This window comes from Armigeres subalbatus, chromosome 2 (genome assembly GCF_024139115.2).
Source record: "Armigeres subalbatus isolate Guangzhou_Male chromosome 2, GZ_Asu_2, whole genome shotgun sequence".
Classification (NCBI taxonomy): Eukaryota; Metazoa; Arthropoda; class Insecta; order Diptera; family Culicidae; genus Armigeres; species Armigeres subalbatus.
In genome coordinates this window covers 52740793-52864626 of record NC_085140.1, presented here as the reverse complement: position 1 = coordinate 52864626, position 123834 = coordinate 52740793, and the positions used below count along the sequence as shown (strand labels likewise).

The following is a 123834-nucleotide window of genomic DNA, read 5'->3' as shown; positions in this document are numbered from 1 at the left end:
TTATTTATTTATCATCAGACTAAGGCCGGAGTGGCCTGTGCTGCACATAAAAGACTTCTCCATTCAGCTCGGTTCAAGGCTGCACTTCGCCAACCACGCAGTCTGCGGAGGGTCCGCAAGTCGTCCTCCACCTGATCGACCCACCTTGCCCGCTGTGCACCTCGCCTTCTTGTTCCCGTCGGATCGTTGTCGAGAACCATTTTCACCGGATTACTGTCCGACATTCTGGCTACGTGCCCGGCCCACCGCAGTCTTCCGATTTTTGCGGTGTGAACGATGGATGGTTCTCCCAACAGCTGATGCAACTCGTGGTTCATTCGCCTCCTTCACGTACCGTCCGCCATCTGCACCCCACCATAGATGGTACGCAACACTTTCCTTTCGAAAACTCCCAGTGCGCGTTGGTCCTCCACGAGCATCGTCCAGGTCTCGTGTCCGTAGAGAACTACCGGTCTTATAAGCGTTTTGTAGATAGTCAGTTTGGTACGGCGGCGAACTCTATTCGATCGGAGCGTCTTGCGGAGTCCAAAGTACGTACGATTTCCAGCCACTATGCGTCTCCGAATTTCTCTGCTGGTATCGTTATCGGCGGTCACCAGTGAGCCCAAGTACACGAATTCTTCAACCACCTCGATTTCGTCACCACCGATAGAAACTCGTGGTGGGTGGCTCACATTGACCTCTCTTGAGCCTCTTCCTATCATGTACTTCGTCTTCGACGTGTTGATGACTAGTCCAATCCGTTTAGCTTCGCTTTTCAGTCTGATGTAGGCTTCCTCCATCCTCTCAAAGTTACGTGCCATGATATCAATGTCGTCGGCGAAGACAAATAACTGGACGGACTTCGTGAAAATCGTACCACTCGTGTCAATCCCTGCCCTTCGTATTACTCCCTCCAAAGCGATGTTGAATAGCAGACACGAAAGACCATCACCTTGCCGTAACCCTCTACGGGTTTCGAAGGGACTCGAGAATGCCCCTGAAACTCGAACTACGCACATCACCCGATCCATCGTCGCCTTGATCAATCGTATCAGTTTATCCGGAAATCCGTTTTCGTGCATTAGCTGCCATAGCTGGTCCCGATCGATTGTATCATATGCGGCTTTGAAGTCGATAAATAGATGATGTGTGGGCACGTTGTATTCGCGGCATTTCTGCAATACCTGACGTATGGCGAACACCTGGTCTGTGGTAGAGCGTTCACCCATAAATCCCGCCTGGTACTGCCCACGAACTCTCTTGCAATTGGTGTTAGTCGACGGCATAAAATTTGGGAGAGTACCTTGTAGGCGGCGTTCAGCAATGTGATTGCGCGGTAGTTGCTACAATCCAGCTTATCGCCCTTTTTGTAGATGGGACACACGACACCTTCCATCCACTCCTGCGGCAGAACCTCATCCTCCCAAACCTTGGTAATCACCCAGTGCAGCGCTCTAGCCAGTGCTTCACCACCGTGTTTAAACAGCTCTCCTGGTAGTTGGTCAACTCCAGGGGCTTTGTTGTTTTTCAGCCGGCCGATCTTCTCCTGGATTTCCTGGAGATTCGGAGCCGGAAGTCGCATGTCCTGCGCGCGTGCTCCTAGGTTCATTACCATACCGCCACCGTTGTCTGCCATATCGCCATTCAGGTGCTCTTCGTAGTGCTGCCGCCACATTTGGATCACCTCACGCTCGTTCGTAAGAAGGTTCCCGTTTATGTCCTTACACATATCGGGCTGTGGCACGTGGCCCTTACGTGAACGGTTCAACTTCTCATAAAACTTTCGTGCGTTATTAGCGCGGTACAGTTCCTCCGTCTCTTCACGGTCTCGATCTTCCTGCTGGCGCTTTTTCCTCCGGAAAATCGAGTTTTGTCTGTTCCGCGCCCGTTTGTATCGTGCCTCGTTCGCCCTCGTGCGGTGTTGCAGCAATCTCGCCCATGCTGCATTCTTCTCCTCAACTAACTGCTCACATTCGCCGTCATACCAGTCGTTTCTCTGATCCGGAGCCACCGTGCCTAGTGCAGCGGTTGCGGTGCTTCCAATGGCGGATCGAATATCTCTCCAGCCATCTTCAAGAAATGCTGCGTCTTGCTGCTCTTCCGTTGGGAGTAGCCGCCCAATGTTTAGCCGCGGCGGGTTACTCCGTGTTGTACTCCGTCGAGAGTTTTGAGCGCAGACATACTGCTACGAGGTTGTGGTCGGATTCAATATTCGTACTGCGGTAAGTGCGTACGTTCGTGATGTCGGAGAAGAATTTACCGTCGATTATAACGTGGTCGACTTGGTTTCTAGTTTCTTGATTAGTTGATTTCCATGTAGCCTTGTGGATATTCTTGCGGGGGAAGAAAGTGCTTCGGACTACCATTCCGCGGGAGGCTGTAAAGTTTATGCATCGTTGGCCGATTTCATTCGATACGGTATGCAGACTATCCGGTCCGATAACCGATCTATACATTTCCACCTGCCTACCTGAACGTTCATGTCACCGATAACGATTTTGACGTCCCGCAGTGGGCATCCATCGTATGTCTGCTCCAGCTGCGCATAGAACGCTTCTTTCTCGTCGTCGGATCTCCCTTCGTGTGGGCAGTGCACGTTGATGATGCTATAGTTGAAGAAACGGCCTTTTATCCTCAGCTTGCACATCCTTGCGTTGATTGGCTGCCACCCAATCACGCGTTGGCGCATCTTTCCCAGCACTATGAAGCCGGTTCCCAGCTCGTTGGTGGTGCCACAGCTTTGGTAGAAGGTAGCCGCTCGATGCCCGCTTTTCCACACTTTCTGTCCTGTCCAGCAGATTTCCTGCAGCGCTACGACATCGAAGTTGCGGGGATGTAATTCATCGTAGATTATCCTGTCGCAACCTGCGAAGCCAAGCGACTTGCAGTTCCATGTTCCAAGCTTCCAATCGTGATCCTTTATTCGTCGCCTAGGTCGTTGCCGATTGTATCGAGTCGTATTATCTTCTATGTTGTTCGTAATGGTTGTTTTTAAAGGCGGCTTATTGGGCCTGCGCAAACCTCCTGTCTCGTCGGAGGGCCGTCGTGTCAGGGCTGTTTAGCGTCCCACCTAACACCAGGACTTGGGCTTGTGCGCTTTGAGCGGCACACGGTCGCTTTGGCGGAGCCTACTTGCGGATTCATGCAGCTTTTTATAGAGGTTTAACAGGGCCCACTGTCAAACCCCACCACATCCTAGGCAGGCGCCACAACTCGCAGATGGCCTGGGGAGGGATCGTCAAGCCCTTGGACATAGTCCCTGCTGCCCCCCCTCACGCGAACCTACTGCCTGCATTTTTCTGGCGCTTGACAGTATTTTGCTCGTGAACAAAAATATCGGTCACGAGTTTTTATGTTTTTGCCTTTCTCGTATTCAAAGTATAGGTAAATGCTATATGTTCGCTTCAAAAACGAACTTTTTATAGGAGTCCCGGAGACCCATAGTGTTATATACCGATCGACTCAGCTCGACGAATTGAGGTGATGTCTGTGTGTGTGTATGTGTGTGCGCAAAATAATCTCACTCATTTTTAGGCACTTATTTAGGCAACAAGCTGTATTCGACGTGGAATCTTGTCCCATTGTTTCGTATTGAAAATTGACCAAATCTATGGGATTCGGAGATACCGTCGTGCGGGGCTTCTTTTGAAAAATCAGGGGCTACTTTGGACATTTTAAAACAAGAATTATAACGAAAATTACTATAAAATTGTCATTATCACCAATCGGGTGTCTTGTTTATAGTTGGATGGCAACTTTCTGTTTCAAATTTGGTATTTTTTTCGTTTATTTTTTTCAAAAAATCAAAAATCCAAAGTAGCCCCCGGAATCAAAAGAAGCCCCGCACGACGGTATAACTAAAATACATTTTTTTACAAAAAAATCTTTTTAGGCACTTACCCTCAGCCGATCCGCAACATTAGACGCAGAATCCTGTCACATTGTTTCTTAATGAAAACTGGCCGGATCGGACTATGGGCTCAGAAGTTATGGCCAAAATACTTTTTTTTTCATACCAAAAGTGCGTAGAAATTACTCACTCAAAAAAACGAGAAAGGCACCATCACCGCTAGGTGGATAAATCTGTTTTTTTTTAAATGGATAAATTTAATTTGAGATAAACATAATATCAATGTATTTTTGCTCGAACATCCGTGAAAAACATGTACCGTCAACTGGGGGGAAGATGATCATTGAGGTGAAGATGATCATTTGATGTGTCAGTCAAAAGTGCCAATTTTTTTATGAAACGGTAGTCAACAATATTCTCCGTTCAAGTAATGTTACCGCTAGGTAGAAATCCGAGTTTTTCGATTATAATCATGAAAATGTATTTTGTGGAAGAAAGAGAGAGATAGTCATAAATCACGCTATTTTCGTTTCAAATATTGACTTCGTAGACTTCTTTGCGTAGTAAATTCAACATTCATACAAATAACCTAGTGTATTTTGACTACTAGGTCATAATGATTTTAGTGGAGCTGTCTTGATCAACTTCACCCCAAACCAGATTACTCAAAAAATGTGTGATAATTTAATTTATTTTAATAAATACGAATGCATTTCAGAAAACTAAAGTTGTTGATTATTGCAACGTATAGCAGTACATGTTTTGAAAATATTTGTTTCGATGTAAAATGTTAACACACATTTTTATTGCATGTTTTGTCTTAAAAATGATCATCTTCCCCCCAGTTGACGGTACCGATATTATTTAATGCCATTTTGCACATTGACGCGAATGACACAATTTTTTGTATTTTCTAACTAATTCGATTTTGGTTCTATCACAAACGCCCATAAACCCGAATTTCATTCGCCACCCGGGTCGCGTTACCTACAACGCGCTGGTGGGGCTGCCACCTTAGGGTGAAGCCAGAGTAAATGCGACGAGCGATGCGACGCGACGCGACTCACGTAAAAGAATAACAATCATTATCAACAGGCTGTCAAATTGCACTGTCGCGTCGGGCTGGGCGGGATGGTATAGAATGCGAATCAATCGTACTCTGCTGTCCTTTAAGTGGTCTTGTTGTGTAGGGGTTATCACGCCTATCTAGAGAGTAGGAGGTTGAGGGTTTGAGTCCCTCCAAGACACGTGGGTTCTTTTTCGCAAATTTCATATCAATTTGTCCATTTCGAAACATATGCTGTGCATATGCACAGCCAAGATATTTAACAAAAAAATGGTTTTCGTACGGCTGAGTCGCCGAATAATATGCAATTAATGATAATAATTGTTCTTCCTTTGCGTGAGTCGCGTCGCGTCGCATCGCACGTCGCGTTTACTCTGGCAGGCACCTAATAAAAAGAAGACGACAGCATGGGTTGTTGACTAACGGAAAACTTGAGCTGAATCTTTTAACCCTTTATAAGGCAGACGAATCTAAGCAAGAAAATAACAAAAACAACAATAGGACTCAAAGTTGACATGGTATTAAACTCAAATGTATGTTTGTTATACATTAAACAGTTCAGAAACATTGAAAAATTGGTGGCAATATAGTTGCCACTGCCCGGCAAGCGGGAAAACAGGCAAACAACAAAAATAAATAAAAGATTTTTTAAAATTAGGATTTACGTAAAATCAGTAAAATAAAGGCACGTTTTATTTTTTGGTGAAGAGTCCTAGTCGGAAAACGCATTATAAGTTGCGCTTTTGTTCCCAAGGGAGGTCCCTTGGGAAAAAACACAATTTCGTCAAAAATCCAAAAACCAAATATACAGAAAGGCAAAGCTTTTTTCACGCTAATCACGTAATAATCTAACACAGGAGATTCAAAATAATGAATACCAACTGGAAAAAATATATCTTTGTCGTTTTTTTAACGAATTATAACTGAAAATCCTTCTTCCACTCGAAATTTACGATCTGTTCGTAAAAAAACTGTTCTCAAATTGACATTTCATTTTTTCATGGCTCAAATTCATCTGGGGTATTACAAAGATAGAAAAATCAACTGAAATTTACGCTAAAAATCATGCATATAAATGGAACACTATTATTAGCGTAATTCAACACAGGATATAGTTTGAGTGTATACAATGTTTGACGTGAATCATCAATATTGCATACAAGTTGTAAGCAATCTTGTTAGGAAGAGGACCATTTCAGCGAAGAATAGCGTAAATTTCAGCATATCAAGTTTTACACGCTGGTTATTTTTCATAATTTATTTCTGTGTACTAGGAAGCAAATTAAGCCCCTACATGGGAAATAATAAGTAGAGCTCTTGTTAATAAATAGAAAAACATATAATTTGTTGGTGGCAATATAGTTGCCACTGCCTTATAAAGGGTTAAGTCATTCCATTCTATAGTTATTAAACGATGTACAAAGAACGTCCACAGCGATGGCTCATGAAAAGTCTAGCACCGAGAGGAACACATAACACGTTTCTATAAAAAAAAGCAATAATAAAAAATCTGTTTTGTTCTAATGCGTCTGTTTAAGAACCTATATATTTTTTAATGTCACAAAAAACTGGCTTTATGTTAATTTCAAGGACGTTAACGTGTCGTTCATAGTGTTTATTTGCTCGTTCTTCAGTGTGCACCTTTTGATGGAAACAAATTTGAATAAGGGAACTTTCATAAATTACGCAACGCTTAGCGAGGGGAGAGGGCTGTGAGGGTGTGACGATCCATACAAAGTTGCCGGATATTTAATACAAAAAGCGTGACATAGAAGGGGAGGGGAGTGATGGTGTTGAAAATGGTCGATCTTTGCGTTAAGTAATTATTGGATCTTCCCTAATGAATAACTGCCACTTCTGGGACTGGAGTAGATCATATGAAATATAACTAATACAGTACAGTGGATCATACAACAACACCGCAAAAATTCCGAATAATTCATATTGATCTGATCACACCAGTTTAGGATGCGGATGTCGATGAGTTGCCTACCGGTACTTTTTTGTACGCATTAATCACCTTGCTTCAAAATATGAGAGGCCAAACACTTACCCAGTGTATACCTACTTGAGCCGCAAATAAATAAACCCTCAGACCATTTTTTGAAGAAACAGACGATGATATCAATTTCATTCTTCTTTTTCCTTTTTCGTTATTGGCATTGCATTCTGCTTCTGCAGCTGTGGCATTGCCGTCTCTTAAGTAGAAACTACATTAAGCACTCGCACAATTATTAACTGCCAAGTTTCTAAGGCAAATCACCATGTTAGTACATATACTGCTCTGCTGTGCACAATTGTCCCATGGCGTTTTTTTACGATGACAGTATAGGGTGTCCCAGAAAGTATAAGCTCCTATTTTTTTCTGATGAAATTTAAATGACAGGTAATTACTGAACATCATTGTTTACCTTATAATCTGTCGCTCTGTGATTCAAAAGTGCCATTTGGTTGAGTTTTTATGGAAATGCGAGGTTTTTTTTTCTTAAAAAGCACAAACAGATTTTACACGAATTGTGCACTATTTCCAACGTACATCAGTCAGATGGCGAAAATAGAATATAGGAGCATCGGAGCAATTTGCAATGCGATTCGGAAGCATGGTGAGGAGTTTTCATTTCAGGACATGAAAAAATCTGAAAGTAAATTGGTCTCTATGAGCTATTTGCTCAATCGGAAAATTGTTCAACCTTTTCCCTTAAAAATGGTTCGCCTGTTCAAGATTTGGAAAAATCACAAAATGAACTACGGACTTTCAGAAAGCAGAAGAAAAAAAGAAATCAATAACATGCCGCATATGTCAAAACCCTCCCTCCTTAGCCGTGCGGTAAGACGCGCGGCTACAAAGCAAGACCATGCTGAGGGTGGCTGGGTTCGATTCCCGGTGTCGGTCTAGACAATTTTCGGATTGGAAATTGTCTCGACTTCCCTGGGCATAAAAGTACCATCGTGTTAGCCTCATAATATACGAATGCAAAAATGGTAACTTGGCTTAGAAACCTCGCAGTTAATAACTGTGGAAGTGCTTAATGAACACTAAGCTGCAAGGCGGCTCTGTCCCAGTGTGGGGATGTAATGCCAATTAGAAGAAGAAGAAGATATGTCAAAACCTTATAAGTTATACGGCCCATAAGTTATACGAAAAACTTTTGTGTGGAAGATAATTATGCAAGGTGATGATGATGATGAACCATGAGTGAAATTCGATTATAAAACGCTTCCACGGGACCAGTTCAATATGATCCGTGCTGGTAAAGTATTGACGATGTTGATAAGCAAGTTTATTTTGGAAGATTCTGCAAAAAAGCAATGATTTTGTAAGCAATTTGTAGGTGTGGAATGTTCTCAAATCCATTTGCAGCGATCGATATAACAATAGTTGATGTGTACGTTCAAGAATACTTGTAGCGGTGGTTACTGTCCATTATCCGAAAGCATCATAACCTAGTACTATTTTGGCTTGTTTTGATATCAGTGTATTGCGCGATGGACACGGTAATCTGGTACAAAGCAAAAGTAGTCAAATCCCGTACTCAAGGAGATGGATTCTCAAAACCAGTCCCAGGAAACTTCAATTGAAACTTTTTGAGCTTTGACAAAGGCACATTTGTGAAAGCACTTTAAGGAAGCGGATTCCATCATACCTATTCAAAAAAGATTGAAAATGTAGGCTAAATCGTCGACAAACGGTCTGTGCAGAAGTTGATAGGTACCACTCGATCGAACCCCCACTCCTCGGCGTACGATTAAAAGGATCTCGGATAAGTGATGCTGAATTGCAGTAAAGCATAGTAAAGGACATATTAGCGAAAAAATAATAAATTATGTTCAAAAAACAAAGTCGTAATGTTATTTTTAAATCTTGCTTATACTTTCTGGGACACCCTATAGTCCCAAGTTGCGAGGATACATTGTTCAAATAAGTTGATTCTCTATCATACATCATGCCTTGACTAAGAACTGTTCATTTTATAAAGAGGAAACTTTGAATTGTCGATATTCTTTTTAAAAATATTCAAATTAGAATGCGTTTTTTTGCATGATGATAAATATCATCTGAACATCTAGAAAAGAAACCCAATTATTATCAAAACATTTCTATTTATGTAGCTGGAATTTGCACATTGAGAGTGTGTTTCTCCCCAAACTTCTTGTTGGGAACCATATAGACCATTTTCTGTTTATTTTTAACCCACCGACCGCCTCCCCTAAGTAGACTTTTCCCCATTCATGTAGAAGTGTAGTGAATGTACGCCCCAATATTGGATTTTCCAATAAGCAGTTAAAATGTATTTCAATTCAATATTTATTCTTTATATTTTTATCTTTTTACCACAGTCCTAGAAAATTTTCATGACTTCCCAGGGCATAAGAGCATTATTGAGTTAGCCTCATGATATTACTTATTTAATGCGCAAAGTTTCAAAAATAAGGGAAATGGGCTGCATTGAAGCTATGAAATTATAACCAGAACATACACTGCCGTCATACGCATATTTGTCCCATGTTTGCTGGGATTTCCTATGTACATGGGACAATTATGCGTAGAACGGTAGTACAGGGGTTAGACAAAACGCTTGAGATAGGCAAAATTTTGTCGTCGAATGATCCGATTTTAATGAAACCGGGACCATCGGACGCGGAAACTCTTCTAGTATACTGTCCCCATGCAAAACTTCAGATTGGTCCTTGGCGACTGAAGATGTTCCGGTTTCCGAGGGTATGTTTAAACTGCATTTTTTCTTCTACTTGATATTTTATGTGACGATTACTGACATCATGTTTTATGTTTTCCCCTGGAACTAGAACTAATATGCTGACTAATATGCGAAATAGACCATGGAGTTAGTTAGTGTTAGACAGTCATCATACAACTACCTAGAGAAACTAATCTTATTTTATAATTATTAAAAACATCTTTATTTGAAATTGTTCAAAATTAATAAAATTTTGGTGGATTGACAACCAACCCAATTGTACGTTAATTTCAAGTTCATTTTAAAAAACTTCTATAAACAACATCTCGCGCTTTCGGATGAGCTTGATTTCGGTCTTCTTTTGTTTTCTTTGTTACTACTCACTACTAATCGCTACATATTTAGGAAACCTTTCAGTTGTTGTATTTTAGAGCAAAATAAACGATATTCAGCTGTTTGCCGTATTGATTAATTTTTTGACTCTGTTTTTTTATAACGACATCTTTTGTGACATTTGTTGCATTTTGTTTTGTCGATTGTCTTTTGTGTATTTTGGAGGGATTGGTTGTTTTGGTAGTTACGGAAGTTTCTAACAATTATTTACACATACACAATCTTCTCGTTGCTTTGTTTGTTTGTTTATCCTCTCCTCTAGCTAATACTTATCGATTGGATTTGTTTTCATATAGACTTTGTTCAAATAATTTGTTTTTTACAATCACATTTGAAAACGTGCTGAAATGTTTCGCTGCATTTTGGAATTGAAACATTCGCGCGCCTTTTTCACAATCCGCGCTTAAACCGATCGTGGTTGGACATCTGAAACAGTATATTCATAATTAGAACAAAATTTAGTGTAATCTTGAAAAAGTCTACTTACAGTGTGGACGTTCCGCATCCTCATCGGACGAAACGGAGATAGTCGACTCTACGACCTTTCCGGGAAGGTTGATAGGGTTGACCAGAGATCGGGCGTATTGGGCACGTCCCATGGGAAGGATCTGTGGCTCGACGTTGTGCGCCTGAGGCTCTGGTTCCTGTGGGCGAGGCGGTTGCTGTTCCTGGAGTTCCCGTTCCTCGGAGTGCTGCGAGGCGGGTTCCTGAGCTGGGGTGGTGCGATACGAATCAGTTTCTTCCTCGCTGGTTTCTTCCGAATCGGCCATCTCTCCGATCAGTTGCTTCAGCTGCTCGGTGAACTTTTGGGCGGCGATTTCGTGGATGTCCTTCAGCTCATCGGCTGACAGACCGACTTTCTGCAGGGCCATTTCCAGTGGGACTTCGCGAATCTGAACTTCCGGTTGTTCCGGGCCATTGCGGAGAGCCTGAGGGGGAAGGAATGGTCGGATGGCTTCCGGGATTGGGATACGCTGGAACTGGATGCGGACTTCAGCACGTGGAGGCTGCATCTGCTGCGGGAAAGTGGGCTGTGGCTGCGATTGAGGTTGAGGCTGGGGAGCATGCATCATTGGTTGAGGTTGGGGGTGGAAGTTGGGGCGCATCATGGGACCTTCTGGGTGGGGGGCCTGCATCATCTGGGCTGGGACCGGGGGGATCTGTTGTGCTTGTTGGTGGTGGCTCATGAGGGGGATGGGGAAGATTGGTCGGGCCATTTGGCGCATCATAGGCTGTGGTGGCATCTGCTGGGGCAGATGGGTGATTGGACCGAAAGTGCGGATTGGTGGGATGGGGATCAGGACTTGGCGCACTTGTTCAGCTTCTTCGTTCCTATGGAAATTAGTAAGGGAAGGCATTATTTTGGTTGAAATTGCAATACATTGTGGTGAAGTTGAGTTGAAGTGAGAAACCAGTTTCAATTATTCCTAATTATTATTGCTTCGATTCCATGCCATGTTTTTGTGTCTTATTCGAAGATATATGTAAGTAGCTGATTCGTGAAAAAGTATAGGTACAACCATTTCCCAAAATTTTAGGAGTTTTATTATTTTTTATTTATTTTGGATATAATATAAACGTGTGGTTTCCGATATCTTCATTAAAAAAAATTAACACATATTTGAACACGAAAACGAAGAGCTTCAACTGTATAAGTTGCAATGAAACTTTATAAAATCATTATTTATTATATGAATATATGAATACCTTCGATTGTCAGTCATTTTCTTATAAAGTTTCGTATTTCGCAGGCTAAAATTTTCCGGAAACTCTTTTTTTGCAGGGCACATCTTATTCTTTTTTTGAACGATGTCCCGATGTTCGGTTCAATCCAACTCAGTCAGCAGTTTCATTTTCATTAATCTCGGCCTGAACACCTTTTGGCCGAATACCGTCCAGGCCAATATTACAAATATATTTAGATGGAACATTTATCGAGCTAAAAGTTGAAAAAAAGTTACTTAGGGTAAATGTCATTTAGGCTCATTTAATTTTCAGCAATCATCAATTCTCTAAGCACTTCCAATAATATTGTACCAGAATGTGAATGAATGAGGATATCATTACCTCCGATATGTGTAGCAGTAGTTTTCAGTTTCAATTGAATTTCAAATGTTCTGTCTCCCTAAAGACAGACCTGTTCTCATATATGCAATAAGACAATCGTTGCTTTTTTTAAACCTTTCTCGCCCATCGTTGTTTTTCTTTTGAAATCCTTATTCAGATTGCTATCAGAAATCAAGGTAGGTGTTCTTCTTCTTCTTATTGGCGTTACATCCCCACACTGGGACAGAGCCGCCTCGCAGCTTAGTGTTCATTAAGCACTTCCACAGTTATTAACCGCGAGGTTTCTAAGCCAGGTTACCATTTTTGCATTCGTATATCATGAGGCTAACACGATGATACTTTTATGCCCAGGGAAGTCGAGACAATTTCCAATCCGAAAATTGCCTAGACCGGCACCGGGAATCGAACCCAGCCACCCTCAGCATGGTCTTGCTTTGTAGCCGCGCGTCTTACCGCACGGCTAAGGAGGAGGTAGGTGTTAGTTTAGCTAGACTCTCTCGTTTCCCGAACTGTTTTTCGTTCTTTCCAGAAGTAGCGGAACGTCTTTTGGCGAAAATCTCCTCCCGGGTGCTTCCAAATACTGGCCTATCTCGATGACCTCTTGTGTATCCAAGGTCTTCGAGAGGCTGATTAACCGCCGGCTGTATGTGAAGTTTGAAACACACGGATGGTTCGGCTTCCACAGACTTAGTATCCGGAGAGGATTTCCTCCGAAATCCGGAGAGGATTTCCTCCGAAATCCGGAGAGGATTTCCTCCGAAATCCGGAGAGGATTTCCTCCGAAATCCGGAGAGGATTTCCTCCGAAATCCGGAGAGGATTTCCTCCGAAATCCGGAAAGGATTTCCTCCGAAATCCGGAGAGGATTTCCTCCAAAATCCGAAGAGGATTTCCTCCGAAATCCGAAGAGGATTTCCTCCGAAATCCGAAGAGGATTTCCTCCGAAATCCGAAGAGGATTTCCTCCGAAATCCGAAGAGGATTTCCTCCGAAATCCGAAGAGGATTTCCTCCGAAATCCGAAGAGGATTTCCTCCGAAATCCGAAGAGGATTTCCTCCGAAATCCGAAGAGGATTTCCTCCGAAATCCGAAGAGGATTTCCTCCGAAATCCGAAGAGGATTTCCTCCGAAATCCGAAGAGGATTTCCTCCGAAATCCGGAGAGGAATTCCCCCGAAATCCGAAGTGAATTTCCTCCGAAATCCGGAGAGGATTTTCTTCGAAATCCGGAGAGGATTTTCTCCGAAATCCGGAGAGGATTTCCTCCGAAATCCGGTGAGGATTTCCTCCGAAATCCGGTGAGGATTTCCTCCGAAATCCGGAGAGGAATTCCTCCGAAATCCGGAGAGGATTTCCTCCGAAATCCGGAGTGAATTTCCTCCGAAATCCGGAGAGAATTTTCTTCGAAATCCGGAGAGGATTTTCTTCGAAATCCGGAGAGGATTTTCTCCGAAATCCGGAGAGGATTTCCTCCGAAATCCGGAGAGGATTTCCTCCGAAATCCGGAGAGGATTTCCTCCGAAATCCGGAGAGGATTTCCTCCGAAATGCGGAGCGAAGAGGATTTCGTCCGATATCCGGAGAGGATTTCCTCCGAAATCCGGAGAGAATTTCCTCCGAAATCCGGAGAGGATTTTCTTCGAAATCCGGAGAGGATTTCCTCCGAAATCCGGAGAGGATTTCCTCTGAAATCCGCAGAGGATTTCCTCTGAAATCCGGAGAGGATTTCCTCCGAAATCCGGAGAGGATTTCCTCCGAAATCCGGATAGGTTGCCTCCGAAATCCCGATAGGATTTCCTCCGAAATCCCGATAGGATTTCCTCCGAAATCCGGAAAGGATTTCCTCCGAAATCAGGTGCGGAGAGGATTTCCTCCGAAATCCCAATAGGATTTCCTCCGAAATCCGGAAAGGATTTCCTCCGAAATCCGGAAAGGATTTCCTCCGAAATCAGGTGCGGAGAGGATTTCCTCCGAAATCTGCAGAGGATTTCCTCCGAAATCTGGAGAAGATTTCCTCCGAAATCCGGAGCGGAGAGAATTTCCACCGTTATACGGATCGAAGAGGATTATCCGGAAATATGAGATGTACTCCTCTAAATTTCATTAAGAATTCCTTCTGAACTGATTCCAGAAGAAATCCTCCGGATTTCAGAAGAAAACCTCTAGTGGTTTCGGAAGCATTTCGTCCGAATTCAGGAAAAATAAGCGTCCAAAATGTGAAGTGGAATTTTTCTAAAATATGAAGACAATTTCCCCTGAAAACTAAGGAGGAATTCTTTAGAAATTTGGAGAGGAGTTCTTGTGAGAATTTTCTCAGAAATCCGAATGCTGATACCCAAAGAGGATTTTTCATATAATACGGAGAAGGTTTCTACTTAAATTCGAAACGGATTTCCATCAAAATTTGGAGTGGACTTTTCTAAATATCCAAAGCGGATTTCTACCGCAATGTGTAAAGGATTTCTCCCAACATTCGGATCGGATTTCTTCCGAATATCGGAAAAAATTTCTTCTTCTAAATTCGAAAAGGATTTCTTCCGAAAGATAGCGCTTTTTTATATCATGAGAGAATTTGTTCCGAGTATCAGAGAGGATTTCTTTCAATTCCCGGAAAGGATTTCCAAAAATCCTTCCGAAATCCGTAAAGAATTCCTGTCGTGATCCAGAGAGGATTTCCTTTGAAATCCGTAGTGGATTTTTTTTTCCGAAATCCAAAGAGGATTGTGTTCGAAAATTTGGATCTCCCTTTTAAACTCTGAAATCTGAAGTTTTTTTTTTCTGAAATCCGGAAAGGGTTTTCGGATTTCACTTCTTCCAAAATCCAAAGAGGATTTCTTCCGCAATACGGAGAGAATTTCTCTCTAAATCCGGAAAGTATTTCTGAAGAAATTCGAAGGGGATTTCTTTCAAAATCAGGAGAGGGTTTCTTCCGAGATCCGGAAAGAATTTCTTCTGAAATCCGGAAATGATTTCTTCCGAAATCCGGAGAGGATTTTCTCCGAAATCAGGAATGGATTTCTACCAAAATCTGAAGAGGACTTTCACGCTTTCACCTACTCATTTCACCTACTACTACTACTTTCACCTACTCATTGACTGAATAAAATTGTATTGCTCACTCTTTCTATCCCACGAAAATTTTACTCAATTTCTGTTTAAAGCAGGACAACTCAAAACTAGAGTAATCCTGCTTTTGACGGAAATTGAGTAAAATTTCCGTGGGAAGAAAAGAGACGGCAATACAATTTTACTCAGTCACTGAGTAGGTGAAAGTTAGAGTGTTCTTCGAAATCCGAAGAGTATTATGCTCCGAAGTTCAGAGATGATTTCCTTTAGGCTAGCCAGCCAAGAGCTGCAAGCCTTTGTAAAACATTTCTCCCGACATCCGGAGAGGTTTTTTATTCATCCGGTTAGGATTTATTCCGAAATCCGAAGAGAATTTCTCCCGAAATCTGGAGAGGATTTCTTCCGAAATCTGGAGAGGTTTTTTTCCGATATCTGGAAAGTATTTCTCCAGAAATTCGAAGAATTTTTTTTTCCGAAATTCGGATAGGAATTCTCCAGATATCTGGAGACGATTTCTCATGAAATTCGGAGAAGATATTTTTCCGAAATCTGGAGAGGATTTCTTCCGAAATCCAAAGAAGATTCCTACCGAAATCCGAAAAAGATATCTTCCGAAATCCAAGGAGGATCTTGTCCGAAGTCCGAAAAGAATTTGCTACGAAATCCGAAGAGAATTTGCTACGAAATCTGAAGAGAATTACTATCTCTGTATTCCGCAGAAGATTTCTTTCGAAATCCAGAGAGATTTTTTTTTCCGAATTCCTGTGAGATTTTCTTCCGAAATCCGAAGCATTTATTGTCGATTCCCAAGAGGATTTTTCACAAAATACGGACTGAGTGGACTTCTTTTAGAATCCAACGAGGAATTCTATCGCAATTTGTAAAATATTTCTCCCAACATCCCATTGCATCAACCCATCCGAAGAGGATTTCTTCTAAAACCCTGAGAAGATTTTTCTAAAATCCTGATTTTCTTCCGAAATCCAGAGAAGATTCCTCCCAAAATCCGATCAAGATTTCTCCAACTATTCGATCTAGATTCCGGGCAGGATTCCTATCGAAATCCAAATATTATTTTTACCGCAATCGGGAAATGATGTCAACCTAAATCCGATCAGGATTTATACGGGAAACTAGTCGAACAAGCTGTTTTCCCTTTTCCATTTTTTTCCTTTTCCTTTTCCAAATCTCTTTTCTCTGAATTTCATAAAGAATTTCTTCCGAACTACAAGGGGGATTTCTTCCGAAATCCGTAGAGTATTTTTCCCTGAAAACCAATGGGGAATTCTTCCGAAATCCCGAAAAGTTTTCCTGTGAAATTCGGAAAGGATTTAGTCCCTATTCAGGAAAGAAAATTGTCAAAAATCCTGAAGTGGATTTATTTCTGAAATATTAAGACGATTTCTTCCGAAATCTGACGTTAGTTCAAAATCCTGCGAGATTTTCTTCCTAAATCCGGAGAGAAGCATTTCTCCATAATTTTCCGAAATTCGGAAAGGAATTCTCCAGAAATATGGAGAGAATTTCTAATGAAAATCGGAGAGGATATTTTTTCGATATCTGAAGAAGATTTCTACAGAAATCCGAAGAAGGTTTCTTCCAAAATACAAGGAGGATATCTACCGAAATCCGAAGAAGGTTTCTTCCAAAATACAAGGAGGATATCTACCGAAATCCGAAGAAAATTTGTTCCGAAATCCGAAGAGAATTTGCTCCGAAATCCAAAGATGATTACTTCCTCTGAATTCCGCAGAGGATTTCTTTGGAAATCAAGAGAGATTTTTTTCCGAAATCCGGAAAGAAATTCTACCCAAATCCAGAGAAGATTCCTTTTGAATTCAAGAAAGGATTTTATCCAAAATCCGCATAGGTTTTTTTTTTCAGAAATTCGGAGTGTATTTCTTCTGAAAACTGGAGAGAATTGCTCCCGAAATCCGGAAAATTTGAAAATCAGGAATCCATTTTAAATGTTTCGAAACCATATCCGAATTCGTTCGCTAAAATATAACAATTTTTAAGTAGAATTTCTTTTTCAACGTAGAGTGGATTGTGTGAAAACTGTTGAGCAATTTTGTCTTTTTTTTATTTCTCTGAAATTTCCTGAGGGTCGCTGCTTCAGCCCTTTCCCCCTTAACAGGAGCTTCTTTAGCACTGGCATAATTTACGACAAGTGAAAAACTGTAACTATTTCCAAATTCATAAAAATAACGAAAAAGACCTAAATATCTACACGCGGAGCCAAAGGATTGTAATCTCATTTTAAAACTGGTTTATATCTTATTTGATCCATTGAGCAAAATTGGATTCACCTGTTCCGTTCCAGGTTATCCAAGAATTCTCTGGAGTATAGGACTTAATTTATAAAAGGAGCAAATAGAACTTTTGTTACTCGTATTTACCTTAAGGCCTGTACTCCAGTTCTTGGATGTCCTGGATGGCTAGCAATATTTAAGTATGGACTGGTAGGAGCATGTACCATAAAAAAGACGTTGATAGATGTTAGTTCATGCGTGAAGGCTTGAAAGCCTAATCTCCAGGGAATTCTTGGAATACCTAGAACATGTGTTGATGACATATTTTATTTGGTTCCTTTAATTGCTTTGATTATTGAAAGGGTCCATTTTCAACGGATTTAGTCAAAAACTTATAATTTAAGTAAAAATACGTTTTACGTTATTTTACGAAAGTTAGGATCTGCGCGGTTATTTTAAGGGATTGATAGTAGAAAAGTGAAGAACTAGCCTGAGAACTAAAAATCACAGTATTTCTTGCTAAAATTACAGAAGCTTCAGATGGTAATTAAGTGCCCCAAGAATGTTATTCCAAATCATCTAAATTATTACAGTGTTCTGCATTAGAAATGGCTGATATTCACCTGATGATAAGTAATGAAGAAAATTTTACTCACTTTGGTTCATTTCCGGTTTCGCAGAAGATAGCGATACGTTCTCCGGTCACCTTCTGCTTCTTTGGTTCGGTGTTGAACTCCATTCCGAAGGGCAATCGCATGATTTTGGATGGTGCATCAACCATCTCTTCGGTTCGGCGTCGCTCAACAACACAGTTCATCTTGGACCTACGGAAAGAGCACCCATCGTTAAGAAGTTAATCGATTCGATCTACTTCGATTAGGGAGAAATATATTTGGATAGCATTCTTTTACCGGTTTAAGCTTTATTACCCAATCGCATTACCAAATTATTATATTGATATTAGTATTGGACTATCCAAAAACAAATCATTTGGTAATAACACGACGGAGTAGAAGAGGATTAGACCAGGTATAAAGGTGCAGTCCAAATAAATCGTTCCGTTAATAATTTAATCCAAAACTTACTTCTGATTATCGCGCAGCATGGCGTGGGCCAGCTCGGACAGGTCCAATTCCATCGGCATCTTAACACGAACCCGGTTGTTGTTCATGTCGGCGCTTTCGTCGCTATCCCCGTCGGCGGCCGGTTCGTCCTCGTCGTCGTTGTCGGTGCTTTCGGTCGATTCCTTCTTCTGCTGAGGCTTCTCCGCCGGTTTCTTCTCCTTCTCTTCCCGGTCGATGTTTTGCAGGTTGGCCTCATCCGCCGATAGGTTGTCTTGAATCAAGGCTTGCGCTTTGGGGAGTTCCTAATTGGGGATGGACGAGCGAGACCGGCATTAGAAATTGTAGGTAGCGTGAAACCAAAATGTAAATCTGGTTTGCGCCGTTATGTAACCGTGAGCGAGAACAAGCGAGGAAACCATAAATATGGAAAGCTGAACAAGCATAACTCATCTCCCACATTGGCTCATACGGGGTGGACAGAAATGGTAGTTGTTGTGGTAAAACCACTTTCACTTTTATTCGATGTGATTCATTTGCTTCGGTGCCAGGAAAGGTGACGACTCGGGGCAAGATTATAAAGATCAAAAGTTACTATGCCCTGCTTTCAGATTATGTAACATTTGTAAGAGAGAAAATTGGCAACACTGCAAACATATCGTGCATCATTATATCTCCGTAACGGTAGGGTAAGGTCTAATCAGCGCCAAGCGCCACCAAAGAAGATTCGCTGATGGCATTTCGTAACCCTTCAATTGAGTCACGATGGATGCTGTGGCAACATTTCCCAGCAAAATACTACAGAGTTCACAGAAGATGTACTAACGCTGTTTTACAGACTAACTATCTTCTAACCCCGACGGATCGTTGCAGTGGGTGAGACAGAATCCCCCCCTCCCAACTGGGTACTTTCCATTTCATCGTGCGCAATCCAACTCTACCTAAATGACAGTAAAGCCTCGATCTGATTGTGGCTCTTCTCGTGGTGGTTGCAGTTTCGAAAGAAAAGTGAATGATGCAAACAGAAATTGAAACCAAGTTACGGGCTCCTTCATTTTCTTACTTTCGTTCAAGCTGTTTGTTGTTGACCTGGTTGTCGCCGCCCCGGTGGCAGTGCGATTGCCGCAATTCACTACTACGCTCGGACTTACACTTCTGGAAAGCCCAACAACTGGCCAAACACTGCTAGCAGTTTGGCTTTGCAATAACATGAATATATTTTGCGTCACAGCGGTACCAAATTTCAATAAAGTGTGTTGCTCGAATTTAAAAATTCATATTATATTTACATTCCAATGAGAATCATCCGAGTATTTCTGTGGATCTGAGACCATAAATCTTCCAATTGCAAAATGTTCCAAAACCTTCATCTCAATTCTGTGTTGCATGATTGAGTTGTTGCTATGAAAACAAACCCAACGAGCCACGTGATCGTGTGATTGACAGCTGTCGCCAGCCATGACAGCGGTGTGGTACGATCCGCCCATAATATTATGATCAATCCATTATGAGTCATATCGTTTTCATAGATTATGTTTGGGCAGCAGCTGAGGTTATAGAAGGTGCGAAATAGGCATAGGGTTACTGTTCATAAGTTTAGGTATGTGGGCATAATCTTGTTCTACTACTTCGAAACAAAACGTCACAGAGCCAACATTTATCTGATTTTTAATTGTTATTTTTCTGATGAAAACGTTGAAAACATCGTAATTCTTTCGAGTCATTTGTACGAGTATGTCTAATAAAATATTATAAATGGAACAGACACCCTAGGATGTGAAACTGGCTGATGGCCGTTTTTTTTTTTGCGATCTTCCTCTTCCACAACACGGGGTCTCCGCATGACTACGAACGGACCGTCGAATTTAGGAAACATTGTGCAATGTTTGGAGCTCGCATAGTCGTTGCTTTGGATGTGTGTGTATGCGTGTTTGCGTGCCAAATTATGCAATATTATGATGCTTTTCTTTGCTGTAGGTTTTTGCTCTGCGAAATATGCGGTTTGCATTGTGTTGGGTAGTTTGGTTATGAATGTGATGGCCAGGTCAGCGAATAGATGAATTCAGCTCGTTGGGATACCTTTGTTGGTTCTTGAGGGTTGAGTTTTGAATATTTTATACTTGGTAATTCGAAGTGCTAATTGTAGTGTTAAGTGCCGGACTTGACTGAATCTTCTCAAGCTTCGATTAGCATAAATATACTATTTCCGACTATTTCAGATTTGTTTTCAAGTTGTGTTCATCATGGAAATTTATTCACAATTCAAAAATGTTTGTTATCTCTATGAATGGTCTCTCGCTGGTAAGGTTTATTGCAATACGCCTGTTGTTGCATAACTTAAAAATGTACTTACTACAGTTTGAATCTGTAGGATTTAGGAGTTTTTTTAAAAGTGCTATCGAAAGTTTTTCTAACACGACTTACTTTGGTAAGGTGACCTCAACTAAGACAATAAGATGAAATACTCAAATAAGATATTTTTTATGAGAATGATTAGCTACAACAAAAGCCAATTGCTTCATCACAGCTTAACTTTTGAGCTGTACCTATTGGTACGCATGAAAACTATTTTGAGGTCTACGCGCAGGTAAAGAAATCAGCCCTAACTAATTCTAAATCGCCCTAATTTCATTTAGCAAATGAAATATTATGTTTACACCTGTGGAAAATATGTATTATTGCGTCTGCAATCATCGTATCCTTATTAATGGAATTTTTAGTTATAATGAAAGCGAATGAGTATCTCACGGATCTTCTAGATCTGTTTTATGAGAGACAGATTGCCGATTTTGTTAAATAAAACTTGTTTATTATTGAAACTCTGCCATTGGAACAATCTTGATTATCTTGCCAATAAATTATAACACGGTAGTGCTACTAAGCAAGAACGAAACTCGTTCTCTGTCCTCTATATTGTTGACCTTCGATGCTTCCCTCATTGACCGCAGCATCTTTGCTTCGCAATCATCATTATTGCCTGCTTAACGTTTGTGCCTAATGCGGTTGAAAGATGTTCCATCATTGCGAACTTCGTTTACGGCTCAGACCACTAAACCCCGGCTTTATGATCGTTCATTTTTCTCATAGCCTAAGGAACAATACTCGTCCAGTCCAAGATCAACTTCGAACATAAAAAGCAACTGGTTTTTGGCCTTAAATCCGTACTTTATTAGCATATCTGACTGGTTATCCACCTGTCAGCAGTGGAACAGCAGCTCGATAGCGATTCCAATTTAGGAAGCAAACTGCACTCTAATACACACAAACATGAACCGCCGACGATGAACGCCCACCGAGTGATCCCGGCTTGATATCGGACTCACGTGGCCTCTCATCATTGGATAGGGAATGTATCGTCTTCCCGCGCCACCGTCTATTGAATCATAATTCAACTCATCCAATGATTGAAGGGACTAGTCTCTACGGAATTCTCATCCCTCATTTTGTTGAGCGAAGAACAATGGCTACTGATACGAGTGATAGATTAGCAAGCAACTGGACAAAGTCGGTGCCGGGTTGTCAAGAATTCATTCCCAACGACGACCGGCTGGCCGGCGGCAAAATTCAGTTCACACTTAAGCTGATTATTTTTCATTAGCCTTTGAAATGATGTGTAATTAGAGTGCGATTGTTGATTTGTTTGGATAAGAATGCATTCTTAGCACTTTAGGGGAAAGCAACGGAAAATGCGCTAGAAGCTTACCGTGCCATCATGATGTTAGTTTAGATTCGTGTCGAAATAATTGCCACTTCTTTCTACAAAGTAATAGTTTGCAACAATTTAATAGAAAATTATTTTACAGTTTTTTTTTTAATTTTAATACAGGGAAGACATATGCAGTTGTGGATTCAAATCTAAGGATTTTATCGATAGAGTAAGAGCTGTTTTTCATTACGTCAATCCTAGAAAGCAATATATCTACCCTGAAATACATTTTTCATAGACATGTTAACACAAAAAAAAAATTGTATGCAGAGGTTTTTGGGGCTGGGGAAGGTTTTTAAAATGGTTCGAGACACCTCCATTCTTCGTAAACGGGGATTCCCATACAAATAAAACATCAGTTTCTACATAACTCGAGAACATATCAGAGAAACAATCATTTTTATGCGAAACGAAGTTCGTCGGGTCTGCTAGTAATTAATATACAACTTTTATAAATAATTGAAGCTCCTTAAGATTTTTTTTTCAAATCGAGTCTAATTTAGTAACTAGCTTTATGTACCCGGCTTTGCTCAGAATTGCCAGTTTGGTTTGCAGTTTTCTTTAACAATCGGAAAATGATAAAACCAATTGGTCAACAGGGTAATTGTGTTTACTTATTCATACTTTATCATTTGATTAAAAGAAGGCTTTTCGAAACATTGACTGAAGGGATCGTGGGTTTGAAAGGTCTTATTCCGGGCAAACGTCTATTTCTAAAGAAGGAAAAACATCCATCGATGCCATATTCCGGGCAACGCATATTTTTAAAGAATGGATCACACCCACCATTGCCTTATTCCGGGAAAATGCCTACTTTTAAAGAAGCAATCACATCCACCATGAAATACATTAATTATTGCTTTTCACTGGGCATACCATTATTCCGACGAACAACAATTATCATTATTTTATACCCAGCAAATGCTTGCTTTCTATGCAAGATTTTTCTGATGCTGTTCATAATCATCCTAAATGTCCTTCATGTCGAATGACCTTAGGCCAAATAGTGTTATGTTAATGGCCTTCTTCGTTCAGGGATATATCATTTTCAGGGAAATGTCATATTCTGGGATATGTGTATCGGACTGTATCATTTTCGGGAAATATCATTTTCGGAAAATGGAAAATGTTATTGTCGAGGATTTGCTATTTTTAAGGAATTCGGGGAATTTGTTTTCGAGCATTGTACAATGTCAAAGAACCTCGGATGTACTAAATAAGAGGGATTTTAAATTAAGTCGTTTTCTAAACAATGGACATTGATAAATGGGTTCAGAAGTCATACTGAATTGATCAATAGCCAAACAATACCCCCTCTCCCACACCTTCTTCCTTTCAAAATGACTTAACAACATCCACTAAAATCGCTTCCTTAGGACAGACAATATTTGATGCAAATTTGGTTCAAATCGGTCATGAGGCTCAGGATTTACATTGAGTTGATCGATTACTAAACAATACCCCTCCACACATACCCTCCCTCTTTTGTAAAGATTATCCCTAACCTCCTATCGTCTCCTTATGATAAAGAACTTGTGTTCCGAATTTGTTTGAAATCGGCCAAGGGGTTCAGAATTTAAACTGAGTTGATCGATAACTAAGCAATACCCCTCTCCCCACACCCTCCCCCTTTTCTAAAGAGCATAAAGAATGTGTGTTCCAAATTTGGTTAAAATCGGTAAATGGGTTCAGAAGTTATGCTGGAACATACATACAAACATACAAACATTGAGTTTTATATAGATATAAAATAAAATATAAAAAGAAAAGAAGAAGAAGATAGAAGATTTAATATTTAATTCGATTTTTCTAAAATGAATGTTGCTCTACAACACTATTGGAAGCAAATTATGCCTACTAAAAATACTTTCTTGGTTACTTGCCAACTCGGACTAAGTCATTCCGAAAAGTCCAATAGAAGAGAGAAAAATAGATAGAAGATATAATTCCGAAGGTTGAAACCAAGATCAGTATGGGTGACATTGCAAAGATCGGATCCGATTAGTCGAACTATGAGAGCATTACAGAATGCCATCACCTTCATCACCTTCTCATCGGCGAAATGCGCGAATTCAACTGCTGAATCCATGACATTCGCTCAACTATTGCATCGTGATATTCATCGGTTCCATCGAGACACAGTATGAGGCCTTCTCCTGTAGAGTGTTGCGCAACCGACACTTTCCAGCTTCACAGCAGCTGGCTTTACAAGAAGGCAAGAACTGTCTTTGCGAGGCTTAGAAATGTTTGGAAGAACAGCCTAATCTCAACGAACCAAAATCTGAATTTAAAATTTTAACGCCACTCGAGTGAAGTCAAATAGCATAGACAGCTATCGAGGTCCAGACCGATATTTGAAAAGTGCTATTAGTGTCTTGTGTCTGTTCTAAAACTCTCAGCATTCCGATTTGGCGAGATCAATAACAATCATATTTAAATAATTTTGAGAATGTGTAGTCTGTGTGCCGTAAGGTTGTGTGGTATGACCTTCCTGCAGGCTTAGTTCCTGGTACCAGTAAATTCCAGTTAACATATTTTTGAGAAATATTTCTGTGCTACAGGGTTTTGTGGAATGACAATTTTGCAAGCTTATTCTGGTCCCAGAAGGTTTCGGTTTAAAGACAATCCTGTAAATTTATGTTGGTCCCTGAAGTTCCCAGTTTCAATAAAATTTAGTTTTAGAATAATTTCTGTGCTTCAGGGTAGTGTGGTATGATGACCATCCTTCAAGCTTATTATGGTCCAAAAAAGTCCCAGTTCTAATAAACATAATATTTTTTAATATCTTGTGGGATGATTTCTGTGCTGCAGAGTGGTGTAGATGACCATTAGGGTGCCGATGAAAATCGATTTTTGCTCAAAAGTTTCATCTCCTCGAAAAAAGTCCCTATGCAAAATTTCAGCTCAATCGTACTTCGTTAAGTGTTTGACCAAAGCGGTCAAAGTTTGACTTTTTTGAAACACGATGTTTTTTTTTCGAGATAACACCAGATCTCGACGTTTTATGTATTTCTAAGACATTTGGCATAAAAAAAAATCGATTTCGAAATTTTCCTGTACACCCCATCCCCATTGGGAAATTTTCGTGTTTCAAAAAAGTCAAACTTTGACCGCTTTGGTCAAACCCTTAACGAAGTCCGATTGAGCTGAAATTTTGCATGCTGACCTTTTTTTAGCAGAAGAAACTTTTGAGCATTATCCGTTGTTGTACCATACATTCCATTGGCACCCTAATGACCATCTTGCAAGCTTATTATGGCTCAAGAAAATCTTTTAAAATATTTTTGAGTTCAATAAAATGTTTTAATATATTTTTGAGAACAATTTATGGGATGCAGTGTGAGCTGAAGTGAAGATCGTGCAAGCTTATTCTGGTCCTAGATGGTACTTGTTTCAATAAAATATTTTTAATTATTCTTGAGAATGATTTCTGTGCTGCTGGGTGATGTGGAATGATCATCCTGCAAGCTTTTTATGGTCCTAGACTTAAGAAGATCCCTGTTTCAATAAAATATTTTTAAATATTTTTGAGAATTATTTGTGGGCTTCAGTATGGTGTGAAATGAACATCCTGCATGCTTTCTTTGGGCTAGGATGATCTTATCTCCAAAAAATGTTTTTAATTATTTTTGATAATGATGATTTCTTAACTGAAGAGTGGTTTGGTATGACCATCCTGTAAGCTTATTATGGTCCCAAAGAGTCTCAGTTTCAATAAAATATTGTTTTATAATTTTTCGAATAAATTCTGAGCTGCAGGGTGGTGTGGTACACCTCATGCGAGCCTATTATGCTCTAAGAAAATATGAGTTTCAATAAAATTTATTTAATTATTTTTAAAAACAATTTCTGTGCTGCAGATTAGTGTGGAACGATTATCCTAGTGCAAGCTTATTATGGCCCAAGAAAGTCCCATTTTCAATCAAATATATTTGATTATTTTTTAAACCGATTTCTGAGCTGCAGGGTGGTTCTGCAGTGTAGAATTTATTCTAAAATTTATTAAAATATATTACACCCGCGGAACTAATTATAAGGCATTCGCTGATTTTCATACAAAATGTTCATGTTTGAGGACTAAAATCTCGATTTCTAACGATTAGATTGAGGACATATTTGGCATCCTAGTCTAAAATAGCCTCAATATTCAAATAATGGTGGCTTTATAATTATTTCCTACTAAAACATGCCTTTTCAGTAAATGTGCAAAGAAAAACCATCATTAATTGAAAAATTTAGGTCCTTTCAAACTGGGATGCCAAGCATCGCTAGAAATCGAGATTTTGGTCCTCAAACATGACCAAACATGAAAAACAGCGAATGTCTTAGAATTATTTCCGGGAGTGTATTGGAACTCGCATTTTCTTGGGCCATAATAGACTCGCAGGATGGTTTGGTTATATCACACCGCCCTGCAGATCTGAAATTTTTTCACAAAAATATTTTTTTTTATTGAAACTGAGGTTGTCTTGGACCATAATAAGTTTGCAAGATGGTCATCGATGTTAGAATATCGGCTAGTGTGCGACACTTCGCTGTAGATCGAAGATGGATAGGAAGCAGGCGCCAGTTTGTTGTAGTTGCTCTTGGTGCATTAAGGAATATTGTTATGGATATATTGTATATACCTATTGTTGAATAAAGAGAACTGCAACTGCTGGCAAAAGTATCAGTCAGCCTGCCGTGGAGTGAGAAGGAACTCTAGTATTGTTTTGTTCTTCGTGAGGGGGTTCCCTTCTCCGGCCAACAGGTTATGGGCACAGGAACGATTCCCATTCTCTATCTTGGTGGGATGTTATAGCCGTCGACGTTATCGCAGTGGGATCATGGTGGCCGCATAAGTCGCGTGGCACAGTGGGATCATGGATCAGCCACGTAAGTCTTGGGTAGCGCCGGGCGGAATGCATTAGGAGGTTGGAACGTTCGGTAGGATGCTGGCTGGTCAGCAGGAGTCCAGGAGAAGCGTCGGAACATTCAGGAGCTGGTCAACAGAGGGTGCTGTGCAAACGTCGGATAGAGGCCATTTGTACGGGCAACGGATTGGGCCAGGAGGAATTGTTCGGCGAGGAGGAGCTCTGGACGGGAGGCTCGGTGTTAGAAGGAGCCAATAGAGTTGCGAGGCGTGCGCAGAAGTGTTGGAATATCGGGTAGTGTGCGACGCTTCGCTGTAGATCGAAGATGGATAGGAAGCAGGCGCCAGTTGGTTGTAGTTGCTGGCAGAAGTATCAGTCAGTAGCCTGCCGTGGTGTAGAGAGGGAACTCTAGTATTTGTTCTTTCTTGGTGAGGGGGTTCCCCTCCTATGGCCAACAATCGACACCACTCTGCAATACAGATATTATTCTTCAAAACAATTAAAATATTATATTGAAACGCCAGGGATATGAGATAAATAAAATTTTCGAAAAATCAAGGTTGATCAACACTCACACACTTTTAAACTATGTATCAATTAATAGAAACGCGCCAGCGAGTAAGAATCGTTTGAATATTGTATCTTGATTTGAAGTATTCGCTGTTTTATTTTTTAATACTATTTTCATTCCTAACACAAAACCAGAACACCAAACAGAAAATTTACCGGAACTATTGACATTTCGTTGCTAGTAGTAAGGTTTATACTTGAATGATAATTCTGTGTTTATTATCATTTGAGTCCAAATTTTAGAAGTTATCGCCGGTGACCTCTCGCCTATTGTTTTCATTTGAAATGTTTTCCAATAGAAAATACAATCATTATTTTCTGAGAATGATTCAGCACAACATTGATTGTGGCTTTTAATTAATCTTTCTATGAATGAATCCATTCAATATTATCAGCTTTGTGGATATTTATGAAATCATTTACACTGGGGTCGCTTTTTACGCGGTTTTTCATCGCCGGTCATTTTTTAACGGTTTTTAGGGCGATTTTTTTAACCCGGATGTTTTTGAAAAGTCGTTTTTGCGTTGTTTTTTTTCTAAAAGGGTCGAGTAACTCGATTTTCGATGAAGTTGTTTTTACCGGGTTTTGGAATTTAAACGTTTTTGCGCGACTATAGTGTACACCCAGGTTTGTTTTTGTACGGCTTGGTTTAGTTTGTTTTTTATGAACACGATTTCATCGTGGTAACCTGCATTTACGTTATGAGCCACTGAGAAGTTTTGTCGAACCTTCATTTACAAAGCCACTGAGAAGTTTTGTCGGACCTTCATTTACAAAGCTTTCATGGCGACACGGATCCGAAGAAGAAATTGAGTTGGCCCACATCATTCAAGCAATATCTACCGCATGCCAATGAGCTGCATGCTTTTTCCGAAGCTTTTCAGCTAACAGACAACCGTTCTGTTAGATGCAGCACCATCTCTGTCCCGTTTCTCGGGTTCCAAAAAAGTGTCCTTTACTGCTTAGTGAACCGTCTCGCAAATTCACGCACAATGAGTACACGTGCAACAAGAGATGTATCTCTTTGTTCCTCCAGTTCTGTAATATTGTTGTCGTAACCTTATCCAGAGTGTACGTCCTATGGCACGATTTATCGTTGAATAATGCGAAGCGACTGAAATCTCCACATTCATGACTGAAAAAACTCCACATTCATCGAATTTAAAAAAAAATTTTACGTTTGAGAAACTGTTGGACAAATAGTCGACAGGTTTTCACAAACTCCTTTGGAGTATTCCCAGAAACTCCCCATTTACCTGCATCTTTTTCTGAGCTTTGACTCTTGAACTCTCGGACCACAACGAGAAGCCAACAACCATACAGAAAGTTTTGATTGGGCATAGCCGCAATTTTCTACGTTATCCTCAATCGATTCAGCGTCATCGCGATCAGAGATTGAATGACAACATCTACATTACCGTATTCGTTGGGATCAGCGAACCGAAGAATTTTGTCCGCTTCCTGATCCACTGCACTATGGTCCAGGATACAGTTTTTCGGCGGAAAGATGCATTTCACGCCAAAACTATATTTTTTTGAAAAAACTGTTGTTTTACAAAATCGTTCGAAAGAGTAAGGCCATTCTGTCAAAATCACATTTTTTTCATAAGTTGATATCTCCGGTTAGGGCAGAACAAAAAAATATGTTAACATGGCATTTGAAAGAGCAATTCATATTTATTTATTTATTTATTTCGTCAACCGACGTAGACTAGTACATATACAATATACATGTTTTTCTTTATTTTCTTTATGCTATAAATACGGTATTATAGTGTATAAAAATATGTCGATGACGCAGTTGTCGAGATGGTATGTAGAAATTTAATTTCGATAAAATGTTTGTTGAATCAATACGCTGCGAAACTATATCGTTAATAAATGAAACCATTGCAGTTTCACGACGCTCTTTCAAAGATTGAATGTTTATAAGCTTGCAGCGTGCCTCATATGATGGAAGTAGGAATGTTGTCCAACCTAATTTACGAAGAGCAAATAATAGGAATTGTTTTTGTACTGATTCTAATCTTTCTTCGTGTGCTATTGAAAATGGAGACCATACAATGCTGCAATATTCCAGTATCGACCTTATATATAATGTTTTAATTGTGTATGGGTCATGAAAGTTATAGCAGAAACGTTTTATAAACGTTTTATATGTCAAAAAATTGGAGAGATTTTATTTTTTTATCTCAAGTTTTACCAATTTTACTGAAGTCTTCTTGTTTTTTCATGTAAATTGATATAACTCGACAACGGAAGAAGATACAGACGATATTATTAATGCAAAACACGCGTTTTGAAAAGCCCAATTTTCAATACGAAACAATGAGACAAGATTCCGCGACGAATGCAACTTGTTGCGAGAAAATCCGTTAACGATAAGTGCCTGAAAAATGAGTGAGAATTTTGTATGTGTTTCTAATGTAAAAAATGAATTTTGACCATAACTTCGAAACCCATAGTCCGATTGGGCCAATTTTCAATACGAAACAATTGGACAAGATTCTACGTCGAATGAAACTTGTTGCGAGTAAATTAGCTGAGAGTAAGTGCCTAAAAAGTGAGTGAGAATTTTTCTTATAAAAAAATATATTGTTGCCATAATTCCGAAGCCTATAGTCCAATTGGGCCATTTTTCAAAACGAAACAATGGGACAAGATTCCGCGTCGAATGCAACTTGTTGCGAGCAAATCGGTTAAGGATAAGTGCCTGAAAAATGAGTGAGATTATTTTGCGCACACATACACACACACATACATACACACGCACACACAGACATCACCTCAATTCGTCGAGCTGAGTCGATCGGTATATAACACTATGGGTCTCCGGGACTCCTATAAAAAGTTCGTTTTTGGAGCGAACATATAGCCTTTACGTATACTTTGTATACGAGAAAGGCAAAAAAATATTTACAATTTTTTTTATATGATGGGCCTTATTTTTTGGTGGCACCATAATGATGGCCTTACTATTTCATTGCAAGATCATTTTATCGGAAATAGCGTCCTCGTATTCAAAATAACAAACAACCACAGAATTATGCTTTGTTATAATAGCATACATGAATTAATAATGCTATGTTACCATGTAACGTCAATGCCTTTTTAAAAATTAAATTGTTAGTTGAAACTGAGGTACAGAAGGGTGGAGAAAATCTGCATAATCGGCTAAGCATCATTTTACGTTTTAAAAACTCACAATTCCGGTGATGGTGCGATCAAGTAACAGGAATGCGAATCAAGTGGTTATTATTGTGAGTTAAAATGACTTTACAAAGTGTTGATTGGTTCTGTGGTATTGTGAATGACTATCAATCGCAAGATCCATTAATTCAACCCGGTTTATGTTTGTTTTTTTCCTGCTTTAGTATGTTGCAACATTATTGTTATTTTTTTGCAAGCACAATTAGTTTCAATGTGCTCCAATCCTCGCACTTTTTTATTGCAAGAGAGTTAGGTATATTTTATGGCACATTAGCAACGGCTATTCATTCTGGATAGTTGCAACACAGTGAAATTTTCATCTATTGGCACAAGTTGTGCTGGTTGGGAAGAAACCTAACCATCTCTCAAGTAATTTAAACAATCGTGGATTTTAATTTACGAATCAATATTCGACAAATTTTCGATTTCCTAATCATCCGTCTGATTCATGGTTCGTATGCGATACTTTCTCGAATCGCCTCGCCGATAACTGCTCTATACACGGTGCTCGGTCGCACTCACTAAACACGCAATCAATCATGTCAAAACTTTCAACAATTCGTGTGCCATTTTTTTTTACTTCATCACTTTGTTCAGCCCATACAGAAGGCGATTATTTCTGCAACCTCCTCCATTGCCTCCCACACAAGCTTTTATGGGATTGATTATCTGTTTTTGTTTTGTTTTGTTTTAGCGCTCGAATCAGTCGAGACTCGACCTACCATAATATATGTAGGTAAGCTGAAGGAGGGGTATTTATTGAATGAAAGCCGTTGATTTCTAATTTATGACCCGGCAAAGTCCTCATCGACGACCGACGCTGCATAGTGGGATATTACTTGAAACTGGATGAAAAAAAGGCATGTCTGTAATGTTTCCACTAAAGATGGCAACCGATCGTTGGGTGTAGGCCTAGAACATTTTTTGACATTATTTGAAAGTAGCGTTTCATCCATCCGTAAATTGATACTTTATATATTTGGAAGTAAACAGCTTGGAAAAGTTAAAGGGTTGAAAGAAACCACTAATTGGAAGTTTTTACGGAGAGGTTTGAGGTAAACCCAATCGCAAAAATTCAAAAATGGTTGCTGTTAGACAACACATAGCACATTTTAAACACATAAAAAATGAAAATTATCTTGTGACTTAAATCATATTTTGAGCAATACCGAACAACGCTGTGATGCGATGGGGTAATGTTTGCAAATTTACCGCATGCAACGTCGCACTGTCTGTGGTTGGGGTAATGGTGAAAGATCTAAAAGCGAAACTCTTCATATTCGAACATTTCCCACTCGGTGCGGGACTATCTGAATTAGATAGGCGCTTGCTTGGCTGGCTGGCAGCAAACAATGAGCAATTGATTTCTATTATTTTGCACGTCCATAATAATGACGAAACCCTTTTCATCGTTGGGTAATCCCTTGGGGAGCATACGGATTACTATCCGCTCTGCAATGTCTATTCAGTTGGGTCGTTCGGTTGCCACATACCTACTATCTGCGCACTGCATTCGCGGGCATCTTCAATCCCGCTCGTATAGATCATCAGCTCTGCTAGGCTGCGCTCGAAATAAGCCACCCAAGGCGATCGGTTGGGTACATCTGTTTGTTAGCTCTGCTCTATTGTGTGCAATTGATGAACATGATGATGATGCAAAAGGTTTTTTCTTCAGACTGGATGCAATTTGTAACAGCGAGATAAATTCGAACCATAATTATGTTTGACATGGGTGTAAATTGAGCCGATTCGACACGACCTCCAGTGCAGCTGTACGATGTTTGACCATTTTATCGAATAGACGAAGAAATCATCTGAAGACTTCCGTCAACCCTTCGGGCCCGTCTGACCAGAAATGGAGAGATAATTTCGCAACATGTATCTGTCACTGTCGTGCGGTCGGTGGGTTGTGAGGTGCCATGATATTTTCCCGTCGAAGCACCGCAATATCGGCCCTTACGTGTTTGTATGGCAAATATAATCGATTGCACCACGATGCATACCGTAAATGTTTTATAATCTACCTACATCCAAACAAGAAAACCAGTTGTAAGCTAACCAACATCCTAAACTAATCAACTTCCAATTAAGTACACGCATTACTTAAACTCACATGCGCGGGGACTGGCTGACTTCCATGTTGGTGTATGTATAGGCAGAACTAGGCGTGTAGGGGAGTAGGGTGTATGATGGTGATGCCTTTATGGAAGGTATTAGATGCCAAACGTAATCGTAACGGAAACGGAACTAAAACAAGATTCATATCCCAGCACATATGACTCGCAACGTGTGAGATGTTTTCGCCATAAATTCAAATGCGATGCATGTAAGTAGAGATTTTTATCTTATGCCTTTTCTGATTAATAGAAAGTATCTTCAGTGAAATCACGAGAAATAGTAAATTTATGTTTCCTGTGATCTTGATCAAATTCTCGACGACAAAATTGTGCAGTAATTTATTAACAAATCTACTAAAATTTCCATTGTTCAACTGTCGAAGCTATTCACAACTATCGTTTGTATCACTTCTGTTTCAGGTTGTGATAAATAAGTATCCATCTCCTACAATAATTTGGTGTTAAGGCATTTAATTGGCGATTCAAAGACCTGATGTTAGGAAATGAGCTTTTATGAACAGGGATGACAATAGTCATTCTCGTCAAAAAAAAAGTTTTCATCATAACATTGCACACCTATTCGGCCTACCACGAAACAATGACGACACTACAACTCGTCGCTACTGTGGCATTTCGTACTGCGACGATGACTATTTTCAGCCCTGTCTATAAAAATAAAATTTTATCTCGAACGGCCGCTACAAGCAGTTACGAAATTTGCTAGAGTTTGGGTCTCAACGCGTGAGACAATATTTAATTATGGGTTGCAAACATCCATCTTGTTCCAGAATATTTGAATAATAAAAATTCCTTTGTTGCTCATCGATAAAAAACAGCCAAGACCGTCTGTCGAAGTACGAAGTTTGCAGGAATAATGAAATGCTGCTTAATTTGCTGAATAAACTCTAATCTTTCAATTTACTATAGCATTAGAAGCGAGAGTTTAGATTTAGATTTGAAATATTTATGATCTAGAGAAAATGTTAACCGTTTCTGTTCAATGAGGGAGCCGTGGATCGTGCTATCACTTCCCATGGATGTCGTCACTTAACAAAGTAAATGCAGATAGCATTCCCCTTATAGCCTCATAGCTAAAAATTAAACCTAATCCCAAAACAATCGGGCTCTAACAGAAACGACAAACGAGAGTTAACACGTAACCGGCCCCGTTGGTGACTGAAAATGTATGAGCTTTTAAACGTAAATTAGATTACACTGGCTTTAGTGTTTGAGAAATCTCGAACTCTTAAATCTCATGCGCGAATCAAATCCCACCATACTCATCGCGACTCGCGATTTGATTCGAATTAACATCGAATTAACCTTTTTTGCTTTAAACAATATTTAATAATTCTTTATATTATATTATTAAACAAAATTATATTATTTAACAAAAAAGTACGCCATGATTGAGTTATGTCGCCTTTTGAAGCGACATCATTTTTCGGCGAATGAGCAAAACGATGCTATCTATTCTGCCCGAAAGATTGAAGCGCGATGCGCTCTTTGTAGAATCTCAAGCGAGTTGGCTCGCGCATGAGCTGTCATGAGTTGCCTATGTATTAGGTTTTTTATTAGGCCTTTCGGGTAGCTTTGTTTTTATTTAATTATCTGCTGATATCTATGCCTCATTGAAATTGAATTAAATAATTTATATCAAATCAACAAAAGTAGATAGACGCTCGGATAGTCATTAAAAAAGGGGATAGAATTTCACAGAGCATGTTGAATTTTCATAGAAAAATCTTTCTATATTCAATATTACCTTACAAATTTATATAGTTATAAAAATGTTTATTATTTCTACTTATATGTTTACTTTTCATAATGTAGTGAATCGATTTGTTGATCTATTTTAACTTTTTCGAACGAATATTGACATAATCTAACAGTTTTTCACTGTGAAATTCTGTAATGGATCTCAAATTAATAGTGGATTTACATAACAATGCTGAAATCGAAAAATAATTTAAATTTGCACATATGCGGTCAAGAACAGTGTTTTTGGTTTTAACTTCAATCAGTTTTACGCATCATATCATTTTTATAAATAAATATTGCTATAGCAATGATATAAATAGTGTTTTTTTGTCTTTATTTAGGTGGACTTCAATTTAAAACTTGCATCATACAAAATCTGAATTTTTCTACTATTAAGTATTGTGTAATATGTTCTATTCATATGAAATAATTGGAGTAAAAGAAAAAATGTTAAGTTTCCAAAGACCGACTTCGAAGTAGAGCCTGCAACACGCCATTTTTTTATTCATATTATAATTTTATTAATATTTTTATTAACCACGTAGAGATGAAATAATTTATGTTGAAGTCCATAAACTCATTATTTTTGGATAAAACTAAAATTCTACGATCATTTTGATACCGTTATCGGGGGTGACAATGGGTCAAATGGGGTTGAGAATAGGTCACTGTTTCAACAACATAGAATGTTTTTAGTAGCAAGAAAACTAATTAATTATAAGAGTCATTTTAGAACGATTTTGTTATTGACCTCTTGGCTGTCAGTAACAGCAATGACTCATTCTTAACCCATCGTCACCCCCGATGGCGGTATTTGAGTCAATCTTCGATTTTACTAGTTTTCAAATAAATATAAACAAATAGGTAATATGATTGAAATCCAGTAACTTTTCCACGGCTAAATTTCATAAATTTCTAGCATTCGCAATTTATCAAATCCTACAAGGCCCCTTTATTTTTTGAAGATTTTTCTACATTTAAATATGCTACTAAACGCATAAGAAACTACTTTTTACGTTTTCAATTCGCAAAATTTAATTACTAAATTTGTGTACATAATAATTTGTGCAATATGAAGTAGATATTAAAAAACATTAAAAACAAGACAAAAATATAACAATAATCCTTGTATAAATCTCAATAATATTTACTTGCTATTTGATATTCAATAAATTTGATTGGCGACATCACCAACACCATCGAAAACATGTGTTGGCAGTCAAAAAGTTGCACCCAAACCGTTCGTATTTGCGGTGGCAAATATTGCACCGCCGGTGTACACCGTTCGGAATAAACGAAAACGACATGAGATTTTGTTATGGTATGGCGCTGGGGGAAGGGGTATCTTAAGGACATAGTTGGAAGAGTACCACTATGGCATTCTGAATGGAACCCGTCCGTACTACGTACTACTACATATATTCAAATAAAATCTCATATAATTATTGTTTGTTTGATTATAGTTCTTGTCTTCTGGCTTTTTCAGACTGAAAATTATTCAAACGGGTTCACGTTTGCATTGCCCGTCGTTTTGGCCCGTTTATTTCAAGTAACCCAATAAACGGGCCGAAACGTCGGGCAATGCAAATGTGAACCCTTTTGAATGATTTTCAGACTGAAAAAGCCAGAAGACAAGATTTTTTTTTTTGTATAAAAAGGCTCTCTTTTTTAACTTTGCATAAACGGCAAAAGTTTATCGGAAAACTTGTATTTTTCACAAAATCTCAAAATAATTTATGATTATTTATTGACTCTTTATGTTACCCAAATAAATCGTAAATAATATAATCCTTTGTTGCAATTAAATTGCAATACATGTGCATTTTCAGATGGGTTTATGGGTACGAATGAGGTCCATGAAATCATGGAATGTCAAATTTTATGATTTTATAAACCACTAATATTGTTTTATGGATACCTTGGATTTTTTTGTAACTCCCCAAGATTCTGAAAAAGTTCCTGAATCAATTTTATAATTCTGTTTATTCAGATTGGAGCTCTTTTAACAACATTGTTTCTTTATTCTTTCAAAATACAGTGAAAAATTCCTGTAGGAGCCCAGAAGGGATTCCAAATGGAACCCAAAGGAATACCAGTGGGAATCGCAGAAAGCATCCCAGTTGGAATCTCAAAAAGATTTCAGTCGGAATTTCAGATAAATCCAAATCAGAATTCCAGGAGAATTTCAGACGGAGTATCAAATAAATTCCGGAGAAGATGTCAATTGCATCCGCAGAATGCGGAAGGGTCAGATGATACTCGTCCTAAAGCGGGATGCAAGAACGGTAAAGTCCTGTGTATAAAACATTTACCGAGGATGTACTGGGCGTTGGGGTTCAGGTCGAAGCCCTATGCCCAGTAGAAGTAATGTAAAGGGCTGGATGAGGTGACCTGGTCGACACACTGAGAGATAAGTGTGGAGTCGAGATCCAGGACTCTGCGATTCGGTTCAACGGAGTTTTACTGTAACGCAGGTTGCCTTAATTAAAGTACCCCTTGCGGATGCCAAGAAGATGCTGGATAAAGCCAAACTGAAGGTAGGGTGGTTAGTATGCCCAACAACTTAAGGCCTGTTTTAAGTGCTTTGCCCGTAGCATAAGTCCTTTTCATGTAAGAAACTGGATCATACTAAGCTAGGGAGGTGTGGACCTGTGGGCACAAATTTTGCACTTGTCAGGCTATACCAATGTGTTTGATTTGCGCCAATGTTGAGGACAACAAACGGTGGACAGGCCTGTCCAGATTCCGCAGTTGAACTTAAACCACCTCGAGGCAGCTCAAGTGTTACTACAACAGTCAGTCATTGAGTATAGAATTGAAGTTGGTCTGAGAGGGGTAAACGTTTAGCGACTATTAAGAGGTTTGTGCCTGTTCTGTATTAGCTTCTGTATTAGTTCCACGAGTGGTACCAAAAGGCAGACCAGTTCTGTTGATCCAGGATGAAGAACATCGCAGTTTGATGCGGAGCTCCGAGGTGGTTACCACGCTACGCCTAAGGGTGAGGAATTGTTTACTATACTGACAAGAGCGTTTGACGTGTCCATGCCCAGGAAAACACAACGTAGGGCTGGCCGTCAGCCGGTGTACTGGTGGAGCGACACAAACGCAAGCCTTCGTAGAACTTATCTAAAAGCCAAAAAAAATAGGCTACGGCATACCACGACACAGGACGACAGACTGGCGGGACTCATGGACCCTGAACTACGAAATCAAGTGAAGCAAGTGAGTCTACTTCATTAAGCTGTTCCGGATGGTGAACGATGCATACAGGGTAGTGCTGGCAAGGACTAAAAGCACACCCCACTAAAAGTCCCCGGAGATGTTGGCCAGGATAGTGATTTGTTATTGACACACGGCTCGTAGATATGGCCTACTACACCGTACAAGTTCGACAATGTAGCATCGCCTGGTGACAAATGATACCGCAAAACATTTGAAACTGGACAAGGCATACGGTCCAGATAGGACCCCATACCTTGCATGCAGTATTTGTTGATCCGGATGTTTTCAGGAGTTGACCACAACCGAATCAGGACGAAGGTAGCTTCCCAGATTGTTGGAAGAGGCTGGTACTGGTACTGTTGCTGAAGCCTGGGAAACCCGGGGGTTCTTACGACTAACTCTACACTACTGGTAAGTGGCTGAAGAGGGTGATCCTGTACAGGCTGGAATTTTATACCTTGGGTGCAAGTGGCTCATCAAGTAATCGATCTACCGTCGATGAAATTTTGACCATCACGGACACAGCCAAGGTTGCGCGGGGATTGGCGTGGCATCCGGTGCTGTGCATTGATTAAACTATGTGTGAAAACTATATGTGGTCGAAAGCCATTTGGCCGAATGCCACTAGGCCGAACAAACCATTATGCCGAACGGGTAATTTGGCCGAAAGGGTCGTTTGGCCGAAAAGGTCGTTTGACCTAAAGGGTCACTAGGCCGAAAGGGTAATTTGGCCGAAAGGGTCGTTTGGCCGAAATGGTAATTTGGCCAAAAAGGTCATTTGAAAAGTGAGAAACTGTAAAAAGTGAGAAAGGCGAAATGAGAAGTGAGACGTCTCACAACCCATTTCGTTCTACTCACTTTTTACAGTGAGAAATGAGGAGTGAAAAGTGAAACGTCTCACTTCTCACTCTTCATCGTCTCACTACTAACTTCACGATTTTTACTTTTGACAGCGAGAAGTGATAAATGAGGAGCTAGAAGTGAGATGTCTCACTTCTCACTGTAAAAAGTAAATAGTGCGAAGTGGGTAGTGAGACTTCTCACTTCTCATTTCGGCTTTCTCACTTTTTACAGTTTCTCACTTTTCAAATGACATATTCGGCCAAATGACCCTTGAGACCAAATGACCCTTTCGGCCAAATGACCCGTTCGCCCAAATGACCGTTTCGGCCAAATGACCGTTTCGGCCAAATGACCCTTTCGGTCAAATGACCCTTTCGGCTAAATGACCCTTTCGGTCAAATGACCCGTTCAAATGACCCGTTCATCAGGCCGACCCTTTCGGCCAAACGACCCTTTCGGCCAAATGACCCATTCGGCCAGATGGGTTTCGGCCTAATGGTTTGTTCGGCCTAGTGGCATTCGGCCAAATGGGTTTTAACCAATGACACTTCCCCGTGCATGATCCAATCGAACTATTTTTAGGATAGAATACTGCTCTACAACACCAATGCTGGGCAGAAATCGATTGAAGGGACAGGGATCGATCATCGAACTGATGGAGAGCTACATCAAAATTTCCAGCCCGTTGTCAAAATAAACGGGTTTGCGAATGACGTAATGGTAGAGAATATTTCTACTCAGGTATTTTTTTTTAAAATCGATCTATCCTATTTTATTTATAATTTTGTGATTCAAATCTGCGCACTTAAGCAACATTCGCCCCATCATCCTCTACATGTGGTCATGCAAACATAATCAGCCGATGTAAATGATAATGATAATCGATCTGAGGCTGTTTGTTTTTTTAGGCAGCATAATTGCAACATGATCTGACGACGGGTATACTTTTTTCACTAATGGTAAGCGATTGCATAGTGATTCCTGTAGCCACGTGTGTAAGCACGCACGACACGAGGGATCGTAATGTAGCGGATGCATAATTCCGACCGTCCGATACATATTAGTCGAGTGGTTAAATGGAGTTATGGTTTAAATATGTGAGGTATTTTACAGCTGCTACCGATATGATTGCAGCTGGTTCGGTGGTTTTATGGTTTTAAACGATCGAGTAGTACCTCGTCCCTAACAGATGTTCGTTGATTAGTGAAGGGCTGCGAATAGCGTTTTTATGGTTGTCCGACTACTTATGACCAACTGTTCGACGAATAAAAAATGTTTTACATATCGTCCTCTTAACAATTTATAAATATTTCATAGCTTTATTATAACTTGAGGCGCAATATGACATAGAAAGCTGGAATTTATAATCCACCCATCAATTCCAGTCAAAGTTAATGTTAAACGATCAAGGTCAACCACACAGCCATTTCGCATCCTGTAAACTCGATGTGAATTGGCTTCCCTGCTACCTATTAGCGGATTTTATAGCTAATTTATTCAGATAAATCTGACAAACAAAACTATTCATTCTCGGCGTATCGTGATCTATTGAAGTTGCGCATTGTGCCACTACTTAGAGCCTTAAAATGCTGCGACCTTCGATGGAATCGAGATTGGAAGAAAAAGCTCATCCTCACGAATACGTAAATTAAATTACCACTAGCGAAGAAAACAACGCGTGTCTCTACTTTCGCTTCGGTGAATTGTGATTCATTGCTCTAGATTAGGATTGGGAATGATTTTTTTCCATGGCAATATTTGACCAACCACTTTGGACCCTCCGGTTAATTGCGCGATGTGGCGGTTGTTTACCCTCGCCGGTGCGGTCGATGAGGACATTTCAATGAGAAACTAGGACATCAACGAACCTCTCACTTATTCCGTTCACTCGATGAAGTCATTTCGCCACAAAAACCGCATCCTAAAAATCGATGGCAGATTTCTCTCGTTAAATAACAGAGGTTAAGCCGCCCCCTGTTGACGTTGTCGGGGGAATTTGTCCCAACCGCAGCAGCACCCGTTGAAGCCATCTTTGACAATATACGATTTCCATAATAGTGTTGAGTTGACTGCGTGGTAATCTACGTGCCGCTGGGATGGTGATGGTGATGAACCACTTTTCCACCTCGGTAAATCTTGGTTTCTGTCTGCGCATAGGTCCGTATCTGACTCTGGCAGCCCTCACTCACTGATGGATGGCTAAGGTGAAGTCGTAAAGTGCTGCATTTTGCACCCGCTGTCAAGTGCCGTGGTACTCTGCTAGCTTTCACGCTTCGGCGAATTTCTTCTATGCAGACGAAGATGTCTTGCCTCTTTGTGGATTTTTGTGTTATTTTGAAGTTGTATGTTTTTGTGTGGGTTTTACAACGATTGAGTTAGATGAGATGAAGTATTCAGAACTCATAAATAATTACTCTAGAAACTTTTGCATATTCAATGAATTGGGAATTCTGTTTTATCCCTTTAAGGGCCAATTTCTTCACCTCCGCTTAACTCTTAAGCGGTGCTTACTCATACGTTTAAACCTGGTTTAAGCACTAAGCGAAGGTGAAGAAATTGGCCCTAAGTACACTTTGGAAGCTCTTTGCATTTCCAAGATGAAAATTATTGTATTTTGTTTCGTGGTAGCTAACCTCAACCGTTTCATGTTTTTGTAGTTAAAAACAAAAATTTAGCTGTGCAATTAAAAATAAAATATCCTCATTAGAAATTTGCAGCGCTCATTGTTCTCGACGATTTCAAAACGCTTTCTCATTCTGATTATGTTTTGGTGCACTTACCTGCTGCATCGCCTCCAGCATCAGTTCCTTATTGAGAACGGCATCCAGGGTCTGCATCTGGTCGCAGGACTGCTTCGCCTGCAGATACGTCGAGGCGAGCATAAACGATCCCAGGATGAAGGACGACAGGATCACCGTGACGGCCACAATTCGGGCAATCTTGACCGAGTTAGCCTGGCGGATTTTGTATGCCTTGAGAAGTAATGAGAAAGGAAAGCGTTAGACAACAATAACAGCGATTATTGCTCGAGTAATGTACCACCTAAAGGGGGAGTTCGTCATTAGTCAACTGGCTCGGGTTGTTGATGGTGATGTTTCGTCGTAGCATAATTGAATTAGTTCATTTTGTTGCGGTATTCGTTTCGCTTGCTTTCTGATCAATTGCGGTACACAGTTGGCTCAGTGGGGGAGGCATAGATGAAAGAAAGTCAAGTCGTTCGAATTAATCAATTACCGAGACCAAGAGCATGTCGTAATTAGCCACACACTTACCCTCACTGTTCTGTTTCCAAAGCGGGGATCGCATTAGTCGTGGAGGAGATTTGAATAGATTGATGGAGTTGAGTCGGTGCACTTGCACTGACGGCATGAAGGATTAATTCGATGAAGTTATGTTTTTTGGTTTCTAGAAATGTGTATCTATGACAAACGGTCTGACATTATTGCAAAGAAAATATTATTTATGTTACCCTTTTCTTTTGGGTGCGTGCACAGACTTTGGTTTGGTCAGAATTAATCTAGAACCAAAAATAGTCAAGTTGGACGTTGGTCAATATCTTTTTGTCTTTCTCGTATGATAAGTATACGTAAGGGAAAGGCTATACGTTTGCTCCAAAAACAAACTTTGTATGTGAGGCCCGGAAACCCATATAGTGTTATATACCATTCGACTCAGCTCGATGAACTGAGATGATGTCTGTCTGTGCGTGTGAATGTATGTATGTGCACAAAAAAAAATCAAACTTATTTTTTAGACACGTATCCTCAATCGCAACTAATTGCATTCGACGGGGTATCCTGTTCCATAGTTTTCTATTGAAAATTGACCAGATAACACTATGGGGTCAAACGTTATGGCCAAAATACTATTTTTATATGTACGAGAAAGGCAGCTGCAGGATTATATTGTAAGTTTTAATAGACACTATAGTCAAACCCGGAAAAACATGGAAATAGATGTTGTTGCTCTTTGGCTTCAGTGAACAGGTTTTCGAGCCTATAACTCGACGTTTATCGTGTAATTATATGAACCCCAGTATGCATTAAAGAAGCTCCAAACTGGTTATTCAATATCAATCGTTAAATAGCGACTGCTCCATTATTTATGAGATATCTTGAACAAACCGATGGAGTCAATAGGTTCCAAATAAACAATAATACACATCGAAATAATGAATCAAATATTGTTTTATTTCCATTTCGGGCTGTTTGCTTGCGTATATATATAGAACTTTTTTTATATTGCTTAAAGATAGTAGTTGAACGTCTCAGATGTTTCTAGAAAATATGCTCTGAGAGCTCAACATTTTAATTATAGGCTTGGCTTTAGACTAACAAACCATTCCCGAATCAAAACAACATTCTCATCAATTCTCATGCGAACAATACCCACTTAAACGCCCCATTAGATCAATCTCATCAAATGCGGTACAACCACGATCTGCAATGCCTGACACGTACATCGGCTGGTGGGATGATGCTATTTAAAAAGCGAAACTGCGCACCATGTTAAGCGTTTTTAGATTACATCCATATTTGGGGAGAAGATGGTACAGAACACGCGTGCTCGGCTCGTTTAATACATTCATTTTGCGGCATTTGAAAGTTTCATTAGCTAACATTGTTACTTTCATCAAAAAGAGATTTCCTGCGAATGAATATGCACCTTAAAAATAATTTGGTTGTACGATAGCCGAGTAGCAGAAGTCAATTTTCTCCTTACCATCTTTATTGTTATTAAATCGTAATGGACCATGTTCGCGTTTCAGGCTCCTTTCACTTGGTTGATTTGGTAGCGCTTAAATGAAAGCTCCAGATTTGAATTGTTATTGTTCTGTAGCTCAAGATACATAATTAACTAATTATGGAAATTTTCTTCGAAATTAGTAATTTCGAAGAGAAAAATAAAAATCACTTCCTGAAGCAAATAATTATCTTCTGAACAAACGCATTGAGTTTCAGAATATCACTTTTCTAATTTTGCAAAGTCAGCTCCACATAGCGTTCTGACTGTAAGTGGGATAAACCACTACACATCCAGCTGCTCCGGGCGAATCTGCATAATCATATCTTTTCCAACATCACGTCGATCAAATGCCTCGAGCTAGGAGGAAGTAATTAGTCTTGGTCCCAACGAGCTCGATTCCGGGGCCCTGCGTGGAGTGATTTATGAACACCTACCTCGGTCAACAGATCACTCACTTGGGGGAGACTGCTCCATCACGCGATCTAAACAGAAGGTATCGATCGGACCCCCATAATGAGTGTCTCACGACTTTACTGACAGGCGCTATACGTGTGAGCTTGGGAACCATCGTCAGTTGCAATCTTGACGTAATGCGAATCATTCTCTCCGAAAATTGCTTCGTTTCGAGCACTGAACTGAATGTGTTGGTTTGCACAACTCGATCTCCATTTTGGTCGATTCGAAATCACCGACAGTTCGTTTGTGTTTCTTGGAGCGAAGCGCGGATTTACAGCCCGAATTCGATATCTGAATGATTGGCGCCTGCGGGCGTTGACGAATGCGACCTGCATAGGAAATTGCTGGGTTGGTCGCTTATCACTCCGAGCTTTCGGTGCAACCAGACAAGCCTTGATTGTATCAACGATTTCCACCAAACGAGCAAGAGGAAAATACCACAATCATCGTCGTCCGTCCCATAATAATGGTCCGATGCAATTTGATACGCCGCGTTCCACACGCTCGCTCGGTGGCGGAAAGTAATTGCGCCCACAATTTTACATATCATCATTATCACTGAAGCAGTGATCATTACCATAATCACCGATTGGCGGCAGCAATTGCGGTGGAAAGCACTCGAAACCAGGTGGAGGAAACCCTTTTGGCGTTTCCGCCCTCTCACTGCGAAGCATTCATTTTGGTTAACTGGTGGTGCTACGAAGTTGAGGTACCGAATGTTTTGATCGACGATGGCATTTATGTTTAGGCGGAAAATCTCCGAATGCAAAAACATGTAAATCATGGCAAGGAAATGTCAAAATTACTCCAATGATCTTCGTTTTCATCTAACCACTAAATGTATTTTGTGCAGTAGCCTAAAGAATGTCATAAATCACGAACTATAATGGAATGCCCTTTGGCATCGTGCTGAGATGATCGTAAGCCGTTATACGCAATGATTTACAACCGCGGAAATTGATGGGTTCCAGTATAGGTAATGAGCGGTAGGAAGCTGATTGAAGACTTTGATTGGATGGTTGTACAGTAGGGTGGCTCAAAATAAACGCAATCTTTATGCATCTACACAACTTCCAGTTCTTTCTAGTTAATATTATCATATTTTCGTCATTATTAGGGCCGTTTATAGAAAGCAGTGACGGTTTTTTTTATCGTGCGTTAAAAACAAGCAATGCAAAGTTTTCGTTATATATGATGGATTTTTCCCTTTGATTTTTTCCTGACTGAAACGCAAACAACGAATATATTCTTAAACTTAACATACCTTCCATGTAAAATCGATGTCAATCCACATATTTTGAAGAAACGTTCAGAGTGATTTAGTAAATCGTTCAAAATGTCAGTTCAAAAATACGACAAAATTTAGCCTATTTCGGAATGCTCAAGATTACATCCAAGTCTCTTTTTTATCTTATTAAATGAATTGCCGGTCTAGGCAATTTTCGATTTGGAAATTGTCTCGACTTCCCCGAGCATAAAAGTAGCATTGTGTTAGCATCATGATATACGAATGTAAAAATGGTAACTTGGCTTACAAACCTCGTGGTTAATAACTGTGGAAGTGCTATATGGACACTAAGCAATGTGGCGGCAATGTCCCACTGGAGTATGTAATGCCAATAAGAAGAAGGATTAAGGTAATAGTTTTCGTACATTGATGAAGTTTTAGTCAATTGTTCAGCATAAATAAACAAACTATTTGCTATTAGTTAGCCCAGTGAAAAGAACCTAACGTAACCATTTGAAAGCGTGGATCAAACCCCAAGTGTGCAAACTGTAGTGAACAACAAATTGTCACGATCAGGAAGTCCGAATCGAGCTGAATTCATAGAATTCATAGAAATTACTATTACTCTCCATAGAAGTACTAACTTTCGCCTGCTAGGGGTCGTACACTAATTACGTAAGCCCTTATGGGAGGAGGGGGGTCTCCCCTTTTTTAGAGTTCCATATGAATATCGTGGGCCCTCCTTAGCCGTGCGGTAAGACGCGCGGCTACAAAGCAAGACCATGCTGAGGGTGGCTGGGTTCGATTCCCGGTGCCGGTCTAGGCAATTTTCGGATTGGAAATTGTCTCGACTTCCCTGGGCATAAAAGTATCATCGTGTTAGCCTCATGATATACGAATGCAAAAATGGTAACTTGGCTTAGAAACCTCGTAGTTAATAACTGTGGAAGTGCTTAATGAACACTAAGCTGCGAGGCGGCTCTGTCCCCCAGTGTGGGGATGTAATGCCAATAAGAAGAAGAAGATGAATAAAAAAATATTTGTATGGGAACAATCTTACATGGGAGGAGGGGGGGTTGAAAAACCCAGTAAAAATGCTTACGTAATTAGTGTATGGTCCCTTACAGTTAAACCACCATGAGTCGATATTGAGGGACCATCGAATCATGGAAATATCGAGATGTGGAAGAGAAAATCCTTGAAAAGCTATTTGAAGGGACCATCACAGTAACCCAGAAAATATTTTTCAATATGGCATTCAGTCGATATCGAGTCAAAGAACATCGACTCATGGAGGTTTGACTGTACTTAGTTTTCTTCTGAAATTCATCGAGCCCGCGAAAGTAGAAGTCACTACTTCTGTCGGTGTTTTTTTCCTTATCGTGAATTACTGTTCCTTCAAGCTAGCTTTAGTTTAAGCATGAAGAAGTGAAGAAGTTGAGCTAGCTTAGTTTTTAGCTATATTAAGTTGAGGCTTGGTTTAGCTTATGAAGTGAAGTTGAAGTTAGTTAGCAGTTTAAGTTTAGCTTTTAGCGTATGAAGTGAAGTTAGTGAAGAAGCTTAGCGGCGAAGCTTAGCTTAGTGAAGCGAAGTTTAGCAGGCTTAGCTTTAGCTGAGCTAGGCGAAGCTTAAGTTTAGCTTAGACGGGCGAAGTTTAGCCTGTTCCACCAGCTGAAGGGCCTGAAGTGAAGCCTCACCACCCCTGTTCACCCCAGTTCCCCAGCCACCTGTTCCAGGACCCAGTGGGCGGGCTGGGCTGGTGGGCACCCAGCGGGCGGGCTGCCCACCCACCTGTCTGTTCCCCCACCCCCACCTGGTACCCAGATCTGTTCGGGCTGAGCCTCAGGCCCCATCCCCACCAGGCCCCCAGCCTCACCCCCCCCACCCCACCAGTTCCACCACCTGTTCCTGCAAACCCACCCTGTTCCAAACCACCCCACCCAGCCCCACCATCTGCCACCAAATTCCTGTTCCCCTGTTCTGGCCCCACCCACCTGTCTGAGCCCACCACTTCCCACCAGAAATTCAGACCCCAATCTGTTCCCCACTCCTGCACCTGTTCCTGGAGCCCCACCCCACCTCAGCCCCCTGTTCCTGTTCCAACTGTTCCTCCAGCACCAGCCCCACCCCTGTTCCACCCTTCTCAGCTGGAGCCACCAGTTCCTGGCCCACCAGCCCCACCCAGCCTCTGTTCCATCCCACCCCCAGCCCCCCACCGCCTGTTCCTGTCCTCATTCCCCCGTTCCACCCCAACTCCTGTTCCAGCTCCCACCACTCCACCTGTTCATCCTGTTCCCATTCTCCACCCAGCCCACTCCCAGCCTCACCTCACCTCAGCCCACCAGCCTGCACCTGCAGCCTTTCAGCCTCCCCACCTTTCCACCTGTTCCACCTCACCTGTCCTGTTCACAGCCTCCACCCACAGACCACCCCAGCCTCAGCCTCACTGGCCCCCTGCAGTCCAGGGGCTCCCACCCCACCCACCACCAATTCCAGCCTCCAGCCTGTTCCCTGCAACTTCTCCTGAAACCCCACTCCCACCCCCACTCCACCTGGGGCCCACATTCCTGTTCACCCCTGTTCAAACCACCAGGCTGTTCAGCCCACCAGTCTTGTTCCCACTCCACCACCTGTTCCTGTTCCCAAATTGTCTGTTCCACCCCAGCCCCACCTCACTCCACCCCAGCCCTGACCCAGCCCCCTGGGCACCTCTGTCTCCCCACCCCACCCCTGTTCCCCAGCCCCCACTCTGTTCTGTTCAGCCCCACCAGCCCCAGCCCAAACCTGTTCCTGTTCCCACCCCAGTTCCCACCCACCTGTTCCACCCTGTCTCTGTCTCCCTGTTCACCCTGCTCTGTTCCACCTGGAGCTCCCCAGGCGGAGCCTCCAGCTCCCAGCCCCACTCCACCCAGCCCTGACCCAGCCTTCCACCCCTGGGCACCTGTTCCCCTGTTCCCACAGGCCCAGTTCCAGCCCCTGTTCCAGCTCCCAGCCTGTTCCCCAGTCTGCCCCCTGTTCCTGTTCCCCTCCCAGTTCCCAGCCCCAGCTCCCCACCTGCCCCACCCCAGCTCAGCACCTCAGCCTCCCTGTCTCACCTGGGTGGGGCTCCTGGGGCTAGCCCCACCTCACCTCCCCCACCTCAGACCCCACCAGCTCCCAGCCTCACCCACGGGCTCAGGGGCTCCTCACCTCCAGCTCCCACCACCAGCCTCCTGGGGCCCACTCAGCTCCACCTCACCGGACTGTTCTCAGCCCACCCCACCTGTTCCACTCACCTCCAGTTCCTCAGCCTTTCAGCCCCTTAACCTCAGGCTGTTCCCCAGCCCAGCACCTCACTCACCCCAGCCCATCTCCCAAACCCACCCCAGCCTTCACCCTGGGCCCCACCTGGGGCCCAGGTTCCACCCCACCAGCTCAGCCTGTACCCCACCCCACCTGTTCTCCGCTCAGCCCAGGCTCCCCACCAGCCCTGTCTCAGCCCACCAGCCCCCCACCAGCCCCACCAGCCCCACCCCAGCTCCCCAGCCTCAGCTTTCCAGCCCTGTTCCCCCAGCTCCCACCCCAGCCTGTTCAGCCCCCAGCCCCCAGCCCCACCTCACCCCACTCTCAGTTCCCCAGCCCCACACCTGTTCCAGCCTGTGCTCAGCCCCACTTCCCACCTGTTCCCCACCTCACCCCCCACCCCACCCCTCCACTCAGCTGTTCCTTCTCAGCCCCCAGCCTGAGCTTCCAGGGGCTCACAAATGTTCCCCAGCCTCCAGCTCCCCAGCCCACTCTCAGCCCCAGGCTTTCACCCAGCCTTTCCCACCCCACCTCACTCCACCTCACCCCAGCCTCAGCCTCAGCCTCAGCCTCAGCCCCCAGCTCCCAGCCCCAGCCTTAGCTTGAATTTAGCCCAGCCACCTGTTCCAGCCCCACCTGGAACAGCCCCCACCTCAGCCCCTGCACCAGCCCCTGAGCCTCAGCCCCTGTTCACTCGGGGCTGTTCAGCCCCCTGTTCCTGTTCCTGTTCCACCAACCCCACCACTGGCTCCCAGCCAGCCCCACCCCAGCCTGTTCCAGCTCCACCTGAAACCTGCAGCCTGTCTCCCTCTGAAATTCCTGGGCACCAGCCCCTGTTCAGTTCTGCCCCACCCCACCCCACCCCAGCCCACCACCTGTTCCCCACCTGTTCACCTGTTCCCACCACTCCACTCCACCTGTTCGGGGCTGTGGGGCTGGGACCTGTTCCCTGTTCCAGCCCCCACTTTTTTCTTTTTTTCGTTCAGCCCCCTGCCAGTTCCCTGTTCCAGCCCCACCCCCTGTTCCCAGGCCCCATCTTCACCCCTGTTCCACCTCAGGCCAGCCCCCAGCCCTGTTCCCACCCCACCCCAGCCCCACTCCCATTTCATTTGTTTCAGCCTTTCACTCACCAGCCTTGTTTCACTCCCCAGCCCCAGGCCTCCTGTTGCTGCCTCCCACCCACCCCTGTTCAGCCTCTCTGCCACTTACTCCACCCACCTGAATTCAGCCTTCCACCACTCAGCTCCCACTCCAGGGCTCTCAGCCTCACTCAGCCCAGCCCAGCCCCCAGCCTTCAGCCTGGGCTCAGCCCAGCCTCAGCCCAGCCTGCCTCCAGCCAGTCACCCACCAATGTTCTGCCTGTACCTTTCCAGCTCCTCACCCCCAGCCCCCACCACCCCACTCTCAGCCTCACTCTGGGGCCCAGCCCCAGGGCCACTCCCAGCCTCTCTCACTTCAGCCCCACCCCCACCCCCAGCCTAGCCTCACTCCTGGGGCAGCCTACTCTGAAATGCCTCACCTTCAGCTCAGCCCACCCTGCACCAGCCCACTCACTCCAGCCCTGTTCCCACTTCACTCCACTTCAGCCAGCCCCACTCTTGCCTCAGCCCCTGTTCCCAGCCCCACTAGCCCAGCCCTGTTCCAGCCCCAGCCTCCAGCCTGTCCAGCCTGTTCTTAGCTGTCTCACCACCTGTTCCTGTTCCAGCTCCCTGCTCAGCCCCTGTTCCCAGCTTCCCACCCCAGCCAGCTGTTCCCTGTCTGTTCTCAGCCTGTTTTCAGCTCTGTCCTGTTCCAGCCAGCCTGGCTCCCAGCCTCGGGGCCTGTTCCACCAGCCTGTTCCTGTCTAGCTTCAGCTTTAGCCTTTGCTTCAGCCCTTTCAGCTCCCAGCCTCAGCTCACCTGTTCCTGTTCCAGCCTCAGCCACCCCACTGGGCTTTCCACCAGCACCAGGCCTCAAAATTCCCAGCCATACTAGCTTTGTGCTTCAGCTTCTCATTTCAGCTCTTTCAGCCTGTTCAGCAGCTCCAGCGGGCTGTTCTGGTTTCAGCTTCAGCTTTCCCGACTTCAGCCTTTACCCAGCCCCACCCACCATTTTCACTAGCCTCAGCCCAGCCTTTCAGCTTCAGCTTCTCAGCCTTTCAGCCTCCCACTCACCTTCGTCCTCAGTTCCTCCCCACGGGGCTCCAGCTGGTACATTTCAGCCTCCTTTCCACTTCTGTTCCAGCCCCAGCTCAGGCACTGAATCTGTTCCCCAGTTCTGCCCAGCCCAGCTCCACCCCTTCCCAGCCCCAGCTCCAGGGACCAGCCCCTGTTCCCAGCTGCACCTGTTCAGCCTGTTCTGTCTTGGGGCTTCCAGCTCCTGTTCCAGCCCCCAGCTCCCCACCCCACCTTCACCCACCCCCTGTCTGTTCCCACCCCACCGTTCCCACCCCAGCCCCACTGTTCCCACCCCAGCCTCCAGTTGGGGCTGCACCCAGCCCCATGTGTGGGGCATCTCCTCCTCTGTTCAGTTCCCAGCTGCCACCTGTTCCAGCCCCACTCACCCACTGCACCCCTGTTGCACCCCACCAAACCCACCTCAATGCTCCCATCCAGCCCTGTTCCACCCCCACCTCACCCTGTTCAGTCTCAGCTCCACCACCCTGGTTCCTGGTTCCTGTTCCAAGCTCCTGTTCCCCAGCTCCCACCTCCACTCCACCCCACCACTCCCAACCCAGCCTGTTCCCCACCCTTTACTCCACCAGCTCACTCCCACCCCACCTGTTCCACCAAAAGTTCCCCACCTCACTCCCCCAGTCTCTCCAACCCAAGCTCTCAGGCCTCCCTCATCCAGCCAGCCCCACTCCACTCCAGCCCAGCTCCCAGCCTCCATCCCAGCCTCCCAGCTGGCTTAACTCAGCCCCACTCACCTCATCCTGTTGCTTAGTTTTAGCCCCCAGCCTCACCCAGCTTAGCTTTAGCCCACCCCAGCCTCACTTCACACCCCACCTGGGCTTAGCTTTTAGCCTTTTAGCTTTAGCTTTAGCTCTTAGCTTATTAGCTTAGCTTAGCTTTAGCTTAGCTTTAGCTTAGCTTTAGCTTAGCTTTAGCTTAGCTTTAGCTTAGCTTTAGTTCCCCGACGAAAAAAAAACTTATACCGTGCATGGCCGATGCGATGACTACCACAAACTACAAATAGCCTAGTTGGGTTTTCAAATTTCTAAAACAAACAAGTGCCTCCTAGAGTTATATGAAAATTATCAAATTAATGCATGCAAAAAATGCGCACCTTCAAAGCAAGTCTATGTTGAAGGTGGGAAATCTTATAGGCTTCCTGTGGATAAAAGTATCATCGGGTTAGCCTCAAACGATTGCTAAAATGTGAACTTGGCTGAAGAGCCTCGCAATTAAGAACGGTGAAAGTAAAATTAGTGAACACTATGCTGTGAGGTGGCATTTTTTCTGATTTCAATTTTCTATAACGCATATTGGTCTGTAAGTTTTTTTTTATAAACTTTGTGCATCTGCTTAAATTTAGCTAAAAGTACCCATGCAGGATTTCCTGTGAATTTTTTTATCTTTTCCTAAACACATACAAAACATCCCAGAGACAAAGACAAATTGAACAAAGAATAGCATTTTCAAACCGATAAATCCTTTCCTAAATGAGCATGAACGTAAGAATGCTGATTCGTGATTGACTAGAATTTATACAGACGTACGGACCAAGTGATTAGGGTTTGGGATGATCATTTCTGTATCTCCACAATTGTCTATAGAAGGGCATTATTGTTCGAAAATGTTACGGTCTGTTTTTATTTTATTTTTTTTTGTTCGGGATGAACCACTGCGTCCATTTCATTAAACTTTTGTAGTATACCCGTGTGCCGTGTCATTTGTTTAGTGCATGTCTTTCTGCTCCATTTCTATTGAGAAGAAATGAAGTAGTCGTTTTTTATTCAGATATTTTCTCAAGCTTAATGTAAGGCCTCTTTAGATTAAGATACCGTTATTTATATCCAGAAACAGCTTATACCAACTCTCAAAGGCGCGCCCCTCAATCAGTTTCGGCTCAACAATAAGTGGGATAATACTGACTTTGACCATGCATCGGTACTGAAGTTCAAACATATTTTTGCTTCTTCTTATGAGATCCGAATTCGTTTTTGTACAGAGATCTAATTTCATTGCGTTTGGGCATTTCTGAATCTCACCTTTACACAGAGCTCTTATCAGTCAGAGGGTTCAGCAGATCCACCAAATTCGTATCCGCTTCTTTTCTAATTAATCAGCGCTCTGGAGCTTGAAGATTCATGTCTTTGGCTTCGAAACCAGCCTAAGATTGAGATGCTCATTTTTTGTCAAACAAATTTCTTACGCACATTGCGAAACTTTATCGGACTGCCGTATCATGATAGATAGCGATAGCATGATCTGACGCACAATGATTAAACTTCTACTTATTTGTTCTATGAGCTCAACAATTGTTTATCGATTAATAAAACCCTAATTTGTTTCAAGGCTTCTGAGCACTGTTGGTAAAATCTGAAATTCTCAATTCCCATCAGAATCATGGCCCAGAGAATCGCTCTTGATTCGAATCGCGATTTGCATCATTACATGATTTTTACGTGTTCTTCATTGATGAATGCTTGAATTATTTATTTTTTTCACCTTAAACAATGGCTAATAAATCCATTTGTAAACAAAACATACGTCTCGATTGCGTTTTGATGCTTTTTAGAGCAAAATCATTTTTCGGCGAATGAACAAAGCGATGCAGTTCTGTCTGAGAAACTCAAGCGCGATGCTCTCCCTACAAAACTGTATTCGAGTTAGCTCGTGCATGAAGCCTCGATGATTGAGATTAGAGAATTTTTCTACCAACACTGCGGCTCCTGAGAAATTCAAAATCTAGAGCAAAAATCTATTGCAAAAATGGTCGTCGATAAAAATTTTGATATGATCTGTGTAGTTTTTATTAGAAAACCTTTGACGAATTCTTTAATTTTTCTATTTTTTTATATCTTTATTAGCGAGACTTTCAGCCCAGGATTCTTGTTCTGTTTTAATCTTTTTTGTATGTAGCTCCATTGAATGAACGCACTCTATCATCGAAGCATTGAGGTCAGTGAAAGAAATACGTTCTAAGGGTTTTATGTGGACAGAAGTGCGGGCGGTTTTCAAATGGAAAATTATATTGAAAACATTTTAAACTCATCTTCAGAAATGTTATCATGAGATTCAATAAATTGGAATTAGAATTTGCAATGCTCGCTCAACTTTTAAAATAGCTATCCATTTATAGGGCGGTTCAATCTTTCACACTTGTTCTGCAGTGACAGATTCGGATTCGATCATGGCTGCAACCTATTTCAAGTGTTTTTGCCGAATGTTTCATCAATACAACTGGTATCGAAAACGTATAGATCTGCTTGACTCTGTACTTAAGTGCAATGATTCTACAAATATAATCATATTAATGAAAAGAATGAGTCATCATTTTGTTAACAATGTTGTCAGTCATAATACCCAGACGGCATACAATCTGGGTATCACTCAAACCTTTTCATGTTTAGAGTGACACAGTTGCTGCTATTTTGCAACCGTATTGTTACTACTTCATCTCGAACAACATTAAATTTGGTCAACTGCCAGGATTCTAACACTTTGCCATTCATTCTTGTAGACAGAATTGTCTAGCATTTTCAGTGATGTTGACTGAATACAACAAAGATCTTCACCATATGAAGAACAAAAAAATAACTTTGAAACAAGAAAATAACATTCGACATCGCAATCCTCCCACCCTGACGTTCATGTCAAACATTATTAAACGACGGCATCGCAATGATTCTCACAAATAAAATCTCCCGAATCATTACGTCGATCATCCATCGTTCGAAATAATTGCTGTTCCCAACGAACGACGTCGATTGCTATCTCTACCGATTCCAAATTAAGCTGCGTAATTACCCGGGACCAACTGTCAGGCGATCTACTGTTGGAGAGGTAACCGGTTCAGATAATTCACCATCCCGCACCAGTTAACGTCTCTTTCTAATTTGCCTACAATGACAGAACACTGAAAGTTTCGACTTCAGTGCATGCTTGAACAACCAAAACCAAGGCAGGGCCGTTTTACCAGAATGTCGTAACTCTTCGAAACTCCTTGAACCAGCGTCAGCGTGATGGAAAGTTCCCTCTCCGAGTCAGTCGGTGATCAACGTGTGGGAACTGCATGCACTTCGCTGAAGCATTTTCATTTAATACCCTTCTCACGCGGCTAACGACGACGACGACGACAAAAAACACTCGCCACGATGAAGTTTTTCTGCCCTCCCGTGCGGATTACCTAATTAATCAGGCACGAATTTGAATCGCGCGAAACCAGCGTGCACGCGCGCTGCGATTTCGGGGCTTAAGCAGTTTGCTTCTGTCTTTGCTCTCCGTAATGGAACGAATTTCATTTGCAATCGAGGACGAATTAGACGATACCTATCCAGCGTGATCGGGAAGGGAACAGGAGTTGGGTTTGGTTTGGCACAGTTCGACATCGTCGGCGACGCAATATGTGCACGCGCAATCACGGATGGGACGGATGCGCTGTTACGGAATTCCCAGTTCCAGGCAGGTGATAGTTGGTCACGTTTCGCAATGCAGCAAATGCGATAGTAGCAATGCATTGCTCGTACATACCTGAGGCGGGGATGTTAATTATGGTTATGGATATGGCGCAAATATGGAGATCGCTTTATTGTATAATCTAAATCATTCTGTCCTAACTGAAATTCCTGTCACATTTCTATGTTTCCTAATGCTTATTTATATATTTGGGTGTTTTTTTTTATCAAATTAGATTAGTAGACTAGATGTTGGGAGTTGCTTGGTGGCTTGGCAACAAACACATAGGGGCTTGATAAATCATTGTCCATTATGAGTCGAGAGGCTAGGATGTGGTGTGGTTTGACACGGTTTCACTCATCCAGTATCAATGTTTTTTCTCTGCATTCAAAATGTAAGCTTCATATTCTGATATATAAAAACATGCAGGACTGTGAAGAATATATGCACAATTCGTATTAGAATATATTCTTTTTGTAGAAAAGTGCAGCGGTATAACGCTCAGTTACAAAGGTGATCATGTTGAAGGTTGGTAGCAACGAATAATCCTCGTCTGGTGGGAAAACCTATGAGAATCTAACAATTTTGCTTTCAAACTGACATAGTATGTTTCTTCGAGAAGGTCTGGGTGAAGATCCGAAATCAAATCTTCACTGTGCCGCTCAGAATTCACAAATCCGGTGGTATTCTTAACCGACCTTACATGACGGTGCATCGACAAAACAGGAGGATGACGCAGGCCTTATAAGCCGACCATAGAACACATAATTATGAACAATGTGTTGACTGGCGGATTCCTTTCATCCATCGTCCATATTAAGTGTTTACAAAATTATGTAACAAAAGGGAAGCCATTTGCCACGTACTGCGTAACTTCTCTAGTTTTACTATACAATACCTCTGATAATGCAAACGACAGTGATGACATTGCTATGATATTGGATAAATAGGAAATACGGAGTTTGTTTCGTGTTGGAATGAGAAGAGTTTTTCTCCCTTTGATACATTGTTATTATGTTTCACACTGGAGCACACAATCGCAATCAACTTCTACTATTTTCCTCGATTTTCACGTAATTCAACCTAACACTTGAAAACACATAAAGGCACGTACCTGCATACACCAGCAACAGACACAACAACCAACCACGTTCTCAGATATGGGGTTTTCTGGCAGACGGGCATTGTCTGTGTGGCGTGATTTTAACTTCAGATTTTGACGTACCCTTTGCCCCCTTTGGCGTCTTGCTAGACCCTGAGGCACCGAAAAATAAGCCCTTCACTTCGGCAGCTATTAAAGCGCGCAGCTCATGCACATACTGTTGGCATAACTGCAACACATTGTCTGTCCGAACTCCGAGCAGATTTTCGAGAGGTGAAAATTCATTTGTTGGCACTTTTTCCCGGGTCCAGCATAATCATAAAGGCCATTGTTTGCCATTGGAGCAAAAGCAGATTAGGCTTTAAAGTTAAATCTGATTTAATTGCAAAAAAACGCGTCCCCTCACCTTCGACTTGGCCTCGTAGAAAAGTGTGAGCGTGAGTAAACTTCAAACAATTAGCATTTAAGCCCACAAGCGTTTTGTGACGCATAAGCAGTTAATATAGTTGTACACAGTCGCAAACGGCGAGCTTGCGTCTATCATTTAGTAAATAAGGGTCATTGATGCTGTTAGCGCTGAGGCTAGTTCTGGGACTGGTGCGAGCAAACGGACGAGATTATTTATGTCACTATTTTTTTCGTTAACATAAAAAGTTCGTCTCTTGAATGGTGTTGCAATCTTTAGTATCTGATTCCAGTCTAGATACCTTGAATTGACAAACATTATTCCAAGCAGTCAAATGAGGTATTCGTTCCCTCGGTGTTATAATCGTGGTTATGAGGACGACGACGTCCACAGCTTCGCAAAAAGAGGCAGCTGGTGAAGTCTAATGATGATGATAATGACGCTGATGGGGGAGGCAGTGACGCACAATAAAGCCAGAGTAGGCAATCAATTTTGATTGTGCTTTGTACGTTTATAATTTTTAATAGTTGCTCACCAATTACCCATCGAAATCATATGAAAATTATCAGGGTATATCAATACAAAACATTGTTAACATTGAGTTTTAGTTGTTTTCAAAAAAAAAATTTTTTTTTTTTACTAGTCCAATATTCTTGATAAATGATTACAAAGATTCCTTCCAACAGCTAAACTTTTTTTGTGAGCTAAAAGATTAGATTTTTATCTCTTGAATTTGTTTGGTTGGAGTTTGTGGATATTTACTGAGCAATCGGGGTTGTCAGTAGGTCAACATTCTCCGTTCGAACATCAAATAGAAAATCACCCAATGTGTTATATTTTGTCAGCACAAATTAGTCATCTCTAATAAGGCACTCCATATGAAGCAAACAAGTTTTATATCTTTTCGTGTTTGCACTCATAATCCCCCATCCAATGATCATTACCTGACTTTGGGCAAGCTCTTCTGTGTCATGTGCCCAATCGCCACAAGGCACTGTGGAGTCTCTCGAAATGTTCGCGCTCAGCTCATTAACAGAATGATGGTAATTGCGCAAATCGTCACCAGTTCGGCTCATGATGTGAGCAACCTTACCACGACCTTTCATTTATCGTTTTTATCTCTGTTGTTTTGCTGGTGATGATAAATGAGAGTTTCGTAAACGAAAGTGTGCTGTGTCAATTACCTAGTTTGTTTTTATTTCTTTTATTGGACATATGAAACAATATAATTCACCTATACTTTAAATTATGCATACATGCAATTACGAGTCATGAGCACGATCAAATTTCGCACCATCAAACCTTTCTCGAGGTTTTTCAATTACAGAAAGCAGTTGTTGGCAAATCTATTTGTAAGACTGCTCATACGATCGATTTGGTATTAAGTCGATGCAATGCGGGTGGGTGGCACTAGACTAAAATCTGATGTCGAAATACGGTTTTCAGAGTAAAAGCAAAAGTTACTTAATATAGTTGTTCGTTGTTTTTCTTAGAATTCTTCTAACATAATAAAAATAAGCCTTTATCTTACAAGTATCTTACAATTTGAACGAAAAGCTTATAAACATATCTAACATGTTGCACTTGAAATCGCAAATTGTGAGACAAATTCCTACAGAAAGTTCATATAAATAGTCAGAGAAGATTAGGGAGCATTTTTCTGTAGAAAGCCGGGGGAACTTTCCGTGGAAATGAATTCGATGGAATTTCCCACAAATGTTCAGAGGATCTTCCAGTGAAAAATTAAAGGTATTTACTATGGAATTTTTGGAGGAATGTTTCCGTGGAAATTCGGAGATATTTTCTTGGAATATTTGGAGAAAGGAAGTTTTGTGCTGCTCGGGAAAGTTCGAAAAGTTGGGGCGCTTTTTGAATGTTTTTGATGGGACGGGACTGAAACGATGTGGAATAAAGTGGAAAAAATATAACGTCATCTGCATTTTTGGCAATCGCTGCCGTGAGCTAAAATATTGACGCAACCACGTCTGGTGATCATATTACCTCTCTCCTTGTCTAAGGGGGACAGGATTCAGGTTGGTCCACCCCCAGAGTCTACTAGCAAGAAGCAAAAAATTGGCACTCCTCTACAGCCACAATAAATAGCTCCATAGGGTAAATTTCCGCAGAGGTCATAACTCAGATGCGCTCAGTAGCCGAACTTTTGTATGGACAGTATAGGAACCATGAGCATAGGTTTACGGATTGGTTGGTTTCGGACCGTGTAGTCTGAAAGTGTCGGAAAGCCTCCCGGACACCTGCAGCATTTTTCCGACTATGGCAAGTGAAGAATCAAAATTCACATTAAAGCTTAAAAAATATCACTTACCTAACCTTTGTTTAGCGAAACTTCTCCACTTTGAAGAGGATTTCAAAATAGCCTTCCTTAGACATGCGGTAAGATGCGCGGCTATAAAGCAAAACCATTCTGAGTGGCTGGCTCCGATTCCCGGTCTGGTCTAGGAAATTTTCGGGTTGGAAATTTTCTCAACTTCCCTCGGCATGAAAGTATCATCATGTTAGCCTTATGATTCCCGAATGCTAAAATGGTAACTTGGCGTAGAAACTTACTAGTTACCAACTGTGGAAATGCGTAATGAACACTAAGCTGCGAGGCGGCAACATCACAGTGAGGGATATGGTGCCAATTAGAAAACACCTTTACATACAGCGCTTTGAAGCGTCTACATACGGCACTGTGGGACGCCCGAAGAAAGAAAAGCATTATTGTAGATCGGATGGATCACAATTTTGCGTGCTGGGACATCCGCATTCAAGATCTTCTTTCTCTGCGTTACTGTGAATCGGATGGCTCACAATTCTGCGTGGTGGGACGCCCACTGTCAAGAGTTTCTTTCTCTACGTTGGTGAGACATCAGCAAAAAAAATTGTTTTATTGTAGATGGGATTGCTCACAATTCTGCATAGTAGGACATCCGCATAAAAGAGCTTTTTTCTCTGCGTTGTTGGGACTCCCGCAAGAAAAATAACAGTATTGTGGATCGGATGGATCACAATCCCGCTTGTTGGGACGCCCGCATGCAATAGTTTCAATCTCTGCGTTACCTGGGACTTCTGCAAAACGAATGGCGTTATTATGGATAAGATGGATCACAATTCTGCGTAGTGGGACGCTCACATTCAAAAGTTATTCCTCTATGGGACGACCATCAGAAGAATAACGTTATTGTGGATCGAAACGATCACAACCATTCAAGAATTTCTTCTTTGCGTTAGTAGCACACCCGCAAAAAGAATTTTTAATATGGATTCCATTGCGTTGGGGAGAGGGTCGCCCGCAAGAAGTATTCTGATGTTGTAAATAGGACTGATCTCATCCCTCCTTCAAGAGAAGCTCTACCCGTATCAGCCTGAGTGAATTTCGTCATTTTTTGTCGTATTGGCCTGGTTTCATCACTGTTCTACCCGTACACATCCCAGAATTCCGGTGGGTTACTGGGTCAGATGCAGTAAATTTGACCACAACTTCCTTTTTTAGCGTTATAAGTCCTACAAAATGTTGCTATTTTCGTCTCTATTCATATCATTCCGGTAGATTTGAAAAAGGGATTATATCAGAACCAAAAATCATGGTGACAGCTGTTCCAGAAATGGCCAACAAGAGGGTTTCTTTTCGAACTGACCCTTTGGTAACCGGCCCCAAAATGATCAGTTCATTTTTTTTTGCATCATGCTAGCAATATTGGTATCAAACTTTAGAATTTTACAAGACGAGTGGGATTATGACATCTAGATATGATTCTGGGGATATTGGCCTCCGGAAGAACCAAAATCGGCCATTTTCAGAATATCACAAACTATGGCAGTATGGGTATCCATCTTCAGCATTTTGTAAGACGAGTGAAATTATGACATCCAGATGTGATTCTAGGAATATTGGCCACCACAGAGTCAGTTCCGAAGCCCTTGGGGTAGCCTCCGGAAGCACCAAAATCGGACATTTTCAATATATCGCAAACTAACTAAACTGTGGAATAGAAGTATCAAAAATGCCTAAGTCCGCTGAAAATCGATTGATCGGACCGACACTGCGGTCTCTGGAACCGGATGTTCCAATGGCACCATTTTTATTTGAGGAACTGTCGAGCCTTGTCAGGAGTACAATGAGAAAGGTATTCAAAGCAGAATGTTTTAATATCACTGCCCGAAGTATTCTCGACACTGAACTGACGGAAAGCGACATGTTACCTACGATGCAAGTAGATATTGGATTTATGGTAATGCTGCATTTGAGAGAAAGTTTACGATCAATGAACAGTGTTTGGTTGTAAACCAGCTCGAAGAATGTCCAATGGCACACTTAATAGTATAGGATCACATGATAAGAGCAGGATGTTTAACAAATGTCGAAATAAGCAAATCAATAATTCACTACGCCGAAAAACGCATTGACAAGGCACAAGTCACGAACTGCAAAAGGTTGAGAAAGGAATTGAAAAGGAAGAAAGAAGCAATAGGAGATGAATATGTTGAAGGCTGAAATACTGGATCTGTTTGGTATTTTTATAAATAACAAAAAATGTATAATTGTACATCGATTTTTTTTAGAAAAAAAAATCGAAAAAACTCGGTGGTGATGCTGAAGTTTTAGAATAATAAATGAGTGATCACCCTGCATATGCCATATTTAAACATACAGTATTTAAAAAAAAGTAGTTTTTTTGTTTTCCGGGCGCTTGATTTGCCAGCCCGTACCAGCTTAATGATTGAACACTTTTTAATAAATATAAAAAAAAAACAATTTAATTAGATAAATGTTCCTTCATGAGTTATAAATTTATGGCTATTCAACACATTGCATAAAACATACAGCGTTTATATCTTTTCTTCTGATTCTATGTGAAGAATTATGAAAAAGGAAAAATACTACGCAAAAAAGTTTGTCTACCCCCGGATATTACGATTTAAATGTGTTTTACAGAGTGTATACTCTTCAACTTTCTTAAATATAAACATCGTGTCTAGCTGTCATTTAGAGCTTTTGAAGTTTTCGTGCCTAACATTTCAGTTTCGTTTTCAAAATTGGAAGTTATTTGTTGCAAAATGCCCAAAAAAGCACAAATTTCGATCAGCATCCGAAATTTGATTATTGAACACCACAAAATTGGCAAAAGCTACTGTGATATTGCCGATATTGTAGCGCTTCACAAAGATACGGCCGCTAGGGATGTGCGATCGAGCCTTCCTTCAAAGACAACTGGCCGAATTGACAGAGCTATCGTGAAGAAGGCGGTGCTGGATCGGGGACTATCAGCTCCGAAATTTGCCAAACAGACTGAAAGCGAGATTTCCACTCAACTGACATCACAATCCGTACTAAATCGTCTTTATAAGAAAGGTCTTAAGGGCAGAGATTGAAGTGGGCCCAGGACAACATTTCATGGTCATGTGATGACTGGAATATGTTGATTTGGTCATACGACATTTTGAAGCGAAAACTACTAGCGTCTGCACAAAATTTAAGGTTGGGCTGTTTGTGTGACGACTTTTTCTTTTGTATTTTAGTAAAATCGGCTACTCAGTCCTAATTTGGTAAAACGAGTTTATTATTTACCCAACGTTTCGACACGAGGATTGTGTCCCTCGGGGGGACAGTATTTTTCCCCTGGTGAAGACACAATCCCTGTGCCGAAACGTTGAGTAAATAACATACTCGTTTTACTAAATTCAGACTGAGTAGTCGTTTTTACTAAAATGTTAAAGTTAAGATGCAGATATACGTTCCAACAAGACGGAGATCCGAAGCACACCTCAAAGCTGGTTTCATAGTCTTCTTCTTATTGGCATTACATCCCCACACTGGGACAGAGCCGCCTTGCAGCTTAGTGTTCATTAAGCACTTCCACAGTTATTAACTGCGAGGTTTCTAAGCCAGTTTACCATTTTTGCATTCGTATATCATGAGGCCAACACGATGATACTTTTATGCCCAGGGAAGTCGAAACAATTTCCAATCCGAAAATTGTCTAGACCGGCATCGGAAATCGAACCTAGCCACCCTCAGCATGGTCTTGCTTTGTAGCCGCGCGTCTTACCGCACGGCTAAGGAGGGCCCCTTAGATTTTAGTTTGGTTTCATAGTGGTTCAAGGAAAAGCGTATCAAGATTATGGAGTGGCCAGCACAGTCTCCCAACCTATATCCAATCGAGCATCTTTTGTTAATTTTAAAAATTAAGGTCCAGAAGCAAAAACCAAAAAGCATCCAGCAATTGCGGCAGGTAATCTCATCTGAATGGGACAGTCACCCCAGAAACAACTGCTAAGCTTGTTGCGTCGATGCCATGACGATCATGAGCAGTTATTGAAGCCAAAGGTGGTCACACGATGTACTAAAATTAGGTGAGCCACTGGAATGGATAAACTTTTTTTTGCGTATTTGTTTACCCTTTTCCATAATCAATAGTAATCAAATCTGAAGAAAAGACATTACCGTCGTTTTCTTAATGTGATAAATATGATAAATAAACATAAATTGATAACTCTTGGAGAAACACTCATCAAATTAAATTGATTTTTACCAGAGCGGTGAACAAACTTTGTTTACATACTGTACGATCTATGATACTGCTGAAAGATTTTATGTTCTGCACATAGACATGACTCAATAGTTTATATTATTATCAACTAGGGGAACTGCTCCTGGATTTCAGCTCATGACTTCGATGTTCATTTCATCAAGAACAAAGCAATGAAAAGAAACTTGATCGGTTTCTTATTTAAGTGATTTTTTTGCCTTTCTCGTATACTAAGTATACGGTAAAGGCTATATGATCGCTCCAAAAACAAACTTTTTATAGAAGGACTGGAGACCCATAGTGTTATATACCTATCGACTCAGCTCGACGAATTGAGGTGATGTCTGTGTGTGTGTGTGTGTGTGTGTGTGTGTGTGTGTGTGTGTGTGTGTGTGTGTGTGTGTGTGTGTGTGTGTGTGTGTGTGTGTGTGTGTGTGTGTGCGTCTGTGCGCACCCACCCAAAAAAAATGTCACTCATTTTTCAGGTACTTATCCTTAACCGATTTACTCGCAACAAGTTGCATTCGACGCATGACACTCTGCCATTGTTTCCTATTGAAAATTGGTCAGATCGGACTATGGGCTCGGTAGTTATGGCCAAAATACCACTTTTTTATAGAAAAATTGGGTAAAAAAATGTCACTCATTTTTCAGGTACATATCCTTAACCGATTTACTCGCAACAAGTTGCATTCGACGCAGGATACTCTACCATTGCTTCCTATTGAAAATTGGGCAGATCGGACTATGGGCTCAAGAGTAATGGCCAAAATACTATTTGTATAATGCACGAGAAAGGCACCATTACCGCTAGGTGGATGATTCAGGGTTTTTCAGCAGTGAGCACGCTGTAACTTGTTAAGTCATTGGGGCAAGCATTCTAAACATGTTTTTTTTTTAAATTCGGACCAAAGCAGGTCTAATGGGCCAAACACAATTGATACGTTTGCGTGCGTTTTGACAGTTTTGCCATGGGAAAACTGTCAAAACGTACGCAAACGTATCGATTGTGTTTGGCCCATAAATGGTCTGTGTAATTCGAAAACGAGGAGGCCTTCTTAGCCTAGCGGCAAGATGCGGTAAAGCAATACCATGCTGAGGGTGGCTGGGTTCGATTCCCGGTTCCGGTCTAGGCAATTTTCGATTTGGAAATTGCTCGATTTTCCTGGACATATAAGTATCATCGTGTTAGCCTCCTGATATACAAATGCAAAAATGATAACTTGGCTTAGAAACCTCGCTGGCAATAACTAAGGAAGTGCTGAATGAACACTAAGCAACAAGGCGGCAATATCCCAGTGGAGGATGTAATGCCAATAAGAAGAAGAAAAACTCGAACACGTTTCCTTCATTCTGCTCGATCCGTAGCTGTAGGTACATCACAAAACATGAAATCAGTCAGAGGGTCCACAAATTGTCTGTGTCCACAAATATCCCAGTGGAGGATGTAATGCCAGTATGAAGAAGAAGAAGAATACGAACACGTTTCCTTCATTCTGCTCGATCCGTAGCTGTAGGTCTAGGTACATCACAAAACATGAAATCAGTCAGAGGGTCCACAAATTGTCTTCGCCTGATCGATCTGCACAGCTCGCTTTCTTGTATTTGTCAGATAAAGAGATGCACGTGTTACAAAAAAACAACAATTGAAGAAAATTCAACGAATTTTTAATGACCATTTTTGCAGATTCAAAAGTCGAAAATTTGTATTTAAAAGTTTTCCAAATCAAGCAAAATGGAGCAACTTGCAACTTTGTCTCGAACCAACTAGTTATTCAACTGAATATATACTCGGAGCACGGTCCTGCTTTTGGGTCACGCACGAAACTTGTCTGTCATTATATATGTTGATCTACTACTCTACTATTACGATGAAGTACTTTTCTTGATTATATACCATTACATATTGCCGAACCTTTGCATCTTTGCATCAAATTTATCAATTTTTATGACCGAATTAACACGGCAACGAACGGTGCGGTATGAAAATAGATTTAAATTACACGTTATGCATCGTAAGATATGAATGCCTACGAACGCGATAGACAAACATCATATGTTTCTAAGAGCCTACATAATTCGCCTAATATAGACATCCTATCATTAAATCAGAAAAAAATGCCTAACCGTTTCATGAATGTATTCCGGATGTATAGCGAATCAAATTATTTGCTAATAAATTCTCTGCGAAACGACCGAATTCAAAACAAAGCTTCTTGCGCGGAACAAATTTGAAAAAAGCTACGAAGATGAGGCGAATCATCCAACGCAAAGGTCACCTCATAAGCAACAACAATACCGAACTAAAGGTACAATGTGCCGACAAGGCACAAAACTTTATACAGTGAAGCACTCGTTGGCAGTTACGCAACACGGTATGAGTAGTTAGAATTGCTACGTCTGGCACGACTATTTTCCACCGAAAGCCGGTTTGCCGTAAATGTCGCACATTTTGTCATGCCTTGCATTGAAAGTCGTGCATCCAGTGGATCTTCATTTTCGCAAAGCGCAACGTGATCATCACTGCCTCGGTTGTGTGTGTCGTCTTCATCAACATAGACTTTATCAAATTTTAATAGAGCGAGTCTACATCTGCGATAAGCCAAGTGCGTGCTCTAGAAATCGTAAAGTGAATCATGACAGAAACGCGTTACAGATCTTGGGTTTCGTTTTTTTCTAACACAGACCTCTATTTTGCAAACTGAAACTCCAAATGACTAATATTCTCTGCTCTACGCAGCATAGTTCTTACAGAACAACTTTCCATCGTTTACCAATTACTGAAACATTGACGCACCAATCACTTTAAAAGTGCTCAGCCGCTACGGCGCGCCGGACGACCAACTCATCTGCACCTTTTACACTCGCCGCCAGCATCATCGTCATCCAACAACATCCTCATCAGCAGGGCACACTTGTGGGTAATTGAATTGCAAACTAGGACTCAAGACGCATCGGTGCGGTAGTGGTGGCGTGACCTCTCGTGCAAAACGACAACGATCGGCGATTATTGCATTTGGGACCCGGACCCTTTGGGGCTTTAGGAATGGGCAATGGGAAAAAAAAGTTACAGCAGCCGGAGGCCCTCTTGTCGTTCGTTGAGCTGCACCGCGATGCTATTCTGAGTAGGGTGACCCAGTTTTCGCACGACCGAATCGAATGGCCGATAGGTAGCTACTACAGATCATGCCATGAGGGGGGGGGGTATAATATGCATCTCACATGGTTCTTGCTGATCTACCTTCAACATGAAGATCGCGCTGAAAATTTGAAGAAATTGTGATGAAAACTAACATACGCATATTTTTCCCAGATCTGTATATAGTGGCGCGCATTAGACCATCTTCCCCGGTGTTGTTTCTAAGTGGTGCGACACTAGTTGTCGCACGATTAGTGCGAGGGGTCGAGGGGCCTAATGAACCTCTTCTAGCGCAATTGCAACAAGTTGAAGCCCAGCGATCGTACCTAGATCGGTTGGCATTCGAATAGAATCGTTTTGAAATTCAATAGTTTGTGGAGAACGTCCATTGACGTCGTCGTCTTCGTCGAACGTCAAGACATCAACGTGCAAGTTTCAATCAGACGAAGAAAAAATACAACATGCACGATTCCTAAGGCTAATGAGATGGCGATGAATGATGATCTACGCCACGAAAATTATTTGCCTCAGCTCAAAACGCACTGTGCGGTTTTTTTTTCTTGACGAGAGCCAATTAAGGCTGGCCATATTTGAATCATCGTTCGCAATCAGAGCGGTCCGTACTACTTCGAAGCTAGCAGATTCGTCTCTTTTGCAATGGTTCACATTCGATCCAGCAGTACGCAGAGATGTTTTCATTGCCATTGAGAAGCTTCAATACCGTCTTGAAATCTATTCGGATTATTTAGTTGTAGACTTCTTCTTTGTTGGCATTATTTCTCGAACTGAACATTGCTGCTTCGCAGCTTAGTGTGCATGAAACGCTTTGACAGTTATTAAGAGCAAAGTTTTTAAGCCAAGTAACCCCGCCACCTTTGGTATAGTGTAGCTTTGTAGTTGCACATCTCTTCGCTGGACTGAAGAAGAGATCCGACCGCAATGCTAAACTGTTTTCAGAGATACTTCTAGAGACGGCAATCCATATGAGTATACTGTTCAGATACAATAGTTTATTGACGCTATTGAAACTCTTTAGGAAATTCTTCTAGAAGTCATCTTGTCAATTTTATTATGTGAAATCTTAAGATGATATTCTTTTTTTTAGCGATACAAACGAACAATTCCGTCTGTGAAAATAATTCATGATTTCATGAAACCAGCATATTTTCAATTGCGAACGGTATGTTGATAATAATAAGAAATAAAACATTAGAGTAGCACGTATTGGTTTTGTCATTTCTACTTCTTGAAACAACATTTTATTGCAACTCGTTGCGTATATAGATATATTTGAATGAAGAAATTCTATAAAAGGCTCTTTCCAATCTTAAATCTAAACATTGGAGCAGTGAATCAAACCTTCGCCATCTCGATTAAAAATTACAACTCCAATATATGACCACCGGGTACATCCGGCTTAATCGCCATAAAAATATCACGCAATAGGTTCAAGTACCACGGATTTTCCCGTTCATCACATGGCGTCGATAAAGCAACGCAAGAAGGGGCATAAATTGTGTGCACTTTCGCTCTCGATTATGGTTTGGCTGAATAAATCCGCTTGCGCCACTCGAATGGGTCGCCCACCCTCGATATGGTGCGACAGCGAATTTCCTGAAGTGCAATCTTAAGCTCACTCGCAGAAAACCGGTCACTGCAGAGCTCGCTTCCCGGGTATCCGCATCCATTCCGCAAACCTATGCCTACCCAACGCACAAAGTCGACAACAATTTCACGTAAGCGTGGGAGTTTGCTTTGCAAAACTTTTACTTTCGCTTCTGCTCCAAACCGGCAGCAATTTCCCAATTGAAACGTATTTTGTCAAACCTCATAATCGGAAGCCGTGGTCAGTGAGCTTGAAGCGATTAACTGTTTTCGAACAGACGGGTCTCACGCTTTCTTGTCCCCCGGCTGTTAATATTTTATGTAATTGTCCGCCAAGTCTCTTTGTTCTTTGTTCTTTTTATATGCATTTTTCAACTGCATTACGATGAGAAGTGCATTTGTTTTGCTACTTTAACGATGCTTCATGCTATCATATCCCGCATGCCATTGGTAGGGGTCCGATGGAGCGGCCGTGACATTTCTACGTTTCGACGTTTGTCACGTTTGTTGTCGCCCCGATATGTGACCGGAAACTCGTTAAAGCCATGAGAAGCGACTCGAAGAACCAGCAGCAGCACTCTGATAAGCGCCCCGACTGTGCCAGGCACAACGATTCTACGCGGTAGTCGACTCGAAACAAGCACCATCTGTATACATAGTAATTTGGGAATCAGTGATAGGTGGCCCATAAAATTGGCCTCCAATTACGTGATCCATGGTGATTGCGGACAAGAAGACAAAAAACACGCCGGATCCCACTAGGCTACTAGTAACAGTCTTCCTGGCGGGCGGTGGTTTTGTTATTCTATGCTTTTGTTTGTCGAATGCAATCATGTATATTACTGAACCATTAACTCTCTGTGATCATTCTGTGGGCTTGTTGTATCTGAGCGATGTTCGCAAATTTCGATATTAGTAGTCAAATAATTGTAGATTTTTAAATACGAATTTAGTTATGTACATCCACTGCTTCGTTTTCCATCCCACTGAACATATATTCATCTCTTCGCAAAACAAAGAAATACAGCACCAATCTCGTCGCTTCTTTTTGCTAACATGCGTGCTCACTGTTGAAAAAAATCATAAAAATAAAAAACAAATCAAATTTCTTTTCATTGCTTTGTTTTTGATGGGATGGAAATGGGAGCTATGAGATGAAATACCGAACCGTTCCCTTACATTTATCCAATGGGGTCGGCCGAGTATTGTGGTGGTTATTCAGTTTTTCATCATTCATTGAGTTGGGACTTTAGATCATAATCCTCATAAATCTTAATCCTTTGAAATATAATCCTTTTTACAATTTTTCTGGAAATTATCTTAATTGCGTTCGAATCCGCTTGAATAAGTTTTATTTTGACAACAGGAGTTTTCAGAAATTATGAACGTACTTTAACACTCGAACGCGCATGCTGTTGCATTTTGGACAACACTAACGAAAAAAGATTGGTCATGGTACCCCAGGACCGTACGCATGCTGAAAGGTTAATAGTTGGAGCATTTCACGAGCTTTTAGCTTGACCTCTGTCGAATTTCTTACAAATCCGTTGAAAATCTAAAGATTTTCATCAATATTTTGGAAATCATTTGCTCAGGGTTCTGCCAATGAAGCGCCAATGAAAAATTCTCTTGAACAAAAGTTTGTAATCGTATCTGATATCCCTCCACTCTATACCTGAGGATATTCAACAAAAAATGCACGAATGAAATGATTTTAATTTAATTCGTTTTAATTCAACGAGCAAAATATCACAAGTCATCAAAAAGGGGCTTCGTGCGGTTTCGCTGAACTACCACCATTTTTTAGTTCAATTTTTTAATTAATCTCTTCAAATGCATAAGATTCCTTTCGCGATTTCAGATTTGTAATTAAAATTGAGAAAATCTTTTTCCACGAAGTGAAGAGCTTCGTTTGCAATATCATTATTCCTTCCGGAATTTTTTAAACCTTTCAACCTTTCTTTGATGATTTAACAATGCAGGAGTCAAGAGTTCAATCCCGGGTAGAGGTAAATATCAAACAAATAACATAATAATAACAAATTTTGCTGTGATATCAGGTTTTGTTATTTCTATGTTGTTCACTGCAGTTCTTCGTATAATTGTCCCATGCTACAGATTTTGTATCAAATCTTAAACTCGAGTCAATTTGTCCCACTGAAAAAATTAAGCTGTTGTTTGATCATAAAAACCGTTTAAATAAGTAGGGTGAAACGACCTATTATGGAGGGGTTAAGCACCGTGTCAAAACAAAACTGATTTCAAAAATTCTTTAAAAATTACCTGTTGGTCTTTTTCCACATTGCAGTAGTTGAATAGGTTGCTCGTTAACTAAAGTTTCGTAAATATTACGTCAATTGTGCTTAACTTATGTTGTTTTGTTTTTATCACAATAAAAACAAACTACCGCAATAATAGGACGCATTCGCCTATTGTTGCGACATTTTTTCAAGGTCAGTCCTATTGTTGCGGTATTGCATGTAATTCTTATGGAAATCGATACCACAACAATAGGACCTTAGCACTACCGCAATAATAGGCTCAAAGGATTCAAATTTTCAATGAAAAATGTTGATTTTAAATAATTTTGAACGGAATTTTGTCAAGCAAAAGCTGTTTTAGTCGTTAATTCGATGAGTTTTGGCGTATCCACAATTGTTTTTAATGCTATTATATCCAGAATAGATTATTTTAACACTACCGCAACATTAGGACATACCACAACGATAGGACGTTTTACCCTAGTGACAAGTTTAATGTCCTGAAAAAGTGTTGTCTACGCCCATAACACAGACAAACAGACATAACACTTGTCAAGTTTCCATCTTTCACTGATTTACAGGTCGATTCAAATAGTTGTTGGCCATAAGTTGGCCAATCGTTCACTCGTGGCGCGCGCATCGGATTTGCTCGAGTTTGACATTTGCTCACTACCCAACTAACTGAAATGAACAGATGTCGTTAGTGTTTTAACGACGATGTATTTGATGAGTAAATGTTCAATGTGTTATGTCTGTTTGTCTGTGCTCATAACATTCAAAAAATATTTGTTAAATTTAAAGATCCGATCGATTCTCAAATTAGTGGGACAAATTGACTCGAGTTTAGATTGTTTCAACAAAGGTAACATGGGACATTTATGGGTAGAACGGCAGTTAATAAATAACATAAAATAGCATCCTAACAACACGTTTTGTTATAATAGTAAAATTTGTTATTTATATGCTATTGTAAGGAAGAACAGAACAACAAATGAAGAACACATTATGCAATCCGAACAAAGTTTGTTATTTATTTATCATTTGCATTTTTAACACATCAATAATAGTTGTCTTTGACATTTCCTTTTTCTACAAATTTTTATTTGCGCAGCGTAGTGTGTTGTTTTTCCGAAACATTTTCTCCTCACATATTACAATTCTGCTATTGGTTTGCTCTTATAATTGTAAAACGATTTATTTTTTAGCTATTCGCTCGAAAAATGTTTGCTATTATTTAAGTTATTTTAGCAACTTTGGTTTGGGAGGTTTGGTTAAAAATCTCGAAAAGTGGTGGACGTTATATTTGAGTTGCCCCTTATATGATAGCTTAGAGCAACGGTTCTTGGCTTTGGTCTCAGGAGGTACCTAATGGCAGACATGCGAAATGGCGGATACAACATCCGCAAACATATATGCAAACAGTTATTTTATGCTGTTTGTCAACCGACTCGTGAGCCATCTTGCATTTCCAATTCGAATTGTATACTAGAAAAAGTTCGACTAATAGAAACTAGGGTAAAACGTCCTATCGTTGTGGTATGCCCTAATGTTGCGGTAGTGTTATAATAGTCCATTCTGGATATAATACCATTGAAAACAATTGTGGGTACGCTAAAACTCTTCGGATTAACCACTAGAACAGCTTTTGTTTGACAAAATTCCGTTCAAAATGATGAAAAATCAACATTTTTCGTTAAAAATTTGAATCCTTTGAGCCTATTATTGCGGTAGTGCTAAGGTCCTATTGTTGCGGTATCGCTCTCCATAAGAATTACATGCAATACCGCAACAATAGGACTGATCTTCAACAAATATCGCAACGATAGGCAACTGCGTCCTATTGTTGCGGTAGTTTGATTTTATTGTGATAAAAACAAAACAACATAAGTTCAGCACAATTGACGTAATATTTACGAAACTAAAGTTAACGAGCATCCTATTCAACTACTACAATGTGAAAATCGACCAATAGGTAATTTTTTAAGAATTTTTGTAATGAATTTTGTTTTGACACGGTGCTTAACCCCTCCATAATAGGTCGTTTTACCCTATATCATACGCATCATAACAACAAATAAACAAAAATCGATGCAATCCAGCAAAGTAACAAGTTTCACGCTTCCTGGATTTATTTAAGTTTAAAATAAGTTTAATGTTTAAAGTGGTTATCCAGAGAGGGACACTTGGACATATCTTACTCTTACAGAGGTCATTACAAGCTTGCCATGTAATATTGTAATAGTGGGTTTTATTAAAAGATATTTTAGTTACTAGATAAAGATTGTCGCTGTCGTCGCTGTCCGGAACATCTTTTCCTGGCGAGGATAGGGGAGCTAAATGTCAAAGAAGGAAAATCCATACGATTTGATAGCTTGGTACCCAACATGTTCCGGACAGCAGAACAAAGGGAACCGAAGCGACAATCTTTATCTAGTAACTAAAATATCTTTTGTTTTATTGTTAGATCTTATTATTTTATCTTGAAAACCATTCCTAGAGCGGAATAAAACTCAAAATGTTACTTGGGCAAAGAGTTCTGCCTTTATACTTTGTGGCAAATTGGGATAGAATGGGGTTTTCCTAAAGTAAAGAGAAATTTACTCTAAATAAAAAACATCAGATGGAATTTATTGAAGAATCTATGGAAAAATGCGTGATGTTCCTTCGATTGATGTTCCTTTGATTGAGTGAATTTCTGCAGTTTTTTCTATGTTTTCCCATCTTCATGATTTCTTGAAAAACTTCAAAAATTATTCCGCAGCAATTTTCAGAGCGAAATTCTCTACAGGGTGTTCAATAAGTTCGAATACAAATGTTTGATCATTGTGTTTGTAAGCCCAATGTATATATTCTGTATTAGTATTGGTGTCAGCGTTAGCGGTATATATACGCTAAGAAATGTGTGTGGTGTTGACATTCTGTCTCTTGTTGTTTGTTTATTACGCGCGTTGAAAATGGATTGTGGCATCGTAAATAGCCGTTTTTGAATGTCGAAATATTTGCGGCGTACTACAAAACTGAGGTTTTGGGGATGATTAATGCCCCCAGTGGCCCGGTGATAAGATGGAGATCAGCCTTACGTGTTCCAATAGGACGATAACCTTTTATACACGAAAAATGCGATTTAAGCCTAATATGGGGACAATTTCATCGACTTTTTGGACAAAACTTTGGGACCTCCCAGCTTCCCGGATTTGAACCCTCTTAACTTTCTTGTTTGGTCCGTTATTATGTTAAAGCTGTACGAATACAAGGTCAGTAACTTGGACCAGTTCAAGACGTAATTCTCAAAATCTGGAACGAAATGCCCATGCAGACCGTGCGTGCCGCTTGCGATGGGTTTTAGAAACGTTTGAAGCTCGTGAAGAAGTACAAAATAGAGGCCATTCCAGAACAAATGTTGCAAACGTTCCTTATAAACAATACTTTCAATCAGAAAAATATATTAAGCTCTTTTAGTGGAATGTATTAAACCGTCTAAGACTCGACTTAGTCGAGTCAAGTACGAGACACTGAAGACGACCACACAGTTGTGGTCGAAATACGTATCTGCAAAGATAACGAAAATTAACTGGTGGAATTAAATGGACAGTACTTAATTCGTCTTAGACGGTTTAATACTTTCAATGAAATGGAACCGGAAAAAGAAATAATTTAATCTCAATTTTTAAACATTTTTTGAAAGTGTATTCGAACTTATTGAACACCCTGTAATATTGTAAAATGATCTTCGAAATTTTGGAAGACACTTCTCGAAAAGCGACCAGAAATTTTGTGGATGGTACTTTTAATTAAATAAGAATAATTATGATAACTATAAAAAGAAAAAACAATAAATAATTCAGTTCAATCAAAGGTAATTGCCTATTTCCGGGGATTAAACCACCCGACTTGGACGTTAATTTACAATGTTATGAAAACTCATATGTGAATATGTACGTTATGTGGAAGATATTGATTAGGAAAATGTATTGGAGGTAACCACTTTCCCTTCGATGGGACTCGAACCCATGACCCAACAGTACGCTAGACTGGTGCTTTAACCAACTAAGCTACGAAGGACCTCCGTCGGCCTTCGCAGCCTAGCGGCTACTGAACGAGCTCGAGATTCCCAAATTGGACGCATAGTCAAATCACTCGCAATCCATTTCTCAAGCCAATACTTCCACATATGTGTATTGTACACATCCACATTAGAGGAGCGTGAGTATTTAGAATGTCTGGCGGCTATACACATTCTTCATCAGCAACGGTACTGACCAAGTGAGGTTGTGTAAGTTATTTGCCAGTCGGTCGTCAAGCTCAGACCCGACCAGGGGACTGAAGAGAAGGCTAATACGCCTACCCACCATTCATTCAATATGGCGTACAATGTTTTTGTTTTAATTTCGTTTCATTTATGATACCAAAACTTCGGAAGTATCGACGAGCTATTTTTCGACATAAAGAAGTCATACAAACACAAAAGGCTCGATGTACCTCAACCAATTGCAAGTTTTCGCCAGGAGAAGTTAAATGCCGATAATTAGCACTAACTGCGTACGAATTAATCACCCAAAATGAGCGCTGAATTCGGGTATACTACCCAGAAACTGGGTACCAAAAACAGAAGTACCAAAAGCGATGGTGGGTAGAGTGCCATTGTACCGCGGGTGACAGGCGTTTCACCCTCCTGGACCCGACCGCATTGCGTAGGCAAGAGCACGCAACTCAAGTTCAGTTCAATCAAAGGTAATTGCCTATTTCCGGGGATTAAACCACCCGACTTGGACGTTAATTTACAATGTTATGAAAACTCATATGTGAATAATTATAATTAAGAAAACGAAATTGTATTTACAAGTGAAGGAACATCTCCCAATAGGATTTCCCAAAGAGCCCATCAAACTTCCATATGATTTGCTTTGTAGCGACGCTTTTTACGCTTTTTGCTGGATTCTCAAAAGTTGGATTTTCACAAAATTAAACCTAAATAATCCCAAGTAGCACAATTCGAATATATTTAGTAGCAGCAACTTCAATGTATCCGATTTTGGTCACATATATGTTGCGGCAACTAAAGTACAACTTGTGTGCTACTCCGGTTATCTCTTTTTATATTTCAGAAATTTAAATCAGAGCAGGCAACTATTCATTGATTTTTTTTTATTAAAGGAGGGTCACAAAAAGATCATTTAATGTATTTCTCGAATCGTTTTCTCATAATTCCAATAAGTAGTTTGATTCACAGCGTTTGATTGCTGTGTATTTATAGACCGGTCATATGGTCACTGCTTCTGCCCCATTCGCAGGAGGTCGTCGTTTCAATATTGAATGGGATATCCCAGGCCCATTTCATTCTCCTACTTTGTATCTCTCCTTATATTTCTCATGTTTGAGCGGCATCGAAATTCATTTTGAATGAACTCGATGTATAACAAAGTGTTCATTTTTAGTAAACAGCACTCAAACCGCTCAAACATCATTGTGTTCATTCGGTGCACGTCTCCATATAAGAAGGTGCTGATGAAGTGGATTCACGCCTTCTCATTTAGGTGTTCCGTTTTCCATCTCACTGAACATATATTCATCTCATCGCAAAACAGAGAAATACAGCACCAATCTTGTCGCTTCTTTTTGCTAACATGCGTGCTATCTGCTGAAAAAAAATCACAAAAATAAATAACAAATCAAATACCTTTTCATTGCTTTGTTTTTGATGGGATGAAAATGGGAGCTATGAAATGAAATATCACATTGATCAAAATGCTCGGAACAGTGGAAGCAGTTTGCATCGACAAACGTCAAATCAGAGAACACGCCACAGGCAAGCTGGCGGCCATTATCGTGAACCGAATACTAGATAACCCTAGTAACATTTTAGTTTTATACTGGTTTTATAACACTCTTAAGGAGTAAATTATGGTCTTCAAGAGCGTTATAAAACTTGAAATGATACTTGGGAAGTATCTGATCGACTGGATCTTTTTGTAACTTGTTCTACATTTTTTTTCTTGAGAGTTTTTCTCTTTCTAACACTGGAAAAAAGTTCTTTGATTTTTTGGAATTAACGATTAAATATGATAATTTTTCTTAAACATTGGACTGAATTTATTTTATTCAAACGCGCGCCCTTTTGACAAAAATCAATATTTATACAACCGGTTAGGTGCTTCGCTAGTTTAATCATTCTAATATATGTAACCCTTTTCGATTTTGTTGTCAAACAACCTCAGACTGCATATTTTTTTCCTCCCGCAATCAGATGCGCTATCTTGCTATTGTCAAAGGTAGACCTATACTAAGAGGCAATTTTAAGTGTAGCCAACTCCAACACCAAATGACGTACGTCAAAATTGAAAAAGTTGACCACAATAAAACATCCAGCTTTGACCAATATGCAACTTTAATTAGGGATATGCATTTTATGTGACTACACCCAAAAACCAAAACTTACTGTGATATACGAATGATCCACAATTGCTGCATAGGATACATCTTTCATGCAAGAAGGAAATTATAATTTATATGACAACACTACACTGAACTGAAATTGTAAACTAATACATACTAATCTAATGATGAGCTCATCGGCAACGAAGAACAATAAACTTGCCACTTGGATTACGGCCGGCTAAGGGATTAGTCTTGTATATTTGAGAGTCCCAAATATCACACTTACAATTATTGTTTAAAATCGTAGCATATAGAGTTCTATACATACTAGAAATGTAACCTTTTATACAGGTGTTGTATTAAAATAATACAAAATTGTTAGATTTTTTAACAATGATTGTATATTGTATTAAAATTTTCCCCAATTGTAATGCCAAAATTTAAAACATTTTGTTTTTTTTTTTTCACCGTGAACAGCATGAACAGAATTTAAAAATAAATTATGCTTTTTTTATTGTTGTGGATATTTTCGATTATTAAGCTACAATCGTATAAAATCACTGTTGTTGTTGACGATTGTTGACATCTCTTGCAACTGACAGCGGTCTATCTGCACACAATGCCCGAGACATGGTGACTATTTTCAAGCTAAGAAGGGGTGTCGGGGTGTCGATAGCCTGGTCAAAGAGCCAAATGTGGAGAAATCATTTTTCAAATATTTTCAATAAAATATTGAAACTTACTTGCGTCCAAAGTGTTTCTGTTTGCAAACTGACCCTTTTTTCGGCTTTTTCAGAGCCTAACCTCTTTATAGAGAAATAATTTTGGTACTACGTGTTTTATCTATAACACAAGGCATCTCTGAATGGGAGCAGCATTAAGACTGTATCTAATTGCATGAGCCTAAGAATGATTGACCGCCCACGGTTGCTGATATTTCTTTTGACAGAGAATCGTTTTAGACAGACATCTTCATTGCCATTTTTGCATTTCCGTCCTATAGCTATGGTTACCAGCAAGCGTCCTACGACACGTGGGACGCCTATAAGTAGGGGAAGATGGGTAGACTTGATCACCCCCTGTTTTATCGAGAACTAAAGTAGTTTTGTTCTAGCGTATTTTTTAGTATAGATCCTCTAAACAAATGACCTTTATGTGGTGAGTGGATGGACAACCTTATTTATTCTGCAGGGTGGTTTGTATGTTTTGACCTTCCCAAAATTTTTTTTTATTGGCCACGTAAAATTTGAACAATTTTTCATAACAATGGCCAAATGCTTTCGTTTTTTTCACAGCACAAAGCCATAAATATGCTTAATGATCTGTACTGATGAATATGTCAACATTCCATCAAAGTTTTAGGATATTTGGATTTGAAGTTATTGCCTCAATATGGGGACATTTGATCCCCCATAAGTCATCCATACAAAAATTTGGCGAAAAAATTCAAAAAAATATAAATCTGTATTCAGGCTTCTAATTTTTTGTAGATTTGACAGATTTGATGAAGTTTTGGCAAGAAAAAACATTGATTGCGTAGATATCCTATAACATAATAATTTAACTTGATTAGGAAATACATAAGGGGAAGGGGAGTGTAATAAACTTTCTTTTCTTTCTCGTTTCAGAGAGCGAGCATTGGCGCTTAAACCTAGGCTAATTAGCCAGGGCAAGTTTAATAGCTTTGCCCCATCCCAGGGAAATCATCAATGGAGTGACATAAATCTCTTAGCATGGTCACTTCCAACGTTCGTTCAATCTTATTATATCATTTGCTTATGATGATATTCCTAAACTATATCCCTACCCACCATCCAACTCCTTGACATCTATGAGGGCGTCGGTGAGTCGCTGGCCTCTCGTTAAGTAGATGTCATATCAACATTTCCTTCCCTTCCCTAGTAACGGAGAAGATGGGCGTGGCCAGCAATGGTAGCTTTCATGCTTTATCATTTTAGACCCCCAATTGGATTGCTATTAATTCCCAAATAGTAATCCATAAGCAGTTGGGGTAAGAAAGTTAAAGAATATACATGACAGCTATCAGTATGCAATCTACGAAATACTCCGTTACAACGCAACGCAACGCAACGCAACGCAACGCAAAAAACATTGATTGCGTAGATATCATAAAAAGGGGATCAACTCTCCCCAAATTTGAATATTGCATGTGCTGTCGAATTCAATAACAAAAATCGTTCATGTATACGCACAGCAATTCGATAATTCTGTGTATTTTGAAGAAAAAATATTTAAAAAATCTGAGGGCATCTTTCTAATTTTATCAAAGCAAGTTCTTGGAGAGGGATCAATTTCCCCCGAAAATTTAAAAAGTCGATTTTTGACAGCACTCCAAAAATCGATTGTGTATCAATAACAACAATAATTTAAGGACTATCATACATCAGTAAAGTTAAATACTATATTTCTTAGAGAGTCTGTGTGGAAATCGCGTATGTTTATTTATTTTTGGCTGTGATACATCGGAAATCAAAAAAGGGGATCAAGTCTACCCAGTCTCCCCTATGGAAATTTACACGAAAAAAGTGCATTCCGCATAGATTTTGACTCGAAAAAATATTTAGAAATATTTGTGAGATCGTATAAATTGTATAACTTTGGAAAATTAAGTTGAAAAATGCAGAATTTACACCATTCAAGCACATCCTTAGAAACATCGAGTGATGTTTTGTGACTTAAAGAGTAGACCAAATTGATTTAATTAATGTCTCAAAAAGCGTTAAAAAAACATACATATTAGGGCGATGTCTCCAGTTGTGGTCCATGCTGCATAACTTTTGAAACTTAACAGATACTGCAATGCTGCGTAATGTCAAACTTGTTGTTAAGTTTGCACACGCATATTGTCTCTTGCTGTGAACAAGCAAAAGCAAATCTTGTAATTTTATCATTTTCGAAATGCGATATATCAAAGCAAAACGTTGGGAAGAGGTAAGTGTATTTGTGTACCTTGTCATTTGGTACATCAAATGTACTATGTGATGTGATATTAATTACCAGAGAAACGTTTGTGTCGTGTACATTTGCTGAACAAAAGAAAGTATCTACCATTCCCAGTAGTGGGCCACTAAATTTACCCAAATTTAGGCCGCTACAAACTCCATCCATTGCAATGGTTGCGTTCGTCCTGTGCATAAAGTGCGCTGGCATGAGAATTAGCTATTTCACATGTAAAAATATGTTTTTCATTTTGCCATTGAAAGCCACTATTTTCTTCTTTTTCATTAATCGAAAAGCATTTTACTTCAACAACTGGGTACACAACTTTGTTTGGCTGCAAATCAATATTTCACATAAGTAGCTGTGCTTTTTTTTACGTTTGGTTAAAACAATCTAGTAACTTCAAACAAGAGTTAGCCAAGATTTCCATTGGTGCTCATATCACTGCATAATGTTGACTTGAAAAAAAGTTGTGAGCGACAAACGCAACTAGGCCCACAACGGGAGACACTCCCCTACTTGGAATAATTTAGATCCAAGCATTTCCAGATAAGCCAGTCTAGGGCTGCAAGTCTCTATAATAAAGGCATAAAAAATAAAAAATAAACGAACACAAAATTTCTAGTACAGGCTTCCATAGATCTAATCACACAATTCAAAGTATGGAGCATCCTTTGCCTACAAAGCAGTTTGGGTTCGATTTTCGGCCTGGTGTAGACGAAAAGATAAAACTTTTAAAAGTTTTGGCAAATATCCATTCGAAGATACTAATACAATTCATACTAAAAAGCTATTGATGTTCATAACTTAGTGGCAAATATAAGTTTTGGAATGTGGCTAATCTTTCTTTCTATCTTCTTCTTCTATCTTCTATCTTCTATCTATCTATATATATAAAAATCAATCTATGTATGTATGTTCGCTAACTACTTCTGAACCACTTGGCCGAATTCAACCAAATTTGGTACACACGTTCTCTATCCTCAGGGGAAGTTGACAAAGGGGGTGGGAGGGTCATTTAGAAAAGGGGGAGGGGTTTTGTTTAGAAAACGAACAATTATGTGTAACTTGCATCTCCTAGGACCGATTTCAACCAAATTTTGTACACATATTCAATATAAGGAAACAATCATATGAGAGTGTAATCTTTGAAAGGGGGGGGGGTCTGGAGGGAGGGTATTGTTCAGAAAACGGGTAATTCAGAGTAAATTCTGAACCCCTGCACCGATTTCAACCAAATTTGATACACATTCTCTACCCTAAAGAAAAGATAACAAAGCGGGTGGGGCGGTCATTGTAAAAAGGGAGGGTATGGGGAGGGTTGTCTTTATAAAACGAGCAATTCAGTGTAACTCCCAACCCCAGTACCCATATCAACCAAATTTTGTACACATATTCACTAAGAGTAGTCGATCATATGGAAGTGTAATTTGGGAAAGAGGGAGGGTCTGAGGGAGGGTATTGTTCAGAAAACAAGCAATTCAGTGTATATTTTGAACCCCTGGACCGATTTCATCCAAATTTGGTACACATTCTCTATCCTAAGAAGAAAATAACAAAGGATGATCATTGGGAAAAAGGGAGGGTAAGGGGAAGGGTTGTATTTAGAAAAGAGCAATTCAGTGTAACACCTAACTCCCAGGACCGATTTCAACCAAATTTGGTGTACACATTTTCTATCCCAAGGAGAAGATAACAAAGGAGGTGGGAGGGTCATTGGGGAAAAATTATGGGGAAGGGGTTGTCTTTAAAAATGAGCAATTCAGTGTAACTCCCAGGATAAATTACAACCAGATTTGGTACACTTATTCTCTATTTTTGGAAGATGTTTATTGAAAAGGTAGAAGGGCCAAACAAATATATAAAAATAGATTGATACAAAGGAACAATTCTATGAGCGGTAGATCTACCTCTGTGGGTTTTGTGCTACAGCATTGGACATTTTAATTGAATAATTTACTTTTCAGTCCCTAGCAAAGCCGGATACATATAGCTATTAGCTATCTATATATCTCGGATACTTATTCAGTGATGTGACGTATGTGATTTTGTAAACAAAATTTAAACGTTGATTTCTGCAATCTGATAGCACTCCACGCAAACCATCGCCACATACAGGTAGGGGGAGGTTTCGGCTACATGTTCGTTGTGTTGGTTTGCGTAGGAGTGCCATCATATTTGACAAATCGACGTATGCATCTTTGTTTACAAAATCACATACGTCCTTTTGAATAAGTACCCGAGATATATAAAACTCAATGTTTGTATGTTTGTGTGTATGCTCCAGCCTAACTTCTGAACCCATTATTGTATTGTTTAGTTATCGATCAATTTAACCATTTATCGAAATTATGGTTTGCCCAGTGACAAGCAATGATTAATGTGTTTCCTTCTGGATGGTGAATGTGATCCCTTCTTTGAAAATAGACGTTTGCCCGGAAAATGGCATCGATGGGTGTTTTTCTTCTTTAGAAATAAACGTTTGCCCGGAATATGGCGAATATGGGTTTGCTCCCTTCTTCAAAATCAGTCAATGTTTTCAAATGAAATCTGCCTTCTTCTGATCAAATGATGAAGTATCGATAAGAAAACGCAATTATCCTGTTGACCAATTGGTTTATTCATTTTCCGATTGTGAAAAAAACTGCGAATCAAACTGGCAATTCCGAGCAAGGCCGGGTACATAAAGCTAGTCTATTATATAAAATCAATCTATGTATGTATGTTCGCTAACTACTTCTGAACCACTTGGCCGAATTCAACCAAATTTGGTACACACGTTCTCTATCCTCAGGGGAAGTTGACAAAGGGGTGGGAGGGTCATTTAGAAAAGGGGAGGGTTTTGTTTAGAAAACGAACAATTATGTGTAACTTGCATCTCCTAGGACCGATTTCAATCAAATTTTGTACACATATTCAATATAAGGAGACAACCATATGAGAGTGTAATCTTTGAAAGGGGGAGGGTCTGGAGGAGGGGTATGGTTCAGAAAACGGGTAATTCAGAGTAAATTCTGAACCCCTGCACCGATTTCAACCAAATTTGATACAAACATTCTCTACCCTAAACAAAAGATAACAAAGCGGGTGGGGCGGTCATTGTAAAAAAAGGGAGGGTATGGGGGGAGGGGTTGTCTTTATAAAACGAGCAATTCAGTGTAACTCCCAACCCCCAGTACCCATATCAACCAAATTTTGTACACATATTCACTAAGAGTAGTCGATCATATGGAAGTGTAATTTGGGAAAGAGGGTAGGGGCTGGGGGAGGGTATTGTTCAGAAAACAAGCAATTCAGTGTATCTTTTGAACCCCTGGACCGATTTCATCCAAATTTGGTACACATTCTCTATCCTAAGGAGAAAATAACAAAGGGTGGTATGATCATTGGGAAAAAGGGAGGGTAAGGGGGAAGGGTTGTATTTAGAAAAAGAGCAATTCAGTGTAACACCTAACTCCCAGGACCGATTTCAACCAAAATTGGTGTACACATTTTCTATCCTAATGAGAAAATACCAAAGGCGGTAGGAGGGTCATTGGGGAGAGGGGAAGTTATATGGGGAGGGGGTTGTCTTTAAAAAATGAGCAATTCAGTGTAACTCCCAGGATAAATTACAACCAGATTTGGTACACTTATTCTCTATTTTTGGAAGATGTTTATTGAAAAGGTAGAAGGGCCAAACAAATATATAAAAATAGATTGATACAAAGGAACAATTCTATGAGCGGTAGATCTACCTCTGTGGGTTTTGTGCTACAGCATTGGACATTTTAATTGAATAATTTACTTTTCAGTCCCTAGCAAAGCCGAATACATATAGCTATTAGCTATCTATATATCTCGGATACTTATTCAACGTATGTGACGCATGTGATTTTGTAAACAAAAATTTAAACGTTGATTTCTGCAATCTGATAGCACTCCCACGCAAACCATCGCCACATACAGGTAGGGGGAGGTTTCGGCTACATGTTCGTTGTGTTGGTTTGCGTAGGAGTGCCATCATATTTGACAAATCGACGTATGCATCTTTGTTTACAAAATCACATACGTCCTTTGAATAAGTACCTGAGATATATAAAACTCAATGTTTGTATGTTTGTGTGTATGCTCCAGCCTAACTTCTGAACCCATTATTGTATTGTTTAGTTATCGATCAATTTAACCATTTATCGAAATTATGGTTGCCCAGTGACAAGCAATGATTAATGTGTTTCCTTCTGGATGGTGAATGTGATCCCTTCTTTAAAAATAGACGTTTGCCCGGAATAAGGCATCGGTGGATGTTTTTCCTTCTTTAGAAATAAACGTTTGCCCGGAATATGGCGATTATGGGTTTGCTCCTTCTTCAAAAACCAGTCAATGTTTTCAAATGAAATCTGCCTTCTTCTGATCAAATGATGAAGTATCGATAAGAAAACGCAATTATCCTGTTGACCAATTGGTTTATTCATTTTCCGATTGTGAAAAAAAAACTGCGAATCAAACTGGCAATTCCGAGCAAGGCCGGGTACATAAAGCTAGTGAAATTAGATCTCTGAACAAATTCGGTTGTTGTTGTTGTTGTTTGTAATGGGATTATAATCTTTCGGATCATTCATCTCAGGAGAACAAATCCGAACCTCAGAGGTAGAAAAAAAATGTTTCAACTTCATTCCTCATTACCGATGCAAAAGCGAAATCGGTATTATCTCACTTTTTTGTTGAAGATGAAACTGAAGTAGTGCGCACTTTATAGTTGGTGTATTCTGAATACAAAACAACTCTGTTGCTTCTCAATAGTAATGGAGTAAAAAGACGTGGATCGTTTTGTGCATCAGTGTTAAATATAAAGAACATGTTTTAAATCTGCACCTCAAAGAGAAAGCATTTTCCATGATAAGATAATTACCCATTTGATGGTTGATTTCCGCCGGTACGCAACATCAATGAGGAATAGTTCTCTCTCCATCAAGGGGTATAAAATTGAATAATCTGTTTTGCACCTCTACACTGGCTGCGAGGAATTATTAATGGAATCAAAATATACAATCATCCAAATTGTTGAATTATGCTTCTCAAATTACGCTTTCGCACTTTGCAAACGCAATAAACTCCAAGTGCGATCCACTCGGAGTCATGTGATGCAGGTGCTGACCAAGATGATGCTAAGAATATTTCCACCGAGTAGATGTTCGCCAGCGATGTGTTTTCAAATGCCCACTCCACTCTAGTGGTGTTGCGGGCGGTAGAAGAATTCTTAGCACCGCCAATCACTTGCGTCGGAGAGGCACAAGTCTTTTGCTTTGGATGGTGACGAACCCATTTAGCCGATGGGGGGAAGCATTCAAGGTAGTCAACATTAGAGTAGCCTGAAGCAGCCAGTTTTAGCATTACCATCGCCGCATCATCATCCGAACACCGAACTATAGGCACATTCATCAGCGCTCGAGTCGTCACAAACTCGATGTGGAGGGCTCTCGGATGGCGGATGACCTTAATTCCATTGGAAAACAATACAATTAAAATTCATCGGTTCGTGGAGCATCTCGGTTGGCATACTGTGCGCGACTAAAGCAGTGGCGGTGCGCTTTTGCATCTATCCTCATCTGCAGATACCCACATACCAGACAAGGTTCGGATGTAAGAGCGCGCACAGTACTTCCTGCGACATAACGCCACACAGTGGTCTTTCAAATGTCGTAGATGAGTGGGTAGTTTTATTTTTGGGCATCATTTACACATTTTGTGTAAGAAATGTTGTTCAGATGTGTGAAAATTGGAAAATAAATTATTATAGCACATTCTCTTCTGGGCGGTAAAATGGGAAATGTCAAAAACATTAACAAATAATTTTTGATATCGACAAACATTCAATATGAATAACGCGGATTGCTTTTCGCTTGCGTCTTCCACGTCAATCGCATAAAATGTCGTTAAATGAAGTACTAATTATAAGTCTTTTTCTCTAACATTCTTCGGTAAAATCCCTCGTATAAAACGAATTATTTTAGTTACAGGTAATAATCACCTATTCGAACGATTTGATCCACTGTAAAACTTTCAGGTCTCTTAATTATTAATCACAGTTTCCAAAGGTAGGGAAATTTTCACTTTTCCAGCTGATTGCTTTCCACGATTTTCACCCACTAGATGAAAGCAACCCGAGCCAGTTGTAATGAATAATATGAAACTAAATAATAAGACTTACAGGTGGCGCCTCGCTAGTGGTGCTGTAGACTTCACTGGCGGCATAATCCTGCTTCATGGTGACCGCCATCGAATCCGGTTCCTTTTCCATCATTTCGAACCGAGTAGTGACGATTTTTCACACGCGAATAAGAGAGCTCGCTGATTCGATCACAATAATAACTATCTGCGTGCGAACGTCGTTTACACTTGATTCCGGTTTTCAAACTTCGACGCACTTCTCGGAGTCACAAAGCACGCGTACACACTATGACACTCGAACCGGATGCTTCCGCGACCAGAAACAGGATATCGCCTTTTCCTTAAGCCCTTCTTGTACCGCGCCTGGAGCACCGATTTTCTCAGACACCTTTATCGCTTCCAGGAAGCAAACACCTCCGGCAAGAACCTTTCCCAGAAAGAAATGGAAAACAGGAGAGTTGAGAAACAGCAATGAGCAGCTTCGCAAGGGAACCCTTAGCTTGGTTGGTTGGACGTCCGTACTGGTGAACAGTCGCGAAACGTTTGAATTATTTTGAAATAGCTCTTGAACAATATAATAAGCTCGGCCGTGCGCGCGCGGGGTGTTTTTACCTTTCCTTCTCTTTTCATGCGCGATCGCGTAAGTCAGCAACACCAGCGCAGGGGAGTACAGTGTTGGCTTCAAAAGTGCGATCAACAGTATCGAATATCAGACATATCTACAACGATAACTGATTACTCGAATCGCTAACCAGATATTAGATCAGATATTATTTGATACCAGATATTTTACCCTATTTGTGATTTAGTTGAAGTTGATGCATTTTCGCTTGTTGAATATAGAGGGTGTTCGAACTTCTGGTTTGATGAACGTTTTGATCTTTTGATGGTTATATTATGACTTAAGACAAATAATCGTCAGAAGGGACTTTGCCATTTACAGAAGTACATAGGAAGTAGGTGCAACGGCCATCCATACGCATAGAGGCTGCAAAATCAGTATTCGAAGACTCTTTTCGTTTGTCAATTCAGTCCAAGTCAAGGCTACAGAACGTTATGTGAAAGAACGCATCTACTCCATTTTGACGGAAAGTGCTAGTTGAGCTGTCATTGACTAGCACCATCCCGAAATTTGTTAGGGGTCCCATACACGCTCTATCATGTTGTACCACTTTGACTACGCCCCCAAGAAATTTACTTCGGTCGGAGTTAAGTCAGATCGTCTGTGGGGAAGTTGTACAACTGTTGGACAGTACAACTTGACCACAGACGGTCCGACTTCACTCCGACCGAACCAAATTTCCTGAGGGCGGGGTCAAAGTTGTACATGTCGGAGCTTGTATGGGGCCCCTTTCGGCCTTCAACAAAATCTGACCTCTCTGGTTGGTACTGCGGCTGCACTGCTCAAACGTTGAAGTCATCTGCGATGACAACCGGTTTCTAAGGGGCGGTTATTACGTAGCACTTATGGAGGAAGGGGATGTTTGTAAAAAGTATGGTAAAAATCTTAGATAGGAAGAGGGGGGCCCTGTGTGCTTGATGCCGTGGGGCAAGATACGCGGCTACAAAGCAAGACCATGCTGAGGGTGGCTGGATTCGATTCCCAGCAGTCGCTGGGCGATTCTATCACAAACGCCCGAATGACACTCGCCCGAATGACAAACGCCCGAATGTAACAGTCGCCCGAATTCCATTCGCCCGAAAAGACCATTCGCCCGAATGGACCACTCGCCCGAATGGACCACTCGCCCGAATAGGTCATATATTTATGTATACCTCCAGATTCTATAACAACATGTTATTTTTCCTAATCATATTAAAAGAAAAAATATGCCAATCACCTGGAATATATGAACGTACCAGTTTGTCTAGTTTTTCATTCTTTTCTGCTATTTTAGATTTCTTATTAGCCTGCAGTGGTGGTAGGGTATCAGTGGTCGCATTTCTTTATTCTAGTTGGAACTGTTTTGGAACGCTGTAAAACGGAGGACTCCCTCGTTTCAATAGCGTATTCCACTTATTGTGCTACCCTAAAATGTTTTTGGAATTTAGAGTATTTAAGGAATACTGTTTAGAGTATTTTCATAGACCGACCATACTGCCGCTAACCGCAAGTTGAGCACATCTGTATATGGGCCTCCATATACAGATGTGCTCGACTTGCGGTTAGCGGCAGCATAGTGAAGGGGAGACAAGTGGGTCTCTAGTGGTCTTTTTGTGCGTTCACATAATACTTGCTTACATAAAAAATACGTTTCTTCGGGCAAGATTTTCGAACCTCCTTGAATGCCGTTGTTATATATTAACATGAAAAAAGTGCTAAGATAACAAAATTTTTATTGGCAAGTTGAAGTCTGTAATCCTTCCCGTAAGCCGATTGTAATCCCAATCGCTGATGTTTTCTTAAAAAAAAAACTTAACATCTTAAAATCTTAACATCTTAAAATCCAATAGTATATACTCTGAATCTAACGTATACTGACAAATTTCGTTCCATCAATGAACAAAGGCTGTATCATACGTTCCCGTGTTTTAGCATTAATACCAAGGGAACGAATCGACGGTGTAGACCTTCGCCTACAGTTCCGTGAATTGTGATCACATGAGCAAAATGTTGTGGGGCAGTTGAGAATGTTCCATCAATTATCCAATTCTTGGCTTGTGCTTACAACACTGAATGATGTATTGACGCAAATAGAAAGATCGTCCCATCTTTACCATGGACAGTCGATCGCAAGAAAGGTTCTGCGTCCAATGTTGCGAATGATCCATTCGGGCGAATGGTCTTTTCGGACGTTTGGTCTATTCGGGCGTTTGTCATTCGGGCGAATGGAATTCGGGCGTTTGTGATAGAACCGTACCCGTACCGTGGAGACAAGGACCTCTGCCTGCGTAAATTAATCCACCCTCACTCAGAACCTTTTGTATCCATGCTAGCTAGACATGTACCGCTCGTATGTGCTTCACGGCGCCCTGAGATGCAAATTCATCGAGGCACAGTACAAGGTCTTCGTGTCCGACCCTTTCCCCATTGCTGTCTATGGTTGCACTCCTAGCTCAACGGCGTTCTGATATGCAGAGTAAGATCAACGACCTTGCAGAGCGCTCCTTTTCGATATTTTAGTTAACAAAACCAAATCGCTGGATGTAAACACGGCGTCCCCTTCCAACTTCACAGTGTCCGGGCAACCAGTGGAGAATATTGTGAAGCTTCCAATATCTTGGAAGCAAAATGGCGTCAGACGATATATGAACGTACACAAATCCTAATTTTAACTTCTAATGTACACCCAGTTCTTTTTTTACACGATTGAGTTTTAGTCGATTGGACCTTCACCGTCAATGAAACTTTGAGTTAACTCCACGAAAAAATTCACAAAAAATCAAAGAAAATTCAGGTGGTATTTGTGGGCCCTTCTTAGCCGTGCGGTAAGACGCGCAGCTACAAAGCATGACCATGCTTAGGGTGGCTGGGTTCGATTCCCGGTGCTGGTCTAGGCAATTTTCGGATTGGAAATTGTCTTAACTTCGCTGGCCATAAAAGTATCATCGTGTTAGCCTCATGATATACGAATGCAAAAATAGTAACTTGGCTTAGAAACCTCACAGTTAATAACTGTGGAAGTGCTTAATTTACACTAAGCTGCGAAGCGGCTCTGTCCCAGTGTGGGGATATGTCCCAGAATGCTTTGTGTGCTAATTTTGAACACTCTATGAGGACGTCAAGCCAAAGATCAATTGTCAGGAATACAAGATGCTCAAGATTCTCTAAAACGTTTTCGAGTTCAACCAACGTGATCTGCCAGATCAACCAAATCTCTGGCAATATCCTCATAATCGGTATACACTCAATCCGATTCAATAAGCATATTCGCTGCATGTAAACTGAATTTTCTTGAATCAGAGATGTTCAAGGTAGTCCAAAAGATTTTTTATATCTTTATTAGTGAGGTTTTTAGCCCTAGGCTAGTTCTCCTCAGCTCCAAAACATTCTCGAGTTCAGCCCACAGTAGCTTCCTCGTGAAACAAGACTTTTGCAATGCCCCAATTATTCTTTGTACCCAATCCGGTTCAAGAAGCATATGCGCTTCAGGTAAACTGAATTTTCTTGAGTACGAGATGCTCAAGGTACTCCACAATATTCTTGAGTTCAGCCCACGTCATCCACCAGATCAACCAAGTCTTTGGCAATATCTTCATAATCAACCAAGTCTTTGGCAATCCTCATATACCCAATCTAGTTCAAATAGACCTGCATGGAAGTTAGCTCTGGACGGATAAATATTTCATGACTTGGTTGATCGGGTATACCACATGTTCTAAATTACAGGGCGAAGCATAAAGGGGCTCTAATTGTTTGTAAAAGTAATGAATGTAATCTTCTTCTTCTTCTTCTTCTTATTGGCATTACATCCCCCACTGAGACATTGCATTGGTGCATCGCAGGTTAGTGTTCTGTTCAATTAGCACTTCCACAGTTATTAACTGCGAGGTTCCTGAGCCAAGTTACCATTTCTGCATTCGTATATCATGAGGCTAACACGATGATACTTTTATGCCCAGGGAAGTCGAGAAAATTTCCAAATCGAATATTACCTAGACCGGCACCGGGAATCGAACCCTGCCACCCTTAGCATGGTCTTGCTTTGTAGTCATGCGTCTTACCGCACGACTAAGGAGGGCCCCAATGAGGGTTCTGAGGGTCGTGGGTTCGAGTCCCAAAGAAGGGAAAGTGGTTACCTCCAATATATTTTTCAAATCAATATCTTCCACATAATTAACATATTCACATATGAGTTTGGTAAAAGTAATTAGTGAAATCCTATCGGCTCAATGGACCTGCTGGGATGCCGAGCGCTAATTGGATACATCTTTTATGACTTGGTTGATCGGGTAGATCAGATGTTCTGAACTCTAGGACGTTTTGGAGAACCATAAAGGGCCTATAGTTGCTTTTAAAAGTAATATGTGCAATATCGGCTCAATAGATTCGCTGGGATGTTTACCGATGCACGGATTCATCTTTCAGAACATGGTTGATTGGGTAGTTCACATGTTGTGAACTCTAGGACATTTTGGAAAACCTGAAATAGAAAAACTCGACTAATTTATGTATCATGATCACATGGATAGTTTTTGACATACATTTCGGTTTAGGACATTTTGTTTCTGTACATATTTTCTGATGCACTCTAGGATATGTACTCCAGAACAGTTTGGACGGCCTATCACATCCGAAAAAGAAATATTTCAATACCTTTTCTGTTCTTTCTATACTAGCTTTGGCCGTAGCACTAAATGTCAAGTACAACGTGAAGAAACTCATCAGAGTACACCGGCTGATGTGTCTACGTTGCGACTCGTTGCGCGCATATCGTACCATATCATATTATGAGGCGGTGTGCGTTCTAGCTAGGATGATGCAGATTGACATACTCCTAGAGAAAGATGTGGAGTGCTTTAACGAAAGGGACTCGGTGCAAGTACGACGTTTCAAGAGAGAAGCCCCGTTGCTCAAATGACAAAGAGCATGGGTCATTGGACCCACAGGCTAATTCCGGATGTGTCGAATTGGGTTAGTAGGAAGCATGATCAGGTCAACTTCCACTTATCATGGGTGTTGTCTGAACATGGCTGCTTTAAAAAGTTCCTGCATAGGTTCTGGTTCGCTGATTCTGCGGAGTTCCCGGAATGTTATGTTATGTTATGCTAATATCGTCGCCGGGTAAACACTAATCTCTTCGCGGTTTCCTGCATAACATTATGTAGTAAATTCTTTAAGTTCTGAATGAGTATCATAGTTCTTCATCGTAAATTATGCCGTTCAACTGCAAATCATTGTTTTTGGATGTTCCCATAAAAAAATTTGAAAAAAGTTTTTTTTTTAACTAATTTGTGCCACATAATTTTAGATGTTTTTTTTATTGAATTTTACTCAAGGGAATAAATTAAGATAACGTTTATAAAACATGCAGATAACGATAACGAAAACTAGCAGATAACAAGGTTAAATTTGCTCGCAAAACGATAGCGATAAAACGCATTATTCAAGTCAAACCTGTTATAGTGGGACCCATACAGCCAACCAGTCTCAGCTCCAACAGACCACACTCACAATGCTTACTTCATCGCTGTCGGGCTGTTTGGCTGCCTGGACGGTAACTGGTTAATCGCCCAGTCATGGTTGGGACATGATCGTGATGTTTGCATATACACAAACCACAAAACCCTCCAGCACACCATGGGGCAGCCAGCGGTGGAGAAGTGAGATGTCCAATGCATTCTGTATTTCACACATGCATATGAATGCTGCTTATTTCTGAAGCAAAGCTCGGGCGACTAGTACGGTAGAATCATGGTTGGTTGGATGTTTGTTTGTTTACAGAAAACCGAAAAGATGCCCACTTTCACAACTCTTGTGCAACGGTTACGAGGTTCTAGACCATTTCCCATTTTTGTTTTTCGAAATTCGACACGTTGTACTTTTACTTATAAATGTTGAAAGCAGTATTGAAGTGTTCAAGGCTATGTTCTGGAACGTTCATTGAATATTGAGATCGTGAAAAAAATTGAGATTGAACTGCTTTGCAAATAATTTTTTTGCAATTTTGGTATTATACAACGCGGTATTAATCACGCAACGAAAATAATTGGGAATTTTGTGATTAGACTGAATATGTAATATGGTTTTCAGTCCTAGGTTCAATGTTTTTATAATAATGAAATGATGTTAATTATAAATCAAAATCTTGTATGTCTGTGGATACAATTAATTTAGGAATTCGCAGCGTCTACAGCGTGAAACAGATACGATTTTTTATAACTAATTGACATAAGCGATGGTTTTTATAAACATGCATTTTAATAGTCTGAAAATTCTCGCCAAAATTTTATTTTCGTGGACTGTGGTGTGCTAAATAAGAAAACTAGCATTTCGGCAGTCAATGTTGACTCCCATGAGTTACGAGACTTGAGAAATTTCCTTTCGACCAGAAGAAAATTTTCAGGTTGATTTTTAAGAGAAACATGATTGCCGCACGAGATGAGCCAACCGCGAGCTGAAAGTTAATCTTCTTCTTCTTCATTGGCATTACATCCCCACTGGGACATTGCTGCCTCGCAGGTTAGTGTTCTGTTGAATTAGCACTTCTACAGTTATTAACTGCGAGGTTTCTGAGTCAAGCTACCATTTCTGCATTTGTGGTTAACTCGATGATACTTATGCCCAGCGAAGTCGAGACAATTTCCAAACCGAAAACTGCATAGACCGGCATCGGGAATTGAACCCAGCCGCCCTCACCATGGTCTTGCTTTGCAGCCGCGCATCTTACCGCACGGCTGAAAAGGAAAATTAATCTAATGAGTATTCAATTTGTTACAATAAGATCGTAAAAAGCGCTCGATTTTCAATTTTTAATTGATATTTTAATATAGAAACGGTTTAAATTTATCCAACTTTTCGACATTTCAAATTAAAATAATTTCTCATTTCAATTGAAATTCGAAAATTATGTCGTCTTAATTTCACCAACCGTCGTCTTAATTTTTCAACAGGTACAAAATAACATTAAAATTAAGAAAATTATTTTGAGCTTTTTAGTGGAATGTCTTCACTTGCATAAGACGAGTTTGTACAATCCCATTTCATTAAGTTAAGTGGTGGAGTTAAATGGGATTGTACAAACTCGTCTTATGACCAATGAATATTAAAATGTAATTTAATTTAGTCAAATCATTAATCGTAATAATCACTGCAACAAACCTAAGCAATGTGTCACGAAAGACAGAAATATCGATAGGAAAGCATTCAGTCTGTTAACAATAAACCCAAACATGATTATAGCAGCATGCAAACAACAGATAGCAAACGTGTGGTTAATTGATAAACATTACTATAAGCTCCAACGAGTCAAGCTGTTCTGAACTGAGGGTACCTGTGCAGCTCAATTCTCTTGGATAACATATTACAGTCCAAAGCAAACTACCTCCAAGCGACCTCCCTGTCTGTCTGGCTGGCACTGGAATAGCGGGTATCCGAACTGCTTCAACCGATCCAAGTAGGAAGCATCGGCCAGAGGGGCATAATAACTCGTAACCATCACGGTCTTCCTTTCCCTTTCGTTTAATGGGCGCTCTTTGATAGCTTTAGTATTGGCACACGGCACAGCGCGCGGCGGTGGCGGCGGCGAGTACTTAGCCGTGGAGCAACTCATTACCATCAAGATGAAATGGAAAGGGAATAAAAGCGAAAAGTCAACCACACCGTTCAACGTCGACATCGTCTTTGCCATCACCTTCGCAAGATAACCGCGCGGAGCTGCGCGCTGGCGCTGGATGCAGTTTTCTGAATGTTATTCCACTTTTCCTGATCCCGGGGCGGCCGCTCGCTGCGGTTCAGTTGTAAGTGGATTAAGAGTGCGATGACGTTGGCTGTAGGTAGTTTCGGCTGTAAATAGGAAAGTGGTTTTATGGGATGACGGAACTGGGCATTCAGGATGGTACTCACAAATTGTGCAGCGTAATTGGGAACGATTTTCAGCATACCTCGGTGTAATTGTGTTCATTTGTGGAAATTAAGTTTTATGAACATTTGTGATGGCGAACCAAAAATAAAAATAAATAACAGTTTGTGTAAATTTCACAAACTGGTATTTATTTTTATTTTCAGTTCAATTTTTTTTATTCAACAATTCGGCAGAGTCATTACTCACTCCATGGGCTACAGCTCCTTCTTGATGAACATTCGCCGAGTATCCTTCATCACCAGAATCGATCATGGGCCAATCTCTTCTAGTAAGAATGAGTAATTGCAACATTTTTCACAAAATAAGCATTTTTTCCATGAAATATAAAAATAAACGCAAAAAAATCAATAAAGAGCAATTAAAAATTTTTGAAATTTTTGTTGGGAAATATAAAATAACAATCAAGCTGAGCTTTTTTCGATAGATGATCCCTACTTTGAAAGTGTTGTTCATGAAATATTTACTCCACTTTATTGTTTTGCCTTTCTCGCATACTAAGAATACGTAAAGGCTAATGATCGCTCCAAAACCAAACTTTTTATAGAATGCCCGGAGACCCATAGTGTTATATACCGATCGACTCAGTTCGACGAATTGAGAGGTGATGTCTGTAAGTGTGTGTGTGTGTGTGTGTGTGTGTGTGTGTGTGTGTGTGTGTGTGTGTGTGTGTGTGTGTGTGTGTGTGTGTGTGTGTGTGTGTGTGTGTGTGTGTGTGTGTGTGTGTGTGTGTGTGTGTGTGTGTGTGTGTGTGTGTGTGTGTGTGTGTGTGTGTGTGTGTGCACCCACCCAACAAAAATATAGCAACTAATTATTATCAAAATCTATTGCTTTTAGGTTGTCCAATTTGTCCAAATAAAATCCACACAAAATTTATTCAAGAATTTTTATAAAAATTTCTTCTGAGTTTCAAGAAATACATGCATTGATCATCAAAATCTTTTATGAACTCCTTCGGATATTCCCACAAAAATTCCGTCGTGAATTTTTCATAAAAGAGGAATCTTCCGGAGCACTTCATTGAGGAATTTTCTAGAGAAATTTTCAGGAACATGTGAAGGAACTTTCGCCGAACTAAGAAATTTTTGAGAAAAAGCGGGAGAATTTCCAGAATATTTTCTTTTGATTCGGAAGAGTTTTCAAGAGAATTCCCTGGAAAATCCTGTTAAGTTTTCTGGGTGAACTTTTGGAGAAAGTATTTAGAAATTTCCATGGGAGTTGCCGGGGAGATTCTTTGAGGATGTGAGGATGAGTTCCTAAGAATTCCTAAGCAAACATCTGGAGACATTATTTCCAGAATAATTTATTTGTAAACGACTTCCCCGGAGGATAGTTCGAGGTATTTGGGGCAGGAATTTCTGGCAGAATTCCCAGAGGAATGTAAGTAAGATATTCTAGCCCTAGATTTCGCAAATCAATTTCCATAAGGAGTTCTTCAACAATTTCTGGACAAGTTTCCAGAAGAATACCCGTGAGGTGGGTTTAGTGGAATTTCATGTGAATTTCGGAAGGAATTCGGAAGAAATATCTGAAGAGTGCTCGTGGTAATTTATGTAAAGTTTGCGCAGTAATTTATAAGGTGTTCTTGGAAGAGTTTGTGGAGGAACTCCGGGAAAAAATCAGGAGAAATTCGATGAGTAATTATTTAAGAAGTTACAGGACTTCTCGGGGATTTCCTGAGCAAACATCCTGTAGCATTCATAAAGGAACTTCCGGAGGAATTCCAGAAGAATTTTTGAGAGAATTTCTGGAGAAATTCCTGGAGGAGCTTCCGGAGGAACTCCTTGAGAAGCTTCCGGAGAAACTCCTTGAGAAATTTCCGGAGGAACTTCTGGAGAAGCTTCCGGAGGAACTCCTGGAGAAGCTTCCGGAGGAACTTCTGGAGAAGCTTTCAGAGGAACTCCTAAAGGAACCTACGGAGGAACGCCTGGTAGAATTTCCGGGAGAACTCCTAGAGGAACTTTCGGAGGAACTGCCGGAGAAATACTTGGAGGAACACCTGGAGGAACTCACAGTGGAATACCTGGAGAAACTTCCTGAGGAATTACTGGAGGAACTTCTGGAGGAACTACTGGAGGAATCCTTGGAGAAACTTCCGGAGGAACTTCCAAAGGAATTCGTGGAGCAACTTCCGGAGGAACACCTGGAGGAACTTTCGGAGGAACTTCCGGAGGAATTCCTGGAGAAACTTCCGGAGGAATTCCAGGAAGAATTTCTGAGAACTTCCGGAGGAATTCCTGGAGGAACTTCGGGAGGAGCTTCCGAAGGAACTTCCGGAGGAGCTTCCGGAGAAATTCCTGAAGGAACTTCTGGAGGAACTTCCGGAAAAACTACTGGAAAAACTTTCGGAGGAATTCCTGGAAGAATTTCCGGAGGAAGTTCTGGAGGAAATCCTAGATGAACTTCCGGAGGAATTCTTGGAGGAACTGTCGGAGGAATTCTTGGAGGAACTTCCGGAGAAATTCCTAAAGAACCTGCGGGGAAATTCCTGGAAAAACTTTCGGATGAATTCCTGAAGGAATTTTCGGAGAAATTTCTGGAGGAACTTCCGGAGGAGTTTTCGGAGGAACTTCTCGAGGAACTCCTGGAGAAACTTCCGGAGAAAATTCTGGAAGAACTTACTGAGGAATTCCTGGAAGAACGTACGGAGGAATTCATGGAGAAACTCCTGGATGAACTTCCGGAGGAATTCCTGAAGGAACTTTGGGAGCAATCCCTGGAGCAGCTTTCAGATCACTTCCTGGTGCAATTTACGTAGAAATTTGTCGAAGAATTTCGGAAAATTCCTATTGCTCACCTATTCCTATAAGCTCACACCGACCCACGCCGCCGCCGCCAATTACCAACGGTGTGACGCCGCCACGCCGCCGCCGCTGGCTAAAAATGATCTATCACGCCGCCGCCGATAAATTTTCAATCGTCGCACAGGTCTAATGTTACGTTCTTCGCATGGAATATGTGAAAATATTAAATTTGTGAAAAATAAAGTGCGGATTGGTTGATTTAGAAAGCCCTTTGTTGAGAAATGTTTTTTTTTCTTACAAATGAAATGAGTGAAATATTAAGATTTTGCATGAAAAATTTAAACGCGATATTTTCCTGCAAAATCGCAATTTGTGAATAATTTGTCATGGGCTTATAGCTTATATACTTTAAAAAAAATCACAATGCGAAAGTTAAAAAAAATAGTATTATTTCCATTGCAATTATGTCTGTATTACGTGGTACAATGCAATCCAATGTATTGTCTTCAGTTTCAATTCATACTGCAACATTATTGAAAAAATGGTTCGATTACCCCATCACTCATTATGCGAATTCATGAGCGGCAATGCATCGTCATATCTGTCGTACTGTTATTGACTATTACATATGCCAGATTAGATCTAGACGATACATTACCGGCCAGATGTGTTCCAGATCACAAGACGTGCACGAGAGGGCGCAAAAGTTGCCGCACTGCCCCAAGCGGCATCAAACGAAAGGAGAAGGGTCTCTGTAGCTACTCATAGCACCGCACGAGAGCAAGATAACTGACCGCTTGATGCATCCTGCAGTGCGATGGTGCAGTCATCGTTGCGGCAATATTGGAAATTAAATTAGTTGCAACGTAGTAATTACGGATTCCCTCGTTTGCGTCCCATCGACCGCGCGGATGATCGCGCGGATTCCGCGAAACGGAGCTTGCAGTTTTATGGACTCAAGTGTTTCTCTCAGTGCCGTGCCAGTGCGCGGTTTACGTTCGCTACGGAGAACTCGAACCGTCCCCGTCGCAGTCTCGGAAAGCAATATTCTCCGTTCACGTGTTTTATGCTGATGGGTTACTTCTCAAGCTATGACTGTTTCGATTGCATTTCGATGAAAAATCGTGGGGCACGATTAAAGGCATCCATCCGTCCTAATTCGTATAGGGGAACTGTGGATTGGACGCTTATATCGAAAACAATTGCAAAAGTGGTTTAACACTAAATAAGATTGCAACGGTGTTCAATAGTGTTATCATTTTTTTATTGTTATAAAACAAGGCAGAAATGAAGTTATGTTTTAGATTATTATTCGATTTCATTTAAAAGTCGTCTTCAAAATTTTATTACAAACAAGACGCCGATTCTCCTTTTCGTATATGAGCGATCGGTGGATAATGACGATGAGAGTTTAGTTGCATGCAATGTGCCTATTTGAAATGCTAGCGAAACACGTGTTTACATGAATATATTCGAATCAAACGAATCGGATCCAATGGGCTGTAGGTCTTTTATTATGTAGCCGACGTCTTGCAGTATGTTTCACATGGAAGTGAACGTTTTCCACTGAAGATGGTAAAGAGTCACGGTGTGCTGCAGCAAACCTTGAGGACCGGGAAGCATTTGTAGCACGATGCTCATAGGGGATGTTTTGGTTTCAGTTTCGTGTGGAAAAAGTAATCAACTAATATCATCACAGCTCTCACCGGAATTTGAAAGCTTTTGTCGGATTTTTTGAGTTTCAATCATTCGTTGCAAATGTCATCCCAATTAACATCTATGCTAATAAATCAGCTGACATTGTAATGCGAACTTCGGGTCCAACACCTTTTCTCATGGCTTGGTTATTTGTTTTGATTCATTTCACATCCTATACTGTTTCGCCTTCTTCTATTCCTCCTTTTAACACATTTGCCTACAGCTTTCCGCACAAATAACAACATTTTGTCAATCATAGTTTTCTGGTTAGTAGTACGATAAATGTACACACTTAAAATAAATCGCAGATTTCTGTGAAATTTCACCGAAATCTCAACAGCAGAACTGTTCGGTGAATAATTTCACAGATTTTCGGTAGTTTTGACAGTTGAACAAAGGAAAAATCGCAGAAAATTCGGTGAAATAATTACCGAACAGTTCTGCTGTTGAGATTTCGGTGAATTGAAGCAAAATTCACCGAAATCTGTGAAATGATTTAAGTGTGTATATCATGTCTAACTAAATGTGTGAAAATTTGGTGATGTGAAAGCTTATGATTTGAACTTCAATTTTGGTCTAATTCGGGTGATTCATTAAAGCAAATATTACTTCCGGTAACGTTTTAAAATAAAATTCGAATATTGCGATAAAAGAGAATAAGGTTGAAATTTATGTATTTATTACTTGTATCAGAATTGTCTGTATGTACCTAGTAAGAGACCCGGGATAAACTTTCTGTCGCCAGAATCAACCAATGAGGGTGCATTTTTCTATTCAATCTCTCAATCTCCAACAATGTGTGTTCCTTGATTTCAATCTAAGACAAAAATCACAAAAGCATGAGGATTAGTACTTCTAGCCACGACCATCTTCACAGTAACTTGGGAGGGGAAGGAAGTGTTGATGTAGTACTTACTTAATGAGAGGCCCCAGCGACTCCTTAATAAGTGCCACGGAGTTTGATATTGGGGAAGGTACCTATTCGTTGGGTCAGGATTTGTCTGTCGCTGTCAATGTGACCATGGTAGATCTTACAATGTAACACACCACGTGTCTACCCAGCCAGAACCTTATAGAATCGGAAACTACTGAAGCGATCGGCGTGAAATTTTGTTTACTGGGGTTAATCGGGCCGGGGAAGGTTCTTAAAAAGGTGCAAGACCCCTCCCCCCTCTGGAAAGAGGGGCTCCCGTACAAATGAAACACAAATCTTATATATGAAAACCATTTTTTTTACAAGGGAGAATGCATTGACGCACGATAATCTACCACACGGAAGTGTACTGGAGGGTTGGACTCGACCAACAAGGTAATACCGACTAAACTCCCTTTCCTACAGGAACTGCCTCCCAGCATTACTACTGAGGCATGAAAACCAATCTTGTATGTATGTATGTATGTTTGCTAACTACTTCTGAACCACTTGACCGATTTCAGCTAAATTTGTTACACATATTCCCTATCTGAAGAGGAAGATAACAAAGAGGGAGAGAGGGTCATATGAAAAGGGCAAGTGTTTTATCACGAAAACGAACAATTTTGTGTAACTTTCAACCCCCTGGATTGATTTTAACCAAATTTTGTACACGCATCAACTATGAGGAGATGATTATAAGGGAGAGTAATTTTAAAATGGGGGAGGTTGTGGAGAGAGGTGTATTGCTTAAGCCCGCAGTCCACTGTTTGTCATATTGACAAATATTTGTCAAGTTTATCCGGACATCTATCAGACTGATTAGAAATCGACATAGATTTCAGACAGACTTGACAAATATTTGTCATCATGACAAACAGTGTACTGAGGGCTTTAGAAAATGCATAAATCAATGTAATTTCTGAATCCCTGGGCCGATTTTACCCAAATTTGGTATACACATTCTCTATCCTGGTGAAAAGATTATAAAGGGAGTGGATGAGTCATTAAGTTTGAGGGAGGAAGGGTATTGTTTAAAAACGAACAATTATGTGTTGCTTCTGAACCAGTGGACCGATTTTAACCAAATTCGGTACAAATATACTTTATCCTGAATAGACGATTATAAGGGGAAGGAAGGATCGTTAGAAAAAGAAGGCTGGTGTGATGGGAGATGTTTGATTACAAAATGGACGTTTCGTTAAACCGATTTTAACCAAATTTGGAGGACATGTTTTCAGTACTAAGGGAACGATTATGGGAAATAGGAATGTTATTGGGAAAAGTTGGAGAAGTGTTTTTCAGAAAACGAGTAGTTTAATGCAAATGATCGCATGGAACAATTTGAAGCAATAGGAAAAGCTCAATGCAGAGAAAAATGAAAGGCGGAAAAAAGAAATCAGAGTGGGTAACAACAGAAAGACGAATGAATAGGAGAGATGGAAGAAGGAAAAGAAAGAGGAAGTGGGAGAAGGAAGAAGGGAAAAGGAAAAAAAGTAGAAAGAAGAAAGAAAGCAGACAAAAGATGAAAAGAAGAAGAAAAAAAAGAAAACAATGAAGGAGAAAGAAGAAGGATGTAGGTAAAAGGAAAAAGCATAGAAGAGTGAATTGAGAGAAGAAAGAAAGGAAAAATAAGAAGTTAGAGAGGAAATAGAAGATAAAAATATTGAAGAAAGACAAATGAAATTAGAAGCTAATGTAATATTTAACCCGAGATTGCGTTTTTCAACCTATTGTAGGCCAAACGGCTTTCGGCCAAATGGCTGTAGCTAGCAGGGCCGATCCGCCCTTAAACACGTGGCTTAAGCGCCACTCCACGGGGGAGACCACGTGTGCAGATTTATTGCCCGGACGAGACTCTCCTTATGGCGAGTCCATTTAATCTCCTCGAAAGGAATTTTACGGATCGTTTCAGCTAGCTAGCGAACCAACGACCGAACGGGTTTACCCTAATTATCGCAACGTCCTCATACAGAAGGCACTCAGAGAATTCGGTAAGGGGCCGTCCAGAAACCACGTGACCATATATGGGGGGAGGGAGGGGGTTTGGAAAATGACCACGATAAGCCACATGGGGGGGGGGGGGTGCTGCTCTTTACACGAAAAACTTTTGGTGAATAACAATAGCGGTGTAAAAAATACAAATCATTAAAATTTAATGATTTAATCATTAAACTCAAAGCGCATCTTAGGGCCGATGCCCACGTAGCGTCTTTTCAACTCAGCGTTAAAAAGACGCAGGTGTGCATCGAGAAAAACCGGTAACGCAGCGTCGGTCGTAACGCCAATGCATATCTGCGCTATTTGACCATCTTAGCCTTAGATCCTTTTTCCATAAAAAATAAACGAAAAAACAAGTTGCGATTCAGTCTCAATTTTCACAACAAAAATTTGGAAAGGAAAAATGGGAAAATATAGAAAAAATCCGCCGCGCCACGCCACCGCCGCAGATGGTTTTTGGCATCACGCCGCCGACACTTTTGCATCAGCGGACTGCAGCTTCAAATTTGAAAAATATTCATGTTTTTACAATAATCCAAGAAAAAAACTTCAAAAAATTTCTTGTGGATATTCAGGAAAAATCCAGTAAAGAAATTTGCTGTAAAAACTTTGACATTACTTCATATAATCCTGATAAAGTGCTGACATTCAGAATGATTTTTGCACAGTTCTCTCTGAACAATTTTGCTTGGAAATTTTGCTACAAATTGTTAATGAAAAAAAAACAAAACATCTCCAGTGTAAATTGCGAAAAAAATTCCTTAAAACTCCGAAAAAAATTCCATGTGAATTCTGTCTGAAAATTCAAAACAGTCCCGTGGGAAATACATATAATTTTCGGTGGAAAAAAAATGTTCAAATTTTCATATATTTTTTTTTACATTCTAATGAAATTCTACGACAAGTTCTTTCGAATCTTCACCAGAAATTCTTCTTTATTTCCAAAAGAAGTTTTTCGAACATTTTAAGGAGTGCACTTCAAAATGTTCAGTCTCGAGCAAAGGCGTAGGGTTGCCAACCCGGAGATGACGAGTTCGATTCTCGTTCCTATCTAGGATGTGTTCGGGTGGGAAACATTCTCGACATCCTAGGTATAGTGTATCCATCGTACTAGCTACACAAGATATATAATCGTGCAATGGCTGGCATATAAAAGCTTTCAATTTATTACAAAGGAAATGCTAATAGAATATACTAAGTTGAAAAGCAGACCAACTTCCAGTTGGAATATGGAGCCATAGAAGAAAAAGAAGACTTCTAAATTTTTCAATAAAAACTCTTCTGAATTTCCGAAAGATATTAAACAGCCAATGCCACATGAAACACTTTGATATTTCCGTTGATTTTTTGTTTTTGGATTTTTTTTTTCAAATTTGGAATTTTGAAATTAATTTTTTTCGGAATACTTTGTTACGCTCTTTGTGAATTCTATCACATTATTTAAAATTTTCCAAGTATTTTTTTTATTCGAGGCATTATTTAGAATTTCCACGGAAGAGTCTATGGATTATCTTCAAAAATTCTTTGGATTTTCAAAAAATAAACCTTTGAATTCTCGAGATTCTTGTTTTTTTAATTTGTACCATAAATTCTTCCAAAATTTCATCGGGAATTCATTCTTCTTCGGGAAGTCATTTTGATTTCTTTGTAGGTTCAGCTTACCATTGCTTTAAATCTTAACCATGCAAAGGTCCCAAGTACTCTTAGGAATTTATAGGGATATTCAGTGATGAATTTTATAATTATTAAAAAAAAACACTAATAAAATTTTTTAAAAAAAAATGTAATATAGGGATATTTTGGAAAATTTTTAAACCATTACAATTTTTTCTCGAAATTTTTATAACATATTCGCGAGTCCACATTTTTTTGTATCCTCCTGATGCATCGAAGGTATACGAGTTCTAGATATCCTAATACCCAATATACATTACAACATGATAACATGATCAAAATGTACGAATTCATGAAAATTTATAATTTCCATGCTGGGCTCAGTTTGATTTTGAATCAGTTGAAATTGTCCATCTTCAAAATTGATCGGTTTAACCATATGTTTTAGTAACATATTTTTTTTAAAATTTTTGTACTTGAGAAAAAACCTCGTGGTCATAAGAGGGGGGGGGGGGGGGGGTCTGCCAAATGACCACGATAAGCCACATGGGGGGGGGGGGGTTGAAAATCTTCAAAAATATGACCAAAAATATGAACCGATGGCCCCTAAGGGATCCACCCATACTCAAATGCGATGCAACAGGTTATGCTGCTCGCAACATCTCATCATCGGAGATCCACCGATCGTCGCGCAACAAACAACACATAGAAAGTGGACTGACTGCCCCTTACGTCACACTCCCATATGGTGGAGGACGGAACTCGAAACAAACAACCGCGAAGTGACGTAAAACACATATAAATCAATCAAACAGCAGGGAATTGGGACAGAACTAACATTTATTACAAGAGAGACCAAAGTAGCTTTTCGATTACATGTTTTGGTTTTTTTTCTTACATTTTAGATTTTCTCATTCATGTTTGGTTTTGTGTTCGTCCTCTCTTCTCTGTCCCTACTATGTGTGCGATTTCTCTCCCTGACTATCTGGTGCTCAAGTGCTTCAAATGTTCTTGATGTGACGTCACTTTCCTAGCAGCGCATCGGTGGGCTAGTCTGCGCTCCTGGTGACAACAAAAGTTTAGCGGCGGCAATTCGTCACGCACGCTTTCACGGTCACCAAATTCTTCTGAATGGCTTTAAAGGCGCATTCCTTCAGTCTTTTGACTGGACAAAAAACGACTTCGAGGCGCCCTCAGCGGACGCCCCACTCCACAACAAGACTTTATCCACTAGATGGACTCACCGGATTCTAATTGCTTACCGGTCCAGTCGTTGACCTACGGGCAGGTCAATGTGCCCGTCTCGAGCGGCGACGATGACGTCAAGCGCCTGCTTGGTCGCCTGAGATTCGCCATTTCCCGAAATGTCTTCGTGCACATTTGTGATTGCACAATTCCGAAGGATAACTCGGTGCGCTGGACCTGCTGCCGTCCCTTTCCAACCTTTCGAGACGACAAATAAACTCGCCCAAGGAAAGATTGGGCAAAAATGTATGGCTTGTTCCCTATGCTAAGGGACAGTTAAACATTTAAACATTTTAAATGGAATTTTCGCCCATTCACATATATACAGAAACACATTTATTATTTACAAAATTCTGACCGTTACATGGCCTAACACCATGCGTAAAAATACATTTCATTCTCGGCAGTTTAAGAAGCAGTTTAAGAACGAACTGGGCAGACTCGCGGTTGTCCCTGAAAAATAAGCTTGCTGTCTACAAGCAAATCATCCTCCCTGTGATCGAATATGGCATGCCGGTCTGGGAGAGCTGCGCTAAAACCCACCACCTCAAACTTCAACGGGTACAAAACAAATTCCTGAGGATGATCCTCAACACCCCTCCCAGGACAAGAACATCCGAGGTCCACCGTCTGGCCGGAATAAAAACCTTACATGAACGCTTTGGTGAGTGTAAAGAAAAGTTTAGGGTCCGTTGCTTGCATTCGGATCAGGGTGCAATTAGGGCGCTAGTTCCAATCTAGGTTATCAAATTTGTATTGTAAATATTAGTGTACATAGTAGTTAGGTTATCAAATTCAAAATCAATCAATTCCTTATAAAGGATAAAATAGATATAATTATAAAAAATACTACCCAATTCTATAACAAAAACAAAATGTTCAAAATCAAAGTTGAAGGGCCCTTCGGTCAACCACTTGCCATGTAGAATTATTGTTAAAAGTCAAAAAAATTTATTGAAAAAAAAATATTGGGCAGATTCGCGGATTTATGGAGTAAGTTTATGTTTGCCACCGTAAGGGGCTGTCCAATGTCCATATATAATATAACAGTTTAGAGGAATGAAGGTATGGCAAATGTCCACGGCTCACACAAATCTAAAAAAAATAATGATAGCAATTCTCGCTTAACTTTTCAAAAGGACCTAAGTCACATTTTTTTCATGAATTAATTTGAGTACTGCAATCAAAAGCTATCATGTTGTTCTGTTGATTGCGCTATTCAAATTAATTCACGGAAAAAATGTTACTTAGGTCCCTTTGAAAAGTTAAGCGAGAATTGTCGACGCTGGAGGAGGGGAGTATCAAAAACTTGAAGTGAAATCTGTCCACGTGGTATGTGGACACTGCAGCCCTTAAGGTACTTGTAGTGTACAAACAACTTCATTGGGCATACCACGATCTACTAGATGCTGCGGATATTTTGCAAAAATAATGTGGATTCGATAAAGTTTTTGACGTTAGTATGAAAGCAGCTTTACTAAAGAACAAATTGGGTTACTGTCAAGGGGCAGGTAACTCTAAACTTTGCGATAATATCACTCATTGTCTCGCAATAGTATTTCGTGATATTTGTAGTATCCACGATTTTCGTCAAACAATGAAACGGTTGCTAGTTCGGTTGTTATGGCGTTTGTCAGTTAGTTGATGAAACACAATGCTCCCCCGTATAGGAAACACCTGATTTCTACCTTCCACAGATTCACAGATTCTAAAAAACTTTCAAACCGCATTTTATGTTTCTAATACCATCAAACCAAAACGTTGGTCAAAAATTAATAGTAATAGAAATAGTTGTACATTCCACGTCGAGCATCCGTGCGAGACGGTTGTAAGTCCGCGTACGGTCTGCTTCTCATTCGGTTTTTTCCTGAAGTACAGGTAGTGGGTTTTTTCCGAAAGTGTTTTGAAGCATAGTGCTTGAGTGGAAGTGGTGCTTAGCTGTAGCAGTTAAGTAGCCATTTCGTTGGTTTTGCAACTACGCAAAACTTTGCAGTTTATTCGGCGTCCATCGCAGGCGCAGGCATCATCGTCCCACGCCGACAGTCATCATCCATCGTGCGTCTCCACCAACACAGACGCTGCCGTCCTGCCACCATCCATCCACCCAGTTGCAGTGTTGGGTGCGGCGAGAACACCAACAATAGCGTGGTTCGCTTCGACCGCACCACCGGCGAGTGTCCATCGAGCTAGTGTGTGCTGCCAGAACTGTTAGCCGGCAACACAGCAGTGTGAACGCAAGTATTTAATTGAGCTCCCTCTCATTGTTCCCCTCTCTTCTCCATCTTATTGGAATAGTTTTTTTTCTTTCTTTTTTACTCGTCTTCCCCTCTGTCCCAAATCATTATTTTGTTTGTGTGTTTTTTTTTTTTCTGCCCTTGTGATAATTGTTTAGTTTTAAAAGAGATTGTGCCTCGCTGCAGCGGCGCATTTCGTGTCCGCAATGCGCGAAGGCGAAGTTGGCGGGGTACTTCGTATTCCATGTCAGATGTTTCGTTGCATTCAGGTGTTCCAAACCAAAACGAAATGGATACCAGCAACGCTAAAATTTCCTCTACGAGCCCCGTCCCAAGGTCTACCCTCACGACTCTAGTGGGCCGTATGTTGTTTTCTTTCGACCCAAAGGCAAACGTTTGAATATCAGCCAGATTAGCAAAGATCTGGAAAAGCGATTTTCGTCTGTCACGACCATTGACATGGTTGGGTCCAGTAAACTCCGTGTCACGGTCAGTGATCGCAAACAGGCCAACGAGATTGTCACCTGTGAGCTTTTCACTCTCGAATATAGGGTGTATTTACCGTCAGCAGTGTGTGAGATCGCGGGGGTGGTGACGGAGGGAAGTATGACATGTGACGATTTGAAACAAGGTTTCGGTCGTTTCAAGAACGTTTCTTTGCCTCCTGTTGCGATACTGGATTGCAAACAAATGTATTCGGTGTCGCAGGAGGGAGAGAAGCGGAGTTATTCCCCGTCTGACTCTTTCTGCGTCACTTTTTCCGGGTCCGCACTGCCTGACTACGTAGTGATTGGCAAACTTCGTCTACCTGTTCGGCTGTATGTACCGAAGGTGATGAATTGTGTTAATTGCAAGCAGCTGGGCCACACCGCTCAGTACTGTTGCAATAAACCTCGCTGTGCATCATGCGGAGAGAAGCATGTGGAGGGCGCGTGCAAGACGGCACCGAAATGTGTCTATTGTAACGAAAGCCCTCCACATGCTCTTGAAGCTTGCCCAACGTACATACAGCAGCGAATCCACCAGAAGCGGTCTCTTCAGCAACGTTCTCGGCGAAGTTACGCCGAAATGTTGAGGAAGGCCGCTCCTCCACTCGTTTCTGACACCATCTACTCGTCTCTTCCTTTGGACGACCAAGGTAGCTCTGACTCCGAGGTTGGAAATGGGGTTCCCTTTGTTTTCAATGGCTCAACGAGGAAGAGAATAAAACAGAGCCAGCGACCCTCGAAAAAGCCTAGAAAACAGCATCAAAGTGAGCCCCAATCCAACATGGTCAAATTCAAAGCGGGAGGAAATACTCAAAAACGATCAACTTTTGTGGTTTCACATCGGGATGATCGAGAGTTTCCACCGCTTCCGGGAACATCTAAAATCCCAGATGCCCCTTTTTTGCGATTTCTCAGCCAGAAAGAGAGCATACAGAGCGAGCAGAAGAACTCCCGAGCGCTCCAATGTTCACACTTTCTGGCATCGTGGAGCTCATCCTCAACTTCTTTGATGCTTCCGACCCCGTGAAGAACATGGTCAAAACTGTTCTTCCTATTCTGACTCCTCTCCTGAAGCAGCTGGCTTCGAAAATGCCCCTCCTCGAGTCATTTGTATCCTTCGATGGCTAACTTAGTCAATAAGGGTAACATGATTTCGATTCTACAGTGGAACTGTCGAAGTATTCTTCCAAAACTAGATATTTTAAATTTTTAGTTAACAAATTACAATGCGATGCTTTTGCTTTATGTGAAACATGGCTAACACCAGATGTGAACCTTCATTTTCCTGATTTCAACATAATCCGCCGCGATCGGGCAAATCGATATGGAGGGTGCTTTTAGGGATCAAAAACAGCACTCCTTCTATAGAGTCGATCTTGCGCCGATGTCTGGCACCGAAGCTGTCGCATGTCAGGTGACTATTCGAGGAAAAGACCTCAGTATCGCCTCGATATATCTTCCTCCAAACACCGCGATATCTCGAAGAGATCTTCGCACATCTGCTCGGTTATGCCCGAGCCACGGTTGCTCCTGGGAGATTTTAACTCCCACGGAACAGGCTGGGGAACTGTACGACGACAACCGTTCATCAATGATATACGACCTCTGCGACGACTTCAATATGTCAATTTTGAATACAGGAGAAGTTACACGAGTGGCTCCTCCAGCAAGAGATAGCCGTCTAGATCTTTCCATTTGTTCGAGCTCATTATCGTTGGACTGTACTTGGAAGGTGGTCCAAGATCCCCATGGTAGTGATCGTTTGCCGATCGAAGTTTCGATTTCCAATGGACATAAGCAATCTGCTTCCATCGATCTTTCATATGACCTCACGAAGCACATCAATTGGGGCAAATATGCGGACACCATCAGCGATGGCATACAGTCGATAGAAGCACTTCCCCCGCGGGAAGACTACAAGTTTCTATCGCAGTTGATTCTTGAAAGCGCTCTTCAGGCACAACGTCGGCCGGTGCCAGGAGCTTCGGTTCGTAGGAAACCCTACAGTCCGTGGTGGGACATCGAGTGTACGCAACTTTATCGCGAGAAATCCGCCGCGTTCAAAGAATTTCGGAAACACGGGGCGATCGTTCTTCACAAACGATACACCGCGCTCGAAATCCAGTTCAAGAAACTGGTCAAAGTGAAGAAGCGCGGATATTGGCGCACTTTTGTTGAAGGTTTATCGCGCGAGACTTCAATGAAAACTCTGTGGACCGTCGGGAGAAGAATGCGCAACGCGTCGTCCGTAAACGAAGATCGTGAAAGCTCGTCGCGGTGGATACTTGACTTCGCAAAGAAAGTTTGTCCGGATTCGGTACCGGTGAGGCAAGAGCTACGTGATGCTTTTGCAGACAGGGATGATATGGATCGTCCCTTTTCGATGATTGAATTCTCACTTGCTCTCCTTTCATGTAACAATTCCGCTCCAGGGATGGATAGAATCAGGTTCAATTTGCTCAAAAACCTCCCAGACGTCGCGAAGAGGCGCTTATTGAACTTGTTCAATCAGTTACTGGAGTGCAACATTGTTCCGGATGATTGGAGGGAAGTGAAGGTGATAGCCATCCAGAAGCCCGGAAAACCCGCGTCGGATTGTAACTCGTATCGCCCCATCGCGATGCTGTCATGTCTTCGGAAGCTGTTGGAGAAGATGATTCTCTTCCGGCTAGACAAATGGGTTGAATCGAATAGTTTGTTGTCAGATACACAATTTGGTTTCCGCAGGGGCAAGGGAACGAACGACTGTCTTGCGTTGCTTTCTTCAGAAATTCAGCTTACTTTCGCTAAAAAAGAGCAAATGGGCTCAGTGTTTTTGGACATTAAGGGGGCTCCACGAGTGTGGACTTTCACCAATTTTGAACAACTATTTGTACAATTTGTTGTCAGAGAAGCGTATGAGTTTTTCTCATGGTGACTCGGCAACTTCACGAATTAGCTACATGGGTCTCCCCCAGGGCTCATGTTTGAGCCCCCTTCTTTACAATTTTTACGTCAGAGACATTGATGAATGTCTCATGCCAAATTCCTCGTTGAGACAGCTTGCAGATGATTGTGTTGTATCCGTTTCGGGGCCAACATCGGTTGATCTGCAAGGACCGTTGCAAGATACTCTGGACAATTTGTCCACTTGGGCTACGAAGCTGGGTATCGAATTCTCTCCGGAGAAAACTGAGATGGTTGTCTTTTCAAAAAAACATAAGCCGGCAAAGTTCCCGCTCCAACTGATGGGTAAGACAATCACTCATAGCATATCTTCTAAATACCTCGGGGTCTGGTTCAACTCGAAATGCACCTTCGGAAAGCACATTGTGTATCTGACACAAAAATGCCAGAAACGGATCAACTTCATGCGATCAATAACCGGAACATGGTGGGGAGCGCATCCCGAAGATCTTATGACGTTGTATAGAACAACCATTTTGTCGGTCCTCGAATACGGTAGTTTCTGCTTCCAGTCCGCGGCTAAAACACACATGCTGAAGCTTCAAAGGATTCAGTACCGCTGTCTCCGTATCGCGTTAGGATGTATGAATTCGACACATACAATGAGCTTGGAAGTACTTGCGGGAGTACTGCCACTAACAGATCGTTTCGCGGAATTATCGCTCCGGTTCCTCATCCGCTGTGAGGTTCTCAATCCATTGGTCATTGATAACTTCGAGAAGCTGCTCGAACAAAACCCTCAATCTCGATTCATGAGTATTTACCACTGGTACATAACGCTGGAGGTAAGCCCTTCTTCGGTAGATACCAATCGTGCTAACTTCTTAGACTCTTACAGTTCCTCTGTTACTTTTGATCTGTCCATGAAACAGGAGGTTCATGGAATACCAGACTTTCTGTGTGCGGAGGTCATACCTCCATTATTTGCAAGCAAATACGGGCACGCCAGTGAGGAGAGAAGCTTTTTTACAGACGGGTCAAAAATTGATGACTCCACTGGTTTCGGTGTTTTCAACGTTTTTCATAGCGCCTACTTTAAGCTCAAAGAGCCTTGTTCCGTGTATACTGCTGAGCTAGCAGCTATACACTATTCACTCGAGCAAATCGCATCCCTACCTCCTGACCACTTTTTCATCTTCACCGACAGTCTAAGTTCCTTTGAGGCTGTTCGGTCAATGAAACTCAGTTAAGCACTCAGCGTATCTTCTAAATGGGATACGGAAAGCTTTGAGTGCCTTATCACAACGGTCTTACATAATCACCATGGCCTCGGTCCCTTCTCATTGCTCGATCCCGGGAAATGAGAAAGCAGACTCTTTGGCTAAGGTGGGCGCTATGAAAGGTGATATTTGCGATCGGAAAATCCCCTTCGATGAATTTTTCACATTAATTCGTCAAAAAACCTTGAACAACTGGCAACAGAAATGGACAAATGGGGAGTTGGGTAGATGACTGTATTCAATTCGCCCGCAGGTGTCGAAGCGTCCATGGTTCAAAAAATTCAATATGGGACGAGACTTCATTCGAACCATGTGTCGTCTAATGTCCAATCACTACACTTTAAATGCACATCTTTTCAGAGTGGGGCTCTCGGAAGGAAATCTCTGTGTTTGCGGCGAGGATTATCAGGACATCGATCATGTCGTGTGGGCGTGCGAGGAGCATCGTGGCCCCAGATCTGCGCTAACTGAACATCTCCGGGTCCGAGGAAAACAACCAAAGCCTATTAGGGAAGTGTTGTCGGGCCTTGATCTCGAGTACATGTCCCTGGTCCACCAATTTTTGAAAGTTGCTGATGTAAAACTGTAATCATTGCCTGCCCATTCCCTTGTCTGTCGTACCCCATATCGAATGTCTTGCTCTTGTTGTACATTTCCATGTCTGTCTTTAATCCCTTCCGTATGTCTTCCTCTCGTCGTTGTCTCCCAAAAAAAATTTGTTTGTCCCGTTACAGATGTAAAAATGCGAGGAATGTCAACTTTGTGAACATCAGCATAGTAATTACTTAAGCACCCTAAAATCCTTTCCTTTCCTACTGTATTATTGTATTCCCTAACCTCGACTAAACCGCGAGTCTTTCGGTTCCCCAAAACTAACACTATGTATAAGAATCAAGAAATGTATTGTTAAACTTGATTTCGGCTCCGTAACGCTTCACGGCAAATGAGCCTTCCAAATAAACGAAAGATAAAAAAAAAAGAAATAGTTGTTCAGTGATTTTTTAAGAATTAAAAGGAGACTGCAATCATGTGTTTGCCTAAAACTGGGTGGACTGTATCGGCTGGGTGGCGCTATGTTTCATGCTTTCCAAACCAGGGATCTTCGATCAATTTACCGTAGCTACGACGTTGTTTTTCGCTAGTATTTGTTAGTATTTTTGGATACTGTCGAAAGTTTAGAGTTAGTTGCCCCTTGGTTACTGTGCTCCTTGAATTCATTACATGTTCCTTTATCGATATTTCTTTTGTTTTCGCTCAAAATCACTATTTTGCTTTCTAAAATCGATCTAAACACGGTTTGGGCACTGACAATTTTTAATTCGCGATTTAATCAATGATTTTTTTTAAATTTTTTTTTTCAAGTTTTTTATCCAATAATTTATCCTAATAATTTCTTGAATTTATTAATCTTTTTTGATTTTTCAACATATTTGGAGCTTGAAAATTCTTATTCAATGCTGACTTATTGCATTTTTTTCATTTTAGAGAGTATTTTTTTTTATTTTCCGTGCAACGAGTTGGAAAAATATTTTAGAGTGTAACATTTACCACTATAACCTTTTATTGAAAAAGGTAAGTTATAGAAAAATACAAATCTACAAATATTTCACTCTTTAAAGGTATACGAGCGAAAACACGGAGGAACAAAATATTACTCAATGTTCAATATTTTTTTTATAAATGTGTAGAACTTCGAAAATTGACTCTGAACCACAGTCAAACAAGCATTGCAGTTTATATTATTGATCAACATCAAACAATTTTTGAAATCTGATCAATTGAAAATTACAAAAAAATATAAAAATACCCCGTCTAAAGGCGGTCTTGGGCACTAGAGGATTATAATCAAAAACAAAGAATTGGAGTGCAAATTGCTTGCTTTATCATTCGAAGTTTCGATCTTCCAAAGGCCTCCAATTTTCATATTACAAAGTTTAATATAAAAGGGTTTTGTAATACATTCGATCATGACATGGGCAGGAATGGCACAATGATCGTATGTCGGTTTCCGTCCACTGCAACGCCATATGTAGAACCATGATATAGTACACTAAATACGGCGAAGCTGTATAAAACCCAATTCTTGCAAGCTGAAATTGATTGCAAACAAAAAAGATATGCGTGGATTTAATTTTGTCCATTTAGCTAGAATATAAAAAAAGGGTTAATTATACTTAGTTGTTGATTCAGTGTTATCTGTTTAGATGTAGACTAAATAAATGAAATGAATACTTAGTTGTCTAGAAATGAATGTAGAATAAGATGAAGCTAATCTCAATGTATAATTGTTCTTAGATAAATCTCATTTTACTCATTTTACATCGTCATAATCAACACTTCTGTATAGAATTAAAAAGGTTGTAGCAAAAAAACAATTTTTTTCGCTAATGAGACCAGATCTTTGAAATACATCATACTTTAGAAGGCTGCAATGGCCCGAAGAGAAGATTTCATCAGGACACTGCAGACCTTATGCTTGAACAAGAGCTAGAATCTGCAAAATACAGATGAAATCTCCAAATCCTCTGGTGCAAAGGAAGTAATGCTTTTGGACTTGGACAACAAACTTGTTCAGAATCTTCAACAATTCTATGAGGCCATATCCGCTGAAAGCTCTTAATTCCTTTCTCAGCAATTAAATATATGCTGTGAAAGTCGTTAAAGTCCATGTTTTATGTTTTTCTTTAGTCATAGGGCAAATTCTTCGTTTTTTTTTATTTCAAAGCTTTCATTTTTATTAAAAGTATTCATGATTTCAAAAAATATTTACGATTCAACGCGTTAGATCATAATCGCTTTCGCATTACGAGATATGCTTTTCGTAAAATGCTCAGCCAAATCGGATAAAATTTCGAGGTGGCTAAAATCGATTGGTTGGTGCCATAAAAAAAATTATCGCTAGTTTTCGTTTAGCAGATTCAATTGATCACAAATCGTGTCGGATATCCCTCAGTTCCGTAACTGAGGATATCCTACAATAAAGATAAGTTCAATCAAAGTTAATTGCCTATTTCCGGGGATTAACCCACCCGACTTGGACATTAATTTACAATGTTGTGAAAACTCATATGTGAATATGTACGTTATGTGGAAGATATTGATTTGGAAAATGTAAACTTCCCTTCGATGGGACTCGAACCCATGACCCTGCAGTACGCTAGACTGGTGCTTTAACCAACTAAGCTACGAAGGACCTCAGTCGGCCTTCGCAACCTAGTGGCTACTGAACGAGCTCGAGATTCACAAATTGGACGCATAGTCAAATCACTCGCAATCTATTTCTCAAGCCAATACTTCCACACGGAAACAAACGCATACCCACAGGCATGAACAAAAAATCATGAAATCATGAATCAGGTCAGTTCATGAAACCATGATTATAATTCATGGTTTCAGGAACATTATTCATGGTACTAGGCAATCCTCATCGATCTACAGTATGCATAACCGGTTATGCTTCGAACACTCCATTCCCAAGAAGTAAGAACGGCGAAAAGGTAGTACGTCGGACTCTCGCTCAGTGTACTCGAGTTCAAACCACCTGTTGAACTTTTTTTTTATTTTGTCGATCTTAACAACCAAATTGTAACGCATTGCTTGCGTTACGCGAAAATAAATCATGAAATCATGATTTATATTCATGGTGTATTTTCATAGCATGAAAACACGACGGATTCATGGAATGAATTATTTTCTCATTTCTGGGAACGGATTTTTACCCGTGCAACAAAGATAAATACGTATGATTTGATATGAAATTATTCACGTTTTTATTTTGTCAGTTGAAAAGCCGCTTGGTGCGTTTTGGTAGAACCCCGACCATATAAAAGAATCTATCGAAGGATAGGAATACTTGAATTTCATGCTAAATACAACATGGAGATAAAGTATACGGCATACCTGAGTAATTTTGTTATACATCATAATAAAAACAAAGGAAAGACTAAGTCATATGAAAAATAAATTGGGAAATTTCTTTATTTGTAATGCATTTCAACAGTGAGCACGCAGCAGCAAAATCTGCTTCAAAACAGTTATAAGGCAAAATAATCTGAGCTCCGAAATTTATTTTTGATAATAATTTTGAATACATTTCTGTGGATTAAAGCGCTCAATTTTATTTCCCGGGAAATTTCGATTTTATGTCTCGTTTCCCGGGAAGTTGATTCCCAGGGAAAATTGGAAGCCCTAGTCGAGACGAAGATGGGAGGAATTTGCGTCGAGCAAGGATCAAGAGATTTTGAGAACCTGACTGGGTTTTTGCCTTTCTCGTACAATAAAGTTGTACCGAAAGGCTATCATTTCACTACGAAAACGAACTTTTTATAGAAGCCTCGGAGACCCATAGTTTTATATACCAATCGACTCAGCTCGACAAACTGCGCACATGTCTGTCTGTCCGTGTGTATGTATGTGTGTGTGTATGTGTGTGCACAAAAGCTAAGAAATACATTAGACAACTTTTCTTATAGTAATCCTCAACCGATTTCCTCGCAACAAGTTTCATTCGACAGGGGGCAAAGCCTTGTTGATCACTATTGAATTTGGTAACGATCGGCCGTTCCGTTTAAAAGTTATAAAGAAAATGGTACATCGAATCATATTAGCACCATATAAGGTAAGAATATAGATAAAAAAAAAGAAAAAATAAAGAAAAAAAAAAAAAAGCCATATAAGGTTGGTGTCTTGGCTAAATGCGAGAAAGGCAGTAGCACTGCTCGGTGAATTAAGTTGGTTTTTTCAACACCGTATCGGGGTGCTATAAGCTTTACTGCCACGGCAAGTAGTAATTTCAGATAGAATTGCTGAAGGAATTTTTGATTAAATGGCTGAAGCAATATCTGGGTGAACTTGCAAAGGAATTACTTAAGTAATTTACGAGAGAAAATGTTGTGAGGCTACCAATATTTTTTTTGAAAGTGTTTTTGCAATATTTTGAACAGTTTTTTTTTCGAAATCTGGTACGTTTGTTTTATCTGGAAATTAATGTAAAGCACCTAGAAAAATTAGAGAATTTTGTTTTTACAGATGAGTAGACAACCTGACCTGATTTTCCGGTCCTTGCTTCAGTGACGGCCTACTTCTCCATACCAATGAAATGTGTGCTATAATGACCATTATGCAACTCAAATGAGTAATGAAAAACCAACATTAGCACAGCAGTTACAGTTATATGACTACATTTTGCTCAATAAGCTTGAGTGAGTGTTTTCTGCGTCGTGTAATAAATGAAATAGTTTTATGGACGTGGCATTAAAATTCTCCAAATGTAAGATCATCTATTGTTTCATGGTTTGTCGAGGTATGCAATGTGGCACGAAGCCATGGAATCTGATTGTTTTCTTCAGCAATATGATTTTTTTTCCAATAATGAATTTCGGGCAAAGTCGGATTTGCCGAAAAAGTTACTTCTTCTATAAGCGTTTCAAAATAAGTATTTTGACCGGTCAAGCTGATTGGGCCTTGGAAATAAAGTTAATTATTATAAAAATGTATCAAATAATAATAATCTTGCAAAGCCCATAACAAAGAAGATGATGATGATACTGAATCATGTGTCGTGGCTATCAAATGACTTAATTGTCATGCAATCTTGACTTATTTTTGGTGTCAAAAACCAATTTACTTTTCATACAATCGATTCAATTCTTTCTTGTACTCATAGAGATTTCGGCTATGTTAGTCTTATAAAACCATTAAACGATCAGCGTTTTTCTCTTCTTTCTTGTAACTTTTCAGAACATCGTTTTCATTATTTTTACCACAAACGACTACAATAGCGATCGTCGATTTGCAACGAAAAACTTTTTAGCACCATTTTGCATCATCAACGATGCGCTGTTGTATTTTGCTTGGCACTGTCCAGCAAGATTTATCCAGCTATTGCCCTAACCATGGAACGGAGACGAATTGTTACGTAACCGCTTTTTCACCGAGTAAAAAGAGACTCAATTTCCATGCAATAGGTTAATTTCATCTGCCCTATCCGCATGAGACAGAAACGAAACATTTCCAGCTGCCGGGTAGGTGTCTATTTGTTCAGCAGTTGCTGAAGCTGCCATCATCAACCGGTGATGAGACTACGTAATAGTGTGCATACTTCACATTTTTATTTTTCTAGTCTTTATGCATTTGTTGAAGTCTGAAGCGCCTTGTTTTGCTCATTCTGTAGCTAATAAACATGATACTATCCAAATGGAATTGACTTGCTTTAAATTTCTTAGATACAATATTAGCGTATCATGAAGTTAGCCTTGCTCCCATTTCAAGAGCAAATGCGAAAGATTGCTGATTTGGCGATCCGAGCAACAAATTTTCAGCACAGTGTACTGTTTAAGTTATCGCACTTTTTTACAAATATTATGCGAAGAAAGTCATAAAAGATTATACAATAATATCGGTCAAAAGACCAGCCAAGTTTCAAAGTGACCGTGTTACAGTACTATGGGAATGAAAAATTTTCAGTTGAGGATAGCTTTCAGGCTGGGTATTTTCTCGACTTCTCTGGGGTTAAAGTATTTTGCCTAAAATTACAAATTCATACTTTGACGTTGATAGCGAAATGCTGCCAATATACAACTTAAATAGGGTTACTGCTCCTGGACTTCATCTCATAGCTCCGATATTGGTCTCACGAAAAACAAAGCAATGAAAAGGTATTTGATTTGTTTATTATTTTTGTGATTTTTTTCAGCAGTGAGCACGCATGTTAGCAAAAAGAAGTGACGAAATTGGTGCCGTTTTTTTTTTGTTTCGTGATGAGATGAATATATGTACAGTGAGATGGAAAACGGAACAGTTCCCCTATCTAAAATGAAAGTTGATAGTTGGCTGTAAAATAATTGCTATGAGCATTTAACCTAGAAGAAGAAGAAAAAGAATTTTGTCAAGTAAAATATTTGTAAAACCTGTTTTATGTGTACTCAATTGTTGCTCAAATCGCAATTAACAGAAAAACAAATATTAGGAATAGTCTTGCTTTTTTCTTAAACTTTGCTTTGACCGACCATCGCTGAATCTAACCACAATGCTACAATAATTGAGAACCTCTGTCGCAGCTTATAAATACAAAGATCTAATACTACTCTGCAGCTTCCACACCCCATTCTCTACGTCCATCCCACTTACGTAAGACAGCCAAACTACCGGCACTATCGCTCTACTCATCAGCATCAACTCACCTTTAGCCCATCAACCCCATAACAACCACCAGCAGCATCATCGTCATCAATCAGCAGGTATCTCGGCACCCTCTGAGAGCCGCAATTGCTGGATGATTTGCGTGAAAACTGAAAACAAAAGATGCCTCCCGGTTCCTCATGTCTGATTTAATTTCGCGAGAAAATCTTCCCACTCCGTCTCGAGCGTTAGGCAAGCCAAACCAGACGAGAATATGCGCATCACCAGCGCAAATGACTCGCGGATATCGCGTTGTATACATAATGCCCGAACCAAATAAATCTCCCGGTCAGAGATTCACAATTGTTTGTCTTTATACGTTGGAAGCAGCGTCTTACGACTTGCATTAAGAGTAGCTTGCTTGGAAAGATCGAGAAATGAATTCGAGAAAAGTAAAATATAAAATCAAAATTTATCAACTTTAATTTTAGATATTCAAGTTATTTATTGGGAGCATTTCGCTACCAACGTCAAAGCATGCATTTTTTAGAGGAAAGTGGGGCAAAACAGCCCCTTCCAGTCACGATCCAGGGCCAGAATATATACCATACGTATTCTCTACAAAATTAACATTAGAAAACATAGGATTTAGTAGGATAGGATAGTAATTAGCCGCAATCGGTTTTTAAGTATAGCTGCAATAGAAAAAAATATGTTTTTTAGGGGTAAATGGGGCAAAACGGCCAGTTCCCATAATTTCCGGCGAACAAAAATAGCACCATTCGATTTGTCGTGAATTTTCCCTCAAGGAAGGGTATTTATCTGTCGCACCATGTAGCCGCAATAAATAGGTACCTTTTTGGGTCGCATTTTCCCCACTTTGGCATGGTTGGTTTTTATATGTAGTTGGTTTTACCGGGATAACGCGCATATGACGAAACTGAAGGTCACTACGGGGTCGTACACTTATTACATAAGCAATTTTTCTGGGTTTTTCGACCCCCCTCCCCCCATGTAAGATATTTTTCATACACCGATCGCTTTTGCTTATATGTATAGATAGCACTTCCACCCCGGGAAAAGAGACAATCTTTACAAGTTTTATCTTTAAGGTACTTTTTTAGTTTTCTTGGCGAAACAACTCGTGGTTTTCAGAAATCTTTTCGTAAACATGCAAAGATTGTAGTGGAAGGTGATCCAAACGGCACCCCTTAAGTTTTCTCAATGATTTAGCCAATATAAACTGTAATCCAAGACTAGCTATACATTACATTGATCTCCTACTAAAAATAATCATGACTTGGGGCATTTCAAATGTGGTTATGGTGCGAATCGCCAAGTTATGCGAAATGTCCGTTTTGCGTGAGAAGAGCAATAAACAGCGACAGTCATATTGGTTGTTTTATCTTAACGCTTAGCAGGTTAGAGAAAAATCTTAAGGGGTAGTTGAAAGAACGTTGAATTTCAGTGCAAACTAAGAGATTTTTCGTTACAGCTCGAAAATAAGTAATCAATATTGAATTCTAATAGAAGTTTTTTGCTCAGAATAATGTACGGAATAAACGTAGTGCCGATATCGCGTCTGATCATCACCTCCTCATTGGCGAAATACGCCTGCGCATTGCGCGGATTCGTCGGCAGGATGAAAGAGTTGGACAACGGTGCAACATACGCCGACTGGAAGATGCCGCGGTGAAACGGTCCTTCGTTTAAGAACTGGAGACGCGTGCTGCAGATATTCCGGAAGGTGGTCCAGTGGATCGCCATCAAGAATGCCTTCATCGCCACCAGCGAGAATAATCTGGGAGAACTGCGCACCCAGAGAAAACAATGGATCACCGATGAGACCTGGATGAAGATAGAGGAGCGAAGAGAAGCCAAATTCGCGATAGAGCGATCAAAAACCAGAGAAGTCTTAGCCCGCCAACGATACTCGGCTCTGGAGCGGGAAGTAAAACGCTCATGTCGACGGGACAAGCAAGCGTGGGCGGATTATCTGGCCGACGAAGGAGAGAGAGCCGCAGTAACCGGGGACATTCGCCTCCTCTGCGATATCCCACGACGCTTAAGCGGGGCTAAGATTAATGCAACGATGCCTGTGAAAGACGCGAATTGTCAGTTATTGCCCGATCCAACTGACCAGTTGAAACGCTGGTTCGAGCACTTCGAACAACTTTTTCCAGCCAGTTTCCAGTGCCAGCCAGGCCACCACCACCTCGGCATGATTTGCCTAGGATCCGACGTATAACACGCGTCAATACCGAAGCTCCATCACTGCTAGAGATTCAATCAGCCATCCAAAGCATGAAATCGAAGAAAGCCCCAGGGGTCGATCGCATATCAGCCGAGAAGCTCAAAGCTGACCCTATGACATCCGCTCAACTACTGCATCGTTTATTTCGTAATATCTGGGACACCGCAACTTTCCCGGTCTACTGGATGCAAGGTATCTTAGTGAAAGTACCCAAAAAGAGTGACCTGACTGCATGCGATAACTGGCGAGGCATTATGTTGCTGTGTACCGTTCTCAAAGTTCTATGAAAAGTTTTCCTAGTCCGGATTCAGGAGAAGATCGATGCAACTCTCCGGCGGCAACAGGCCGGACTCCGTGCCGGAAGATCCTGTGTGGACCATATTGTCACGCTAAGCATCATTCTGGAGCAGACCAACGAATTCCAAGAGTCCCTTTACTTGGTTTAAATTGACTACAAAAAAAAACTTCTCGTGTAGAGTGCTGCACAACGGGGTCTTGTTTGACCCTATCCGGGTCGTAGCTGGTGTGAGGCAAGAATGTATTCTATCACCGTTACTGTGGCTCACCGTAATCGACGAGATTGATTGATTGACCGTGAACCAAACCGCGGGCTGCCATTACAGCCTAAAACCATGGAGCACCTAAACGACTTCGAATTGGTCGATGACGTTGCACTCCTCACTCAACGGCGTGGAGAATATTGAAAGCTTCCAATATTTTGGTAGCCAAATGGCGTCAGACGGCGGTATCAAGATCGTCATAGGCGCACGGATCAAGAAAGCAAGGGCTGTCTTTGCGAGTTTAAGAAATATCTGAAAAACAGGCAGATAAGTGAACGCACAAAAATACGAATTTTCAACTCTATCGTGAAATGTGTGCTGTTAAACGCTAGCAAAACATGGTGTGTATCAGTGGAGAACACTCAACGGCTGCAGGTGTTCATCAACAGATGCCTGCGGTATATAATTCGAGCCTGGTGGCCTCACAACTGGATCTCAAACAACGAGTTCCATCGTCGTTGTCACCAGAGGCCGATAGCAACAGAAATTCGGGATTGGAAGTGGGGCTGTCGACCACACTCTACGTAGGGGCGGAAACGAAATCTGTAAACAAGCATTAGACTGGAACCCAGCGGGACATCGCAGCAGTGGCAGACCCAGAGGCTCATGCCAGCGAAGTTTCATGAGCTGGTCATCGCTCAGGATGCAGCAAGGTGTGTACAGGACCCATAAGTAAGGTCAGATTCATGAAGTGATGTGTTGTCATAGCATAGCTACGGTGTACTTCGTAGATTGGATACTAGTGATACTCATGTTTTTCTTTTGAAATCCTTATTCAGATTGCTATTAGAAATCAAGGTGGGTGTGGTCCTTGATTTCAATCTAGTATAAGAATTACAAAAGCATGATGAAGACTACTCCAGGCCACGCCCATCTTCACCGTAACTTGAGAGGGGCAGGAGACGTTGATGTAGCACTTACTTAATAAGAGACCCCCGACTCAGCGACACCCTCATAAGTACCACGGAGTTGGATACGGGGAAAGGTGTTCTTTGGGTCAGGATTTGCCTGTAGTTGACAATGTAACCATGGTAGATCTTACACCGTAACACACCACGCAAAGGTTACGAGGTTCAATGAAATGATGATTTGTCAGCATAAATACGACGGAATCTTAGTACTGCATGAGAAAAAATCTTGTGCAATACTTCAATTTCGACGGACAATTTTGCTTTGATTTGGTTAGTTGGTAAATCGTGAAAATTTTGCCATAAGAGAACCGAAAAGTTCACTGTGTGAGTACGAAATTCACCAAGCTTGGATTACCAACAGAACTACATATCTGCACTGCATAAACACTACAACGGGTTGCAGGACACAAGAGAGGTAGAACAAAAAAATATGTTCCCTCGCCGTACGTCCCATGCCTAAGTGAAAAAATACAGAAAGTCCTTAGGCAAAACGGGTCAACGCTGGCTGTAAAACCTAAAAATAAGATAAAGAACAGCATTTTTTTCCAAACTCAAAGATCCCGTACCACCAGGATAGCAGAAAAACGTGATGTATTCCGTGCCTTGTGGAACAGGAGATGGAAAGTTTTTCTAATTTAAGGGAAAACATGATAACAGACCTGGATCTTGGCACGCGTAATGTAGGTTATGCCTGGCATCAAACTAGAAAGTTTTCAACATTCCCTTGTAATCTGAACAATATTTTATCTTAAAACTGGCTCGTAACATGCGTCTCAGGACTCGTAAGGCAATACAATCTGGACTAAAGTCGGTACTTCAAAACCGGCTGAGCGAACTTGAAGATTTTTTTGGTGTAGCTAATCTTGATGTATCTTACATCAAAGGAAAGTCTTGCCTAGTTGATAAACGTCCTATTGTTATGTGTGATAGTGTTGAAGGTATTGTGAGGTCTATTGAAGATATACAAAGACAGCAAAACAAACAAGGTTTCAAGGACTTGGAAGTTCGTCAAGCCCTAATCCTTGCTCTTGCTCCAGGGATACAGTAGAATTACGAAAACATATCCAAATTTTGGAACCATCTAAGTTTGGCTTCGATTAAATGTTTTGTCGCAGGTAAGTGTTTGTAATTATTTTCATGGTCGATCGATGCTACCAGTCAGATTTGTATGTGATTTAGAGCAATTATCTATCTTTTCAGGTGATCTAAAAGCAATAAACATAATTGCTGGAATTATGGGAAACAGCTCCACTCATCCATGTGCATATCTCACAGTCAATAAGAAAGATCTGAGCACTTCTGCAGGTGAGTCGCGAACACTTGGTTCGATTAAGCAGTAAGCCAATAAGTGAACAGCATCAGGTGGCAAGGAAAAGGATGCTAAAGAATTTTTCAACTGTGTCAAAATGCCTCTTTTGCCCGGTGATGATGATACATGATGATGAGGGGCCCTCCTTAGCCGTGAGGTAAGACGCGCGGCTACAAAGCAAGACCATGCTGAGGGTGGCTGAGTTCGATTCCCGGTGCCGGTCTAGGCAATTTTCGGATTGGAAATTATCTCGACTTCCCTGGCATAAAAGTATCATCGTGTTGTCCTCATGATATACGAATGCAAAAATGGTAACCTGGCTTAGAAACCTTGCAATTAACAACTGAGGAAGTGCTTAATGAACACTAAGCTGTGAGGCTGCTCTGTCCAAGTTTGGGGATGTAATGCTAATAATATTAAGAAGAAGATGATACAAAAGTTTTGGATGTATGCCCACCACCATCGCTACATTTGTTTTTGGGTTTAATGAACTGTGTC

General features: G+C 40.7%; 1 protein-coding gene across 1 annotated transcript; it reads right to left on the bottom strand.

Moving 5' to 3' along the window:
• Nucleotides 1-9791: 9791 nt before the first annotated feature.
• Nucleotides 9792-86119, bottom strand: LOC134208659 (bromodomain-containing protein 4). The gene is made up of 6 exons (XM_062684422.1): nucleotides 85599-86119; nucleotides 41493-41684; nucleotides 18455-18735; nucleotides 18026-18193; nucleotides 10476-11320; nucleotides 9792-10414 (listed from the first exon to the last, which is right to left on the bottom strand). Exons 1-6 carry the CDS (start codon nucleotides 85689-85691, stop codon nucleotides 10392-10394), a joined length of 1602 nt encoding a protein of 533 aa, XP_062540406.1. The 5' UTR covers nucleotides 85692-86119; the 3' UTR covers nucleotides 9792-10391.
• Between the last annotated feature and the right edge of the window lie 37715 nt (nucleotides 86120-123834).

Bases quoted from the DNA above. Each gene is read 5' to 3' on its own strand.
- LOC134208659 (XM_062684422.1), bottom strand. From the start codon at position 85,691: ATGATGGAAAAGGAACCGGATTCGATGGCGGTCACCATGAAGCAGGAT. The intron at 18,194-18,454 runs GTAAGTTTTGGA...CTCTTTCCGTAG, and splicing joins ATGCTGCGCGATAATCAGAA to GTCCAAGATGAACTGTGTTG. The intron at 11,321-18,025 runs GTGAGTAAAATT...TAATTTCCATAG, and splicing joins GAAACCGGAAATGAACCAAA to GAACGAAGAAGCTGAACAAG.